Genomic DNA, 144,179 nt, shown 5'->3' with positions numbered 1-144,179 from the left:
GTACAATAATTATATATAATAAAATAGACTACACATAGCATAAAGGGTTCTATATGATGTGTGTGCACATATATAGGTATTTTAAATGATAACCTAAACAATTATTGTTATAATTTCTTTTTTCAGAGCACAAATGACTTCCTTTTCTTAAACAAAAAAACCAAAATTTTCTCTCTCACTGTAAACAGAAAACATTTCACATACAGCTTCCCAGGAGAGAGTAATAGAAATGACAAGCCAAATCTAAGCCTACAGCACATGATGATAGGATTGTCAACAATCTGACTTTTGACCATTCATGTCATATTATAAATGAAACAGCTGCTTGACTGACTCTCTGAGATGGCAACCAGCTGTGCAATGGTTGGTTATTCACTGCATTTTAATCATTACTTGTTATCCATAAGAGATGATTAAAATTGTTACAAATGTTTGCTAATAAACTTAAAAAGATGGAAAACATTTTATTCTTGGAAGGATTTTTAACACAGTGTGTTGATATTGAGGAAAAAAATCAAAAGGCTCATATGACAATGTCCTTGGGCCATAGTTTATTAGACCCCAATTAACAATTTTAACTTGATCTGCATTAGCACTAAAAAGATACTCTGACTTTACATTACGAGATTATTATCTTTATCTCCAACATGTTTTTGATATTTTCAATGTAAAGATTTGTGAGGCACATCTTAGCAGAAAACACTCAAGTTGTTTAAACCATTTCACTGAGGAAGTAAAATTAGTTCTCTTGTGCAAAGGGAGCAACTAAGTTGAAATTTTAAAAATATTGGATGTATATTAAAGACAGTGATAAATTACATCGTGGATGTTTTTGCATTTTGGAAACTAAGGAGCAGCCAAGATCTATTTTTACTTCATTTATCAGGACTATCACATAGCAACTTGATACTTCCAAACAATTAGCCATTAGATCCATCTGAAAGATCTTTTTTTCATCTCTTATTTTTCAAACATAAAATGATTTAAGAGTGCTTTTGTTAACATAACTGAGTATAGAAAGAACTGAATAAAAGTTGAAGAAATATGAATATACCTCTCAGATTCTCCCTGGCTTTGCTGTGGATCACATGCAAAAGCCTTCGTATTTGCATTTAAATGTGATTCCTCAGTGAAAAGCCAGATACTCTGTCCTACTTGGATAGGGTTGAATAATGTAGGTCCTTGAGTCTGGGATGAATAAGCCCTTTCCTGTGTGGAAATATCATTAAAGTGAAATTCTCAATGTGTTATGTTTTTGTTTATTTTTATTATTCATATAGAATTGCTTTTGTATTTGCTTTACTATTGGGCTTCTTTACAAACCTCCTCTAACTTTAAATGGCCTTAGAGTTTTCCTCCTATTTTATATGTTATCCATGTGACATCAAATGTAAATGTGTACATGTGGGTGACTAAAGGCTATACTAGCTGGAACAAAACTTGATGCTTTGTTTTTCTTGTTTTGCTAAAGTAATCATAGAAAGTTGAGATGTAAGGGCTCTTGGTAATAACATAATCTACTTTCTTATATTACAAATGAAAAAATACACTCAGAGATTTTGATTGTCTTTTCTAAGGAGATGGATGAAGATGGTGAGCAGCTAACATATAACTGACAACATATTCCAATGTATTTTCCACTATTCTACAGCATCATTCACCTAAAAGAGTTATTTGTTAATAGGAGTCACTGTTGGCTCCAGCATTATCCAATCAAATTATTGTACTGAAGCTTTCAGATCCTGTGAAAGTTCTGGTACATGAATATTTGGACACATCTTCCTATAGAGTTTAGTTTTGTGATAACCTGATGACCACCTGAAGTCAACTCAAAGGGAGCTGAAACAATAACTCTCATTATAATTCTGGATGTGTTACCTCATAAAGCCACTGGTTGAGATGAGAGTCTATAAATGACTAGACAACAATGTCACAACTTTTAGGAGAGAGACATTGCCTTACACCACAGTCAGTTCTTGTCACAAAGAATATAATCTAAACCTACAGATATGTGAGGGGTAGACTTTGATCTAGGCCAAATTTTATATTTCCATTGATGGATTAGAGGTTCAATTGCAAGACATTTTAGTAACCTGGCTTAACATTATGCATTATCATTCAACAGACACGACCAAATTCTAGCAAAATATAGAGACTATCTAGAGAAACACAAGAAAATCAAATATATCATTCTGGGTGAACTTTTTGAAAAGGAATTCTTAGTATCTAGCCACCCCCACAGAGAGCTGAAAATAATAAAATAGGTTTATGTTCTTTAATATTTGATTGGGTGTAATGATTTTAGCATGCAATAACACTTTATCTTTCTATTTGTCTATTTATAAAAAGCTATATTCATGGAAACAATACTTCATACCATTCATTTCTCATGAGGAAATTTGATCATTTGATGTCTATTTACTACCTTACACTTCACTCTAAATTTTGATTAATGATACTTATATCTGTTAAATAAACAAATTTCTCTACTTCTGATTTGAGTTTGAAAATACTGTTTTTTGTCTCTTTTTCAAGGATGAGTGATCAAATAATTCATGCACCGTGCTGTGTTTTCCCTTGTTTTTCTGTATTTACCATTGAAATCTTTAAAATTTCAATAATTATTAATAATAGGGAATTATTTCTGCTTAATATATAACGTAATGACATGTAACCAAACTTCCATATATGGTATTTATATAACTTTTAAGAATCTATTTTAAGTGGCTCATGTCAATTCAAACCTTAAGCTAATTTTTTTAACATTTAATATTTATTCATTTATTTCTAATTTAATACCTAACATATTTCCAAAAATGATGAAATACACCTCACAATAGAGGTCATATTAAAAATAACTATTAAAATATAAAAATAAAAGTATACAACGTAATAGGAAAACCAAAATCCTAAGCACAAAGTCAAAAAAAAAAAAGAACTGCTATAAAATTATTCCAATTTAATATAGTAATATGCTTTATACCATTTCGGTCAATGACAAATGCATATATGACATTAGTCCTGTAAGATTAGAAAGGAGCTAAAAAATTCTTATTGCCTAGTGATGTAGCCATTGTCATGTCATAGCACAATGCATTACTCATGTTTGTGATGATGCTGGTGTACACAAACCTACTGCACTGCCCGTTGTATAAAAGTATAGTACATACAAGTATGTACAATATGTAATATGGTAGGCTCTCCATATCTATGGTTCTGTATCCAAGGATTCAACTACCTGTGGATCAAAAGTATTTCTTAAAATTCAGCCAGGCACGATTGTTCATGCTTGTAATCCAAATGACTCAGGAGACTGAGGCAGAAAGATTGCTTGAGGCCAGGAGTTCAAGACCACCTGGGACAACAGAGTGAGACCCACATCTGTAAAAAACTGGAAAAAAAAATAGTTGGACTTAATGGCACGTACCTGTAGTCCCAGCTACTTTTGATGCCGAAGTGGGAAGATTGCTTGAGCCCAGGAGTTCAAAGCTGCAGTGAGCTATGATCTTGCCACTGCAGCCTGGGCAATAGGGCAAGACTCTATGTTTAAAAAAAAATTATTTTAAAAATTATTAAAAAATTATTATAAAATAATAAAATTATTATTAAAATTATATTGAACATGTAGATACTTTTTTCTTGTCATTATTTCCTAAATAATACAATATAACAACTACTTACATAGGATTTATATGTGTTAATAATTGGTGTATAAGTAATGTAGAGATGATTTAAAGTATACAGAAGGTATGCATAGGTTATATGCTAATATTATGCCATTTTACATCAGGAACATGAGCATCCACATATTTTGGTATCTTTGAGAGGTCCTGGAACCACTCCCCCATGGATAGTGAGGGATGATTCTACTTGGTAATAATAACAAATGACTATGTTGCTGGTTTAGTTTATATGTTTACTATACTATACTATTTATCATTATTTTAGAGTGTACTTCTACTTATAAAATCAAAAAGTTAATTGTAAAACAGCCTCAGGCAGGTCCTTCAGGAGGTTTCCAGAAGTCATTGTTATCATAGGAGATGACAGCTCCATGAGTATTTTCCCCCTGAAGATGAAGAACTTTCAGTAGGACGAGACATGGAGGTGGAGGACAGTGATGTTACTGATCCAGACCCTGAATAGGCCTAGGCTAATGCATGTGTTTGTGTCTTAGTTTTTCAGAAAAACATTGAAAAAGTAAAAATAATTTAAAAACATAAAAAGCTTGTAGAATGAGGATTTAGAGAAAGAAAATATTTGTATAACTGTATAATGTGTTTGTGTTTTAAGCTAAGTGCTATTGAGTTAAAAAAGTTAAAAAATTAAAAAGTTTATAAATTGAAAAATTTATACTAAGCTAAGACATTTACTACTGAAGAAATAAATGTTATTAGTGTCATCTAAGTATACGGTGTTTATAAAGCCTACAGTAGTGTACAGTAATGTCCTAGGCCTTTATGTTCACTCACTGCTCACTTACTGACTCACCTGGAACAACTTCCAGTCCTACAGGCTCCAGTCATTAAGTGCCCTGTAAACATCTATCATTTTAAATCTTTTATACTGTATTTCTACTGTACCTTTCTATGTTTAGATACACAAATACTTACCATTGGGTTACAATTACCTACAATGTCTAGGAGTATAACATGCTTTACAGGTATGTTGCCTAGGAACAATAGCCTGTACCTTATGACTTAGGCATGTGGTAGGCTATACCATCTAGGTTTTGATCTATGATGTTTGAATCTAGGATGTTTGCCCTAGGACAAAAATGCCTAGTAACACATTTCCCAGAACATGTCCCTGTAGTTAAATGGCAGATGACTATACTAAGTTTAATTTTTACTTTTACCATAGGCAAGGTGGGAGAGTATTTAAAGCAATTCCATAGTTAGAGTTCTATCATCAGCATCCTCAAAAATCTACATGGATAGGCACTCTTTAAGTAACTATAGACCTGAAGCAATTACCAGAGGTGCATTAGTTCAGAAAAAGCCCAAATAGGAAACATCCAGGGGCAGATTTTACTGTCTGAATGGGGGTTCTGGGACCTAAAAAGATGGCTTGAGAATGAGCTACTATGAAAAGGAGGCATGGTTATGGAGACAGAGGAGTCCCATGATATGCTATTTGCAAGCTATTCAGTCTGAGTCTAAAAGCCTGAGAACCAGGGGAGCCAATAGCATGATTCTCAGTCTGAATGGGATAAGCTCAGAAGTTCAAAGGCACGAGAACCAAGAGCTCTGATGTCCAAGGGCAGAAGATGGATGTTCCAGCTCAAGGAGAGAAAGAGAATTTGCCTTTCTTCCACATTTTTGTTCTATTTGGGCCCACAACAGATTAGATAAGGTCTATTCACTTTGGTAAGGGTAGATCTTCTTTACTCATTCTACTGATTCAAGTGTTAATATCTCCCAGAAAGATTCTCACAGACACACCCAGAAATAATATTTTACCAGCTATCTGGGCATCCTTTAGCCCAGTCAAGTTGACATGTAAAATTAACCATCACACATGCTCTCTCAGAACCCTGCACATGCTGGCAGGGCTATATTCTTCCTGCCTGCCTTTGTGACTCCTCATCCTTTCAAATACAATTTAATCCTTCCTCCTCTAACAAGTTTACCCTCCTATCTCTGGTGGAGTTAGTGACTCAGGTTCATATGTATACCTCCATATTAGCATTTACTGTACTGTGTTTTAATTTTTGATTTATGTCTCTATCTTCATCAAAGACGGTGTTTATAATTCTTATATGCCTGACATATAATGGATAATACATATTTATCAGATATAGATTGAATAAACAAATAAAGGACAGTTCAGCTAAATCCTGAAGACTGAATAAAATGAGAAACTTAAAGGAATGACAAGCAAAAGCAGCAGCATGTATGAAAGTCTGAAAGCATAAAAGAGCATGAGGTATACAGAAGGGAAAACACTTCCATATGGAAACTCCTAATGCTCACTTCATCACACTTCTACTAAATTCATAACCATATGGTTATGGGATTTTCTAGGAAGTGGCAGACAAAGAGGTGGGAATGCTTGATTGTAACAGACATTGTTCGTTGGTTGTCTAGTAGCCATTCCTACCCTCCTCCTTCTAACAAAACTCTTGAGTTCAAAAATTCACTTACATTTAGTCATGTGCTTCAGAAGCTGCTTAGCCCCTGGCTCAGGAGCGAAGAAGTGGGAAGGCCTGTTGTCCTAAGGCAGTCAAGGTAAGTATATTCCCCTTGCCCAGGTTAGTGTAGACGTGACCTTGTGATGCAACAGACCCTCGCAAGTAGGTGGAAGTCTAGCCATGTTCTTATGACTGGCAGATACTTTATTAATTCATGTTGGTTAGCCACTACCCACTAATTGGGATAATCTTGGGCTATTATTATTACTACTTAATAATTGTCATCTATTGAGCATGCTAGATTCTAAGCACTACAGCAAGTGCTTTACACATTTCATATATAAAAGGGCCTTATGAGCAATGTCTTTCCTGTAGTGAGAAGTTTAGGACTTAAATTCTCAACAGCCTATTTCAATTTTCATTAGCTAATCCATTTTGTTCAATAGAATCCACCACTCCTTGACCTTAGTAAGTAGAAAAGAATAAGACCTATTTATTACATATAGTAGATTAAAAACCAGAGCGAGAGAGGAAGAGAAATGAGAAATGCTATTAAACAGCTCCCTTCCCCATGTCAACCCTGATCACAAGGGTGAACATTCTTTATGATCTGGTATTCTTCCCCAAATGAATGTGGTATTGATTTTAATGAACCCACCATGGCGGAGGCTTGGCTGTTCCATGACCTCTATTTCAGTCTCATGTTATTGCTTATTGACAAACCGCTAGGGTGGAGGTGAGTCTCAGAGCATGATCTAATCCTCAAAACATGGATTATTGCAGACTCTCCTTCTAATGGGGACCAGCCCTCTTAGATTGTTCTTCCTCCAGTTCTTGCCCACAGCAATGGCAGTTTCTCACACATGTTCTTCTCCCTAAAGTAGAAAGCAGAAGGGGAAGTAAGCCTGTGTGAAAAATACCAACCAGGAAGAGGGGCCTGGCTTCCTGAACAACCTGCCCTCCTGGTAACCACTCCAGTCCCTTGAGAGTGAGACTGCATTAATCTCTCCCTTCTTGAGGGGTGGAGCCCTCATGATCAAAACACCTCTTAAAGGTCCCACAACCTCTCAACACCGTTATATTGGCGATCAAATTTCAACATGAACTTTGTGAGAGACAAACCACATCCAAACCACAGCAATCATGCAAAGCAATTTAGGTTTCTCTGATTCCTGCTTTCTAAGTTGCCTATACAATACCAAAATTTCTCAGCACAACAAAGTACATTTTTATAAAAAGGATCCATCAAAGAGAGCAGTTATGTTTATAAATACCAAAGTATTTTTCCTACATAAATGTATATGTGGGTATTTCTATTTACATCAACAGAAAGTAGCATTGACAGATTTCTTTGCATTTTAATTTGAATAATACAGAAAATACAAAAAAGTTGAAAGTTACACACAAGGTCATCACTTTGAATATTATGTGTGTGCACTGGAACACACATAGCACACACACATGCACAAAATAGGAAGCAAGTGTCTACCTCAGCTCCCATGTGTCTTAGGTATGGCCACTTTAGCAGTTTGGTGTGTTGTCAAGTTTCTCTAGGCTTATGAAGACATTTGCATATATGCCTATAAATGAATGCACACTTTTTACATGAATATAACCATGTGAAACACATTTGTCTGCAAGGGTTTTTTCCCATTAACAACATATCACCAACATTTTTCTGACCAGTATATACAGCTCATTTTCTTGTGGCTACAGAATATTCCCTTCATGAATGTAGGATGATTTATTTAAGCCATGCTTGTCATACCACCCGGCTTCCCACAACAGTTTTCCCAGTCTTTGATGGCATCTAATCTGTGATGAACACATCTTTTCTAAAATCTTTTGGCTATGTTTTTCTTATTTTTCCACATGAACTTTAGAATAATTTTTGAAAGATCAAAGAAAAACAAATGTCTCACTTAAACTGACATTATAGGAAATGTAGACATTAATTTGAGGTGAATTGGCAAGTTAAAATGCTGTCTTTCCACCCAGGAACACTTTATGTTTTTGCATTCATTCACGTTCAAGTTGTTTGATTGATTGACTTTATGTCCCTCAATAATGTTTTGTAGTCACATGAGCAACAATAAATGTTGGTATGTCAGACATGACATGCTCATGTCAGACATTAGCAACAATAAATGGGTGCTAACATGTGTCTAACGAAGTTTTGAAATTCAGCTCATAACCTAATTTATAGATTAAAGATCAAAAGAGTGGCCTTTGTGTTTCTACTTCTCAAATCATTTCATTTATTAACATTCTGCTAACTTCAAAGTCGCACCAATTATTCTCATTGTAAATATTTCATTCAATAATGCAAACAATCTAAGTTTTAAGAATGTACCTTTTCCCCTGGGAGGCTCAATAAAGCTGTTATTTTGAATGAAATGTGTCACCTAAAATATGCATAGTTTCTTTAAAAATTGGTTGTCTGCAACAAAGTTTGCTTGTCAGAGTTAGAAATCATAACCATTTTTTAAAACTTTGTCTTTAATGAAGTATCAATGAGGTGTCAATCAAGGCACTAATAAAAATTGCTCCTCCTTTTTTTACTTTATTTTTTTTTAAAAAAAAACAACTCTGTGTCCTGTATTGTTGTTTATGGTAAATACTTATTTGGAGGGAGAAGCTGGCCATTCGTATGCTCATTTCACGGCAGAATATTTTTCTCATATCTTTTTCTAGCCTCTGTATTGCTGCTATGGGAAATTTTTCTAAAATGATCTTGACTTGGAGCTAAAGAGAAGCCTAGATTTAGTTTGTTCTCCTTGTCCCCCTTACCCTAGAAAGTACAGATAATCCAGATATGTATGCCAAATAATTATTTGAAATAATAAAATAATCTAGATAATTATTCCTGATAATTTTTATCACAATATTTTGATTTTATGTGGAATGTACTTTTCCAATACTTCCACGAAAATATTTTGTTATGGAACTGGTATATTTGTGCCACTGCTCATGCATCTTGACAATAATCAGTACAGGAAACATTATGAAAGATACTTTATATGTATATAAAACTGTGTGTACGCCATAGGCAAACTAAGAATCCTACTGACTGATCTTAATATTGAAATGTTCTATCAGTCACACTTTGGCAGAAAAAGAAAAAAACACTCTGCTTGTTTTAGCAGGAAGAAATTTAATAGAAAGAATTGGACATTTAAAGAGACGTTCATAGCACTTGAAAAATAACAAAGAATGCCATTGCTGACTTTCGGAAAATCAGAAAGTGTGGGAATTAAGTAAAGTGCCTTGAAGCTCTCACTTGCCTACAGCACGGAAGCAAAGTGATTCACAGGCACTCACCCAAAAGATGCTGCGAACTTTATGTGTACAGTCTGCAGAACATCGCATCTCTTGCTGCCAGCCAGAGGGAGAAAAAAAAAACCAACTTTATTTCTGCCATTCAGATCTCTCATGACTGATCCCCTTGTTTGAATTAAACTTAACTTCTGCAGCAAAGGGGTCTGGGAAATGTAGTTTTCAGGCTTCAACCTACGAGATACAAGGAAGATCTTACAGTGCAGACATGGTGCTCAAAATCAACAGATAATATCTCACCCAAATGGGCATAAACATGATTTTTGAGATTGTAGTTTTCCATTGGAGACCTAGAAAACACATATTTATCTCATATTTGGTCAACACTGTGATTTTCAGCTTATTCAAAACTCACATGGATGTACCAGTTTGCTAATTACAAAATCCTAAATTAGTGCTTCCTCATCTGGCAGCCCCTGTTGGTATTATACTCTTAGAAATGGTGCAAAAACCCCACTTGTAACTCACCTAGAAGAACTGACTCACATCCTCTCTATTTTCATTGTTTCTCTTCTATGAAGTGAGAAAACGACTTATAGAACTTAGCTAGCAATTCCCCCAACAACAAACCAAACTAATAGAGCCTCATTTCTCTTAGGTCACATTTTTATACAAGAATGTTAACATGTTTTCCCATCTGGCAGGTGGTTTTGGATAGCTGAAACTGTCAGCTATATTGAATCATTCATGAAATTGATTTGAAGAGTTCTCTTTGTAGGAGTTCTCTTCATCTTCAAAGCCTTAATTTAGTTATTGGTGAATGGATTTCATGCAATTTTCAAAATATATTATCTGTCTCCATTTAAAGGAGCCTGAAAATTTGTATAACCTTGGGTAGGTTAGAGCAACATTATTCTAAGTGACTTTGGGAATCAGGGTCCAACAATTTTAGGCAAAATTTTCCTTTATACACCCTAATTTTCAGCTCTAGTCTCCTTATAAAATGACTCCTTCTTGCATTATAAATACTTGTTAATATCAAAATCTCCAGTGTAATCCCAAACTTTGCCTCAAAATTATTTTTCTTTTCTGTATTTAAGGAAGAATAGCAATAAATTTAGGCAAATCGCAAGCATAGAAACCCTAAAAATGCTGATACAAACTAAAAGAAAAGTGGTCACAATTTAATGTTATGTTACTTTAGATAATTTGAAGAAAATTTCCAATTTAATTATCAATTATCCAGTTTTAAATTTCTTAGAATAATGATTTTCTGAATCTGGTGGATACTCAAGAATACTTTCTATATCTATCTGAATTTTGTGAACACAATTATATGGCTTCATTAAAAATTATATCATAGAAGATATTAATAATATCAAAAGTCATTTGTGTTATTGTGACATGTTAATAGATTTCAAAATAACATATTTTGATTCCATTTTTATTAAAATGCATTGTATGCTTAGAAAAAATTTGTCTCTAGCCAGTAACATGACAGCTGATTTTAATCTTTCTGTGTTTTCTTCATTTTTTATATAACTTTTATTATTAAGTATACTATTTTCAAATAAAAGAGCCACTATTTATTTGGAAGTTTTCCCCAAAAGGGCAAATGATCCTCTTCCCTTAAATTCACATATTATAACAATTGATTTTTGACAAGTTTACATTGGATTTCTATAGAAAAATATCATCCTTCTAGCAAATTATGATGTAACAATTGTATGTAGATAAGCAAAAAAGTTGATATTTTCTACTTACATATATTTCATAAAAAAAATCATGGCTATTGTTTTATAGTTTTTTCCACTCAATACATTGTAGATATTCTTTCTCGTGAATGTGAATTGGCTTACATAGATCAATCGCATACATATTTGTTTTTGTAAAACTGCTTTATTTAGATATAATCAACATAAAATCAACTGTACATATTTAAAATAAATAAGCAACTTCATATGCTTATTTTAAAATTAATAAATTCATCTATCTCAATAATTACATTTTTAAACATTGTCTATTTTCCCTCTTTACCTAATAAATTGGTATGTAAAAAAATATTTGAATCTAATACATAAAAAGTTAGGTTACCTCAGACTTAGTATTTTCATTCTACTCATTTTAGAACTTCTTGGATTCCTCTGTCTTCATGAAGATTTTGGAGATTAAATGTTTGGGGCATTTGAGATAAGTAAGAGGTGAATGGTCATTGCAACTTCAAGGCAAGATGAAAAGGAAGAATTTTGGGTTTCTTATATCTCCTACCACAATACAAACAACTGACAGTCATATATTCTCATAGTAATCACTCCACTAATAATATTTATTTAGCACTTAAGCTATTTAAGGTAATATTTTAAGATTTATGTTTTTAACAAAATATATCATGAATACTATTATATGAATATAATTAAGAAAAAATGTTTAACTTTGGTACTATTTCTTGTACACTATCTTCATAATGAAGTAAGCAACAAACAAAAACTGTCTTCCTAATAATAGACTGAAAGGAGTAGGAAGTTAGGGGGCTTAACATTCCTACTTTTTGTTTGATTTCAGCTACAAATTGGGGGTTTTTAAAAAGTTTTAAGAAGTAAATTTAATAGCTATGCTTCTATGTGAAACCTTTCACTCTCTGCAGTTAAATTCATTATAACACAATATTGCTTTTAGTGATAGTCTCTTGGAGACTTTAAATTGTTTAGAAATATACAACTTCAACAAAACACTGTTTGGACGAATATGGGGAAGTTAAGATAAATAGACTGTAAGTTTCATGAGGGAAGGCTTGCACTATGCCATCAGAATCTGGTACATTGCAGGTGGCCAGGAAATAAGAATTCAAAGAACAAAGGTTAGGATAGCTCAAAGTCAAGCATAATGTCTCCCATTACTGGGCATCGACCCCAAAGAACAAAAGACACTCTATTAAAAAAAGACATCTGCACTCAAATATTTATAGCAGCACAATTCACAATTGCAAAGATGTGGAAACAACTCAAGTGCCCATCAATACACGAGTGGATTAAGAAAATGTGGTATATGTATACCATGGAGTACTATTCAGCTATAAAATCAATGGTGATATAGCACCTCTTGTATTTTCCTGGATAGAGCTGGAACCAATTCTACTAAGTGAGTATCCCAAGAATAGAAAAACAAATACCACATGTACTCACCAGCAGATTGGTTTCACTGATCAACACCTAAGTGGACATATAGGAATAACATTTATCAGGTGTCAGGCAGATGGGAGGGGGGAGGAAGGGATGGGTATATACATACATAATGAGTGCAATGCACACTATCTGGGGGATGGACACATATGAAGCTCTGACTCAAGGGGGGAGGGGGGAAAGGGCAATACATAACCTTAGCATTTGTACCCCCATAATATGCTGAAATAATAATAATAATAATAAAAGCATAGCTTCTCAGCTAACCAGCTGTGTGTTAGCTTAGGCAAATCACTTGCTATTTCAAACATCATTTTCCTCCCATGTTAGGAAAAACTATTAAAACTATTCCAAAAAATTGAAAAGTCAGGAATATTTTCAAATTCATTCTATAAGAAGAATGAAACTAAACTCCCATCTTTCACTATATGCAAAAATCAACTCAAAATGGATTAAAGACTTAAATGTAATAAATGAAGCTATAAAACTACTAGAAGAAAACACTGAAAAATACTTTAGGACATTGGTTTTGGCAAAGATTTCTTGAGTAAGATCTGAAAGTACAGATAACCAAAGCAAGAATGGATAAATGGTATCACGCCAAGCTAAAAAGTTTCTGTACAGCAAAGGAAACAGTCAAAAAAGTGAAAAGACAACACAGATAATGGTAGAAAATATTCACAAACTATTTATCTAACAGGAGATTAACAACCAGAATATATAAGGAACTCAAACAACTTAATGGCAAAAAAAAAAAGAAATCCAATTTAAAAATGGGCAAAAGATCAGAATAGATATTCCTCAAAAGAAGATATACAAATAGTCAAAAGGTATATGAAAAAAAGTGTTTAACATCACTAATCATCAGGGAAATGCACATCAAAACTACAGTAAGATATCATCTCTCCCTAGCTAAAATAGCTCTTGTCAAAAAGACAGAAAATTACAAATGTTAGTGAGGATGCAGAGAAAGGAAAACACTCCTACACTGTTGATGGGAATTACTACAGTCACTATGGAAAACAGTATAGAGGTTTCTCAGAAAACTAAAAATAGAACTACCATATGATTCAGCTATCTCACTGCTAGGTGTATATCTAAAATGAAGAAAATCAGTATATTGAAGATATATATGCACTTCCATGTTTAATGTATCATTATTCACAATAGCCAAATATGGAATCAACCTATGTGGCCATCAGTGGATGAATGGATAAAGAAAATGTGGTACATATACACAATGGAATATTATTCAGCCATAAAAAATGACATCCTGATATTTGAAGCAACATGGATGGAACTGGAAGATATTGTGTTAAATGAAATAAGCCAAGCACAGAAAGACATATATCACATGTTTTTACTCATATGTGGGAGCTAAAATATTGATATTATGGATGTAGTAAATATTAATGGAATGGTAGTTACCAGAGACTGGAAAGGGTGTAAGGGGGGGAAGGATGAAGAGAGGTTGGGTACAAAAATGATATAAAAAAAAATAAGCTGTAGTGTTTGGTAGCACAGTAGAGCAACTATAGTTAATAATAATTTACTGTATATTTCAAAATAGCTAGAAGAGAAGAATTGGAATGTTTCCAACACAAAGACATGATATATGTTTGAGATGATGGATATCCCAATTACCCAAATTTGATTATACATATTGTATGCTTCTATCAAAATATCCAATACATCCCATATATATATATATATATACACACACACAATTATGTATCCATAAAAATTAAAAATAAATACCATGTGCAGTTATTATTCATTTTATGCCATGATATTTTCTTACTGAAAACAAAAACTGTGAGATATCTTTATGCTTTTAGAGAAACCTGTAGAAAGTTGCCTTGCAGTATAATTTCTGTTACCTCAGACACAATCCTCAAGACTGTGTTCTCAACTGGATTTGATTAAAGCTACATTTTTAGTGTTTCTTTGTTTAGCTTGAACTAACCACACAGGCACACTTAAGGCTGTTTCCAAATACTGTCTGCACAAAACACTCTTCTATGCAAAACCTGCACTCCCAATTGTGACCATATGAAAGAGAAAACAGCCTGAGAGACCAATGTTTATGTTTTCATAAGACTAAAGTTAGTGGTGACTTTTGAATTACTGTGGCATCTACTTTGGTTAATTTGTAGTAAATTTATATTTTTTAAGGCTCATATGTTTTGAGTATGCAAGTGCTGGACATTGTAAATGAGGTTTGTAAAGTAGTATTGAAGTATATGTCCAGTTAAAAAAATTAAATTAAATTAAAGTAATAAAATAAAAGCATAGCCAGAAAAGCAAAAGAGAAGAGAGAATTTTGGAAGCGTCAGTCAGACCATGTTTTCCTGAGAGAAGTACTATTCCTTGAATTTTCCTAAAAATCATTTCAGGAAGATTTTTTTCAGGGTTGTTTAGTCTACAGAATAAAAACTTGGAGTGGCTTAATAGCCTTATTCCCAAGGGTATGAAGGGTTTCTGTGAAAGGGAAACTTACTACTTTTTTTCCCTGTCCATGGTGAATTGAATAAAATAAAATAGCACTGAATTAAGTCAGAGGCAATTTAAGTTGGACATAATGAAGATCTTGGCTATCAGAATTGTGTAACAACAGAGCAGGATTCCTCTAAAGGAAGGCTAGGAACTCTTTGTTCTTCATGGTCCAGAGAAGAAAAAGGAGAAGGAGGGGGAGACGGGAAGAAAGAGAGAAAAGATAGACTGCTTTTCCCAGTTCCCTGAGGGGAAATGGTTGTATCTACTCCACAAGTATTGCTGTTACTTCTACTGCCATGATCACAACTCCTACCCTTTGTCTCTTTTGATTGTCTTTGACAAGGGAGATTTTGCTTTAGCCTAGACCACAAGATTTCTAAGCTACTGCCAAGAAGAGACTGAAAAGAAATTGAATGGAGCTTAGAAAAGTATATTCAGAAAGCTGCTGATGTCTCACATGTGGTGTAACTTAATACTAAATAACTCAGAACCAGGACATGTGGTGAAGCAGCCAGAGAGCTATATAACTCAGGGACCATATGGCTGGATCATGTCCTCCCGTGGAGTGAAAGTAATGCCAGGACAGGAAATGAAGGTATGGGGAAAGAAAATATGGCCCTTCTTTTTTTTCCCTGGGATTTGGGTCAGTATTGCCTGGATATCAAGGTGTGGAGGTGGTAGGCTGTTCTTGGCGTTAGGAAGTGAAGAAGCAGCTTCACCAAAGAGGGAAGTGGCCCAGAAGCCCCCGTCCAGGGCTGTTATAAACTTTCCTTTCTGCTGTAAGGCACTCCACTAGATGTTACATCCTGGGTATATGTACAAACATGGCTGAAGCCTCCAACATCCTGAGATGACCCTAGTATGAGACTAAAGGAATGAAAGTGGTAACATGCAAAACAGAAAGGGCAGGAGCTGACATAGAGATGGGAGCTAGCAATACATTTGTGAAAATTAAAAGTAGATCAGGGAATGGTAAGTGATGTAACAGAGTGGAGAAAGCTGACACCTGAAACCTGATGAACAGCGCAAGACGTGCCAAACAAGAAACAAGCCAATTCTTCCCCTGGGGCCCAGAAACAGCCAAGGGCTGAAGGCAGGAGTTGTGATGCAAGGTGAGGTAAGGCATGAGAACCTGCAGACAGCTGAAACATATATAGGCGATACTCCATGCATGGAGTGTCAGAGAGACCTGTCTCCATTCCCCCCATCCAACCACGGTGACTGCCCCTCCTATACTCCTGCAAGAAGGGAGAGGTTTATTTCTTGTAGAAATTGTTCCAGAAATGTCCTGGACGAGCACAGAGAGTAGCAGTGAGGTGCAGCACTCATGCCAATGGGTGAGTCATCTTCACCCATCCAGATTGGCTGATGCTCCTTCCAAAAAGGCAGAACACTGAAGAACCTTCTCTGGAGAAAAAGACAATGACATAAGAATGGTCTCAGTGACATCAGCTTGCCACTGAAACCATTGACCCTTTGCCTTTTATCTCATCCTTATGAACCCTTACAAAGCCTTATGATTTTCATGACATAGGGACATTCCAGCACTTATTGCTCTGTGCCCACGTTTGAAATGGAATTATGTAGCTACTACATTTCAACCAGGAGAAGGATGAAAAATATTCTAAGACAAGGGAAGGAGAAGTTACTCTCTAGGTGGTTCTGTTTTAGAGATAAGGAGATTGTGGTTTATAAGCTGTTAACATTTCTTATTTATGAAGCAGTTAGACTTCTTATTTGTAAGTGACAACCCAGAAGGAAAACACCTCCCAAACAGAGTTCTGAGCTCCTCTCCAAGAACAGGCTTTTCCCGATACACCAGATTCAGCATCTTTCTGAAGACGGCCAAACATACACTCTTTCAAAGGTTGCCCATTTTGATGCCCTTGCTGTATTAATCATTCTCTTTTTAAAAAATGTTCTGTTATTTCTGTAGATTAAATACAGTTAAGTTTGTCTTAATTAAGACAATATAACTCACGGAAGGTAACTATTTTCCTCAGTTCCAAATTTTGGAGAAGCCCTCTACATATGTAAGTGTAGTTGTATTTAGCATATATAATCTATATGCTAAATTGTTCTTTGGTTAGAAGGAATAATTATGATTTATCTAAAGAAGTTTTATTAACTATATCTTTTCATCAATCTTAAAAGATTCTGAAATAAAAAATAGCATGATTTCATACAATAATTTTAGAATAAAAGCATTAATAAAGTTTTAATCCTTATGGAATTTTTACTTGTGAGAAGAAAAACCATCCAGGAATGTTTGTATATCAGAAAGATAGTGGAAGTTTTTTTATTTTTCACTTCTTAAATTGTAACACCCTGTAGAGGGTGTCCTCAAAGTCATCATACATAGGGAAAATGGGAAAATGTAGTTAAATGTACCTTCACTTATAAAATATTCAGTACAAATGTTTACAAAATTTTTCCTTTGTATAGAGATTTTTGGGACACCCTGTATATTGATTTAACCATGGCAAGAGACTTGCAAAAGCTAGGAATTTATTTTAATCAACTGACCATGGCCCCCATAGTTGAATAAAATATTTTAAATATTGAGATTCGTAATATAAATAAGATTTACAAAGTTTTATAATATCAACATGAATATCTTAGAAATCCAAGCCTAATCTTTTTGCTATTAAACTCTGTAATACACTTTCTTTGATGAGAGAAACTTGAGAAAATTTTATAAGTTGTTTTTTTTTTCCCTCAGTTCATTTCTGTGCCTTATTTAAGCAATTCCTTTGAAAATCAGAAACTTGGCATTGTTCTTTGTATTTCTGAAAAGAATCCTCCCTCCCACAGTTGTTCTTTGGTTAGAAATGCTGATTGTGATTTTTCTAAAGAGGTTTTATTAAATATATCTTTTCATAGATTTTAAAAGTTTCCAAAATAAAAATAACACGGTTTCATACAATAATTTTAAAATAAGGGCATTTAGAAAGTTTTACTTGCTGTAAAAAGGAAGACTATGTTTTAAAGATTGTTAAGCACCTGCCAGGCATGTTGTCATTTTCCCCTTGGAGGCCATCAATCATGGTAAAACCAGATCTCCCCTGAACCTTTCTGTCTGCAAACCATTAATCTGCCTGGTCCCTTATTTACATAGTACACTTTGCAGACTGGAATAATTCCCTCTGCTTAAAGGGCAGTACAACTATTATCAGCAACTAAAAATCTAGGATTATCCTCTTTAAGACTGCCCAGTTTCGTGAGATTTTAACCACCGCAAGTGCCAAAATTTGAAGTCCGTTAGTCAACCCATAGCTTATAGCTCTGTTTCTAAAGGATCGTTTTGACCTTTTAACTAGAAATTTAATACTTTGAAATATATGTGGTTATACTCATCTATATGGTTATACTCAAAGCTAACTAGAAATAACCTAATGTCTAGCAATAGAGAGTTGTTTCTATCCATTGTGTTACACCCATATGTGACGGGTTATTATCAGCCATTTGAATAATGGCAAACATTAAATGACAGGGAAAGATGTTTAGAATATGCAGTTCAATTTAAAATATGCAAGTACTAAAACTGTGTACAAAAGTGAAAAGTGGTGAATATGAATATGTATGCATGGTGTCTATGCAGAAAAATATAAAAACAAAGGATTCAACACTAAAAAAAATTAAAGTGATGAAGAAAAATTTTGTTATTCTTCCTGTATGAAATATTTTCTAATGCTTTACAGTGAGACTGAATTGCTTTGTAATAAAACTGAAAAATAAAAAGGAATTTATAACCAAGGGTTGCTATATATCTTCACTGTGGATTTGCTATTTGTTTATTTTGTCTTGGGATAAAAATGGAGAGGTTTCTGTCTGGAGTGTTGGATGAAGACCTGCTTTAAAATAGTAGGAATGAGAGGCGGACTCCTGGAGAGCCTGAAGGGAGAGCCTCAACCCACATAGATGACGCCTTGCTCTGAATTTCCAAGCTGAGAAGAGTTCAACCCCACTGACTGGCAAGCATTCAGTCTGGTGTTCTTTCCCTCCTCTGTTACAATTGCCATCTCACTTTCGGTTGGAGGAAACTGCTAACTCAGATTAGCATCCAAGTAGAAAAACAGGATGATAGAAAAAAATAAAAAAAGAGCTTCACCACTGTAAATTGGCTTAGCTATTCTCCAGTGGTAGAACAATCTCATCCCTTGACAAAGAGGGAAAGTGTTTCCTTTCTCATGTGGGCTCTCATATCTCCCAGACCTCAGTATATATTTATAATACCACATGTGCCAGTGTAGGGATTCAAGTGTGACCTCTACACTCCCACACCAGTAACCAAGTTCAAAACTTCAAGTCCTCCTCATGTCACAATCTGCTCATGTTAGAGTCACCTCGATGCCAAATGCAGTGCCCATCACACTCTTGTTTGTGCCATTACACTCAGGTATTCATAACCACCTTTGAGGATTGTCTGATGTATTCTATCTTAGTATTCCCAATGACATTTTGCTAAGTATTTGCTCTTTATAGTTGTTCAGTAATGCAGTGTTAAAGAGGGGCTAGATAGCTAGATATGGATAAGTACATACAAGCTAGTATAAACCTTCCTTTCCCCGGGCTAAAAGAAAAGAATATTATTCATTTGTATTTGCGGGTTCAAAGTTGCCCAGTGATAATTCCTCTCCCTGACACATGTTGGGACCATCTGAAGGAAGCCAGGAAAATGGAGGTAAAGACATGTTCAAGGACGTGGATGGTCACAAAGGACATCCTCATAATGTACTCCAGAGCTATGCAGACTAAGCACAGGCTCAGCAAGGCAGCCGCCGTCTCATGGAAATCCAAAGATTCAATAAACCAGTTCTGTTAGGGGGCGACTTTATGCTGAAGTCTAAATCAATGCTTCTCAAACTTCACTTTGCCTGAGAACCACCTGGAGAGCTTATTAGAAAACCCAATTGTCAAGTTCCTCCTGACAAATCATTCTGATTCAGTGGTCTGGGTAGAGCCAGTTATCTGCACATTTTGAGATATAGCTCTATACTTTATCAGGGAACAGAATTGTTACAATAAGGCACCAAACACTGCAGCTGAACAAATAGTATTCTCTTTCTTCATATGGCAAGGTTGCCTCTTCAAAGAGCAAGAGCGTGCACAAAATTCACTAAGCAATTTGTAAGAATCCACTGATCATTACCAGTAGGTGGAGATGAGTATTTAGTTAGCTAGTCTGGTCCATGCTGCCTCTCAAAGAGCTTCATTATACCAAGTGGCAGAATACACTACTTGGCTGGAAAAGGACAGCATCTGCATCAGGACATCGTGGGAGCACAGATGTGTGCGTTGGCTTGAGAAACAATGAATATACATCAGATGCTTTTCTATTATGTGGCCATAGTAAGAGTGCTGTAAGTCATACAAATCTGACTGGGCTTTTTTCCTTTAGAAAACTGATTTTTCAACCTGAAAAGTTAACCAGTCTTATATAGGAAACATTCGTTATACTAGAGTTTTAATTCTTCCAAGCTTTCCAAATGAAAAAAAAAAAAAAAAGGTTGATTTTTTTTTAAGCCACTTCTCCCATTGCCCCTATATACATGGAAATGTCTCAGAAAAGAACTGAGTGCTGGCAAGGATAAAGCTTAGGGTCACTGACAAATGGCAACGAAGAGTTCCCCCAGCCTCAGTGCCCAGAGGACACTTTTGGAGCTGGTAAGGGTACCATTCTAATGTTATTGCTACCTCCAATGCTCTGGTCCCTCCCTGCCTACCTGCCAATGAGAAAAAGTTGCTGGGATGTGAAAAGTGATCATCAGATTGAAAACTCTTCTTTGTTAAAAGCAAAATGGCCCAGGCTGGTGGCTTACACCTATAAATCCTATCACTTTACGAGGCCGAGGCGGGAAGATTGCTTGAGGCCAGGAGTTTGAGATCAGCCTGAGCAAGAGGGAGACCCTGTCTCTACAGGAAAAAAAGAAAAAAAATCAGCCAGGTGTGGTTGGCACATACCTATAGCCCCAAAAACTTGGGAAACTGAGGCAGGATGATTATTTTAGCCAAGGAATTTGAGGTTGCACTGCACTCTAGCCTGGACAACAGAGCAAGACCCTGTCTCAAAAAATTAAAAAAGAAAGAAAGAAAAAATAAAAATGTTTTAAATGAAAGATGAAGTTTTATTATTATTAAAAACATATTATAGCAGGCAAAAGCAGAAAATTAATATTTATTGTTTTGAATTTCTACTTTGTGCCAGATCAAATGAAGAAAGTGAGGAGTTAAATATCCAGGGTATTCACTGGGAAAATAAATTATACTCATTGTAACAATGTAGCAATTTACTGATTATTTTTCCCATAGACATTAGTCATGCCATAATGGCTAACCTTTAAATTAGCCGGCAAATGTTTCTCTTTATAATTGTTCCTGTTAAAGATAAAATGCTGGCTAATTTCAATAGCAGGGAAGAGCAATTAGAAAATTAAAGAACCTTTCTCTTTATACTTCCACTTCAAAAGCTCTATGTTAGTTTAAGAAATGTTTTATGCTTTGATCGGAGCTATTAGCAGATGGCTCTATTTTATGAAAGACAAGAGTACATCTAAAATGCCAACACATTTGTGAAATCCAATTCAGAATTGCATTAATTAATGTCTATTAACAAGGTATAAGTTCTTAGTTAAACACTTATTTGGTCTGTGCAAAAAGGATTATTAATTTAGTCTTTTTCAAGGCTCTTTGGTTCTACGTAACAGAAACCCACTTCAACTAGCAGAGGCAAAAAAAGACTTTATTGGGAGTTAACAGGTTAGTTCTTCCATACTGGTCCCTTTGTTGCCTAGTTTTCTCTGCTGCTATGCCTGCCTAGGTCACACCATGCCACTCCTGTCCCTAACATGCCCTCTGAGTTACTACATCAACTTTAAATTGTAAAATTTCTGAGTCATAAATACATTTTAATAGGAAAGAGAATCTTATGAGTACACCTTGGGTCAACTATCTACTTCATAGTCCAATCAAGACTTAATTCAACAAGGCTACAGTTTCTCTGGAAGGAGAACTGGACACAATAGCAGAGACTTGAGTAGTGACCAGAGCCATCGCTAACTGGCATCTGAGACCCTGTGCCACTCAGCCTTCCTGCTTCACCATAATCTCACTTGCAGAGGCAACAAATGAGAATCAATCATTCATCATGTCCCTTTGAAACAATATTTTAAGCAGTCACAAAAATCACTTATCTTAAGTGAATATCTTCCAGGCCAATGATAAAGAATATTACATCTGCATGTTATAAGAGTTCAATGAAGGAATACTCAACTATTAGCTTTAAAAAAATCTGAGAAAATTGAAGGATAATTGTAAGCATAACAAATGATTTCATTATAATAAAATATTTAATTATATTCCTATTGAAAGAAAAATAATATCAGCTAGCACCTATTGCACCCTAACAATAGCCAGGCATTGTATTAAGCATTTTAAATGTATTATCTAACTTAATTCTCACATTTATGTAAATTGGGCCTCATTACCCTCACTTGGAGATAAATTTACAATTGAGTTAAATATCTCACTAAAAGTCAAATGCTCTGATGAAGCGCATCTGAGGCTCAACTCTGATTCTGAAACTTTTGCCACTCTATGGTAGTCTGCCTAGTTTTCTTTTGACATGAGTATACTTCTTCCCAGTGCTTGTGTGGGCTGCTGGGTAAGGGAGATGTAGATTTGATTCCACAAGGGTAATTATAGTCTACCCCAGTTATTCTGGCCATCTACCACTCACTCATGGGTCTGACTCTATTATCCATTACTACTATCCCAGGGCATACATGAAGGGGGGGAGAAAGTAAAAAGTAAATGCAATGGTAAACTGATACGCTTTGGGTTTGTGAGACACAAAGGGATGGATGAAAACCTACAAAAAGTCATCCAATGCATTTTACTTCTTATCTCCCCATCATCTTATTCCATACCCCTTTACAAAATCATAGATTGCAGTATTTTATAAGCCCACCTACTAAAGAGCCATTTAATTCAGACTGATCCCAGGATAGCCTGTCTAAGGAAAAGCAGCATAGAATTTTGATAATCCTCAGAATAGATAACCATTCCTTAAACTAATGAGAGTTGACATGATGCTTATTTGGTTTATTTTTGAATCGATACTGGTGGGGAACTAAAAGTTCTTAATTCAATATCCCATGTATTTATAGAACGCTATTAATAGGTAAGGCACATTACATGCATATTTATAATACTCCCCTAGATGGTATCATGGTTAAAAAGAATCTATAAGATACATGGATAAAATGTATAGCACTGAGAACACAAGCAGGTATTTAAATGGAAATAGAACAGGAAACAGACTTAAGGAAGATAAGGCCACGAGACATCACCATCTTAATATTTTTCATTTTCTTTGCCATCAGTAAGGTCTTTGCCATTGTCACTGATTCATTCAATAAATATGTATTAATATGCACCAGGAAAATGTGCTTGGACCTTGGGAATCCAGTGGTAGAGAGAAACAGAAATGGCTGCTTCCTTCATGGAATTTAGGTGTCATATTTTTCATTTGCTAAATCCATGGATATTCCTAATTGATTCGAAACACACATAATATGCAGCTAATCTTCATCTGTTTCTCTCTTGCCCTCATTTGGTCTCTGTTGTACCTTCTGCACCTCATTTTTATCCAGAAACTACCCAAGCTGCTCAAGGATCATTTGCATGAAAAAAGCGTGGGGGGGGGGGAGAAGAAGAGTCAAAAAATAAACAGAGAAGCAGCAAAATATTTTCATCCATTCTCTGTGACTTTCTCTTCTAGATTTAGAAATGTTATTTTACACTTTCTGTGTTGGGGTTAAGATAACCCTGAGTTATCCTAGAAGATCTGTCCAGATGCGGGAATAGAGTGCTGTCAGCCTTTCGCTGCATGTAACTGCCCATTTCTGGTGCTTCCTGTAGCTATGAAGTAGTACATAAGTACACGTTGTTTCTACCATACCTAGTTCCAGTCTTCTGAGTAAGCCATCAATCTTGCAACATAATTGCGAACTATTCTTCTTGAATGCAACAATAACTAATGGATATGAACAAGTAAGAAATTATAGGCACCTACTGCCTGTAAGATCATCACTGCACCCCCAGTGCCTAGCAGAGTGCATGGCATACAGAAAGTACTAAATGATCTGTACAAAGGAATGAATGAATGGATCTAGAATTCATCTATATACAATACTAAAGCATCACTTACTTACTGACCTCCCACTATCTGGGTAGCTCTAACAAGTCCCTCAATGTCAATTGATTTTCCATCCCATTTCCATCCCTTTGTCTGTCTCCCTCATCTGTTTGATTTTGTGTTCCAAGATTCATAACGTACAAGTGAAGCTACTAGGTGGATTCTCATCCCTGCATTGTACGTGTTTGGTTCCCAGCCTCTACTTTGATTTTTTGTTGTTGTTGTTTTTATTTTTGTTCGCTGTGAATTCTCTGTATTCTGGTGGGATTCCCTTTGATTTGTTACTCTCTTATTTGTTTATTTTCTAGTCATATCCCCTTTCAACCCATCAGTGAGTAACCCTTTAGAGTTAAACCCTATAATGTACAATTAAATCAGGAGAGCGAAGTGCAGAGAGTATTATTTGTTCACCATAGGGGTATTGCAGACTGACTTGAATCTCTTCTACAATCAAGAGTTATTGCAAGTCGTATCATCAAAGACATTTATGTAGCAGCGTGAGCCCACAGAACCTAAACGGGATATACACCCTGCTGTCTTCCAGACATACACCAGGTGGCGTCCCTGCACAACAGCCCTGCGGTTAGAAAGGGGCATTAAATGGAATCTCCTCCCCAAGAGAGAAAACATCTAATGAACGCTGATGATGATGGGAAATAGGCTTAAATTAAAAAATAGGTCAACTTGGGAATATTCTGACTGCCTTGAATCAAAGTAGAAATATTAATAACTAAAATGGGTTTTCTTCTACAAACTGCATATGTGGTTCTTGCCTTCACTCTCTTAGTAGTAAGGATTATTTTCCTCTGAATATAATCATTTCTAAATACCAAAAAAAAGTAAATAAATAAATGTATTTGTTTCTGAAAGAAATTTCTTAAAATACTCTAAATTAGGTAAAGGCTAAGAAATCAAATACCCTATTCTTTTAAATGTTTTCCATTGGATTTATTCCCAAGACCAAAAATCTGAGTCACATACATTAACGTATTTTATTTGTAAAGATTTCAGTATGTAACTTCAGTTTAGAATTCTATGCTTTAAACATCATAACATCTAAATAAAATTAACAATAATTCTTTAACATTATCAAATATCCTTTCGATGTTCACATTTGTAAATTATCTCATAAGTGTGGTGCAACTTTGCTTACAATTTGCTTTATCTGAATTAAAATAAGTCCATACATTAAAATTGTCTGATGCATGTGTTTAATCTCTTTTCCTCTATAGGTCCTCCCTTGATGCCTCTCTAATATTTTATAGAGAAAAAGGGATCACTTATTTTTAAAGATTTTTCCAATTGTCTGAATTTTGCTAATTGCATTCCCCTGAGAACACTTGAAGTTTCAATTATTTTCAATTTTTTGAATTTTTTTTCAAAAATTTTCAATTTTTTGAATTTTCAATTATTTCAAATAATTTCTTGAGTCAAAAGCCTATATATGTAAATATATATGTGTGTATATATATATATATATATATATATATATATATAAAATCCCCAAATCTAGTCCTATAGAGCCACCTTAGTGAAACATTTTTTTAAAAAATTATTTAATAAACCATTTCACCACTGGATTAAGTAATTTAATGTGACAAGACATATAACATTTCCACTAGAACCCTTTGTTCTGTTTTGAACATATAAAGAAGGCAATACTATTTGTGTGATGTGGTTTTATTCCATACCCCAAATTTTCTTGCTACTCTCCTTTTGCATATTAACATAGCATTTGAAAGACAGAATGTGGGTCATGAATTAAACTACAAGCTGAAATGCAATAAGCTCTTTAGTTCTTTTTTACTCACCAAGTACTGCCTTGTCCCAGATGATCTCCTTTATCCATCTCATCCTAAAAATACAAGTCTTGTCTTTGGCATTTTCTGTTGAACATGTGCTGTCAAAATCCTGGTGGCTCGTCATCTGAAAGTACTCATGACTGTAACTACAGTTGAGTTGGTGTATTCAAATGCAAAATTTAATCATATATTTATAAAGTCGTTTTATTAAGACCTCAACATTATTGCTCTGATGCATCAACTATTCCTAAGAAAAACGCAAATAAAGTTTACTACAACTTGGCTTTTGTAAGTGCATAAGTTAACCATTGTGGGCACCAGAGACACTAAAATTCTTTATTCAACAAGTGACCAATCTGTGTGGATGAAATACATTCTGGGCACAAAACTCTGATTTTAACTGTTAGTTGAATCCACCAACTTTCCATTAGCAACACTTTAGCTGGTACTTTTGGATTCTAGATCTTATAAAACTTTCAGCTAATTAAGGGTGAATGAACTCACACTATGTACTTTATTTCAATTTAAAGATAGAGTGTGGTTCTGACGGTAACTTTAACATCTAAATAAGGTCAGCAAACTCCTCTAGGGAGGATTTCTCTATCATCATTTTTCTCTGCTTCATCCAAAGCAAATGCCACACTGTTTTGTAACATCCTATAATGGAATCACCTTTTCTTTTTATCGGAATGCACACTCTAATTGCAGAAAAGTTTCAGGTTCATTGCTATTGCTCAGGCCTGAAGGAGTCATTTTTAATGGTTTTCTGTTGGGTTTTTTTCTGCTTTAGTTTATATCTCCCACCACACAGATTGGTGCTGCTCTCATCTCGTGCACACATTGTCAATCATGCCTTCTGCAGCTGCTTGGGACTGTCCTAGGAGAGAAAGAGGTAGGCATGCCAATTACTTTGGATATATACAGACAGAGAATACCTTCCTGGCTAACTTCTGCTTCAAGATGCATGCCTCTAATCTTTAAGGCAAATGCAAATGGGTGGCACAGGTATTAACCTAGCTGGCTCAAAAACCATGTCAGACTAAATAACCCTTTAATGGCCTATAATCAGTATGGAGTCAGTATGAACAAATTTAAAGGTTCACATATTTCATCTTTCATAGCAAGGCATCCACATGGAAATGGAAGTCTTATTTGATGGTAAGATAGGCCACTGGAGAATCCCAACTCTATTCTTCAAAATTCTGGAAGTTCTGAAGTTTCTCCAAATGGAGGAGAATACAGATAGCAGTTTGTTAATTGGTTTACGTTTTCAATTCATAGGGTAGGGGCTAATATTCACCCAACAACTTCTTCTGTATATATCTTGAATGCACACTGGCTATTCTTCGGAGCTGTCACAGTGCCTAAGATTAAGCTTGTTGTTGCATTTTATGACCAATCAAGAATTGTCTGGGACTCTGGAGTCATGCAGGAAACTACTCATTTCCCATTTCTTTTTGTCTGCTAAGCCAACCTGTCTCACTCACTATGTCTAACTTTGCTTTTATTTATCCTCTCCAATCTAGGAAAAATTCTTCTTGCTAGCCTGTTGTCTATATAATCTTCTTAGTCTGTTTTGTCATTGAATTAGATCATCAGGTTACAGAGAAAGCAGAAATCTGAAGAGCATTACTGTTAGGCCAGTGCCATGCACAAGTAAGTCTTTGTGAAACACATTGGGCAATTAAAAGTAGTCAAAAAGCTTTGTACACCATGCCTCACCAGACAGAAGACACAATACAGATACTCTAGACTTAGAGACATTTGACAACTTCCTTATGATTAATTTTATATATTTATCAGGAGAGAAAATAACTAATAGGCAGGTGGCACAGAAAGAAATAGATGGTGCTCAACAAAGAATATGGCTGAAAGAAGATGGTCACCTTCTCAAGGAACACCAAAATGAGGATTCAATGAACCCAAAAGAAATGTACTTCCCATGGGATTGAATAACCTGTAGCCATTGTGTTTCCCTTTGCCTTGAGAGTTCAAATATTTGTGTTTCTGTGAGACTGCTGATATACAATGCATTTGTTGAGTCTTCTTCATCTAAAGCAAAAACTGGCAGCCCATTGATGGTGTCAAGAATTGACGTGACTCTCATATGAACCTCTAACTTGAGAGTCATAGATTTATTCAAGCTGGGAAGCATTTGAGGATCACTGAATTGAACTGCTCATATCACAGTGATTTATCCAGGGAGAGCAAATGACTTGCCCAGCTATTTGGCAAGAGAGGCAGATCTCACACCCAGAAACCCAGACTCCCAGGTCAGTTCTCTCATGGGGCCATTATGCTATTAATGTATTCTTTTTAAAGTCACTTATGCATATGAAAGAAAGAAAGAAAGAAAGAAAGAAAGAAAGAAAGAAAGAAAGAAAGAAAGAAAGAAAGAAAGAGAGGGAGGAAGGGAGGGAGGAAGGGAAGCAGGGAGAAAAAGAAAGAAGAAAAGGAAAAGAGGGGAAAAAAAGCCTCATTATATAAATGTTATTCCTGTATGTCCACTTAGGCGTTGATCAGTTAATACCAATTTGCATCGGGTGTTGGGCAGGTGGGAGGAGGGAGAAGGGGATGGGTATATACATACATAGTGAGTGAGATGCGTACCATCTGGGGGATGGTCACGCTTGAAGCTCTGATCGAGGGGGGAGGAGGAGCATGGGCAATATATGTAACCTTAACATTTGTACCCCCACAATATGCTGACATAAAAATAAAAAGCCTCACTGAAAAAAAAATAGAACACTATAGGAAAACTAAAAAAAAAAATTCATTTTAGTGATAACCAAGTTCTAACAAAATGCATCCATGCCTCACACTCGATGTCTAGACAGACTGTTCCTTAGTTGGAACAAACTCCTGGGCGTACATCAGAGCTCCTGGCAAGAACCTACCAGTGATCCCTCGCCAGTATGCCTTATCCTGCCTGGTGAACTCTTTTCCTACCTCCATATAACACAATGTGAGGTCACATGTGTTCTTTGTTTTTGTTTTTCTTTCTAATATGACATTTTTTCAGTAGAAAAACATTTAAGTAAAACGCCTTAACCTTCCTAAATTAATTAATGTGGGATCTAGAAAGACAAACTCATTTTCTTCTTTACTCAATTTCTTTAGTAAAATATGAGCACAAACAGCAGCCCATAGACCTATGCAAGGCCCCTGAGAGAACAAAATGATAGATTTTCTAACTAATATCTTCCTAAATCCTGCCCCCACACCTTACCATAAAAATAGACACAGATTATCTACAAATTCCAAAGCATATACTAACTCAGTCTGTTTTCCTATTTTTTCTATCTCCACAACTGCTGTCATAGCTCACATGACAACTCCTCTCTCTGAGATCATCATTTGGCTTTCTAATTATCTTCTGCCTTTTTCTTTTACCTCCTTATCATCATTGAACAGTCATATTGCTTTCTTTTAAAGGCAAATCGAACCTTCCCTTCCTGGTTAAAACCCTCCAAAGGTTTCCCAATGCACTCAGAATAAAATTCAAACTCCTTAACCTAATTGGAAGAGGAGGTTACAGTACTCCAAAAAGAGCTGGAAGAGAACCAACTACTACAAAAGGAGACTATATTACTGATCACCTTTGTTCTTGAAATCTATTTTGGATAAAATGAAGTTTTTGAGCCCAGAAAACAAATCCTATTTTTAAGTGATATTTTCTAGAACCATAAAAATGTCTGTGCTTTTCTCCCCTTTGCTATTCCAGACTTAATCCAGTTCTTGTTTGACTGCTCTAGATTCAACTCTGCTCAAAGATACAAATGAAAAGGCCCTTTTTTACACTTGATCTTGGAAGATTGTTGAAAAAATGTTACACAGTTCTAAGTCCAGAATAATGAGAGGGTGTTAATTTGCAAGAGACTCTACCTCGACAAAGAATAGAGAAGACTGCATATCTGAGACAGAATCAGGGTTTTGTGCTCTAACTGCCATCCATGTTTTTAATGCAAATATTAAGAGTTTAATGAAGAGGGAACTACAGAGGGAAGCGTTTTCTTATTTGGGGGAATACCAAAATCACTGGCTGAAGTTAGAGGTATGGGAGAAACTGCAATCAGAGAGTCAGGAGAAAAAAAGAATCATGAGAGCTCTTTGTTGATCAACTTTTAGCTCTGAGACAAGTGTGATGAACTTAAGCTCAGTGGGTATTTCCCTACCAGTTAAAATAAGAAGGCATAGGAGACCTCAGGAAAAGAGTTCAGGCTGTTTCACCTTTCTTACTAGCATGTGACTAGAGACTCTGAGACCAAATATCTCTCAATAACTTCCTTGAAAACCCTGTATCTCTGGGTCCATATGTCCCCAGTTCTTCAGGATCAGCCTCTGGGAAAGTGAGCATTCATCCTGGGGATCCATAGTTTTCTCTGCCCACTGCAGAGAAACCACCTCCTCCTATCCTCTTCTCCTTACCTGTTCTCATGTATGAGAATAACCTGTAGCTTTTGGAAACTAGACATGCCCTGGCCACTCCCTCAAAGATTATGATTTGTAACTGGCATGGGTCCCAGAATTTAAGAAAAATGAAAAAACAACTCCCCGTACCATTCTGATGATCACTCCCAGCTGAACCTCAACCCAGCAGAACCAGAGGAACCACGCAAGACTGTACCTACCTTAGCTGGTAGAGCCATTGCCACGTCTTGAGATCCTGCAGGCTCTGCTGCCCCCTGGTGGTAACCATGAAACGTACCCTACCCCCTTTCTAGACCTAGTTCCCCAATAAAATCAAAGAAATATCAGCTGAGAACCAACTGTGTCAAAAGTACCGTGCAGGGAGCTGTGACACAATGCCATGCGACATATTTCTTCATCCATATTTTAAAATTCAAGAAAAATATTCATCCTCCTTGAAACGGCTCCAAATACCTAACGCAACACTTACGTACGAAACTGCCACTACAATTTTGATCAGAAATGCAGAGTAAGCAAACATTAGTCTGTGCTAATAGAAGTTTAAAACTAAAGCTGTACAATCAATAATAAATATAGTTTAAATAAAATGGATTCTTTTCTTATAAATTATAGTATTGTTTCCTCTTTTCAAAACATATTCTATTTAATTCCTTAAATAAAAGTCTTTTTTGGTGCTCTGACCAACCAAAAATAGGTACCTTAGAGTCTGAAACTACACTAAAAAGAATGAAGGATGGGCCCTCTTTTAGATATTAAATCTTTTCATCAACCATTTCTAGTTGTTAATCAAAATGTTCACAAAAAATGAGTTATAAGTGAATTTCAGAGGTTTTTTTTTTCCTGAGCATCCCTGAAAATTGCCCCTAAATTGCTACTGTCTACTTCTGAAATTGGAAGAATATGGCATATTTTCCAACTTATCTAATATTTCTTTTCCTTTGAGTCTGCTAAAGAATTTTTTTTTGTCATCATGTGTTTCATTTAAAGAAGTATTTACTAATAAGATCATTTTCACTTTGTGGGAAGACATCTGTTTCCAATTCAATTTCTGGAAGCAAAGCAGAATTCTGAGCAATTCACAACTATTTGACAGTTTTCCATCTTTGTTTCCACTGGTAGAAACAGCCTTCTTAAATGTTTGACTGTTCCAAATGAATTAATAATATATCTAATTTATGTTCATGTCTAATCTAATGTTCCCAAACTGGGATAATTTCTACTCAAAGACTTCCCTATAGCTGTTTTGCAGTACAAGGTGTTCGCTATGTTATTTTTTTTTATGTGACTTCCTATCATTATAAACATAGAAACCACATTTTAATGTATCTAAATCTGTCTTTGATACTTATCTGTCCTTTGATGCTCATAAATTAAATATGCATTCAGGGACATGTGGGTGTTTTTTCACTGTAATAAACTATAGCGAGAGCTGAGGAGTTATGAGATATAACCTTGAGCTACAAGGGGGTAATTCTGAAATACGAATGTATCTGAGATGCTGGAAAATTTAACTTATTTATTGCCTGTCTTGAAAGTACTAAAAGTTTCAGAGAATTTTAAAACTGCCCTACATATGTCTTAGAAAACTTAAGATCGGTGACTGCTAAGAGTTAAAATGTCTAGAACGTGTACAACATATAAAGACACTACGAATAAAGTCTTAGAGTTGGAAGCCAATAAACAAGACTGGCACTGCCACAGAGAAACAAAGAGCAGCTGGGTGCTCATCAGTTAATTCCAGTTTAATAGTGAGTACATATGGCGTTTTTTTTTCCATTCTTGTTGTAATGGTCTACAGTTCCATCTAAATTGTTGCAAAAAGCCTTAATCCATCCTTATTCATGGCTGCATAGTATTCCACGGTATACATATACCATATTTTGTTAATCCATTCATGTATTGATGAGCACTTAGGTTGACACCACATCTTTGCAAATTGTGAATCATGCTGCAATAAACATTCAAGTGCAGGTGTCTTTTTGATAAAAATTACTTCGTTTCCTTTGCACCGAGGGAAGTAAAACTCAGTGGAAATCAACTGGTGGGAGAGGAGAAAGGTATGGGCGAAAACCTACCTAACAGGTACAATGAACACTATCTGGGTGATGGGCACACTTATAACCCTGACTCAAGCATAACAAAAGTGATCCATGTAACCACAAACATTTGTATCCTTGTTATATTTTGAAATAATAAAAAATATTTTTAAAAAACCACTCAACCGAGGCCCTGAAACTTTCCTATAATTCCATAATTTTTAGCTTTTTTGAAATGCAACAAACTTAATAAAGTCATCTATGCTTGATTAAGAAAAAAAGGTAGCTGGGCTTCTAGGGCTTCCGGCTCCTTTGAGGTCAGTGCAAGCCAAGGATCAAATTCCCCCAGGCACCAGATGGATTAACCTTTGTGTTTATTTTTTGAATCTCAACATAAGTGTATTTGTGAAAATTTCTCTTTGCTTAATGAATGACTTTATAGCTCTTTCTGCCTAGAATACTCTACCACCTGATCGTCATTCCTGACCCACTATGAGCCCCTGTTCCAGCTCATACCTGATAAATCCCTAATCGTTTCTAAGACTCAGCTGGGACACACATCGCCTATGAATTGTTTGTTCACCTGAGCCCAATTGTCAATGATTGAATTTTGTATAACTTGGTTAGACTGGACTAGAAAAGGGTAACTGTTCACTTTTCCATCACCCTCAATTGGTAGCACAGACGTTGTTTAATTTTTAAATCCTCAGAACCACCAATTGTGCCTGCCACATAATCAGTGCTAAAAAAATTATTAGTTGAATGAATATAGATAGCAACACCATAAAGACAAAGTCAATTTCCTCTGCACATAAAATTAAAGATTATTTCTATGAAGTCTGTGCATTGTTGCAATAAAGAAATATGCCTCTTATTTGCTTTTACAAGTTTAATTTTGGGAACAATTTCATTTATGCAAATATTTGCCTCTATTGTCAAACTCTAGCTGAAACAATTTTTGTTATCTGTGTTTGATACACAAAACTTGTAACTTCTGGTAGCAAAGTTAATTAAATAGAGTTGAGTAATCTTTTTTTTTTTTAATTTGTAACAGGTTCAACTCTGATTAATAGGTTTGGGCCTATTGTTTTTATTAAACTTAATTCTCAGAACTTATCTCCTTAAATACAATGCTTTATATACAGTAAATGTTCAAGTGTTAATTAAGTATTTAAGTTTAAGGTAATAGAAAAGAACAAGTTGGGTAAATTAGTTCCTTGCTACCTTATCTACACGAAATTTTGCCCTACTCCACTGATTCTTTATTAGATAAAATTCCTCAGTAACAAATCTTGTAAATTCTGTCATATTATCTATCTTTAAGGTTCCTGGAAGACAGAGTATTGGAATCTAACATTCAAGTCTTGCATGTCTGCCTACAGGCTCACATTTATCAAAAGGAGTAACGACATGAAGTACCTTAAAATAAACTCCACTACAGCACAGGTTTTAAAATCTGACTATTCTACACATGATCCTGATTCTCACATTGCTTCCCTCTTCTGGAAATTCAAGAGGCCAACATCAAGATCAGGTGAAGAAAGTGCAAATTACGACAGGAGGAGCTAAAGGGGGCTCATAGAATATTCATCAGAGGGCCATTCAGCTTTTATGATTAGAAAAACATTTACCTTCTCTAACAATGAAGATTACATGGGACCATTATGTGATCTGTCGATCAAACTCAAGTTCACTGTTTCCACCTTGTATAGCTGGCTGGAATTGGAATGGCCATTGTCTGTGTTTCATGAGCTGCCACCTACCACTCGCTGTGACTTAATACTTCTCTGTGCTTGATGAAACAGAGTCTCTTTCTTGGATTTCAGAAATTTGGAATAGAAAAACACAGGGACTAAGAGTCCCTTGCACAGAGCTATATTCAAAGCTCTACCTCAGAGAGACCAGTCCACCTATCACCACTGCTGGTTGTTCTGGCTCTATCTGTGCTCCTGCTCAACCTCTGTGGAAAGTAATCTGGAGATACCTCAAAGAACTAAAAGTAGAACTACCATTTGATCCAGCAATCCTGTTACTGGGCATCTACCCAAAAGAAAAAAAGACATTCTATAAAAAAGACATCTGCACTGGAATGTTTATAGCAGCACAATTCACAATTGCAAAGATGTGGAAACAACCCAAGTGCCAATCAATACATGAGTGGATTAATAAACTGTGGTATGGAGTACTTACTCAGCCATAAAAAAATGGGGAACTACCTCTTGCACTATCCTGGATGGAACTGGAGCCCATTCTTCTAAGTGAAGTATCACAGAAATGGAAAAACAAATACCACATGTACTTACCATTATATTGGTACTAATTGATCAACACTTATGTGCATATATGGAAGTAACATTCATCGGGTGTCAGGCAGGTGGGAGGGGGAGGAGGGGGTGGGTAACCACACACCTATGAATGCAGTGTGTGCTGTCTGGGGGAGGGACACACTTGTAGCTCTGACTCGGGCAATGCAAAGGCAATTTATGCAACCAAAGCATTTGTACCCCTGTAATATTTTGAAATTAAAAAAAAGTATCTATTTTTTACCAAAAGTTAAAATGAAATTCAGGGCCTTGTTATTAAAAGAAATTTAGTATGTAAGAATTAAATATATATTTATTCTGAGAATAATTATTCTGAGAATGGTTGTGATGATGGGGATGGGTTCATGCTGCAATCCTGAGTTGAATTGCTATTATTAATATAATTAGACTACAATTTGGTCTATAGAGGACTGAAATCCTGTTTCGACTGCAAGTGTATCTCAAATATGATATATGGCTAAAAAATCGGACAATGTAGCCAGCCATTCCTACCAACTTAGTTGGTCGCTTATTTTGTGTTTGGTTTTATTTTTCTGTTTAGCTCTTTTCCCTTGTTTTTGAAATGATTTCTTAGAGTCAGTCCCAACTTCTTTGGTTTCTTTCTATTTACTAGGCAGTACTTATGTATTCAAAATTAAATATATTTGCATATATATATTTATCTACATATATAATTGACATATATATACATATATATATATATATATAGAGAGAGAGAGAGAGAGAGAGACAGAGAGAGATCTATAAACTGTGTAGCAACTTCTGAACTAATTTAAGAACTGGAACATCACCAATACTGTGTAAACTACCTGACCCAAAGAAAAATACCTTCCAAAGATGTGCATTTCATTCTGGGTTTTTTTGTTTGTTGTTTGTTTTACCACAATGAATCCCTAACACATTCCTTTTGTTTGATTTAAGCCTCTTAAAAATGGTATTACACTTTACATAGTCTAAGTAAAATTGTACCATACAAGCTAAACAGGCAAGGGAGACTTCATTCAGCACTACTGCAACAAAGACTACAGTATGGAACAAAGAGTGAACTATGTTGAAACAAAAGGAAGAAGAGTTTTTCAACACTGTTTTCCACAGAACTAGTGGAAAAGTGAAGGAGAGATTAGTGAATGCAATTAGGCCATCTGTGTTTGCTGATTAGTCTAAACTGGGGGAGAGTAAAGGTTAGGCTCCTACCCTCCCAAAAAGACCTAAGAGATAAGGACCCTGTTTTGCTTGACATTACATTTCAAAGGATGACTCCCCAGGTCTTTGAGAAAGACTTTCATTGCTGGGTTGTAAAACCGACAAGAGGCTGAAAGATTTACATCTCAAAGAGGAAGAGAAAGAATTTACAATTGCAAGTTTTCTAAAATAAATGCCCTAAGGAAAGGGAAGCCAGGGGCGTAGAGTCAGGAACAAACCTTTCTAAAGTTTAGTCAAGCTGAAAGAAAATGTTAAGGTGATCTTGCTCAAAATATACTTCCAAGTTGCTTGTTTTCTTAATGTTACATTTCAAAGATTTACCCATATGAGTGTAGCTGCTGTTTATTCATATTCACTCCAGTACAATATCTCATTATATTAATATATCACATTTTAAAATCTATTTTTTTGTAGATGAATATTTGGATTGCTTCCATTTTTTTTTTCTGGCTCTATGGACAGGGTAATTTCATTCATTTGCTGGGGCTGCCATAACAAAATACTACACAATGGGTAGCTTAAACAACTGTGGTAGTATTAAGAGGTGGAGCCTTTGAGGGAGTGATTAAGTCATGAGAGCTCTGCCTTCAGAAATGAATTAGTGCCTTATAAAAGGGCCAAAGGGATTTAGCTTAAGCACCTTCCCTTCCATCTCATCTGCCACATGAAGACACAGCAAAAGTGTCAAGTGCCAGTGCCTTGATCTTGGACTTCCAGCTTCTAGAACTCTGAGAAATAAATTTCTGTTCTTTATAATTACCCAGTTTCAGGTATTTTGTTATATAAGACAACTGGTAAGATGCAACAATAAATTATTTGTATAAATGTAATAACATGATCTCAAAATATGTACAACAAGCATTGACAGAACTCAAATAAGAAATAGACAAATTCAAAATGATAATGAAGGATTTTAAGCACAAGTCTTTCAATAACTAATAGAACAAGTGGAGGAAAACTAAGTAAAAAATAAAAATTTGAACTACTCATTAATAGACTTAACTCCCCCACATACACACACCCCTTTGCAGAACACATGTAGAATATGTTTTCTGAAGGACAAATGGGGAAGTTTAAAAAATTGATCATATGCAGCCACACAAGTAATGTCTCAACAAATTTCAAAGAAATGAATTGATACACGTGATATTTTCTAATTAATCTACAATTATAAAAAGAAATCTGTTTGAAAAATGTCCATATGTTGAGAGGCAAGGAATATCTTTCTAAGTTACCTATGATCATAGCAGAAATCACAATGGAAATTAGAAAATATTTTAATTGAATCAAAAAATACTATGTTACTTTCAAAACTTGTATATTTCTGTTAAAATATACTTAGAAATGTGTGTCCTTAAAAATGCATATACTAGTAAAAAAAAGAAAAGCTGAAAATTAATCATCTAAATTTTCATCTCAGGAATTTGAAAGAGAATGGCAAATTATACTCAATGAAAATAGAAGAAAAGAACATTATAGAACCATAAGTAAAGAAAGGTAAAAAGATTTAAAAAACTGATAAATCTTTGATAAGACTGAATAAAAATTAAAAGAGAGAAGACACAAATAATCAATATCAGGAATTAAAAATGAACACATTAAATAGGTTAGAAAAGCATAATAATAATAAATTAGTAAAATAACAACCCAAGGTATTTAATAAAATAGGCATATTTCTAAAATGACACAACTTACCAAAATTTGCACAAAATAAAAAAACTTTGTAATTTTATACTTATTGAATATTCATATGATTTATGCCTTTCCCAGAAGAAAATTATCTGTCACATATTGGTAATTCTTGAAATATTTTAAACTTTTTATTATTATATCTGTTATGATTACTGTGATCTATATTTTTTGTTACTATTGTAATTATTTGGGGGCACTATGGACTATGCCCATATAACATGGGAAACTTAATAAATAAATGTCGCATGTATTGTGACTGCCACACTGATCATCCATTCCTTCATCTCTCTCCCTCTCCTCAAGCCTCCCTATTCCCCGAGACACAATGTGGAAATTGGCCGATGAATAACCCTGCAATGACCTCTGGAATGAAGAGTTGCATGTCTCTCACTTAAAATCAAAAGCTAGACTTGATTAAGCTTAGCCAGAGAGGCATGTTGAAAGTTGAGACAAGCTGAAAGCTAGGTTTCTTATGTCAAATGGTTAAACAAGTTGTGATGCTAAGGAAAAGTTTTCCAGGGACATTAAATGTGCTACTCTGGTGAACATGTGAGTGATAAGAAAGTGAAACAGGCTTGTTGGTGATATGTAGAAGGTTTGAGTGATCTGGATAGAAGATCAAACCAGCCACAACATTCCCTTAACCCAAAACCTAATCCAGAGAAAGATTCTAATTCTCTTCAATTCTGTGAAGGCTGAGAGAGGTGAGGAAGCTGCAGAAGAAAACTTTGAAGCTAGCAGAGGTTGGTTCATAGAATTTAAGGAAAGAAGCCTTGTCCATAACATAAAAGTGCAGGATGCAGCAGCAAATGCTGATGTAGAAGCTACAGCAAGTGATACAGAAGATCTAGCTAAAATAATTAACAAAGGTGACTACACCAAACAATAGATTTTCAATGTAGATAAAACAGACTTATACTGGAAGAAGATGTCATCTAGGACTTTCATAGCTAGAGAGAAGTCAATGCCTGGCTTTAAAGCTTCAAAAGACAGGCTGACTCTCTTGTGAGGGGCTAACGCAGCTGCTGATTTTATGCTGAATCCAATACTCATTTTCCATTCTGAAAATCCTAGGACCCTTAAAAATTATGCTAGATATACTCTGCCTGTGCTGTATAAATAGAACAACAAAGCCTGGGTGACAGCACTTCTGTTTACAGCATGGTTTACTGAATATTTTTAGCTCAATGTTGAGACTTACTGCTTAGGGGAAAAAAAAGATTTATTTCAAAATATTGCTACTTATTGACAGCACACCTAGTCACCCATAAGCTCTGATGGAGATGACAAGGAGATTAATGCTTTGTTTTGTTTTTTCATGCCTGCTAACTCAACATGCATTCTGGAGCCCATGGATCAAGTAGTAATTTCACTTTTGAAGTCTTATTATTTAAGAAATACATTTTGTAAGGCTATGGCTGCCATAGATAGTGATTCCTGTGACAGGTCTGGGCAAAGTAAATTGAAAACCTTCTGCGTGATTCACCATTCCGTATGCCATTAAGAACATTCATGATTCATGGGAGGGGACGGAATCAGAAGTGAAGCCTAAAGATGTGACCTAATTGCTCCAATCTCATGATCAAACTTTAATGAATGAGGAGTTGCTGCTCATGGATGAGCAAAGAAAGTGGTTTCTTGAGATCAAATCTATTCCTGGTAAAGATGCCGTGAACATTGCTGAAATGGCAACAAAGGAATTAGAATGTTACATAAACTTAGTTGATGAAGCAGTGGCTGGGTTTGAGAGCATGGACTCGGATTTTTGATTTTTTTTTTTTTTGAGACAGAGTCTCATTGACTCTGATTTTAAAAGAAATTATGGGTAAAATGCTATCAAACAGAATCGCATACTACAGAGAAATCTTTTGTGAAATGAAGAGTCAATCGATGTGGCAAAAATTCATTATCTTATTTTGAGAAATTGCCACGGTGACTCCAACCTGCAGCCACCATTACCCTGATCCGTCAGCAACTATCAACATCAAGACAAGACCCTCCAGCAGCAAGAAGATTAGGGTTTGGTGAAGGCTAAGATGATTGTTAGCATATACTAGCAATGAAGCATTTTTTTTAAATTTTATTTTTAATTATTAAGGATCCATAATAGTCGTGTATTTTTATAGGGTACATGTGATGTTTTGATGTAGGCATACAATGTGAATTAATCAAATCAGGTGACTGAGATATCCATCACCTCAGGCATTTATCTTTTCTCTGTGTTAGGAACATTCCAATTCCACTCTTTTAGTTATTTTAAAGTATACCCTAAGTATTGTTCATTAGGATCACCTTACTGGGCTAGCAAACATTGTTCATTATATCTAAATATAGAACTATATTTCTGCACCCATTAACCATCCCCACTTTATCTCCCCTCCCCGCTATCCTTCCCAGCCTCTGGTAGCCATTATTCTAATCTCTGTCACCATGAAAGCAATTGTTTTTAATATTTATCTCCCACATATTAGTGAGAACATGTGAGATTTGTCTTCCTGTGCTTGGCTTATTGCATTTAACACAATGTTCTCCAGTTTCATCTATGTTGCTGCAAATGGCAGGATTTCATTCTTTTTATGGATATATAATATTCCATTGCGTATGTGTGCCACAATTTCTTTATTCATTCATCTGTTGCTGGGCACTTAGGTTGATTCCAAATCTTGGCTATTGTAAACAGGGCTGCAATAAAAAATAAATAAACAAACAAATATTTTTGTTGTTTTTTCCTCACTGTCACATACGATGAACTGTTTTCTTGAATTTTATGTAATTTTAATCTATGTTCATACTTAATTGACCTTATTCCAAGGATTCCAAAAAGACTAAATTTTAATCTTAAAATTAATTTAATTAATTAAGTTTAATCTTAAAATCTTTAAAGTCAGAATGCTCTCCTAAAGGAATGTACATCTATTTCTCCCAAAAGATACTTGAGTCCCCTTTGAAGATTCCACTTTATATTAGAAATATCAGAATTATCTCAAATCCCTGACATTGGTCCTAATATCTAAATTCCTGATTCTGTTGTTGGTTTGAGCATTTGACCCCAGAACATGTCCAGCTTTTGTGTTTGTTTCCCATTGCACACTGTTTTAGTTTTCAATTTTCTCAAGAGCCCAGGAATGTGTATAGTAAACACACATGTATTTTATTTTATTTTATTTTATTTATGTATGATTTGGTTTTTCAAATAGTTTTAGTTTTTCAGAATCAGTTGTCTGCCATACTGCTTACAACCTAACCCTCCATTCTCAGTTCTCCATCCTGGGCTCTTTACTCTCTTATTAATAGCAGATAGATCCACTTTTCTAGGGAAATCCCTGTTAAAAGGTGATCAACTCCTTTATAATGCCAAAAAGTCTCCAGAAATTTTCATTTACTAACTTTGAAAATATATGTCCTCCTCAATTTACAATGGAGTTACATCCTGATAAATCCACTGTAAAGAGAAAATACCATGAGTTGAAAATGCATTTCATACACCTAACCTGCTGAACATCACAGCTTATCCCAGTCTACCTTAAACATGCTCAGAATGCTTATTAGCCTACAGCTGGGCAAACTCATCTAACACAAAGTGTTATATTTCATAACAAAGTGTTCACTATCTCATATAATTTACTGAATACAGTAGACTGTAGAGTACAGTGTCTGTTGTTTACCCTCATGGTTGTGTGGCTGACTGGGAGCTGCAGCTCACTGCCTCTACCCAGCACCATGAACGAGTATCACATTGCATATTGCCAGCCCAGGAAAATCCAAAATTCAAAATTCAAAGTATGCTTTCTGCTCAATAGGTATTGCTTTCACACCATTGTGAAGCTGAAGAATCGTTAAGTTGAACCATTGTAACTTGGAGACCGCCTGTACTTAAAAAGCCACTTGTACTATAATAGTACATTCCCACCAAACTCACCACCAATTGCCTATCCAATTTAGGATGGAAGATCAAAAGACTGAGGGATTACCATTAAAATGTGCTGATGACTTCACACTGGAGGGGTGCAGCAAAAGGCAGAGGGGGAAACTCAAGAATAATTTCAATGCAGAATCTATTTTATATTATGAGGTCCCCTCTAACAGGAAGATGAATTGTTCAAAAAAGTGAGTGAATTAGTGAGATTTTAGATTTATCTTCAAAGGAAAAATTACCATGACCATCTGCTTTGAAATCTGTATGAACACTAGAATCATGATTTGAGCTAATATATTCCAGGTTCCAAATTCTCTCAGTGAGGGGAGGCTACTTATACATCTTATTTTCTTGTATATATAGAATGCAGCTTTGGCTTTTGATGAAAAGCCCTGGGCAGTTTTCAGGAAAAAAAAAAGCTAGTTAAGATGATTTTTGCAAAAGAGGTCTCTTCATTAGTAACCAGCATCACTGCAGTGGTTATTTATATCTGTCTTCTGAGTGGTTGGAACCAAATTTCAACCTAATACCATTTCTGCTTTCAAAGGACTCTATCTTCTAGACCTCATTTAGCATGAGGATAGAGAAACGCAGATAAATGTCTTATCAGGCGAAAAAGTAATTTCATGTTCTTGCAGTTCTTTTCTCTGTCTATTCAAATGCAAGATGCCCTTTCATCTTCTACAAATGATTTTCTCTTAATCCGCAAGAAACTAGTTCATTCTTTCTAACAACATCATTATATTTTGAGAGAATTATCACAGAACAATTAAGAGCTGTTCTCATGTGACACACTTATCTTTGGCTGTTTGTTTCAAAATTTGATTCAGCTGTGCCCTCCACTATTTCCTCATATTGTCGAATGCCTTTGTCAATTTAGAGGAAAGAAAATAACGCAGTAGGGGGCAGGGCAGAAGTCACTGTATTATAAGATATTATTGCCTTTGGAAACAATGTTCTCCATTATAGTCCAATGAGCTAATAGCTGTGCATAATTTTATTAAAAGGCAATTGTTACTATCACCACAGCAAAACATCCTATAATATTAACCAACTATGTCTCTGACACTTTTGTATATAAAGAAAAAAAATTTTTTCATAAAATTTTTTTTTGTCATGGGTTACATTTGCATGCTTTCCTTTAGAAATTTTGTGTCTTCTAAGAGACACACTACAAACAAAAGTTTGATGACTTTGGAGTACTGAGATTGAATCTTTATTAAATACAAGTGGTGTTACTTTGGAGAACATAAATTCTTTTCTCTAATTTGCAACTCGTGCACCTATAGAAGGAAGATTTGTAAAGGGTATTAGGACTACAAGTAATGTGGCTAGCTCAAGGCTTCACACAAGGAGACAATCTTAAAGAGGGAGACATTATTACTACTATTAAACAATCTTGGCCCAGATTAATTTTTGTCCCAGAATTCCATTAAGCCATGGCAGTAAATAAATAAGAGAGAAGAAGATAAAATAAACCTTCAGCTTATGCTGGATACTTGTTGTTGCATAGTCTCACCTATTATTAGAGGAGCAAAATTTTTCATTTGATCTTTTCTTGAGAGAAGCCTCAGGTAGCATAGAGGTATATAGACTATTTTCTAAAATTTATTGAGAAAATTCTTTGCCCACTCAGACATTCTCTGATGCTCATAACATGGTAGCATGCAGCATTGCTGATATCTTTTCCTGACACTTTTTAGTTGCATGCAGTGGAGATCACACTCAAGGACAGACGTGAAATCAGCTATCCAAATACAGAGAAAAAGTCACATTTTTACAGCGTTGAACAGCTCTCTAATCTGGTTTTGTTGTCACTGCTAAGTAACATAGCACAGAAGTGTCCTGCTCACTGTAGTAAAATACAGTTAGAGAAAATTCTGTATATTAATTCATTAACGCTTATTTACTAAGTGTCTGCCATGTGTCAGAACTGAATTAACTACTGAAGACACCAAGTACGACAGAGCTTGGTACTATGCTTAAGTACTATGCTTAAGTACTCAGAGCTCAGTCAAGGAGACACACACATTAAGAGATAATTAGATTTCCAGTCCAGACAAGAGGGTGTAGATTCATTTCTCCAGCCTCCTCCCAACTGAGCACAATCATAAACCCTGAAAATACAAGAGACAACTGAAGGAGAACTCTGAAAGGTGGGAAGAAGAAGGTGACCTGATTAGCGATCCCAAGACTGGAGGACAAACACAGTAGCAAAAGACCTTACAACTGTCTACCCAAAGGAAAAAGGCTATGCGGTCCCAGCATGCCAAATACGTACGCAACCTAGCAATAAAAGGCAGCCCAAGTAGTCCCAGTAGGCTCAGTCCACCTTGGGATCAAACAGGAGTGCTGTCTGCAGTCCCAGGCAAACAAGGCAACGTATGCAAGAGGGAGTGACCAAGATTCATGCTGAAAATAAGCAGCGGAGGCATGTCTGCGCCTTGTGTGTCAGGCATGAGACTCTCCTCCCCCACACAGACACTGGCGGTCAGGCAGCACCTGCAGTGGGGAGCCACAGCAAGTGGCCCGGCTGGGGCAGCCCCTCTGTCCCTGCAGACGTGGGATTCTCTGCTTACCAAGAGACTGGGTGAGTGGGTGGCGCTGGCAAAGGGGATCCAGCTACAATAAGAATCTCCCCGGGAAGCACTCTCTGTCCTCTGGAAAGAGGGAGAGACTCTCTTCCCCACCTAGAGGCACCAGGGAGCCCAGTTTGGGGACACTCCTTACTCCTTTCCAGGTAGCACCAGCTCGGGCCAATGAGAGCCCCAGTGGCACCAAACCAAGCAGACAAATGTGACAATGGAAAGGCTCTAAAGGTTAAACTGTTTAAAAACAAACAAACAAACAAAAAAATAAATAAATAAATAACAAGTGCCAGTGACAATGTGGAGAAATTGGAGACCCCACGTGTTGCTGGTGGGAATGTGAGATGGGGTGGCCCCTGTGGTACACAGTTTGGTGGGTCCTTAAAAATTAAACATCAAATCACCACATGACCCAGCAATTCCATTACCAGGTATATACTCCAAAGAACTGAAGACAGGTGTTCAAATAAAAACTTGTACACAAATATTCACAGCAGCAATATTTGCAGTAGCCAAAAGGTGGAAACAACCCGTATGTCCATTGGCAGATGAATGGATAAACAAAATGTGGTGTATTCATAAAATGGGAAAAAAGGAATAAGAAGGAACAAAGTGCTCATGTGTGCTACAAAGTGGATGAGCCTTAAAACCATTATGCTAATTGAAAGAAACAAGTCACAAGAGATCATATATTCTATGAATCCATTTATGTGAAATGTTGAACAGGAAAATCTATAGACATAGAAAATAGACTAATGGTTGCTTAGGGATGAGTAATGGGGAAACAGAGAGGTGATTCCCAAAAAGTACATGGATTATCTTTATCATAATGAAAGTGTTCTAAAACTAACTGTGGTGATGGTTGCATATATCCATGATTATACTAAAAACCATTGAGGTGTATATTTCTTAAAAAATTGAATTGTTGCTGTAACTACAGCCCACAAAATAAGCCTGGAGCTATGTGCTAAACCTAAACAGATAACTGCCTATTAAGATAAAATATTTAAGTAGTATCTAGAGTCTCCTAATATAATGGTCAAAATGTCTATGGTACCATTAAAAGTAACTTATCAAAATAAGAAAAGGCAATCAGCTAATGCCAAAGCCAAGGTGAATTAGGTACTAGAATTATCTGACAAGGATTTAAAAACAACTTTCATAAAAATGCTTTAGCAAGTATTAAAAACTTTCTTGAAACTAATGAAAATATAGAAAAACTTAGCAAATGAAACCAATCACTGCCCAATAAGTTCTTTAATAACTCAAAAAAAGGAGAATATATAATAAGCTTAAACTCTGGGAAGTGAGTTAAGAAAGTAGACAGAGATTCTCACTTTCATCCTATAACTTTTCATATTCTTGAAATTATTTTCAATGATATGATGTCTTTTTAATAAAATTAAAATTTAGTTTCTATAAAATTCTCGAAATTCTACTTAGAAAAGCAAGGGAAACAATCTCCTTATTCCTTTTTTTCCTTTTTTTAAATTTCAGCATATTATGGGGGTACAAATGTTAAGGTTACATATATTGCCCATGCCCCCCCACTTGAATCAGAGCTTCAAGTATGACCATCCCCCAAATGTTGCACATCTCACTCATTATGTTTGTATATATCCATTCCCTCCTTCCTCCTCCCACCTGCCCGACACCCAATAAATGTTATTCCTATATGTCCATTCCTTATTCTTTAGTATTAAAATTCTTTGCTTTTCTGGTGAGTAGCTGAGCTATTTTTAATGATTTTACATTAATGTCACAGACAAAAAAAGAATTTAGTGGCTTCCCTCATAAACAAGTTTATCAACCACAATTTCAAAAAGAAAAAAATAAAAACAATATTAATAGCATATCACTTTCTAGGAACAAATTAGAGTGCCTATTAAATTGGCTGAGTTGAATTCTGAGAGTGTTCATATACTGTGCTGAATTACTGTGTTCAGTGTCTGGGGAAATGGAGAGCTAAATACTTTTCTATTTGGGGTTGTAAATACTGGGCTTTTGCTCGACTACATTTTTGTTTTTCTCATTTTATTAGAAATACTGATTATTATAAGTTGAAATTTTTTATGTCTTCTGCATCCTACTGTCATTTAAACAACAAACAAAAATGTGGCTGTAAGCAAATCTCCATATACAAAGTTCTGTGTTTAGTATTATTGCTAAATTCATCTTCAAGAAACTATCATGTTTTTAAAAATTACCACTATGTGGGTAAAATTATTATATATTTAATGGTGTGGAATTCAGAGTAGAAAACCTGGCTAGAAATTATCAGTATTTGCCCTGTTCTTCTCCCTAGGGAGTCTGGACACTGAGCTCCGCTCTTTTGACTTGAATAAGTGAAATTGACTGAAATATTGGAAAATGGTGCTCCTGGAGAATAAAAAGACAAGAGAAAGGATGCCCTCAGTGTTTTCTTTTTCTCATTTGGATTTTTTACTGTGCACACCTTCCAAAGTTCTGACCAAACACGATATTCACAAGAGTCACTCACCCAATTAGTGGTATCCATAGTTGCACTGTTTAGAGCCAAACTTCCAAGTTCTGCAATTAGACCACATAGAAAGGCAATATTTTCACCCTCTTATTTTTACCAGGAAGCTACTAAGGAAATGGCAACTGTGAAATCTATTTTTCTGCCAAACCCAGAGAGAGAGAAGTGCAGAAAGCAAAGGACTAGGTGAAAAATATCATGCACACAATGCCAAAATAAATGCAGTTGTTCATCACCAACAGGCTGCCATTCCTGTTGGAGGTACCCATCCTTTACTGCAGCAGCAAGTGCCTCTGTTTGTGCCAAAGTAATGCTAGCTGTGACATGCATATGCAGATTTCACTATTTCTGTCAGAGCAAACTATAAATATAAAAATTAACCCCAAAAGGGATTTATCACATCAGTGAGCATGAACACTGCAATTTTTGGATCCATCACTTACCAGGAAGACACACAGTGTCTTAGAACAAACAAGTTATTTCTGGATAACTGTCTCAGTCTAAAGTGAGAGAGGTAAGAAGAGTTGCCATTTTAGGAAAAAATTAAAATCAATTAAAAAGAATCTTTGGTGAGGTTCTTAAAAATGATTCAAACAATGCAGAAGCACATAAAGTGATATTATCCCCATCCCATCTCCATTCCCACTCAGTTGTCATTCCCCAGATTTAACCATATTAATAGTTTCATGCCTATCTCTCCAGACAAATATATATATATATACAAATTAAATGTATAACTCATTTATTTGCACTAACATTTCTGTTTTACAATATTGGTCAATTTTCCATTTAAATAGCTAAATCTATCCATTTCTAATCACAGTTGCAAAATAACACAATGCATGGGTAATATTAATACTCTTCCTATTGATAAGCATTTATGTTGCTTCTGGATTTAGGCATCAATAAACACCTTTGCATATATTTCTATACCTGTGGGAATAAAACAGTTAGATAAATTCCTGTGAGTGGAAAGTGAGATTTCTGGATCACAAGAAATCATGATATTTTCAAATTGTCTTTCAACATGACTTGAAAATACTTGTTTCTTCTAGCCAACTCTGGCTACTATAAAATATTTTAGCATTTCCAATCTAATAGGAAAAGGATAGTGTCTTGTTATTTAAATTGCATATTAAGTTATGAGTAAAATTTAACATCATATCCTGGTGATTCGCTATTTGTAATTTTTTTCTGTGGTGTGTTACTCCAAGTCTTTGTCCAGTTTTCTATTGTGAGAACTCTGTGTATTGAGGAAATCTGATAATTGTTTTACATTTCATATTTTGCAAATATTTTTCATAGTTGTTATTTTTTGTGACATAAATTTTTTTACAATAAAAAATTGTACTTCTTTATGTGGTCCAATTTATGACTTTTTCCCTCTTGGTATCTTAGAAAAAAATATTTTCTACTCCAAAGTTTTTAAAAAATAAAATAATAATCTGGTACTTTTAGAATTTCTCTTTTTATATTTATATACTTATATTTCTGATATTTATTTTAGAATAAAACTTCAAGTAGGGTTCCAGCTTTGCTTCAAAAGAACTAGCCAGGTGGCCCAACAGAACACCCTGGATAATTTAAACAGTTCTTCAACAATTTCAAGTATCTTCTTTACCAAATTCTTGATTATATTTATGAGTCTATTTGACTTTCTTTTAGTTTCTTTGATCTTTTTATGCACAATCATGAAGTTATTTTGGGGTATCTTCATAATACTTTTAAAACTATAAAAATGATTCCTTGTTAATTACTTTTTTATGTCAAAATATTCCAAGATAGTCCCATATGTTGATTTTTAATCTTATTTTTTGTCAAGTTTTTTCAAAACCTGCTGATATTTCACTCAATTATAAGTGAGTCTACTCTTTAATTTTGAGAAAGTTGTCAATAAGAGTTCTGTTTTTCTATCTAAAAGCAAGACATGGTTTTCCATTTATTTAAGAGTTATTTCATGTTCTTTAGTGGAATACTAAACTTCTCTTTATATAGTATCTGAACATGTTTCATTGGGTTTATTCTTAGATATTTCATCTTTGTTGTTTTGATGGTGATATTTTTTCCCCAAAGTGCCATAAGAGAAAAATGGTGAAGTTATGATTTGTGAACTTGAGAAGCTCAGAGTCTAATTAGGAACTTACAAACATGTAAAATACAATACCATTTAGAAAATAAACATATGCACAGAATGATGTGGGTGTTCAGAGGAGTGGCCAACTCTACAAAATAGGTTTTCTCATAGAATGTAACATTTGGTCTCGGTCTTTAAAAATTAGTGGACCTATGTCTCCACTACCAAGCACCTGAACATCTGTTTCCTGGCCTTTGACATCCTTCTAACCACTAGATTCATCATTCTTGTGGTCACCAGCTCGGTCATGAGCTTCCAAGTAATTTCACAGATGATAAAGGATCCTCTAGGCTGCCACCATCCACGGCTGGCCCTGCATGCTGGTGCTGTTGGCCTTGCTCCCTTGATACCATCCCTTTATACAGCAGTTTAAAAACATGTATTAATATTTGTCTACAGTGGACTTGAATAAAGTATATAGGTTTGTGAAAAAAAGAATGAATGCAAACTAGTACAACCTCTATGGAAAAGTAGCATGGAGATACTTCAAAGAACTAAAAGCAGAACTGCCATTTCATCCAGCAATCCCACTACTGGGTATTTACCCCAAAGAAAAAAAGACATTCTATAAAAAAGATACCTGCACGTGAATGTTTATAGTGGCATAATTCCCAATTGCAAAAGATGTAGTAACAACCCAAGTTCCCATCATTACATGAGTGGATTAATAAAATGTGGTATATGTATACCATGTAGTACCACTGAGCCATAAAAAATGGTGAACTAAGCTATAGTTCATCCACTATAGTAATAGCTACCTAATATTTGCTCTTGATTCCTTTAAATCTATTCTCTACTCTGAACTGGAAGGAGTATTTAAGAAACAAAAGTGTAAGCACATAACTGTCTTGTGAAATACCATTACTGACTTCCCATTGCTCTTAACATAAAGTCCAAACTCCTTAAAAGTGACCCACATAAAATGAATGACTGAACCCTGTCCATCTCTGGTCATTCTCTTTCATTCTCATAGTGTTCAATGGCACAGAGCTTCCCTTCATGTGTAAATGACACAAGCTCCTTCCTTCCTCTATTCCTGCATACACTCCTGTGGCAAGGATATCCTTTTCTGTGAGATTTTTTAGTTTTCTTTTTTTAATGCTGATTAAGAGATATTTGGAACTTTGAATAAAGGGATGAGGCAAATGCAGGGGAAAACTAGAGGAGAATAAGTAGTTAAGAAACACAGAACTGAGGTCTTATTTAAACATTTACTACTTAACAATTTTTATCCTGGTCTTGCATCCAAGCCTTCATTATTTATTTACTTAACAGTTTTTATCAGTTGTACAGCACTTAGTTTGTGCAAAGCAGTGTCCCAAGTGCTTTGAGAACATTAATTCATTTACTTAATTGCTGCTGTGTTGCAGAAAAGAATGATGTTCCAGATTCTGGTTCCTTAATGTTGCCACACTCATTAGGCAAAATACTATCCCTCTCGGAAATCTTGTGGTTGAGTAGAATGAGTGGTTTAAATCTGGAGATGAAGCTATTACAAATTATGAACATCTGGAAATACCTGACTTCTAAAAAACTCTTGCTTTTTCATTTATTTTTCATTAATTCATTCAATATTTAATGAGAATTTTCTACACGATAGAAGCTGTGTTACCATTGGGATATACTGCTAGAACCTCAGCTTCCTCAGCTCAAACCTTACATCTCCTCCCCTGCTGTCATTCCCTGCCACGTGTCTCTCCCCATCCTGGATAAATCTCTTCACAGCTACCTAAGTCAATTGACAATAAAAAGTACAATTAATTTATTTCAAATTTCTCACCTTGGCATGCAAGACCATTTACTATGTTTCTATGGCCAAGGCTGTTTCCCCAGGAGCTAAATTCTAACCTCCTTTCATGCATATTTCACCTCCAGCCAAGCTTAAATCCCAGCAGGAGCATAACACTGTGAGCACTCTCTCCTTTCACTGCCCGTGTCTACATTTGCCCTTCCTTCTACTTGCAAAGCACTAACCTCTTCTATGTCCCAAAAGGTTCCACTCATTCTTTTTTTTTTTTAATTTCAGAATCTTCCAGAGGTACAAATGTATTGGTTACATAAATTGCTTTTGTACAGTTTGAGTCAAAGTTATAACTGTGCCTATCTCCCAGATAGTGTACATTGTACCTATTAGGTGTGAATCTATCCATTCTCCCGTACCCCCTCCCATCTGCTGGATTTCTGATGAATATTATTTCCATATATGCACACAAGTTTTCATAAATTAGTTACAATTTAATAGTGAGTATATGTGGTGTTTTTCCATTCTCATGATATTTTACTTAGAAGAATGGGCTCCAGCTCCATCCAGGGTAACACAAGAAGTCTTAGTTCACTAGTGGTTGTGGAAATGGAGAGAAAGCACCAAGAGGTTGAAATGGGGATCAATTCATACAGAGAGTTAAAGAGACTGCAATGTTCAGAGTAATGACTAGGTTTTTTGACATGAGAAACTAAGTACTATATCTCAAGATGGGAAACTTTGGAAGTACAGGGTTTTGGGAAAAGAGCATGCATCACTTTAGTATATGTTAAGCCTGAGGAGGTATGTGGACCTGGAGCTCTGAAAGGTCTGGGCTAGAGAAAAATACGCTTGGGAGTGTTGCAAGGCCCCTTTATGCATTCCTTTACAACATTTCAGCCCTGCCTCTTACTGCAGTGAAAGCTACTACAACTACAGGTGGTGTATTTTATCCAAGTTTCAATCCAATTTTCACAGGTCTAACCTGACAGTCCTAATCTCTTTTTTGCTTCCTGAGGCTCGTACGTATGCATCCCCGGAAGTATAAGGGAGTAAATTCATATGTGCCACCCTTGATCAATGGGGAATAGAAGCTGATGAATGAACATTTCTTGTTTTTCTCCCCTGGGCAGACATCTGAGATGCATTTATTAAAGCTTCTTAGAAGCTCTTGGAAGGTTCCAGTACCAGTTGCCTGCAGAGGTGGGCACCTTGATAATGCATTTTTCTGCGGGCTTTTTCTCCCTCCTTGTCTCATTTCCTGCATGCCTCACTGCCACTGCTAGGGATAACTACCTGCATGCAAGCCTTTGTCTCACTCTGCCTTTGGGGGAGGCTAAGATAAAATAGGAGTTATTAGGGAGTAAGTGGTAATTGAAGTAACAAAATTGGATAAGATCATGGACAAAAAGAGAAAAGAATAAGAAGCCTTTGAAACTCCAAAATGTAATTATTGGATAGAGCCAATAAAGAACACCAAGAAAGAGTGTCCAAAGAGGATGGAGGAAGAGAGAGAGGGAAGCAGGGGGAGGGGGAGAGAGGAAGAGAGAGATGTGTCAAGGAAGCCACAAGAAGAGAATATTGAAGGAGAGAATGGTCAGTTTTGTCAAATGCTTCTGAGGTCAAAAAAATGAAGACAGACTTGAACCTTAGGTGTGAAACTATTAGAATTCTAGAGGAAAATGTTGGAAATACTCTTCTAGACATTGGCCTAGGCAAAGAATTTATCAAGAAGACCCCAAAGGCAATCACAACAGCAACAAAAATAAACAAATGGGACCTAATGAAATTAAAAAGCTTCTGCACAGCCAAAGAAACTGTCAAGAGAGCAAACAGACAACCCACAGAATGGGAGAAAAATTTTGCAAGCTACACATCTGATAAAAGGCTGATAACTAGAATCTATTTAGAACTCAGGAAAATCAGCAAGAAAAAATCAAACAACCCTATCAAAAAATGGGCAAAGGACATGAACAGAAACTTCTCAAAAGAAGACAGAATAATGGCCAACAAACATATGAAAAAATGTTCAACATCTCTAATCTTCAGGGAAATGCAAATCAAAACCACAATAAGATATCACTTAACTACAGTGAGAATGGCCTTTATCAAAAAGTCCCCAAACAACAAATGCTGGCGTGGATGTGGAGAGAGAGGAACACTTCTACACTGCTGGTTAACAGACTTAAACCTAAGGTATGAAACTATTAGAACTCTAGAGGAAAAAGTTGGAAACACTCTCCTAGACATCGGCCTGGGCAAAGAGTTTATGAAGAAGTCCCCAAAGGCAATCACAGCAGCAACAAAAATAAATAAATGGGACATGATGAAACTACAAAGCTTCTGCACAGCCAAAGAAATAGTCATGAAAGTAAACAGACAACCTACAGAATGGGAGAAAATTTTTGCATCCTATGCAGCCGATAAGGGACTGATAACTAGAATATACTTAGAACTCACGAAAATCAGCAAGAAAAAATCAAATAACCCCATTAAAAAGTGGGCAAAGGACTTGAACAGAAACTTTTCTAAAGAAGACAGAAGAATGGCCAACAAACATATGAAGAAATGCTCAACATCTCTAATCATCAGGGAAATGCAAATCAAAACCACAATGAGATATCACTTAACCCCAGTAAGAATGGCCTTTATCAAAAAATCTCCAAACAATAAATGCTGGCGTGGTTGCGGAGAGAGAGGAACACTCCTACACTGCTGGTGGGACTGCAAACTAGTTCAACCTCTGTGGAAAGCAACATGGAGATACCTCAAAGCGATACAAGTTGATCTGCCATTTGATCCAGCAATTCCACTACTGTGCATCTACCCAAAAGATCAGAAGTTACTTTATGAAAAAGACACCTGCACTCGAATGTTTATAGCAGCACAATTCACAATTGCAAAGTTATGGAAACAACCCAAGTGTCCATCAATTCATGAGTGGATTAATAAAATGTGGTATATGTATACCATTGAATACTACTCAGCTTTAAGAAACAATGGATACAGCTGGAACCCATTCTACTAAGTGAAGTATCTCAAAAATGGAAAAACCGGGACCACATGTACTCACCAGCAAATTAGTATTAATGGATCAACACCTAAGTGGACATATAGGAGTAACATTTATCGGGTGTCGGGCAGGTGGGAGTGGGGAGGAGGGGATAGGTATATACAACCACAATGAGTAAGATGTGAAACATTTGGGGGATGGACATGCTGGAAGCTCTTACTTGAGGGGGGGCATGGGCAATATAAGTAACCTTAACACTTATACCCCCATAATATGCTAAAATAAAAAAAAGAAAAAAAAAAGAAATACACAGCAGATTTAGCATTATAGAGATCAATGGTGCTAATAGCCTATTCTTTTAACAGAACACATGCTTAAAAGAATCCATGGAACTGAAATCCACCATTCTCAGATTAGAACTCTGGGCATTGCTAAGCTTGATAAGCAAGTGGCCTTTAAATACCCTGAAATTACACCATGTTGGGGTCTCCCTACACAACAGTGCTTGGTCCCAGCTGTGGGATACATAAGACGCTGGACTGATGCTAGCATAGACATTTCCCAGGATGCATTCACCAATAGCTGTACCAAATTAATTATTTTTTAGCTTGGTTGTCATTGGTGAGCTCATAAAGTAAACCTATGCATGAGTTTTCATCTTCAAGAGATTAGCCTAAAATTGAGTCTCTAATGCTATCTTAAAGGTAATGCTTGTACACCTTCTGTCAAAATAAAAAATCATTTTGTGGGAATTTACCCAGTATTTAAACCACTTCCCATTTTTCTGTGGGTTGCTGATACCTGACACTTTCTGTAACAGCAAAGAAATCTCATTTTCTGGAATCCCTCTGTCTATGCGCCTTTATAGCCAGAATCGTTTAAAATTCAAGCCTGGCACTACCACAAAGATGGCAACTTTTCTTTCCTAACAAAAAAATCCTCCCTGAATACCATCTCTAACTGTTGGTGGTAATTTTCCCTTGACTCCTACACACTGCTGACAAAGCATGGATGAAAGGCTCACAGAAATGAAGGCAGATTTCAAAATGCAAAAATCTCTCATCTTCAAAACTGAGAGAAGGGCTCAGTCCTGTGTTCTAAGTCCCACAGTTACAACTTTCGGTAAAACAGGGTGCAAATAAAGACAAAATTTGGTGAAAGAGAAATTTTTTTTCATACGTCTCATGAAAACATCAATATTGTTATTTAATTCTTGAATTCAAATGCTTTAGTTCCACACTGATGTGTGTATATATAAGTGAATATACTTAAGAATAATTAACACGTGTGCCAGGCATGATTTTATCACTTTATGTATACTAAGTCTAAGTCTGTCTTTTGAATAACTGTCTGAAGTAGGTATCATTGTCTCAATTTCATAGATGGGGAAATATAGAGAGTTTGGTAACTAGCTCAGGTTGATAGAAGTAAAAAATGGTAGAGGCAGCATTCACATTCTGTTAACCCTACCTCAAATCTGTGTTCCTAAACCCCTAAGAATAAAAGCACTCTAAAAATCTAATTAAGCAAATAAATCACTTAATTCATCCTTTTCTTATGTGAACTTTCCAGTACAACACAGGCTTTTCACATGCTTATATGACCAAAGTTCACAGTCAAAAGTGAGAGATGTCCAGAAACCGCTCTAAAGTAACCCAGCTCTGAAAACATGGAACTAATGCCTCCATGTGACTGTTGACGGTTGCTTAATTACAGCTGATATCAAATCTACATGGCATCACAAAATCAATAGACTAGAAAAGTTGAACTTTGTAACCTGAAATGCACTCTTTTCTCTTGTCATTCTTCATTGGATTCAAAAGCCTCTAGTGAAAAAGAGAATCCATGCAGACGAGGAACGAGACAAAGAGGAGAAATTACCAGTCAGAAAGAGTCGTGTTTGTTTCTGCCGGTTCAGCACGGCAGCTGAAACAGTCCTGTCGTGGAGGCTGCCTGCGCCTGCCGCGAGCCACCCACACTTCTCCCAGGCTGCAGCCCAGGCTGACTGCAAGAGCTTCTTGATTGTATTTTACTTGCTTTCTTGAATTTGAAAAGACTATTTAAATGTTGTCCTAAATTGTAAAGCGTTTCTAACAATTAAAACTTGGCTATGCTGAAGTTTAGAAAAAGAGGAGGAAAAAACTTTTTACACTCAAAGATGAACATTTAACCGAGCACAAAGCCAGTTGCATCTCATTTCAGAAAAAAATATATATATATATTATTCACATTGAATATTTCCATTTATTTTTCTATACTTTACAAGGCCAGAGATTTTTGAAATAAAATATCACATTCTTCTCTGCCTCCAAAATTGGTTTCTTAAATATGTTCTCTTTGTTCCCCCCTAAAATTCAGATGTTGGATTTAACCTCCCCAAAGTGATGATATAAGAGGTGGGGACTTTAGTGGGATGATTAGGTTATAAAGGTGGAGCCAACATAAATGAGATTAGTGCCCTTATAAAAGAGGTCTCAGAGAGGCACCTTGCACCTTCCCCCAGGTGAGGACACAGAGAGCTTCATCTAGGAGATGAAGAAAGCTTCATCATCTGGAGAAAGCTTCATCTAGGAGTTATACACTGAATCTGCTGGTGCCTTGATCTTGGACTTCCCAGCCTCCAGAACTGTGAGAAATCAATTTCTGTTGTTTATATGCTGCCTAGTTTATGGTATTTTGTTATAGCATCCTGAACAGGCTAAGAGATGGTTTATTTATACAAAGAATACTGGCCTTGAGATAGAAACATGAATTCAAATCTCAACTAAACTTGCATGCCAACATCACATTTTAGACAACTTGAGCTTCAGTATCCTCACATGCAAAATAAACATAATTAGCACTTACTTTATGAAGATAGTCGAGACTACATATGTGAAAATGCTTTCACAATGACTGGCACATAATAGAATAGAAGCTTACAAAAAGTGATTGCATCTCAAACCCAGTCTTTCACAGACCAATTCACTGGTTTTGATAAATTATTTAATCATTCAAAAAATGCTCACTCAGGGATCCTCGTGGGTCACACAGGCACTGTGTAAGATTCTCTGGTATAAATAAAATTGGTGGGTCTTGAGAGATCCAAGTGCTTCACTTCCATCAGGCAGCAATGAAGAGAATTATCTGTTTAAGATGCTCTTCTTGGTTTAAATCTTGGTTTAATAGCCACAAAGGGACATGAGAAGTCCATTGGCAGATGGGCAAAGGTGTCTTTCCTCTTCTGAAAGTTCCATAATTTGGAAATTTTCTTGCCTCTAAATATCCCATGTGCCTGTTGGCCTCTTACAGAGCAGATCTCTAAGCAGCCCTCTAAGGAGTCTGGAAAAATGTGTGCAACCACTTCAGGCCATTTGGGGAAGCTGTCTTAGGGCACCTGACCCACATTGTTGAGGGCTGGACTGAAACCAGTCTCTGAGCACACAGGATGCATTCCTTTCAGAATATGTGGGACTTAAGATTGTTAAAATTATTCTGTATTCCTCAGGGCATGTGGAAAGTAGTCTGTGGATTCTGGGCCATTCTGAATCTGCTATATTACTTCCATTGAGTTGAGCCTTTGGTATAGAGATTATAGAAACATGTTTACAAAAACAAAACCATGTACAAAATGAACAGCTCTTCATTTTCAATTGGTTTCTGGAATAGTGCAGTCTGGAAATTGAATTTTATGTATCAGTTCCCAAAATACAAGGCAAATAAAAAGCTTTTGTATGACTATCTCACATAAGAAACTTTGCTGTGTGATTCAATATTCTTAGCTGGTATGTGAGTGAAGGTTGAGTCTTTTAAAGTATCATCCTAGAAAGGAGATTATTTTGTCAAATACAGAGACTATTTTCTGTTTTCTGCCGTTTTGTGTTTGTGTTTCTCAGAATGTCTATTTAATGTTCAGTGTGAGTGTATGTGTACATCAAAACGTAACTATCGACAGCTTGCATGTGTCACCTTGATGGCCTTGAAATATAGTTAAGAATAGAGAAAGATTAAAGCAAAGAAGAGGCATTCTATAATTTCTAAACCTAGCTATGTGAAATAGCTAATTCTATTCCTTAAATATCTTAGGGACCTATGTATATACCTAGAGACATGCTTGAGTCTAATAGTTAACTAGTCAATGCCATTAATAACCACAACTAGTTTTTATTAGCTAGTGCACCAAGGACTTAACACACTACCTAATTTAATCCACTTTGCAACATTTTGAAGTAGATGCCCATTTTATGGAAACATAAAATGAAGCACAGAGAAGAGAGATGGCTATGTGTGTCGCATGGAAGTGGACAGTATGTGCTATGCATTGAGAGTATGAGTAAGCCTGCTGTGGACGAGTGTGCCACATCCTGCAAGTAGCAGTAGCATCGGGATGCAAACACAGATCATCTGATCACAGAGCAGGTGCTTTTAACCCCTACAGTTCATTGCTGCTTTCCATCTCTGTGTCAAACACAAATAGCGTCACCCAGAGTTTAGAAAATAGAAATTCAAGTCATTAAGTCTTCACTTGATTATTGACTTGTTGTCATTTCCTTTTCACCAGCAAGGATTCTCTTCTGAGTGAAAATCAAGCATCACGTTCAAATCTGCTTTCTCCAGCAATCATGCCTAATCCCTTCATGGGCTCAGACCTTCCAAGACTCGCCTTGGACAAAGGTGTGGTTTTCAAGGATAACAGTGATGACATGGAAGAGAGTGATGAAGCTTTCCTATTCTCCTAGTCCCAGTCCCCACATGATGACAGAACAAAGAGCCCCTTTCCCATATACTTCTTGCCATCCTCACCATTTTTCCTCAAACCAAATACATGCCTTCATACCTTCCCAGATGACGATGGGAGGGTATGAAGTTCTTTTATTGAAGGGCACAATGTGGTATAAATGGAAGATGAGGCTTTTCTCTATGCCACAAAGAGAAGCATTTGAAGAAGGCATTGTCCTCTGTGAGCATGGCTCCTGTATCTCTGCTCCCTCCAATGGGACAGGCTCCCAAGGGCACTGGAGAAGGCTCTAGATGCAATTCTGTTTCTTTATCAGGGAAAGCTGTGGCTGATGGCTGTCTTGGACTCTTGAAAATGAGCTCAGTTGTAAAGGGATAACTCGTGCATTTCTAAAAGTACTTCCATCCCATTTGGAAACAGAACTTCCCTCCTGGTCTGTCTTTCATCCTGCCCTTTGTGAGACAATAACCCAGGTATCCTTGTGGGTGAGGAGCATTCAAATCTTTCCTTCTTCTTTTTTTTTTTTTAATCTACTAAAATTCAGAGTGGTCTGTCACAAAGCAAAGGGTAAGTAATGTATGTATTATGCCAAGTATTTAACAAACATCTTTCTTAATCCTAGTTTTTATCATAAGAGAATAAAGGGCTCTCTCGGCCATCCAGAATGGCTAGGAGCCAGTTTCGATTAAATACTTTTGGATTCTAAGTTGCCACCAAGGTTAAAATGGGAAGGCTAAAGATGGGTGTCATTTTATTGTGTAATATTTTATTGTACTCTATTGTACTCTATTGTACTTTATTATACTCTAAAGAGTATAGACTAGCAGCATAATTTAATTTCCTTCTGTCCTATAGTATGATAGTTATCACTTGTAGGTATTTTTTAAAATGTGAAAGTCATTGTAAAATTGGCCTTTTGCTTTCCTCTATTACAATAAAGCCCATTTCTTTATGTTGCCTTCATATCTCCTATTTTGAAAGTCTATAATTTTCCTATTAGTTCTTAGGAACTTACAGAATTCTAGCTGCCTGAGAATACCACTGAAACAAACCATTGACAAAGCTGATTTTATTGCTTTCCAAAGTGATAAAAAGCATTATCTTGATAGAATCTTAGTAGCTTCTTGGAGGGCAGAGGTGAAGTTGGAATATTTATGAGGTCTGGAAGTGTGGTTTAAGGTGCATCTTTTATTGTGGGAGCTTGATTAGTATTGGATAAGGACCGTACTATAACAGTTTGGATTTGGTGAGCACAGCAAGGTGGAGATTTTGAGGCAAGGTTTCAAAGAGTAATGAGGAGAAGAAAAGCTTAATGTTAGCTATTGAAAAGTTGAATGTCTGATGTTCATTTAGATGTCTTATTTTGGGAGATGGAGGGTTTTCCTGAAACAAGAAATACAGTTATTTGAAACTTTTATCTTCCTGAGAAGAAATTTTCTGGAATTATAAACTTATGTTAGTGAATGCAGGTAAAGGGTATAATTTTCCCAAGGTGGATAGTAAGCTGCATGGGTGCAGATGGTAGCTCTCAAATGAATATATTAATAAATTTTAAGATTCCTACTTCAATTAGAATGAAGGATTCCAAAACTAGGCTAATAAATTCCAAAACTAGGCTAATAAACTAGCTTTATAAAATGTCGTGCTTGTATATAGAGTACCCTGGCTAATGTAATTACTATATACTATATAAATTACTATATATATAAATTACTTTATACTATATAAATTACTAATAATGTAATTTATTTTTAATAAATATCCCATCTCCTTGCAAAAAAGTAATTCAAGGAGCCTGAGTTGCTACCTAACACCTTGTAGAAAGAGCTTGTATTTAATTTATTTTGGATACCAAAGTCTAGGACAGCTTCTTGTACTTGCATGGATGAATAAGGATATGGTAAAATACTTTTAGCACTAAAAGTACATTGAAGATAATTTCAATAATTTACTTGCTTAATAAATGAGTGATTATTCTTATGACTGTTCTCAATGATACAATATCAAAAGGATTTCATCATAACATCAGTCACATCTATTGCACATTTATAAATCTCCACTGCAATATTTTTCTATATATAACTTACTTTTAACTTAATAGACTGGATGAGTGACTCAGAAATAGTTTGCTATCATATTTGCTAGGATTGTTCCAACTTGTATTTGCAAGGTTAATTTTTTCTTCCACTGCTAGTCACATCATTATTACTCTTGAATGATTTTACCATCACCCCAGATTTCCAGAAGATCTCTTAATTATGCTTTATTTCAGATTGCTGTGGTGTATCTACTCCCTTGTTAAATTAGTGAGCAAACTAGAACATGAAATTCTGCATGAATCAGTTTTATAAATGCTCTTTCGATAGTAGCAGGAAATTACTGTGATGGAATTTCCATACAGAATGAGGTTGGGAAGAAGGGGAAAAACTCTACTTTAGAGAATAGGATTTTTCATATGTGTGGTTTACTTTATTATTATTTCTTTCATGTTATTTTCTACAGCTCCTCTTTGAAACATACATTGTCCTCACAGGAACACCTTTTATCTTTGTTAATATCAGCCATTAAATTACAAAAGAGATATGTAAAAATATACTCTGGCTGTGGTTTGGTTGAATTTTTTTAAGGAAATGATAGATAGGTAAGTAGGTAGATAGATAAATAAATAGACCGATAGATAAATAATATCAGTGGACATATACTTCAATAATTATGTCTTGTGTTTGTTGAGAACAAGCATCTTCAAATGACCTAAACCATTACATTTCAGTTTTCTGAACCATCACTGTGTATTTCAGAGTTATATCTGGAAGAGTTCAAGTTCTGTCTTCTCTGTTGTCATTACTTCAGACAACTTGTCTAAACTCTTTGAGCTTCAGTTTCCTCGTTTGCGGAGCCAAGATAAGAATAGTCCTTTCTACCTTAATAGATTGTAATAAGGAGCAAGTGAAAGTAAATAATGTAAAATAGTTTTTAAATGGTAGATACTTTTCAAATATGAAATATTATTATTTTTATTATTGTTGACTGTATAGTTTCAAACCTGTGGCTGATATTTTTCCAAGATTGCAATTGACAATCTTAAAAAGGTAAAATCTTAAGTCTGAGAAAATTTTTCAATTTTTATTCTGAGGACTGAGGTATTTGCCATGCACCAAAGCGAAGTTGTTAAAACCATGTCTATATAACTTTTCATTAAACATTCACCTATAATGAATACTAATTCTTTAGCTTTCTCGAATAGTTTATTAAACTGTTTTATTCACCGGAGTATTGGAAAAGAAAAGATAAAATGTCACTCTTGCCTTTAGGAATATATTCTGCCATTTTTTACAGCTAGAGCATCGAATGTGAATCTTCTTCAAAGTTCATTTTATCCCCTAAATTAACTTTAGTGTGTTTGTTTTAGAACATTATGCTCTTATATGTGAGTCAAGGGGCATATGGTCCCTTTATTGGAAAATAAAGAGCAGATGTGTGGCTTAGATAAGTACACATAAACATGTGAAGGTCAATGGCAGGTGACTCATCATTTTCACCATATTGTAGAAGGGATATGAATAATTTCCTTAGAGGAAATTTAATCCTTGATACAGTGACATCAAAGAAATCATTCTTTAATTTATTTTACTAGATAAGTATAAAAGGATCTAACAAAATCTACAGGTTTCTTCTTTGAGCTGTTAATACTTCTCTGGGAACCCAGATGAAGGATTTAAGAAAGTATGTTGAAAGTCAATCTCAGTACTTAGCCCACATGTCAACACAGACCCATATTAGCTAAGAACAAGAAGTTCTTAAATATACTTTCCCTTTAGTTTATTTGAATATTCAATTCGTTTCTCACAAGAAGATTATGGGTAAGTTGGCATGGTAGGGTGTTTTACTCATTTCATCTTCAAATTTAAAAATCCTTTACTGGAGTCCCTTAAAATAGAAGCAGAGCATCTAGCCTTTAATAGGAAAAAAAAAAAAAACAACTAAAACCATAAATTCCTGAAAAACCTTTGAAATCTCTTCTCATTATTTTATCCTTCTTTGTTATAAACTTCAATTTTGATCAATTCAAGAGTTTTCTGAATGGCAAAGCAAGTCTCAATAGTGAGAGGCTGTACTCCTCTAGCCCCTCAAGGGAATCATATTTATTTTTTCCAAACTGAGCAAAATCTTTTCTGGCTCCCCCACATTTATTTCCATAGCTGTTAGAAAATCAGTCCAGACTTTAAACCCTTGCACCTAGCCTCCAGAAACACCTTCCTTATCAGCTCCCCAGTACCAACTTCTGAATGCATCAAACAATAATATAAAAGCGAGAACCATATTCTTAGATTCATCTATTCATCTCTCATTAATATGTGCATTTATTAATTCATTTAACCACTTCGGTACGGCGCTCACCGGCCGCGAAACCTTGCCCACAGCTGGCACTCATAGTCCGCACGATAGTTTGTGCTGTGCACTGACCACGAATCCATTTTGCTCTTGTGTGATGAGGAAAGCTTGAAAGCACTGAAAGCTTGTTTTACTTTACAGGTAGCTTTACTTGTAATGTAAATCAGAATAGGTAACATATACATATATATTTTCATTACCTTATTTTTAAATGTTCACAATTTTATTTTGATAAATGAAAGATTCGAAAAGTCATATCACGGCTGTCAGCTAAAGTCGCTGTGGGCGTTCATCTGTGGCTATCGACTATAGGCGACACTCATGCCAAAGTGGTTAATAATCCATCGCTTCACCATTAAATATGTACTAAGAGTTCTGATAGGCAACTGAGGAAATGGAGATACTGCTGTTTGAAAAACCTGCTTGGGGCCCCTGGAGAATCTCAGATCATAATGGAGGAGGGAGAGGTACACAAACTATTACCAAATGATGTGTTAAGAAATTAAATGTATGCAATCCTGGGGATGAAGAGAACAGCACAGAGGGAATGCAGGTTTATATCTGCCTTAGAAACCATTGTATTTCAGAACCTGGAACACTGTCTGAGACCTGTGGTATTTGGTGAATTTGTGATGACTGAATGGGAAGAAGGAAGAAATGATAGATGGATGGATGGATGGATGGATGGATGGATGGATGGTTGGATGGATTGATGGATAGATGGATGGATTGACGGGAGGTTCAAGGATAGCTTTGTAGAAAGATCAATCTATTTGTAAATTGAAGACTATAAGGGTATACATAAAAGATATTTCCACGTGGATACAATGATATAGAAAAATTAAATAGCATTAGCATGTTCGGGGCACGAACGAGTATGTTTGTTTGATAGAGCAGAATATTTGTGGTAAAATGACAAACAATGAAATTTGGGAGGTTAAAAGAAATGACAATACGAAAGGCATTTTATGCATGATGAAGAAATGTGGTCTTGGTAGGTGATTTAAACACACTGAAAGGTTTTAAGTAGGAAATTGCCATGATCTGATCTACCAGGTGAGAGAAGGACAGAGCTACAGAGAAACAAAGCATTTGAGAGTGCTAGGAAGAAAGTGGTTAAAATTACAGACTGATTTGCATTTCTCTGATGATTAGGGATGGTGAGCATTTTTTCATATGTTTGTTGGCCATTCTTCTGTCTTCTTTAGAAAAGTTTCTGTTCATGTCCTTTGCCCACTTTTTAATAGGGTTATTTGATTTTTTCTTGCTGATTTTCGTGAGTTCTAAGTATATTCTAGTTATCAGCCCTTTATCGGATACGTAGGATGCAAAAATTTTCTCCCATTCTGTAGGTTGTCTGTTTACTTTCATGACTGTTTCTTTGGCTGTGCAGAAGCTTTGTAGTTTCATCATGTCCCATTTATTTATTTTTGTTGCTGCTTTGATTGCCTTTGGGGATTTCTTCATAAACTCTTTGCCTAGGCCGATGTCTAGGAGAGTGTTTCCAACATTTTCCTCTAGAATTCTAATGGTTTCATACCTGAGATTTAAGTCTGTTATCCAGCGTGAGTTGATTTTTGTGAGAGGTGAAAGGTGTGGGTCCTGTTTTAACCTTCTACAAGTGGCTATCCAGTTTTCCCAGCACCATTTATTGAAAAGGGATTCTTTTCCCCAGTTATGTTTTTGTCTACTTTGTCAAAGATTTATCACTTAACTCCAGTGAGAATGGCCTTTATCAAAAAGTCTCCAAATAACAAATGCTGGCGTGGATGTGGAGAGAGAGGAACACTCCTACACTGCTGGTGGGACTGCAAACTAGTTCAACCTCTGTGGAAAGCAATATGGAGATACCTTAAAGCGATACAAGTGAATCTACCATTTGATCCACCAATCCCATTGCTGGGCATCTACCCAAATGATCCAATGACACTCTACAAAAAAGACACCTGCACTCGAATGTTCATAGCAGCACAATTCATAATCGCAAGGCTGTGGAAACAGCCCAAGTGCCCATCAATTCAAGAATGGATTAATAAAATGTGGTATATGTATACCATGGAGTACTATTCAGCTCTAAGAAACAATGGTGATATAGCACATCTTATATTTTCCTGGTTAGAGCTGGAACCCATATTACTAAGTGAAGTATCCCAAGAATGGAAAAACAAGCACCAGATATATTCTCCAGCAAACTGGTATTAACTGAGTAGCACCTAAGTGGACACATAGGTACTACAGTAATAGAGTATTGGAAAAGGGGGGGGGAGGGGGGGCAGGTATATACATACATAACGAGTGATAGGCGCACCATCTGAGTGATGGTCATGCTGGAGACTCAGACTTTTGGGGGGGGGGAAGGGCATTTATTGAAACTTTAAAATCTGTACCCCCATAATATGCTGAAATAAAAAATAAAAAAAAATTACAGACTGAAATGCAGATTGATAAGAAATATACTTTCTCCTTTTAGATTTCATGAGGGCTTCTGTTACCTTAAGAAGAAGTAGAGCATAATGACTAGGACCAATCATAATGGAGCCAAACCAACTAGGTTTGAATCCTGGCTTTGCCACTTATCTGCTGTGTGATCTTCAACAAGTTACTTAGTCTCCCTGGGCCTCAGTTTACTAATCTGAAAAGGAGATAACAATAATAGTTCTTGCATCATAAAGTTGTTTATTATTAGGACTAAATGAATTAGTTTGTATAGTGCTTGGAAAAATAGCAATAGTGTTTGTTAAATTTGTTAAACAAAAGCCTTATATATGGATTCACAACTATTTTTTCTAAAAGTATGCACACATGTTTTAATTTTTTTCATTTCTGTACATATATTTCTATACTATATATGTTTTTATTTTCTGTGATGTTAAAATTTTGTCTAAATTCATCCTAAGATGATAGATAAATATTAATAATTCAGAAATGGTTGTTAGATAAATCAATGAACCAATGGAAATTGCAAAAATTTAGATATTCAAGATAATACTAAACACTTCTTCCTCACTAGAAATATAAAAGGTGGAGATAGAATTTATGAAAAAGGCCTTCTAGGATGAGTAGCCAGTGTGCAGTGAACCATTCACTACTACCCAGAAGGAGGAATGGGTTGAGCTGCTTCCATCACCTCAACTTCCATGGGACCATTCAGAGAGCTTCAAATGTGTCCCACGCAACTGGGTGATTTTGATAACTTGAGTCTGAATCCTGCCTGAAAATTGCAAAAAGCAAAAGACAGGCTGGCTGGCTACACCTGTGGCAGAAGTAGGAAAGGGTGCTCCTATGTTTAGCTGAAAATATGCATCAGGGCAAAGGGAAAATGGCTACTTCCCAAGGTCAGAATAGGAACCACATGTGAGAAAGGGCCCCAGTGGAGGCATGCTGAGGAATTGACCTCTAAAGAGGAAAGCTGAAGATTCCTAGGGACTGTGGAAGAAGAGAAAATTAGGAGCCAGAGAAATGTTGCTTATGTGCAGCAGGGAACTGCCAGAAAAAGGTCTCCAGCGATAAGGAGGCAGGGGCCCCACCCTTTAGTGAAAAAGTGAGTCTGAGCCTGACTGAGACCTATGAAGATGGTTCACAAGACCAAGAACTTTCCCATCCTCCTATGTCCCCTTGCTCTCCGTATTCTAACTTCAGAGCCATCAGACACCAGGGTTAGTGGGCTTGGGGAGAGAATCCATGCAGGCTGTAGCTCATGTCCCCCTCCCTGACCTCCTCCCCACCCCACAGCAGAAGTTGGAAGCATTAACTTCTATATATGAGACTGGAAATTTTAAGTACTAAAATGAGACAATTTTGTGACTAAAAGTGATCTTAAGCCTTTGGATTATTATGCATTCTGGAAAGTCCTGCAACTGCCCTTTTTCATGCATGGGCAGGGGAAAATCTAGCTCACTGAGCAGCCTACGAGACCAGTGAGAGAAGAAAATGAATTTGCTCTGTGAATTGCATCCTACAAACTGTGCTTGTTCAGGGTGCTGGTTACACGTTTTTGATTTTGTCTTCTGTTTTATTCATTTGCACATTTCATTCCAGACAAACCAGCTTGCTCTAGACACCACTCAGTGATTATATTTCCAGACCTTGTCTAATGCCTTCTCTCTTAACTGACTTGAAAGCACTTGTCACATGCAGAATTTCTAACAAATGCTTCATTATTCTAATGATGCCAACGAACCCTCTCATCAGTTATTCTTAACCTGCCATCTTGGGTATATTTCAGAGAGTCTTTCAATCCCTGGAATTATTCCCCAATTTCTGAATGGATGTGCATATGTACATTTTTTTCCTGGTGGCAGAATTTATAGCTTTGCTAGATTCTCAAACAAGGAATTGAAGAAAACAAAAGGTAAAGCAAATCTGCCTTCATTCTTCATTCTTAAAACCTTCTGCTCTTACAGCTGAGATAAATTAGTAATACACATGTCCAGGTCTGTACAAAATTGGGAAGGAGGTGAAGTTTCCTTCCCTGAACTTACTAGTGGTAGGGGCTCTTTGTTATTTTCTTTCCTCCCACATTTTGATCCTCTAGTAGTCAAAAAACATTAGTGTCACCCATATATTCCTTAGACTAATGAGATACCTCTCTCCAGAAGTTCTCATTTTAAGCAATTAAGGTTATGCTTTTATAAATCAATTTCCAGATGTAGTAAACAGGGAGGGAGAAACTCTTTTTGTTGTTAGTAGAGATTTCGTAACCCTTTAAATTGCATTCTGTAGTCTGTGCCTAAGGCAAATTGTAGAACATATTTATGTTTTCAAGTGTTATTACAAATATGGATATATTATGTTTTTTTTTCTCTCTCTCTCTCTATATATATGTTCTTGATCATTTCCTCAAAAGTCATACATGGTGTTCACCATAGGGTTGCTGAGTAAATTTCTGATTTCCAGAGTGCTGGTTGGTTCACAGAAACTGAAACTAAAGAAGTAATTTGACTGATTTCTACTGATGATGGGTTTTTGTAAATTCTCCCTCTCTCTTGCCTCTTTTGAGTTGTTAATCTGAAACTTTCCTTCATTTGCCTCTTCCTTTACCCCTTCTCTAGGATTTCAACTATTATTTGGAGTTGGAGCTGTTATCCTTGATGGCCTTTGATTATAAGACAAAATAATAAACAGTTCTCAAGGTGCTTTATGTTCCAATTTCTGACTGTCTCCATATGAAAGTAATGGAAGTATGTAACCTCCTCTTGTTTAATAAAAAGTAGCTGAATCTATTAGCTCAATTAATAATTTTACACAAATGCCAATAAATATCCATTAATAAGGGGAGGAGTGTCTAGGGTGAGCTGAATAGACAATGTAAGTGATTATTTATAGATTTCTAGATGCTTTTGTGACTATGTCCCACTCATGGAGTATGAAATTAGAGTGCTGAAATAGTCCACTTTCCAGCAGTACAGGATTCCTCTTCTTATGGAGAAAATCATCTCTTCTGCTCCAGTGAAGACTCCTTTCAAGTCTAGGAATAGACATCTCCCACTGACAATATATGAGGAAAATGAAGAAAGAAGGAAAACTTAAGGGAAAAAGTTGATTTTGAAATATAATTAAATCATGAGTCCCCAACCCAAATTAATTTGCAGAAAGTGTTCTTTGTTTGATCTGTTAAAAATCAGCTTTTTAAAACAGATAATTTGAAGTGCAGTAAACTAGTTCTCTTACTTCCAGCCAGATGATGGAATTAATAGGATTTGTTTGAGGACACAGACTGAGTGAATAGAAGTGGTAAAATTAAGTCCTTGGAGGACTTGGTATTTGGTGCATTTAAGAAATACATCTACTGAAGTGTGTGGCTGTGAGAAGCTCCACAGATATGATGAGGCTCGGTGATTATTCCTGAACCTCCTGCCTTCTTAGTTGGCATATACTTTCACCTGGCTCCTGAAGTCAGAACTTAGCATAAACCCTGTTTTTTGCTTGGCCTATAGGATGACATTCTTTTTTTCAAAATTTATTTATTATTGTATATATTTAAGGTGTACAACATTATGTTTTAATATAAATATCTATAGTGAAATGATTACTACAGGAAAGCAAATTAACATGTCCATCACCCTCCATAGTTATGTCTTTTTTTAAGTGGTAAGAGCACCTAAAATCTACTCTCTTAGCAAATTTTCAATATATAATACAGTGTTATTAACTATAGTCCTCTTGCTATACATTAAATCACTAGACTTATTCATAGTACATAATTTAACCTCTCTGAGCTTCTTTATTCCCATCTATAATTGAGAAATTGATAATGTTGTTTTGGTATCAATTTAGAAAAGCACATAGAAAAGTGGCCAATACATGGTGAATGATGTGTTAATATTAGTCATGATTGTACTATATAATGTCCCTTAACAGCTTTGTCATTTATTAGTAATTCATAGACCCCTTTCCATGATAATATATAGAGCTTTGTACTAGCTTTTAAGATACCTATTATACTATATTTAAATAAACCTATTCCATATTCTATTTGCTATTCATACCTAGAATTTAGGTATGGCATTAGGTATCATCTTGTTTTAATCACTGTGCCTTTTTACTATGTTTCAAGACCAAATTAAGGCAAGTAGTATACATTCTCTCATGCATTCACGTAACTAATAAGAATTGCACACTTACTTTTTGTTGAGATTGGTCTTGGCACTGCAAATGCATTCAAAGAAAAAAAAACTTATTTTTTTATAAAGGTTCATGATTGGTTTTGCCTATTTATTTTTCCATTGGGAATTGAAAAACAATTTACAATTGTATATAATAAGAATTATATCAAAATTATGGATTACTATGAAGGAATATTGACTTTACACTACTGCTCAGAAATAGTCTATATCTCTCCATTCTATATATACTTTCAAATTTAGTGCTATAAAGTTATCCAGAAAGAACGAAGTATACAATTCACTCTTTTCACTCTTCTCTAAGTTTCTAGTTATATATATTTTCTTTACCTTAATGTTTTATAATTGTGTTAGCTTAATTTAGTTTTGGTCACACTTTCTAGTGGTTTCTCTATTTTCAAGCAGCTTGTGATGTGTTTTTCAGCACACATTTCTTTTTAAAGTTTAGGTATTCTACCGCATTACTCCTTTTCTTGGTAATGATCTTTATCATTTTTCTCATTAGTGGGTATTTACCTAGTCAAGGATTGGGTACATAGTCATTAATATTTTCTTAAGTTATGAAAACAAATTTTAAAAGTTTACTATGAAAACCATGTACCAGGATTAAATTTCTAAATATTCCAAATATATGTTGTTTTAAAGAAGCACTTAAAACAAAATGCTTCAGAAGTTTAAAATAAAAGAAATGATGAAGGTATGTTAAAAAAAAGTATATAATTTGTTGTAAAACACACTAAATAGACCAAAAAGAATAATTTTAAGTTCATAAAAGCTTATGTAGTAAGATAAATGTAAACTTAGATGCCACAAATAACATTGCATTAAGATATATGGAACAAAAACTGAAAGAGTTATAAAGAAATAGACAAAAACATAATATAGGCAAGCTATTTCAATATAGTGCTCTAAGTATGTAAAAGATCATGGGGGAAAATATAAGTATTACTTATCCAAAATTACCCTATTTTAAATCATAAAAGAACCTCAAAAAATTCTAAAAAGTACAGATTTTCAGACTATGTTCCAATTATAGTACAAAATACCTAGCAATTAACAGAAAATGTGTAATTTTAAAACATATCCGAAAATTTAAAAACCCTTTCTTACAAACTAGTGGGTCAAAGAGGAAATTAAAACAATAATTATAATGTATTTAGGAAATGAGGATGCTGTGGATTACATAAAAACATCAAATACATAGACAATTCACAAAGAAGTACATTCTTACACCTAAATATTTCATAATTTAAAGGAAGAAGGAAAACAAATGAAATACGCCTCTGTTCTGAACGAGTCAGTCTTCAAAATGTCTGTCGTGCCCATCCCTTCTAGTGAAGTGAACAGCCTGCTCACACGCCCTCCCGCCCACATAGTCAAGCTCTGTATCCTACGTCCTTCCTCCAGACATGGCTAATTAACTGAACCAGCTCAGTTTGTGATACAACAGCAACACATAGGCTGGACAGCGACCAATAGAGACCTCATGTGAAAAGATGAACAGAGCCAGTGAAACTCTTCTTTAGTTACCTAAGCATCCTAAGAGGCGGTATACCCCTGCCCCTCTACCTACTGGCTGATGTAGTCTCTGAGTGGATTATTTAAGAGGAAAGCTGATGGCCCCATGTGTTGGGAGATAGGTAGAGAGAGATTAGAAACAAAGGTTCTCCTGGTGCTGACTTGCTCAGAAACAATTGATCCTGAGCAGTTATATGGGGACTATTTTCCACCTCAGTGTTTCTCCTAGTCATTATTTCCACTTATTAGCAGCAGACCATGAGGGGCCAAAGTCCTTTCCTATCTTAAAAGTGCATTTCTGTTCAGAGAGTAAAACACATGGCATATTATCTAAGAATCTTAACATATGCCTCTCAACGATACACTATCAATAAAAAATTCTTCTGGCCCAAGGAAGAAGACATCACACAGGGCTTTCCCTTATCTTTAACTTAATGTGCTATTGCTAGTTTTTGTCTTTACGAGATTTCAATAGTATTTAGTGGAAGTTTGGTGAAAGCCATACCAAAGCTACTCCGCTTCAATGCAAACTATTTATTTATTAATAGTTACCCATTATTTTATTTCATTTATTTATTTTCTTTTTTATTTACAAAAATATGATACAAAAGGAGTGAAATCAATGCTTGAGGACAAAAGGAATAAATGCACAAAATATAAATAAAACTAGAAGTTAAATGGATAGTAGAAAATGAATACCATACAGTTCCATGTAGTTGCTAAAGGTAGTTGCTTGTTCCACCAGCCAAATGAAGAGGGAAATAAAATCAGCTTTAAAATGTGTAATGTTTCAAGCTACCAACTTTTTATTTTGGGGAATCCATGTTTTTCCCTTATATTGACACATGTTTCCTTATCTTGATATGTGAGAAAACACTTTCCAGCTAACCTTCCCCCAGCTATAGGTGGAAAGACTGTATCACATTAATGAAGAGCAGGTTGAGAGATCCTTAAGTCAAAATAAGGAGGATTTTATTCTGTGACTTCTTTCAGTATATGCTAATGGAACAACTGAAAGAGCAGTTCAACAGAAACAATTCTAAAAAGGGGAAAACAGAACATATTTTAACATCCCTCAGAAAGGTCACTTATGTTTACATGGTTTCAATTTCTCAAGTTTAAACTGAGAATCAGTATTGTATCAACTTATTTCAGTTGTATTAAGGGGCTTGAGCACATAATTAATTGGCTCATGTAACCAAACTGCAGGTGGGGTCTTTCTTTCTTCACAGTTTAACTCAGCCTCTCTGCATACAGATTTCATTCTCTGAAAGAACCTTATGCCATACTCTTGGGAAATGGCTATCACCAGCTCTAGACTTACTTTATATCTACTTATTGACCTGCCAACCATAAATACACTTGATATTAAAAATAAAACTCCAAGGAATGACTTTCATTGTGTTGGTCACATAACCAGTCATTAACCACTGCCAAATCAGAGAGTCAGAGTCATGAAAAAAATGGATCATTGGGAACACTTCTAGAGATGGAAAAAGAAAGCAATTCTCCAGTAGGAAGGATGGAGTTAGTATAGATATTGTTCCTACAAGAAGAGTAAGCTCTATACCCAACTTAATGGTGCCTGATAATGGTATCTAGCTCAGATGTGATAAGAATTAAATGTGGGAATGTGCTGTGCAAATAGTAAAATGATACCTAAAATGATAACCACTGTTTCTTTCAGTATGATATTCCTTGAAATTAAAAAAATAAAATCTTCAAATAAGATCTCACTAGAGAAAACACTACCACTATCCCGGGAAGAAACGAAGCTGCTTTTGTACAATGCCTTGTCACTTGACAGCAAATCACCAGCTGTTAGAAATCTGAAAATGAAGAACCTCCAGGAATATACTCGGTCTGGCCCATTAGGAGGATGGTGCCTCAGTGACTCTCCTCTGAGACCAGCAGACCACTCTCTGATTTGCAGTCCTCCCCCAAACCCATGGATGGTATGAAAATAATAGCAATGACACCACATAGTTAGGCTCTTACTAACAAAATATTTGTGTGTGTATGAGTTGGTATGCTTTGTTAATTAAATCTATCTTTGAAATTGTTCCCTAAGAATTCTAGGAAGAGATTGGGTCATTACCCTCCCATTTCCATGTAGCAATATTCTCAGGGGTGCTGTGAAAGAGGAAATATGCCAGTAAAAGTAATTTTCTAAACAATGCTCTGAGGACGTCAAGGCAAGAGCATACTTAAAAGTATGCCATGCCCTATAATGTAAAAGAAATTTTGGCCTATATTTTAAAGATAGTTTAATGGGAAAAGAAGTATAGTCTTACAGAGTGCAAAAAAACACGCTGAAATGTTTTTCTCTCTCCTTCGCAAACAAGAAAGAACTCCAGCCTGGTGGAACAATTACATTTGAAAATAAATCATGTTAAACTTGAGCTTTCATTTTAGTTTTTCTAATGATGAAAAGTTGTAAGCACAAGTAACCACAATTTGTATGCAGAAGATCATTAAAGTCTTCGTGTAAATGGTAGATTCACATTACACCTAGAAATATATTTTCAAATATTCTGTGATTTCTTTTTTCCCCCTCTTTCTCTTGGGAGCAAATTAATTTTCAAGTACCAGACCCATAAATACAACTAGCATATACACAATTAATTAACCCTTAAACAACACAAGTTTGAACTGCAAGGGACCACTTATATGCAGATTTTTTTTTCATAAAAGTTACACAGTGTGTCTGCCTCTCCTGATTCCCTTTTCACCTCCTCCACCTCTTCTACCTCTGCCACTCCTGAGACACCAAGACCAACCCCTCCTCTTTCTCTTCCTCCTCAGCCTACCCTATGTGAAGATGAGGATGAAGGCCTTTATAATGATCCACTTCCACTTAATGAATAGTAAATATATTTTCTCTTCTGTATGATTTTCTTAATAAGATTTTCCTTTCTCTAGCTTACTTTATTGTAAAAATACAGTATATAATACATATAATATAAAAACTATCTGTTGATTGTGTTATCAGTAAGGCTTCTGGTCAACAGTTGACTATTAGCAGTTAAGTTTTGGGGGGGGAGTCAAGTTATATGTGGATATTTGACTGTGTGAGAGGTCAGCCCCCCCAACCCCCTGTGTTGTTCAGGGTCAACTGTGTAGTTTACATGGCAGTAGAAGAGACTCTGCCCCTAGAGTGACTTGAAAGCTACAATAGTTGCCAGGCTTAGGAGAAAAATATTTCAGTTGGCCTTTATTAGTCTTTAGTTTTAAATGATTAATGGAATCATTAGTTTTATTTTTTTCATTATTTATTTTTATTGAAGAAAAGTGCAAGAAGGATGTTTTCAGCTGAGGAAAATGCATGTGTCATGGCACAGAAACTTGATAGGACATGTTGAAACCAAGGAGCCAGATAACGATGGTAATTCCCAAGCATTCGCCATTAATAAAATAATGTCCAGGAATGATTCCTTATGGTGCTCAAAATCCCATAGCCCTGTCTATAGGGTTTTCTGGGAGCAATGGTTATAAATTTGTAACAAAACAGGGAAATTAGTGGCCTTTAATGCAAATAGTGCCTGCCGAAGATCTGGTATATTTGAGCCAACTTGTGCTTTAATTTGAGCCAGCAAAATCCAAGACTGTCCTTTATGTTCAAACTGGACAACTTCCTCTTGCCTATTGACAAATATGCCATAACCTCCATGCTTGTTGTCTTAGTCTGTTTTCTGTTGCTTATAAGAAAATACTTGAAACTGGGTAATTTATAAGAAAAAAATTATTTCTTGCAGTTATGGAGGCTGAGAAGTCCAAGGTCAAGAGACTGCATCTGGTAAGAGCCCCTTGCTAGGTGGACTCTCTGCAGAGTCCAGAACTGAACCTTCTTCAGAGGCAGTACGGGCTTTCACATGGCGAGAGGGCTGAGTGTGCTAATGTGCTAATCTCAGGAATCCCTTCCTCTTCTTTTAAAGCTACTAGTTCTACTGCCATGATAACCCATTGGTCCATTAACCTATTAACCCCTTAATCTATGAATAATTAATCCATTCATAAGGGCACAGCCATCGTGATCCAATCACCTCTTAACGGCCCTATCTCTTGATACTGCCACATTGGGTATTAAATTTCAACATGAGTTGTAGAGAGGACAAACATTCAAACCATAGCACTCACAAAATCACATCCAGTAGGATGGAGAAAGTTCTGAATTTCTGGCCTAAAGTGTCTACAGTTGCACCTTTTAAGATTAGACTTCAAAAATTATTGGAGCTTTTTTCTTTACTTTTCGAGCTATCATCATAAAAATGTTTGCTGAGTTAAAGGTACTGTATGTAACTTCATCCCATTAGTCATTTCAGCACCTTACTCATCTGATGCCAGCATGAGATTCTGCTCTTCTTCCTCATCCTTCTTCATCTGCTCTAGCATTTCAGCCAAAAACCAAGAGCACATTCTGGTTCTTGGCAACCTCAAGGCCCAGATGCTGACTTATTTTTAACAGTTAACTCATTACTAATGTTATTCTAATAACAACACTTTTGAAGAAGTCTGTGACAGTGAAACCTACTCATGGATGGTGATTGTCTCACTAAATTCAAATAGTTGCAGCAGAAGTAACTATGTGAGAGATCGTCATCACCCTGGCTATTATGTATAAATAGTGAGATCCCAGCACAGTCTTTTTATTGCAAACGGGTAATTGTTTTTCAAGTATGTGTGCCATGAAAAGGACATGAACAGAAACTTTTCAAAAGAACATAGACTAATGGTCAAGAAACATATGAAAAAATGGTCAACATCTCTAATCATCAGGGAAATGCAAATCAAAACCACAATGAAATATCACTTATCTCCAGAGAGAATGGCCTTTATAAAAAAGTCCCAAAATAATAAATGTTGGCATGGATGTGGAGATATAGGAACACTCATACACTGCTGTTGGGTATGCAAACTAGTACAACCTCTGTGGAAAGTAATAGGGAGTTACCTCAAAGAGCTACATGTATAACTACCATTTGATACAGCAATTCCATTACTGGGCATCTACCCAAAAGAACAAAAGACATTCTATAAAAAAGACATCTGCACTGGAATGTTTATAGCAGCACAATTCACAATTGCAAAGATGTGGAAACAACCCAAGAGCCCATCAATACATAAGTGGGTTAAAAAATGTGATATATGTATACCACAGAGTTCTACTCAGCCACAAAAAAAAACAATGGTGATCTAGCACCTCTTCTATTATCCTGGATAGAGCTGGAGCCCATTCTACTAAGTGAAGTATCTTAAAAATTGAAAAACAAGCACCACATGTATTCACCATCAAATAGGTATTAACTGATCGACACTTAAGTGCACACATAGTAATAACATTCATTGGGTGTCAGGCAGATGGGAGTGGAGAGGGGATGGGTATATTCACACCTAATGGGTGCAGCGTGCACTGTCTAGGGAATGGACATGCTTAAAGTTCTGACTCGGGTGGGACAGAGGCAATATATGTAACCTAAACGTTTGTAACCCCGTAATATGTTGAAATAAAAAAATTTAAAAATGTATGTATGCCATAAGCCCTCATATAATGAGGTGCTTTGCTTCTTTGAAGAAACAAATATTTTTTCTAGAACGAAAACTTCTTCAGAAGAGCAACTAAAAAGTAATATTTTGAAGTATATTTCCTCAGTTGTTTATGATGTTACTCTGAACTAGTGAATTTAAATGTTTTAGACTTCCATATCTTTATTTAAAGTACTATGAATTATGAACAAATTGTGTCTGGACAACCTGCAGAGGCAGAAAGGTATAAATAATGATCCTCTCTGCAAGGCAAATTGAGGTAAAGAGAGAATTAGATAGTGCTGCACATTACATTGGAGGATTCTTTCCATAACTATTGGAATTAAGACATTTTATCCTCTAACCAGGATGAAAAATACCTTGGTGACTGCTGATAACCCACTACAGCTTCTTCCCTTTGGTATCTGGGCACAGCCTCAGAACCCTCTAGAACACAACTTTCTGGGCACCAAGACAGCCCTAGTAAGCCACTGAAACTGGCATAGTAACTAAACCTATTTGCTCTCCCTGCCCTGCAGTGCTCACATCCAAATAGAAGAATAATGCCAGTTGTTTCAATTCTTCAGACACATGGCTGCGATCAACCACCAGATAACAAACATATTTATTGATTAACCCTTATCCATGTTTATTTTTAAATTGATTTGAGGGATCTGAAAACAGCTGAATTGTTGGAATTGTCAGATAAGATGTAAGTTATTTATTCCAATCCTCTGTGATCAAGATCCAAATAGGTTCAAGTACTCTTTTCTTCTGTTTTGACTTAAAACATTTAGGCACTTTGATGGTTTGAATTGGAGTCTTTGTAGCTACACCTTTCTTTCTCTTTTACTGTAGTCAATGTGCCCCAGATGAGAGGGCCCTGTAAACAGGTCATTGGATAAATTCTACAATACAAGATTATGAATTTGGTAAGTTTCTTTAGTTGCATAATAATCAGAGTAGCATCTGCCTTCCTCTTTTATGCTTATCCAAATTTAGCATAATTAATATTTTTAATGGTGGATCTGTGAGTGAATAGCTCCTTAGAGCTATTACCTTAAAACCTTGGACTACAGTATTATCATGTAGGGCACAGATGTTAGGACCAGACTACCTGGGTATGAACTAGAACTCTGCCACTTGATGGCTTTGGAACCTTGGGCAAGTCATCTAATATCTCTGCTAAATGGAGATAATAATAGTACCCATGTTGTGGGTTGTTGTGAGAATTAACTGTAATAATATGTGTAAAGGGCTTCAAAGTGCCTGGCATACAGTAGGCACCATATAAGGACTAGCTATCATTAGTCTGCACCTATGTATTGCACACTTAATTACAGCGATTTTACAGGGAAACACTGACCCTAAGGAAGAGTTGAACACACTCAATAAGAATGTGAAAATTGATCAGAGTAAATCCATCCTCACTTCCAAAACAATAAAATAATCTATTTAGTGATGGTGGGTTCAATTGAAGCATTACCATTATTTGGGAAAATTGCACATCTATGTTCATATTTGATGAAGATTGAATCTGACACCTAAAATTTTTGGAACATTTATCTTCATAGGAATTATTTTTCAAAAAACAATTCTAACTTTTTAAATCTGGTGGTAGAAAACTTGATATTCTCTTTTTAGAATGCATCATGTTTTTGCATATATGCAAATTATTATATATTTATTTCACCTTTGTAATATCTCAGTGAGTTATGGTTTTTTAAATATAATATTTATCAAATTTTTACAGCTAAATTGTTTTCAATTTAACTTTTCAATAAACTGAACAGTTTGTGATGGAATTTGAGTCTGAATTTCTTATTAATGTAGTCCAGCCCCATTTGAACACAAATTACCTAGAGTTAAAAGGAAATGCATTTCTTTTTTAAAAAAAGAGCAACATCAAATTAGGAGGTGAAGTAATGCTATCCTTTTGATATATACATAATTTACAACTGAAAGAAGCATTAACATTACAATACCCGAATTAAAGTAATATATGCCATCCAGTCAAGATTTATGAAAACTGGTTCACTACACAACTAGTTATTAATATAATTCTGTGGGGGAATTAGTGACCCTATTTGGTTTTCAAAATAACCCTTGACCTAAATTTATTTTTTTAAACTACATTGTTTGAAAATGGGGCATTGTGAACAAAAAAAAGTTAGCTTTATAACTGTATTCTGAAGGAAAGATAAACCATCAAAAAAGTGATATTTTTTCTATATTTTTTCTGTACCAATTCCTCAAAATCTAATGTGTTTATTTAAAAACACATTTAACTAAGTGAAGTATCCCAAGAATGGAAAAACAAGCACCAGATATATTCTCCAGCAAACTGGTATTAACTGAGTAGCACCTAAGTGGTCACATAGGTACTATAGTAATAGGGTATTGGGCAGGTGGGAGGGGGGAGGGGGGCGGGTATATACATACATAATGAGTGAGATGTGCACCAGCTAGGGGATGGTCATGTTGGAGTCTCAGACTTTTGGGGGGAGGGGGAGAAATGGGCATTTATTGAAACCTCAAAATCTGTACCCCCATAATATGCCAAAATAAAAATAAAATAAAATAAAATAATAAAATAAAAACACATTTACCAGTTAAAATGAACTCCATTCATTTTGGGAAATGTATTATCAAACTTAAAACATAAAAATGTTATGTATTTGTTCTGACTAAGAGAGAGAGTTGAGAGAATGATAATTTTAAAACAAACAATTATATTGAGATTAAATTTAGTCTACATTATTTGAATTCTCCTACTCACAAGATTTTCATACATAATTAGAAATATTTACTTTGTCCTAATTAACATGTTATTCGGCTTCATGCATCTGAAAGACTGTTGGGGGGAAATAAGAAGTTTAGGGCTTTAGTTTTAGTCTTTTTTAAGTAACAGAAAATTAATATCCATCTATACTACTTTTTTGTATAAATATAAAGGGCCCAAGTGTAGTTGTGTTTCATGGATATATTGTATAATGGTAAAGCCTGAGCTTTTTGTGTAACCATCACCCAAATAATATATTACTTTTAAATTAGTCATCAATATGATTATTGCATAATTTTCCTCATTTGAAAACTTTTGAAATCATGTGACCATTATCAGAAATAGACATAGTTATTAGTTATACAATAATACATGTATTTACATTGAACAGAAATATGTTTTATAGACGCATAAAAGGTTTAGTTATAGGGCAATTTAATTTAGGGGGTTTTACATAATGGGTTAATTATTAAGAATTTATGACTATTTTAGTAACATACTAAGGAAATTTGGGTTCATTCATTTTACAGTCACTACTATGGTTATTGTTTTCAAACTTGAGGTTGGAAAACAGCCTAGGACAACCAATTATTTTCAAACGAAAATTGTCTCATTAAATAAATAAATCATAAGAAAAGAATTAAATACAAAGTTAATTTTTACAAACATATCACATATATATATATATTTTAAAGCAAAATACTAAGTCATTAAAGGAATTCTGACAAACCAGAAAAATGAAATCTTTGTGAAGTGCTGCTAGGATTTTCGTACTTAAAATTAGGTTTCAAATGTTTTGAATTTACTCCAATTTGGGTAAAATATAGTGATTTGTTCATTATAGTCTTAAAGTGAACTGACAGTTCTCTGGTTGTATCCAAGTGTCATTGTCCTTATTTCTTAAAGCCCAGAGTTAATTGGGTGCCTTCTCTCTGCAAACCTATGCCAAACCAGAACATTTACATGGAAACCAACTTCTTCCAATTTGATTTCCTCTCCAACTCCTGTCAAATCACACTGTTGCCAGGATGCAACTATTTGTTACATTATTGTTAACAAACTGGTCTTCCTTCCCACCTTTCTGCATCTTTAAGATTATATTAAGTTATATCATTAAATATTTAAACTATCAAGGCATTTCTCCATGCTATTAATAGCTCAGCCCTCTTGAACATTCTCTTCTCCCTCCTGGCTTAGCTTTCTTGGAGTCTTAATGTCATTTAATGCTTGCTAGAACTCAGCCACATTCCAAGAACTCAGGAAAATTCTCCAAAGTCTTCATCTCCCTCTATTCAAAGGCTCCCAGAGCGGGTCTGACAATCCTTGTTTCTATGCATATACCTCTTGCTTGATTCTCTCACTGCCCACATGTCCTCTGTACCCACTCTCCCTCATCCCTGCTTATAGTACAGGTTCCTGAGGGGGGTGGGGGGGATTGGGCAATGCAAATCAGGTCATTTTTTATTTTTCCCACAGAAAACTTAGATGTCAACTTTCTTGGTATTGCTGAATCGATGCCTCTGGAGAGCTTTCCTGTGTCACATATTTTTGTTGCCTAAAATGTGTTTAGGCAGGAAAAGGGCCTGAGAGAGTGTCCTGAGCAAATATCAGCTCTCAACTGGACCGTGCGGATTCCACGACTTCCACGACGATCCCATTACCTCATTGCGAAGGTTTCCTAGGCTTGCCTTAACAAGGTACCACAGACTAGGTGGCTTAAAACACCAGAAATTTGTTGGCAGGGCTGCTAGTCAGGGATCAAATCTTCAGGTGGCAGGTGTAGGCCAGGAGAGGGGTTCCTAGGGGCAGAGAGGGGGATTCCTAGGGGCAGAGACGCTGAGGACCAATCAGAAGAAGGGGCTGCAGGGAATGCAGAACACCTGGCAATCATTCGGTAACATCCCACACCTCCTGTAATCCCTCTCCCCGACCAGGCCAATAGAAGGTGACGAGCTGGGAGGTTTCAACGTCTTTCTCTACCCGTGGAGACCGATCTGTTCCTCTCTCTGGAACTATTGTCACTTGGGTAGCTTCCTTCTTTACTTTCACTTTGTACAGTTTCTTTGTTTCCTATAATAAACTCTTTGGAATTGCTTTGTATTCGTAATCACTCCATCACGGACTCAACCCGGTACCAGTGCTCACTCTTGACCCTGGGAACGGAGGACCAGGGAACATCGAGATAGACCTAGCAAGGGCCATGCTCCCTTGGAAACTTCGGAGGGAGAATTCTTCTTTGCCTCTTCCAGCTTCTGGTAGCCCCAGGCTTTCCTTGGCTTGTTGATACATCAGTCCAATATCCACCTCCATCCTCACATGGTGTTCTCCCTGTGTATCTGCATCTACACACGGTTGTCCTCCCCCTATGTCTCTGTCTTCTAGTAAGGACTCCAGCCAAAGTGGATAAAAGGCACAACCTATTCCAGTATTATCTCATCTTAATTAGTTACATATGCAATGATCCTATTTTCAAATGAGGTCACATTGTGGGGCACTGGGACTTAGGACTTCTATATATCTCTTTGGAGGGATGCAATTCAACGTATAACAGTCATCCTTATTTGTTTATGCTTTAAAAAAGTGGTTTTTCACCCTAGGTTTAGTTTTAGTTTGAGGAAAAAGCAGAAATCTTATATGATCCAGAAGTTTTATGTGACCTCCTGATGGTTTGGTTGAATAATAGCAGTGTGCTCTCGAACTCTGAGCCCATGAACTAAAAATTTACCACTTTTTATTGAATTCTAGTCTTTTAAATTTCTACTCTTCCCTATTTCATGCTATAACATCAGCCCTCAAGATATTGCTAGTTACAGCTAATTGTTATGAGCAATTAGATAGCATTTAATTGATGTAGATCTGTACTCAAGCACTGTCATACCAATTAACATTACATAGAATTACAAATTATTTTTTGAATGTATTTAATCACTACTTTTTTCAAGAAGTGTTTGAAAAAGCCATGATATATCATAGAATCCCAGTTTTCAGAGGAAAGATCCTTTTTGTAATAATGTAATAAAATTTTCACTTAGCCAATTACTGACTTGAATACTATTCATATTGAGCACTCCTCTCAGTCTCGTTATGAGAACTGTTCTGTCAGTAAGTGGTATATATTATAATAGATTCATGGGAAAGGTAATAGCACTAAAGTGCTCACATTATGAAGAGGATTTAATATCAAAGATAGGTTTAGTTATCGAAGAGATATTTAAGCACATTATAAATATAAATGCTGCTAATGGCCGTCCACCTCCTCAATGTCTTTATTCCAAAGTGTATCGCTATATTCATCAAACACATTCTATTGTCTGGACACTGATTGTTACTAAGGGAATAGTATTTCAAAATAAGATGCTACCATAGTCATTAGTGAACATCCTGTCTAGAGTGCCACTTAAGTGAATTAACTCAGGGAAGTAGGGCTGTAGTTGAACAACAGACTTACAGCTGACCCATCATCTGCTAAATACATGGAATTTCTGAAGTTACTTTACCTTTGTAATGAAGATTAGATATCTACACAAGATAACGTATATAAAACTGGCTAGCACATTGCCTACCTGAAGTAGATGTTCATTAAGGGCTATCACGTTTGACAGTATTCAGCTAAGTGCCAGGCAAGTTCTAAGCACTAAGTATTTTACATATATTTTCTTTACTAAACAGAATCTACCATTGTATGCACTCTTTTAAGAAATATGTAATTAAACTTTAGATACATGTAAATGAAGTAATACTAAATAGATTATTTACTCCGACTACTTTTTGGAAATATTTTTACCCAAGTGTTCCATATATGCAGTTGTCTCTCTTATATTGTTATGAGATTTCAGGAAAAAGTGATATTTATTTAGTAATAGTCTATGAGCTAATGGTTTTCAATTTTAGAATGTATCAGAATCACCTGGAGGGCTTATTTCAACACAAGCTCCCTACCCATCAGAGTTTCTGATTCCATAGGTTTGGAGTGGGGCTCGAGCATTTGCATTTTTAGTAAGTTCTCATAACACATTCCCAGGTGAAGTTGGATTAGTAACAGCAGTTTGTGAATCATTGCTACAGGTCAATGATTGGTAAGAGGCAAGGAATTCTTCCTTAATTCTAAACCCAAATCTATCTCATTCATGTTCTAAACTTAGGCCTAAGAAGAAATAATATATTTGCATTACTCTTACCTAGATGCTTTCTAATTTCTTCTTTTAAATATATATACATATACATATATTTTTTTGAGACAGAGCTTCACTCTGTTGCCTTGAGTTGAGTGCCATGGCATCTGCCTTGCTCACAGCAACCTCAAACTCCTGGGCTTGAGTGATCCTCCTGTCTCAGCCTCCCGAGTACTGGGACTACAGGCACAGGCCACAGTGTCCGGCTAATTTTTCTATTTTAAGTAGATACAGGGTCTCTCTCTTGCTCAGGCTGGTCTCGAACTCCTGAGCTCAAGCGATCCTCCCACCTCGGCATCCCAAAATGCTAGGATTACAGGCGTGAGCTATCACCCCTGGCCTCTCTTAATTTCTTTTGAAATAGTTAAATGAAACTGGCATGAATATTGAGGAAAGCCTGAAACTTGAATGACAACGTTCATTCCCAAAGTATAGAAGTTCTTGACGCAGACTCACTTATAAATAGCCTCATGGCGTGAATTTTGAATGTCAGTGGGCAAGCAAGAACCCCTTGGCACTCAGGAGAAAACAACCCTGCTTTGTTCAGGACAGACAATATACCCATTCAAGACATTATCCTAAAGCATGAGAGTACTTTATTTTTAACTGACATTGGCTTGTACAATTGTATCATCTCAAGTTAATCCTCTAACTTAAAGCCATACAAATTCCACTGTCTGTCTGCTTTAAAAAACTGTTCTTAATAGCATGGATTGCTTTCTTGTGAAGAACGTGTTTTACTATTCAAAAATGTAGCCTGCAATTGACCCATCCTAGTACCCAAAATATATCTTCACTGGAGTCAAATTTCAAAGCTTTTTCAAAGGGATTCTGACTCCAAATTTGATAGCATTGCATTAAGAGGCGGGGCACAGGGTTTGTATTTGCCAAGAAGTCAAGCATTCAGCTTAATGCTATCTCTGAGAGGGTCAGCAGCCACCCAACCGTACATATGAAGCAAGTTTTCTGTTCAGAAAAATGGACATTTGTAAGCATGGAAGAGGATGAAAATTCACATGAGACCCCAATGTGCAAAACACAAAAAGTCCTTTTCTTTATTGTTGACAACTTTATTTTGTTCCTATGCTCCTTTCCCTCCGACAGCAGGCAGGCCTGAGAGAATGATTCAAACTTTCTAACTACAGGGAACTCATTCTCTTTTGGGTAAAAATGGAGCCAGGTCAAAGTTTAATGTCCCTCCCAAGCTTTCTCCTCCTCAAGGGCTCTCCCATCCTTTTGTCCTCCCAAGATAGTGACTGGTCACAGGAAAAAGCTGATGTTCTCAGGGTGCTGGATGATCAGAGGTTCAGACACTGTCCCCTGAATGAAGGCCTTGTCCTGTCTGGCTCCTGGCCTCTCATACTGAAGTGCCTGTGGCTGATATCAGCTGTGAATTGCTTCCTCGGCCTGGCCAAAGCATGACAATTACCTCCCAGGACATCAGCCACTTCTTACTATTGCCCAATATTCCTTCCCCTTCCTCTTGTCAACACTGCAGATTTTCTTACATGTAGCCACAACTTAGCTCTGTGGGTCCACCCTGCAGCCATCAGCTTAATTTTATCCTTATACATTTTTCATAACCCGCATAGGCTACACAGGAAGTTGTGGAATCCGCACGGTCCACTTGAGAGCTGATGATATTTGCTCAGGACACTCTCTCAGGCCCTTTTCCTGCCTAAACACACCACGGCACTGTCTTCTTCACCTGCAGGGGCTCTATATCAGATGTTCCAGTGGGGACTTTCTGAGTGGCAGTTTCTGCCTTGAGTTCCGTAAGCCGCCACCTGTGGTTTCTTTCTTCTCACTGCTCACACCCAAGGAAAGGCCTGGACAATGTGGGCTGGAGAAGGGGCTGCTGTGTTCCTGAGGGACCAGGAAGAAAATTCATGCTTTTCTCAAGTCCTTGCCTTCCCGCACTTCTCCACACTCCATAATTACAAGGGCTCTGTTTTTTAACCTGGGCACAGGTTGAGTTCTTATTTCCTATGGCTTAAAATCTCAGTTCAGACCACCAGATTGTTCTTGATACGCAGAAAAAAAAAAAAAAATCTTTTACATTTTGAGAAAGCTTTTCCTGTAATGTAGCTTCCAGAACTGTTACCCATCTATGGGCTACGAGATGCTATTTTGGCGATCAAAAGTTAATACCGATTCTTATTTTTGCCTTCCTAATTTTTATAATTTATATCCCCCTGAGATGATAAATACCTCTAGTTGTCAAGAAAAAGAAAGGTCAAATTCAAACAAGTATGAAACAGAAAAGCACATATATTTATACATATATATATGTTATATCTATACATACACACATTTTTCCTTATTGAATTTACATTGTTTTAGGAATTTTCAAATAAAACACAATGAGGATTAGGTAAACAGTCTTGGTAAGATCACCAACATGTAAAAGCTGCTTTTAGCCCTTCAGAGTCAGAGGTTTAATTTTATTAGTTTGCCTAAAGGCATCCTAATGAATTAATTCCCACAATTTAAACACATAAAAAGCTCATTTTGGAACCATAAAGCTAATAAAATAATTTATAATGTGACATGTATTTTCTTCATTACCTAACAACTATAATCTTATGAGGCAGGGTCCATAAAGACTAACACTGTGCAAGTAGATAACTATTTTTAACATAGTTGCAAGAAAATCTAATGTTTCTAACTTTCAATTTAGAATTACATGAACATTTTTAATGTATGCACAATATGTGACTAGTAATAAAATTCAAGTAAGGTTGAGGAACAGTTATACCTGTAGAGCTATATGCTTGAGTGTTGTTGTCTATGGGTCATGAAGTTTAATTGGGTGTCAGGCCTTTTCTATTCCATTCACATTAATGCAAACTATCATCAAGAAATCCGATACCCTATTTATTTCATATTATAAATATGGTATTCTTATTTGGTATTAAACACTTTTTATGCTTTGGGATATTCACTGTAATAAAGTAGAGAGGAAAATGTGTCTCCAACTTAAAGCTTCTGATATCATTATGCTATTCTTTATGATCTTCATACTTTTAATTGAATACATTTATTAAGAAAAGGAGGTAGAGAAGCCACAGGGGCAAGGGAGCAAGATGGCCAATTAGAGACATCGATCTTCAAATCATCCCAAATAGAAGAAAAAGTTTCAGCTGAAAAAGTATAGCGTAGGTGAAATACTGAGGGAAAGGGGCCGAAACCCCTACTCTTACTGGATATTTTATGTGAGGAAGTTGCAGAGAAGAAAAAGGAGGAGCAGGACTTTGGCAGAGACCAACTCCTGAGGGACTTGGAGGAGAGCGAAAAGTGTACATGGGAGTGTTTCCTTTTCCTCCCCTCACGACTGTGGCAGTCTGCCAACTTCCGGTCTGTCAGAGAGCCCCTCTGCCCTCATGAATCCCTGCACCGCTGCCATCAGCAAACTGAAAGCTTCCTGGGAGCAGAGCACTGGGCTTCAGAGTCATATAGGGTCACTTCCCCCCACACACTCAAGCTGAGATGGCAGGTGCCCTATTGCCAGCACACATGCCAGGTGCCTCTGTCCTGCCAGGGAAGTCACAGCCTCTCAGTCTCCCTGTCACTGAACTTACACAACCATTCCCCACCACCCGCTTGGACTGTGACAACCATAAAGGGACAGAAAGACACATGGCAGCAGCAATGTTCCCGCCACAGGGCAGGCTGCCCCAAGGCAACTGGGAAGTGCTGTGAATGCTTGTTGGGACAGAGGAAGGCGGAGCATGCACTGTCCCAGGCGTGGGATGAATGTTGTCTACACCCCTGCCAGTAAAGATGGAAGTGCAGAGAGGAGATCATAGGGTAGAAGATTGTCCCTGCCCCTGAGCAGAAGCAGCAGTGGAGCTCAGAAAGGGACATGGAGAGGGGAACCCCTCCTCTTACAACCACCCAATACCAAGAATATTGCCACCTCTGCTCCCAAGCACAGCTTTTGGCATAGGTGAGCTGCAGGTCAGCCAGTTCTAGGCATGCAGCAGGAGAGAACACCACCAATAATACTCTGCTCACCGTGCCCAGGTTCTGCACAGAAGGTGTGGCTTATTTCCCTCCCTTCATGGACAAGCAGTGTTCATGCAGCTGTCCCAGCCTAGGAACATCAGCCCCTGGGGCTTCATTTCACTAAATCCACAGCCAATGCCCTTTAGCACCTACTTGGACCACAGAAGTCTTAGGGGATCAGTGGGTTCCTGAGATAACTGTGGGTCTGCTGGAGCTTGGGCACTCAGGGTGGGCCATTTCCAGCTGAGAGGAGAGTGTAGCACATCATAAGGCTCCTTAGGAAAAAGGGGACCAGAGCACCAGTGCCCCCACCATTCAGGGCCCTTTCCTCCCACCTCCCCTTCCACTCTCCCACACTGTTACTGAGACAGCTGTGAGTGAAAGGCTGTTTCCACTCAGGACAGGTGAGGGTTCCACAGGGGATGGTTAAGCCTGGGCAAATGACAATGGCTACCCCACCTCTGATGGAGCACCTATCATACCCAGGCTTCCACGAGCTTGGGGCTTTTTCGTTTACCTTTAAAAAGCCACAGCAAGTTCTGCAAGGACAAAAGCTACAAAAGCCTCCCCTGAAGGAGGGATGCACTAGCAGTCCTCTCTCTGAGCTGCCTATCTTGCCTACTCTGCCTAGAGGCAAGTCCCAGGTACAACCACACCTCCTCATTGGGTCATTAAAGCCACATCCAGTCTTGTAGCCCTGCACACAGTGGGTTGAGCTGCCTCCATAACCTTTGCTACAGTAAAGCCAGGATGGAAGCTGGGAATCTGGGCACTTTTGTGTCCCTGAAGGACAGAGACCACTGTCATTGCTGAGAGAGAGAGGTGTGAGTGGCATGTGCAGCCCTCCCACCGCTGCTTGCATCTGTTAATCTCATCAGGAGAGACCCACCCTCCTGTCCTGGGCTCACAGTGTACCTGCTCTCCTTCCCGAGTATTCTTTTGGAGGAGGAGATTACCCTATCCCTCACTATCACTGGCAGCAGCTGAACTCAGTGAGGCTTGAGGGCAAGTTTGCTAGCCTGGTCTCAGTTCCCCCCAGGACTCCAGCATGCCATCCAGGGGCCTGAGTACTCTGGATAACCTAACCTAGTGCACTATCGCTGGTACCTGAACACTCTCCCAGAAGTCTGAGGTCTAACTAACCCAAATTTCCAGCAATGCTGAAGTGAGTACCTACCTGAATGAGACAAAAGGCAGTGTACCATTCCCTCTGTACACCGAGCAGCAGAGTTCCCAGCAGAGAACAGGCAAACCACAAAGCTATCAGTTTTGAGTGGAGGGAAAAGGTTCCAGATGAAAATAGCAGCATAAGAACTCTGACAATATGAAAAAGTGGACTGTTTACAAAGCATCACAGTCCATTGCTAGAGAGCTAGCAATGGACTGCAACCAAAAGGACATTTTTGAAATGTCAGATATGGAATGCAAAATATGAATCACAAGTAAGATCAATAAGATTGATAAGGAAGTTGAAAACCAACACAAAGAAACAAACAAAAAAATATCAGCACATGAATGAAAAATTCACTGAACAGATTTATAAAAATAACAGAACTTGTGGAAATGAATGAGTCATTTAGTTAATTTCAAAATACAGTGGAAAGTTTTAACAACAGACAAGATAAAGCAAATGAAAGTGTTTCAGAGCTTGAAGACAAGGCTTTCAAATAGCCCAGTCAGTCAAAAATGATGCTGCATTTCGTTTTCAACTTTTTTTCATGTTTATTCATCCAATGTTTATTAAGAATCTACCGTATATGAAGCACTAGCAATACATTCATACACTATTGATGGGAATGTAAATTAGTACAACCTCTATAGGAAACAATATGGAGATTCTTCAAAGAACTAAAAGTAGACCCACCATTTGATCCAGCCATCCTACTACTGGATATCTACCCAAAGGAAAAGAAGTAATTGCATCAAAAAGATACATGCACTCCCATGCTGTTCAAAAGACAATTCACAATTGCAAAGATATGGACTCAACCTAAGTGCGCATCAACTGAGGAGTAGATAAAAAAATGTGGTATGTATATACCATGGAATACTACTCAGCCATAAAGAAGAATGAATAATGCCATCCAATGCTGCAACTTGGATGGAACAGGAAGCCATTATCCTAAGTGAAGCATCTCAGGAACTCAAAAACAAATACTGCATATACTCACTTATAAGTGGAAGCTAAATGATGGGTATACATGTTCATACAGAGTGGTAAATGGACTTTGAAGACTCAGAAGGGGGGACGCCGAGAGGGGAGTGAGGGATCAAAACTACCTATTGTGTACAATGTGCACTATTTAGGTGATGGCTACACTAAAAGCACTGGCTTCACCATTACACAACTTATTCATGTAACAAAAAAACCACTTGTACACTCTAACTATATTGAAGTTAAAAAAGAAAGAAAAGGATAATAAGTATCTCTATTCTTACTACTTCTATTCATCCTTATACTAGAGCTCCTACCCATTGTGATAAGCAAGAGAAAGAGTGAATAAAAATTGGAAGGGAAGAAATAAAACATTTGCCATGAAAATAAGAAACTGTACACTGAAAAAATGATAAATTTTACTGTAACCAAATGATACCTCAGTAAATCTGACTTAAAAACAAAAGTAAATGTTTTCACACTAGAAATTGTAACTCAATCATTTCAAGAGGATTATATAATGCCACACTTATCTGAAGAGTATTTACATGTAAATCAAGAAATAAGCAACATTAGATTCAAGATTTCACCTCCTTCTCACTAATCTGTCTCTTCAGGTGGTGTTCCAGATTCAACTAGCTGTCCATGAGGAATATTAATGGCATATACTTACCTCCTTTCTAACTCCATAGCAGGCGTGAGCAGCATAAGTCACTTTGAGTGCTAATTTCTCTCTGGAAAAAAAAAATGCAGCAACCCAGCCACAGCCAAAGAGCCCCAGGATTCTGAGATAACAGTTCTGGATGATGATGGTGGAGAAAGAAAATGAGGAAAGTTTAAAAGTAAACTAAAATGTGAGAGCCACTGGGTTGGGCTAGCAATGTGGCACTTTAGACTAAATGTAAAGCTACAGGTCATGTTTTTTTTTCCGGTTTACCCTTGAATTTTTTCCTGTCATGTGTTCTGATATCAGTTGCAGATTTCATATTGATTGCCATCATATCTTGTATATTTATTGTGACAATTTTCTGACATGTGGCAGTACATTGTCTGACAATCAGGACAAAATGGTTTTTTTTTTAGTGGGTGACTAGGAGATTTTTGACCTTGTGAGCACTGAGAGCTTTGGAAGCTCTTTAAAATGCAAAGTACTGAGAAGTGACTTCCAGACGGCAATGTGAGGAGTTCCATGGACCTTTCTCACAGGGAATAACCATGATTAGTGAAAACCATAAAGATAAATAAATGAATTAAATAAATAAATTTAAAACATGTAAACTCTCTGGAAAGTGTTCTGAGGACTTTCAGCATATGGAGAAAGAATTATTTAAAAGAATCTACCAAATTTGGCAAAAATAGTGAGACTCTGGGACGGTTGAGCCATAACCTGATGCTCATCCTGCTTCGAATCAGCTGATGGAAACTCAACTCTTGGAAGATGCAGCCAAGGAAAGACACAGGGCTCTCTCCTTCCATCCACCCTAACCTTTGCTGCCAGAGTAGGATGACAATTTTTCTATGGGAAGGACAGCCCAACAACAGTTTTTTTATGCCTCCCAGATCCATGTTGCAGAAGCTCTATTCTAAGCAAATCTTCTGAGAAGCCTGGGACTCCATTTCTACACTCAGCCCATTTCATAGGGCAGAAGCTCTATGCAGGCATGACAGGCCAAGAATACTAGAAGTTGATCACCCTCACTCTGCTCCCTCATATAACAGAGGCTTTACCCTGGGAGAGGCAAGCTGAACAGAACAGAGCATACCACTCCAGCCCTGTACCCCATTCACAAAACAAGAAAGTGATGGTGTCCCTCCAAGAGAAGTGGGCCATTGTCCCTGCCATCAGCTTGAGACCAATGGCATGGACATTTTTTCTAAAGAGAGAGGCAGTCTGTAAAAACAGAGTGCTCCACAGCTCTCCCCAAGGGGACTGATTATATTTGGAACAGAGTGCATGGAAGTTCGAGCCAAAGGATGCTGTCAAAAACAATAGAGATTTTTTTTTTAATTATTTTTTTTATTTTGGTATATTATGGGGGTACAGATTTTAAGGTTTCAATAAATGCCCATTTCCCCCCCTCCCCCCAAAAGTCTGAGTCTCCATCATGACCATCCCCCAGATGGTGCACATCTCACTCACTATGTATGTATATACCCGCCCCCCTCCCAACAATAGAGATTTTGATGGTAAGCAATTAAGAGGAGGCTAGTAGTTCCATGAGAGTAACAAGCTAAACTGTAGAACAGTTTGTAATTGAACAAAAAGAATCAGGAAAAGAGTCAGCTAAGAAGACTTCTCTTGGGATGATAACAAGCATCAAACACTAACCTCAAAGGCTATCCCTGCAAAAAGGCCCACATTTAATTAGATCAAACTATGGAGTGATATATGCCCCAAGGCATTGTCAAAAATAATAGAGCAATTAGTGGGCATTACTAGAAGCTCACAGCTGAGTATGATAACAGTAGAGGTAGACAACTTGACAGAGAGATCAGGAAAAGAGAAAGATAAAGAGAGCCCTTCTAAAATGACTGTCATTCCATGGTGACTGTTCATGTGCCCAGGGCTGTGCCCAGTGAGGGGTAACATGAAAGACTGCACACTGCTACAGTGTTGTTAACCCAAAAAGTTGTTAAGCAAAATTATCTTTCAAAAATGAGGTGAAATAAAGATATGTTCATATAAATAAAAACTGATAGAATTTGTCACTCCCAGACCTGCCTTATAAGAAATACTAAAAGAAGTTCTTTGCACTGAATACTAGTTAGCTCACCCTTGTTATTCAAATACACATACGATAATAAAGAAATAGATTTCATTGGAATAGTCCAACCATGTCACTAAACAAATGAGCATGCGAACAACCAAAACAAGTCCACGGGTGGGTGGGTGGTAAGATTATGATTCAGAGTTGCTAGAATATATTAATATTGTCTAAAATGTCCAGTTTTCAACAACAACAAAAAATTATAAGACATAAAAAGAAATGGAAAGTGTGAGTCATCCATATGGAAAAAGAACAGGCAATTGAAAGTCCGTGTGAGAGGACCCTGATGCTAGATTCAGCAGACAAAAACTTCAAATTTGTTATGTAAATGAAGAAAATGATGCTTACAGAAGTAAAGAAAGATATGATGGCACTGTCGTCAAATATAGAATTGTAATAAACAGAAATTATAAAAGAGAACTGAGTAGAAATTCAGAAAAGTATTTAATACAAGAGATAAAATAAAAAATTCACTAGAAAGGATCAACAGTAGATTTGAACTGTTAGAAGAGAGAAAACAATGAATTATAAGATATATTGGTAGGATGCAATCTGAAAAAGAGGGAAAAATATGAAGAAAAATGAATAGCACCTCAGAGTAATGTGGGACATCTTTAAGGGCACCAACATTTGCAAAAAGGGTGTATCAGAAGACAAGGGAAAAGAGAAAGAAGCAGAAATAGTATTAAAAGAAATGATGGCTAAAAACTTTCCAAATTTGATGAAAAACATCTAAGAGGCTTGACAAATTCTATGCAGGATAAACATAAAACATTCTACACCCAAACACATCATAGTTAAAACAGTAAAAATGTTCAAAGTCAGAGAAAAAGAGAAAATCTTGAAAGCACCAAGAGGAAAACAATACCAGGTGAACCCCAATAAAAATAACAGATAACTTCTCATTACAAACATTGGAAGCCAGAAGGCCATCGATAATATTTTTGAAGTGCTGAAAGAAAAAGTTATTCACCAAAAGTCTTACAAAGCAAAATTATCTTTCAAAAATAAGGTGAAATAAAGACATGTTCCTATAAATAAAAATTGATAGAATGTGTCACTCCCAGGCCTGCCTTATAAGGAATATTAAAAGAAGTTCTTTGCACTGAACACTAGTGAGCCCACACTTGCTATTCAAATGCACATGCGATACTAAAGAATGCTAGTAAAGGTAATTGCAAAAGAGAACATAAATCTGTATCTCTTTTCCTTTCTTCTCTTAAAGTATTTAGAAAATACTGATATAAAACAATATGTCTATAATAATATTATTAATTCTATAACATATGGAAATATATTTGAAAATAACAACACAAGAGGAGGGTGGTAACGAAACTGTACTAAAATAAGAAAATGATGCGACACAAATCCACACAAGTGAAGAAAACCAGGAAAGGTAAACGGGAAGGTGAATATTATTTGATAAGACGTGCATATTTGCTAAGCCATCAGAGCTCAAAAGAAAAATATGTAGTTTCAATAAAGTATTGAGCACTGTGTTTGGCACTGTGGATAAAATATTAAGATTAAACCAACCCATCTCACACATAAATGAATAAGCAGTTACTGAATAATATGGTACTGCTTTAACAAAGGTATGTGCAGAGCAGATAGCAGGAGGCTATGTGGCAGGAGGGACTATTTTTATACTTGTTCCTTTTCTCAGGTAACCATGAAATGATGATTAACCTATTTTCAGTTACTCAAATCAGCAATGAATAAAAGGAATGTATTTTCTAGGTCATAGATTTGTTTAATGACAAAACATGTTCTCTCCAATATTACATGCTTATTCCAAAAGCACTGGCATCAATGCAGCGGTCCTTTGTGATTTCTTTCTTTGTAAAAATAGATGAGAGGCTCCATGTTGTTTGAGTTTGTACTACTGTTTGGAGCATTCAGCTAACTGGGTCAATTAACTTCAATTTTTTTGCCAGTCTCATGCCATTTCCTTTTGTCCCAACCACCATCTCAAAGTGAAATTTTATATAAACCCAGACAACTGCCAGAAAGACAAGACTGAAATATTGATGGAGGCCCAGAAGAAACTGGGATATGTAATGGAGAGTAGAGGTCTTTCTTGCTAGATTTCCTTTTGTTATCGGGGAAGATAAATCAACCATATTCCATAGTCAACATATGGCATATTCAACATATTCAACCTATGGCATACCTTGGTGAATCTGACTGATTCAGTTGGCTCAAGGTAGTCTGAAATGACCCTCTAAGTTTTGATGCTGCATTTCATTGTCAACCTTTTTTTCATGTTTATTCATTCATATTTATCAAGCATCTACTGTATGTGAAGTAATGTACCTAACACTAGCAATGCAATAAATATTTACTTAATGCCTATTATGTTTATTCATTTAGTCAACACATATTTTTGAATGTCTACTTTGTGCTAGACACTGTATAAATTGCAACATACATATTGAAAAGACAATAGCAGTTCTTGCTTCATGAAACTTATAGTCTGGGAAGCTGGGGTATGGGTTAAAAGCCATAACAGAAAATAAGAAGATCCTTTCATATACAACAACATGAATGAACGTGGAGGACATTATGCTAGGTGAAACAAGCCAGGTACAAAAAGACAAAAATGACATGATCTCACTTATCAGTGGAGTGTTAAAAATTCAAACTCATAAAACAGAGAGTAGAACAGTGGCTACCACAGACTGGGGTGAGGGCGGTTGGGGAGATGTTGGTGAAAAGACACAAAATTTTAGTTAGGACGAATAAGTTCAAGAGATTTATCATACACCGTGATGACTACAATTAACATCAATGTATTATATACTTGAAAATTACTGGGTAGATTTAAGGTGTTCTTATCACACACACAAAAAAGATAAGTATGTAAGGTAATGCATAGATAGGTTAAATAGTTTGATTTATCCATTCCATGGTGTACACACATTTCAACATATCGTGTTCTACACCATAAATACATACAGTTTTTACTTGTCAATAAATGCATAAAATAAATAAATAAATAAATAAAAGAAGAAAACAGAAAATAAATCAGCAAGGGTGGATGATATTCAGTAATAATAGCTCATGTGATTGTCCTCAGGTCTGTTCTTTTCTTGCTTCATTATTTTTAGAAAGTAGCAGGTTCTATGCTCTTTAATTGATGGGAGTTATGAGGCACTGTAGAAAGGTGAAGTGTACTTGCAAAACTTCTTGCTTTTCACTCTAAAAGCCTATGCCTATGGATGATATTCAAAGTTGAGGGAAATAGGGGTTGCCCTCAAATTAAAGAGGGAATTTCCCCAGGCTGGTCAAGAAGAAAAAGGTTTGAGGATACTAGAGTGGGGAATACAAGTCACTATTGTGTGGGAACACTCCAAAAATACATATATATAGGTATACACACATAAATATAATTATATATACATATAATATTGTACTTATATAATTAAATATTATTCAGCCTTAAAAAGGAAGGAAATATGGCCACTGGTAACAATATGGATGAACCTGGGGGCATTATGCTAAGTGAGACAAGCAGACACAGAAAGACATGAACTACGTGATCTCATTTATATGCAGAACCTAAAATCATCAAAATCATAGAAGCAGAGAATAGAACCGTGGTTGCCAGGATACAGGGGTAAGGGAAATGGGATGATGTTGGTCAAAAAGTATGAAGTTCCAGCTATGCAAGATGAATAAAGTCTGGAGACCTAATACACAGCATGGGGACTACAATTAATAATATTGTATTATATGCTTGAAATTTGCTTACAGGATAGACCTTCAGTGTTGTTACCACAAAAAGAAGGAGGGAGGAGGAGGAGGAGGAGAGGGAAATGATAACTTTGTGAGATGATGGATATGTTAATGAGCTTAACTGTGGTGATCATTTCATAATGTATACATATATCAAAATATTAAATTATATATCTTAAATATATATACAGTTTTATTTGTTGATTATATCTTGATAATGCTGTTAAAGGATAGCTCATACAATCTGCTATATGTTAAGCATCTGTAATATAACAGAAAATATTCCAAATTTATTCTCTGAAAAGGGAAGACATAGGGCAGCATTTCATAGAATGTACATAAAAAAAGTGGTTTATAAGGTAGATTCTAGACCTTCTCCTTATGAGTCCACACCATCTTTTTTTAAAACTGAAATAATAATACTATTGGAGAGGGCTGCCTGAGTTAGGTGATTCCTTGAGATCATTTTCTGCTGTAAGATTTATGATAATAACAGCTATTATTATTGGGCATTCTTATCTGCTAGATGCTCTTCTGAGCACTTTACATGTATGAACTCATTGGATCTTTGTAACTATGGAGAAAGTATTATAAATTTCCCAGTGAAAAGCTGAAGCACAGAGGAATATGCCCCAGGACACCCATGTCTTGACTTTGAAGTCTATCTACCCGTTTGGTCCTTACTCTCATCTTGAGCTACAAATATCGATTTTCTCTACAATTTTTGAAAATATTTCAATGTTACTTTTAACTCATAAAATGAATAGGAAAAAAGCCCATCTTTCAATAGCTCTAATATATAAATGATTTCTACATCTAGGAACCCCACAGAATAATCAGTACTTGGGTAGTTTAATATCCCTTAGCCCATGCAACCGTGTGAGTGCAAATGTCTTTGTCCCTTCAATGCGTGTGCTGAATTATGAATATGAAAACTTCTTATAGAGAAAAATAATCATCCTGTGTTTTTCTGGTGATGATTTCCTTATAGAATATCAGCAAGGAGTTAAATGTTTCAGTTAGTGATTTTATCATACCTTTTTTCCTTTTTTCACAGAGTGAATTTCTAAAGTTATCAAAAATAAATATGTTGTTTCCAAAGTAATCACACACAAACGTGACAAAAATTATCCTAAGGGTCATTTATTTGAGTCTATAATTAAATAGCATCTCAGTTCATACACATGATGTCATAAAACTTTTCTTTATTTTTAATGATGTTACTTACATGTCAGTGTACCCATTCTTTGCAAATAATTTCCTCTATGATGAATAATGTTAAGAATGTAATTTAAATCATCTTGTTAAGAATTGCCACTGTTTTAAAACTTTGCCACTTCCTCTGTTCCTGAGAATTCTTGTTACAATACAAATGAGGAGGAAAAAACATCAATCACTTTCTCTTTCAATGTTTCCAAAATAAACACATATGCAATTCTCTATATAATAAATATTTCATATGCATAACATTATGTATTATATAAGCTATATAATTTTAAAATGCTTGTTAAATATGTATATATTTAAAACATATATACAAAAAAACACCATAAATCAAATTTAGATGTGATCACAATTCTGCCCCCTGGTAATTTAAAATCTAAAATCATAATCCCCTAAATAAGGCAAATCTGTAGATAATTAGAAATGGTCATATAAAGGGCAAGTCATTTTATTTAGCTATTGCAAAAAGATAAAGCTATAGTCATATCATTCCTGGTAGGATTATAGGAAAGGTTTTTTTCTCTGTTTCAAACTGTATCCATTTCATCAGAATCTGCAGAGCTCAGAGACAGGCAGGAGCCTGAGACTTGGTGTTTTCAACAATCTGATCTGGTGACTCTTAAGACCCAGCAAGCTTAGAATATATCAGCTGGGCTAGTTGAGAATCCAGGTGCAAGAATCTGTTAATTATCTCTTGCACTCTATCACAGATATTTTAGTTCCCTACTGTTAGTTGGCAAGTTATTGCTGGATGGAATCATGGAGTGATGGGTTGCAATTTCTTAAAATCATACAGTGTCTGGTTGGAAGGTAATTCAAAGGTCATCGAACCCAATCTTAAATAGTTTCCTGATCTTTCTTTAAATTTAGCCTCACCCTTTGGCTATCTCCTCCTGCTCATCAATCTTTCAGTTTGGTGTATGTGCCAATCACTTGAAGCTAACCTAATCCAATTAGAGAGAGCAATATATTTTAATAGATTCTCCAATCACCTAGCCAATCATTTTCGGCCACTTTGCTCACGTATTTTTGGATTGACAGGTGTCTATAATGATTCATGTCTAATTTACATACTTATTAGTTCCCTGAGGCATAAAAGAAGTCAAGCCAGGGCTGCAGAATTTCAGTTCCTCAGTTATTATCATCAGGTGTTATCCAAGATACCATGTCTACAAAAAAATTGAAATGATTATGAGAAAATTTAATGGTTAATGTTATAGCTATTTAAGTAGAAGGTTCACATCAGTCTTCAAAATTGCATTTGCAGCTACACAATATTGTTATTATTGATGGATTTTAGGGCAAAAACAATCCTGAATGATTTAGCTTGTGATTGAATTGTACAGTATAACTTCATTGTGTTTTAACAAAAATTTTCTTGTAATTCAGAGTCTGGGAGACATTAAAGCAGTTATGTATTGACTCTTTTTTTCCCTCTCAAGTAATCGATTCAGTTCCTATGGCCTTCATTTCCCAAAGGACTGTAACATCTATAAAAAGATTATTTCTATAAGATTCTATATTCTACAATACACCATCAGGCCATCAGACATTCTCGACGTCCATCTGTACCATTGTCACTTTAGCAACAGAGGTAGCAGCAAGAACTGACTCCAGCAGAAAAAACAGACCTAAAAAAATAAAAAGCCTTGCTGAAAATAAAAATTCCCAGTAAATGTTTGACAAAGGTAAAATCTACTGGATCCTGCATTTATTTTCTGCATAGAATAAGAACAAGTTAATTCCTTTAATCCTTATACCATATATTGAGCAGACATTTGTCCTTGACCATAGGGAACCACGAAATTTTGGCATTGAAGGCCTCAGAGATTATCTAGTCTCAAATAGATGAGGAAATTATAGCCTACCTGATATTGATTGCCCATTTAACAATAACTATTTATTAAGAGGCCAGTGCCCAGGGCACTAAACACAGAGTCATGAACAAAATAAACAAAGCCTTTTTTTTTTTGCCTTTTTTTTTCACTCCAGAGTTTACATTCTAGTAGGAAGAAATAGACAGTGAGCAAACAAAGAAATAAACGCTATCTCAGATTGTGATGAGTACTATGAAGAAAAATAAGGTAGGGTAAGGTATGTGGTGGCGAGGGAAGGGATGGTGGAAAGGGTTTCTAGTGGCTGTGCCCACTGTCATTACTCGCACCGAGAGTTTGCTCCACCTCTACCATTGCTGGGCTTTCTCTGTCAGATGCTCTTCCTTGATGTGCAGGTGGCCTTGGGTCAGTGACTTCTGGATAGGTCATTAAGAGATCTCTGTTCTCAGAAACATCAAGAACCATATGAGTGCAGGGGGAAAACAGCCATGCCATAATTCCGACATATTCACATCACCAAGTTTCAGCTATGGTTATAAAGAACTCATTTGAGTACATCCTTATTTTATACTGAAAAGGAGAAAATCTAACATGATCTGTGTGTTTTTACACTGGCTCTCAGACTTCTCAGATCACCCTTAAGTTAGAACACTTAGGGCTGGGGAGGCTGGTGTCTTGTTTTTAGAACCTCCCTGGTTTGAGGGAAGAGTATTTGATTGATCATATTTTCCCTCTGATTTGTCCTCTTTGCCCTTTGCTTGACTGTTTTGTTGAGGCAACCAACATTTTTTTTTCCTAGTGGCTTCTCTCAACTTGACACTTCGTGAGCACAGATGTGTCAAGTTGCTATCTAATCTTTCCACAGTCATGTGCCTTTCCTGTCCAGTTCTGATGGGAAATCTGACACACACTGTGATCTCACTGTAATTTTGACAAGGGAAATCTGGCAGAAAAGATCATTGTCTCCACACAAATAACCTAGGACTTCCCCCCACCCTTCCATCCATAAAACAAATAGTCATGCCAATTTGAGATGTAGAGCCATGAAGAGAATGACACATTATGCTGTCAGCTAAAGCAATAAAAATTTGTACTTTTTCTGTGCAGGATAGTGAGTCTTTGGGCACACAAACATGTATTTCCTATTATGGAATATATATATTTGCACATAGACTCTTTTATTGTTTTCTAATTAAATGATAGAAAATGTATAATATTCTCATACAATCAGCAAACCAAAAGTCTGCGACTAGAAGAAAGGAATTGGTCCTGAGGTTTCAGATTTAGATTCTCATAAGAAAAGTTAACAGAGTGAGGGAAAACTAATCAATAAAATTGAGGAATACATTGCACAATATGCCCTTTCTTTTTCTTCAACAGTTCCATAATTTCACAATCTGGTCAATGATCCCTATTACCTACAACAGCTGTTTTACACCGGCATATGGAGAATTTGGGATTATTTACTATAGCTTTGAAAAAAAAAACATAGTACTTATGGTTTTGTTTCTCTATAACATTTACAAACAAAGACTATTCCAGCAAAACAAAACAAAACTGAAATAGCTGTCTTTTATCCCTGATACAGCATAGCCTTTTGTTCATGCTCAAGATCACCTTGGAAAATTTGTTAGATTATACTTAATGAATCATTGTGAAGAATGACAGAGTTCAAATGTGTCAACGCTTTTGGTTTTATCACTGAAAAAAACATAGTTTATTCAAGCTTATCCACCTCACAATTATGGAGACTTTTGTTTATACATCATTCACTTTGATGTATAAGGGCTTTGAAATCCCTTTTTTATAAGGTGAATATGTCTGTTTTACCACTTTCACATTGGAAGCCAGCAACTGCGAATTTTGAACTGATATTTTTTAAATATAGAATATATATTTGAATTTTCCTGAAAGAGTATTATACTTCTTTATTGTTTTTTGATTAAACAACAGAAAGCGGAAAACATTCTTATAAAAGGACATCTATTACACAAAATATGACTATATAATGTGTAAAGTAAGAGTGTGGTTAAGACAAATATTGCAATGAGAAAGAAAAATACAGGTAAATGATCTATTTTTTTAAAAAAAGCCTTACCAAGAAAGATATTGGTTGTAACCTATTGTCTAGTAGTTTATATTGTAAAGAATGGCAAGGTGACAGGAGCATAAGATTTAAAGATAGAAAACCTTAAGTATAGGACTTTTGACAAGAAGCATAGTCTGAGTTATCTTAATCAGATTTCTCATTTGTAAATTATTATTAAATTGCATCTACCCCACAAGGATGGAATAAACAGAGAAATAAATATCAAAATGCTTATAACTTATAAAGCATTGTAAACAGGCAAGTTACTTTCTTTTTGTAGTACTACAAAACTAAATATCTTGCAACCAGAAACATAATACTAGCTCCCATTTCTGAAGTCAAATGTTATCTCTCATCAAATGTGTCTATAAAGTATATACAGCCAACCCTCCACATCTGTGGTTTCCACATCCGTGGCTTCATTCAACCTACCTCTTCAACCTAACAACTATTTACACAGCATTTACATTATATTAGGTATTATATTTAATCTAGAGATGATTTAAAGTATAAAAGGGTATGTGCATAGGTTATATACAAATACCATGCCCTTTTAGAGAAAGGACTTGAGCATTCATGGATTTTGTTGTGGAGGAACACTCCTGGAACCAATTTCCTATGGATATCAAGGGACAGCTGTATCACCTCCAGATAGAAAGTGAGTCTTAGTATGTTAATGTGGTAGAAGGGATGCTATTTATTTAAACTAAGCTACCAGAATCTTGCCAGTTGGGACCCAGCTGGTTGAGCTATAGATCCAAAGCAATGTTTGTAGTTCCTTAATGTATGATTGTAAGAAGACAACAAGAACTGAGAATGACTAAACTTGCATTCTAAAATTTAGAACTGTAGATATCTAAGTATACACTTGACAAAAGTACAGGTGACTACAATAAACTATAAGAAATCCAAAGTTGTGTTCTATCACTATCTCTTTCTACCCCTACTTATTGAAGATTTTATGAAGCTAGGACAATATTCTTGATGGTCTATGTTTCCATCTTTCTGATTTGTTGATCTTTCTGTGTCCCACTTGTTCTTGTCCCAATTCACTTTGCACTAAAACAATTGCACTCATATTTCTTTTCCTTATTCTTTTGAATAGAGAAAATTCCAAGTCTCACTGGAATTAATCAAAGTTCAGATTTCAAAGAGCAATGTCCTCATTGAGTCTATTGCTAAGAAGATTGCTACCTCCAGTATATTCAGAAAAATGCCACTGCCATTTACTTTTATTTTAAGAATGACTTCTCTCCCAGCTTTCCCTGGTCTGAAACTTTTTCTATTTCTGGATACCTGTATGTATAGCCTGTTACATGATGACATGTGAAGTGTTTTGCTTTCTTTTTTTTAATTCTTGCCTTTTGTGACAAGAAAAAATATTCTACATTAGGTCTTGTCTGCAAAGAATCTCTCTTTGGGCAGAGAAAGGATGCCAGGAAACCTCTAATTGCAGTAGCCTGAGGCTGTATTATTTTTACCTCTTTATGCCTTTTGTTATGTAGACTACATATGTCTGATTCTTAAGAGATCATAATTCTAATGTTTGCCAAAAGATTAGTCATCAATCAATAGTTAACACAATTTATAACAATGGTAATTAATCCAGATAGACCATTAGAAACTTGGGTTTCACGAATAGAAAACTAGGAAAAAAATAGAAGAAATACTTCTTTGGTATCTGTGCACTCCCAGAGCGTTTCAAAAAATAAATATAAAAATTCAAGAGAAAAAGTTAAAAAAAATTTTTTCTGGAGAATGCCTTTTTAACTTTCACTTTATGAACTGTAACTATTGTCAGTGTTATAGCTATCTCTCTAATAAAGAGCACCTTATATTTAATGTGAACCAAATGAAAGGCCTATCTCTATTTTATAAAAATAAATTATTAATAGCTGCTTGATTTGGCTTTAGCTCAAGCTAAGAAAACAGCATTCTACTTTGCAGCTTCTTTTTCTATTTCAGGTTTTATTTTGTTTCCATCTTGTTGTTTTAAATTACAACTATTTATCTCCCATGCCCCATCTCTCCTCTGTACACAGTATATTGACAATTACACTATTTATCATTCTTATTCAAGACTACAGAAAGCTACATACTTTTTATAGGCTTTAAGAACCCGTCAGGATTAAAGCCTGGCAGAAAACTCCTCTCTCCAGATTTGCATTTTACAATCCATTATTTATCATTTTTGCTTGCCCTCCCAGAACATTATTCTTTATGTACTGCTGAGAGCAATATATATATAGTCTAAACTCATTATCTTTTTCCCTTGGTCAACCCAAACCTAAAACCCAAGACAAGACTCTTATTTTCAATACTGCCGACCATTCAAGCATGACCAGCAGTGCAGTAGACTAAGTTCCCAACTTCTGAGCTTGCAATATCTAGGTGCATGTCATTTGTGTCAAGTCACTCATAAACCTCTCCTGTTTCTGATCTCTCCAGGATCTTAGTGTCTGAATGAATTGTCCCAGAGAGAAAATAATAAATGAAACATCAGAGAAACTGCTTTCCAGCTCTCTTGGCTCATTCTAATCCTTATTGTTCCAGAAATTCCCAATATATATCAGCAGAATCAAATTCAACACAGGGCTCTCCACAGCTTTAACCATAAAGAACACTTTATCCCTTTTACTATTTCTAAAGTAATTTGTTTCCCCTCTAAGGTTATTTTATTTATTATTGAGGGAATAACGGAGAAGTACTTGTCTTTTCCAAGTCATGGAACTGTATAGTGTCCAACAGTCTGAAAAATCAGAAAACAGAAATAAAGGTCACAGGGTAGAAGAGGCACACAAGAAAATTGATTCTAGTAACCCAGAGTGGGGATCATTTTAGTCATTCTGCTTTACTCAGCTACTAACCAACATCACTGCAAGTCTATCTTACTTACCAAGTTAAACAATCTTCCAAATAGCATTTCAAATGGAGAATTGTTCTACATTTTTAGCTGAAATAAGCTATGGTCCAATTTAAGGATAACAGTTATGGTAGACCTAATATAGCTGCCAAGATTAGGATGTTGCATATAAAATTAACTTTTGGGAAAAGATTTAATATCTTTTAAAGACAGATTTATCAACCCAGACTCATACTGAGTTTATGGAATCAGTATTATCCATAGAAGTAAAATATTTTGGCCCCTCAAAAAAAGTTATACAACTATCTGAACAGCATATTCTGCTTGGAACAGGACCCAGTAAAAATAAAGCTTCATAAACATCATCTTGAATACTAACATCTGTCATCACTCTGCTTTTTAGGGGAAAAAAAGAAAATGATCATGGTATAAAATCCAAATAAAAATAATTACAATTTTTTCCATAAAGTAAGTTCAACACAAACAGAAATAGTTTATTGGACAATTAAATACTAGAGACCAAGCCAGATTAAAGAGTCCAAAATTGACATGAAATTGACAGCAAGCTCTGCTGCTCCTATATTTGTGGTGTGATAAAAATACCTTCTATTGAGTAATACACTTGAATAGCCTGTGTTTTTTTTCTTAAGCTTCAGAAAAGTAAAATAGGTACTCATTCAACATATTTCTCTCTCCTCTTCCCCAATATTAAGCAAAATACTGTCTTTTAATAGTCTTTAACAAATATACTGTATTTACCTTCTAAATTGTTAAGTAGTAAAGCAAGTAGTAATAATACCTAGGGAGGTATTATTAGCATGTAACCTTTTTTTTTTTTTTTTTGCTAAAACCTTAATTGTTAATTTTTCCTAGAGCCTAGTACTTATTGTGTTAATTCTTCCTAGTGCCTACCAATTATTGTGCATTTCCTATGGACAAGGCACCATGCTAAACACTTTACTCATGTTTTCCCAGTTCACCTCTCACAATACTTCTATGAATAGGTAGTACTACTAGTGATATTGAAAGACAGAGAGGTTCAATGATCCTGAGTTAAGAAGCCCCACAAATAGGACTTACACCCATATTTTTCTGACTCTAGATGCAGTTTTGACAACCAAATTTAGGCAGACTAAAGCAGTACCTGGAAAGAGAAACAAGGACTCCAGAGTGTTAGGGAGAAAAAAAAAAAAAACTGCATGAGGATTTTCTTTGGAATTCTTATTCCTCCCTTTATGCAAATCCTTCCTCCATCAAAACAAGATTGTTCACTATCTATTGCCCCAATAATTCTGTATAACGAAATACACCAAATCTCATAGGCTTAAAACAACAGGTATTTTTTTAGCTTATGAGTTTACAAGTCAACAATTTGGGCAAGGTTGGGTTGGGTGGTTCTTCCAGTGTTGACTGGGTGCACTCACATGTTTGGTGGTCTGTTGACTATTGGCTGGAGCAGCAAGGTGATGAAGCCACATGCCTTCTTCCTTTTTAAAAAGGCTAAACTGATGAACACAGTGAAACAAGCAAGGGAAAACCCAAATACATAAGCACTCTTCAAGTCTCTAGTTGTGTCATATCTGCTAATATCCCATTAAACAAAGCAAGTCACATGGCTGATACAAACTTACAATGGAAGGGCACAGTAAAGCTACATGGGGTTGAAGAATTGATTCTGTCATTGCAATCAATATACCAGAACCTACAATTGTTAATCTTATTTCTTAATGCTCTTTTCAACTTTGGCATTCTGAGGCTATGAATCCACAAGAACAGTTGATCTATGATAAATATAAATGTACTCACATAAAATGACCTTTCATTTTGTCAAAAATTCAAAATCTTGAGACACACCCAAAACTACTAAAATTGTAATTTATATTTTAACAGGATATTCAGATGACTTGTTTTAACAGTCATGTTTGAAACATTATTTGTTATTAGATTAAGAACTCTGTTCTCAAATTTGTTCTCAAATGTGTTTGCTGAGGAAACAATCTAATTAATTAGAAGAAATTTTAACCGTAAGAATGGAAATTGAAAAAGGGGTTCACAAGAAAATTAAAGTAACAAAACATTTTATTCATTGAGGCTTCTGTAGCATCATGGTTTTCCTTAATAAAGTACTTTGTGTTTTGGTGAAATTTTGCAAAAATCTAGGTGAGGTCACTCAAATAGTTGCCTAAGTCCAAGTGCTATGCAAACAAAAACAGACATACACCCTGCTTGGAAACTAAAAATGTTTCCTTTTCTTTTGCCCAAATAGGAAGCTTCAAATAAAGTTTGATAGAGAATTAACAGATGGGCATAGGCTGAGATAACTCTGACTATTCTTACATGCAGCGACCCAATCCCTTCCCAACTCAAATGCTGACAGAAAAATCTCAATCCCTCAATGTCAAGAAACATGGGAGTTATGAGATGTACTAACCAGTAGAGAACTCAGTCTAATTTAAACTTTAGCCCAGAATCAGTTCAAATCAACTCCTGGAAGAATATTAATGGTCTCAGAAGAGAAAAAAGAGAATTATGGAAAAAAAAAAACTTGGTGAAATAAATCAATATGCAAATGGAAACCAAAAAAGAGCAGGAGTAACTATACCTCTATCAGGTAAAATAGATTTCAAGACAAAAACTGTAAAAAGAGACAACGAAGGTCATTATATTAATATGATGATAAAGTGGTCATTCAGCAAAAGGATATAACAACTGTAAATATCTATATATATGCACCCGACACAGGAGCACACAGATATGTAAAGCAAATATTATAGAGCTAAAGAGAGAGATTGACCCAAATATAATAAGCATTGGAGAATTTGGCACTCCATTTTTAACATCAGAAGGATCATTCACACAGAAAATTAACAATGAGACACTGGACTTAACTTGCATTATAGACCACATGGACCTAACGGGTATTTACAGAACATTTCATCTAACAGCTGCAGAATTCACCTCTTCTCCTCAGTTCATGGGTCATTCTCAAGGATAGACCATATATGAGGCCACAAAACAAGTCTCAAAAAATTCAAAAAATTGAAATCATACCAAGTATTTTTTCTGACCACAATGGAATAAAACTAGAAAGAGCTAGATCCTCAATAACAAGAGGATCATCGGAAAATGTACAAACACATGGAAATTAAACAACACGCTCTCGAATGACCAGTGGGTCAATGAAGAGATTAAGAAGGAAATTTAACAATTTCTCTAAGTAAATGAAAATGTAAACACATCATATCAAAACCTATGGGACATAGAAAAAACAGTAAAAAGAGGAAAGTTTATATAGCAATAAATGCCTACATCAAAAAGTACAAAAGCTTTAAATAAACAACCTAACAATGTCTTTCAAAGAATGTAAAAAAAAAAAAGAGCTAACCAAATCCAAAATTGGTAGAAGAAATAATAAAGATCAGAGGAGAAATAAATGAAATTGAAACAAAATATTTAAAAAACCCAACAAAATGAAAAGTTGTTATTTTGAAAAAGTAAAATTCACAAATCTTTAGCCAGAATTTTAAAAAAGAAAAAGAAAAAAAGAGAGAAGATCCAAATAAGTAAAATCAGAGGAAAATAGGAAACATTACAACTGATACTACAGAAATAATAAGGATCATTAGACACTACTACAAGCAACTATATGCTAATACATTGGAAACCCTAGACGAAATGAATAAATTCCTAGACACATATAACCAACCAAGATTGAACCAGGAAGAAATACAAAACCATTATAAAGCAATAATAAGTAACAAGATAGAAGCAGTAATAAACAGTCTCCTATCAAAAAAAAAAAAAAAAGCCAAGGATCTGATGGCTCTAATGCTGAATTTTATCAAGCATTCAAAGAAGAACTAATATCAATCCTTTTTAAACTATTCCACAAAATTGAGGAGGAGGGAATACTTCCAATCTCATTCTATGAGGCCTGTATCACCCTAATACCAAAACCAATGACACAACAAAAAAAGATAGGGCAATATCTCTGATTAAAAATAGATGCAGGGGCGGAGCAAGATGGCGGACGAATAACACCGCCAGACAGAGGGTCTCTGCAGAAAAGACCGATTCTAGCAGAAACTAGAGGAAAGAAGCAAGAAGACGAGCATACAGCGGACAAGGGCCGGAAGGAGGGGTACCTGAGACCCCGGGAGACTCCACGGGAGGAGGCTGCGGAGGAGAACTGGAGGCTGAGACCACCGGAGCAGCCCGGAGACCAGCGGCAAGGGTAGGTGGATCTGCTGTTTCCACTCCCCTGCATTCGGGACTGCTGGTGGGCTCCCCAGCGGGTGGAGAGACCTGCGAACATCAGCCCAGAGACTGCCGCCGCCTGCCAACGGTGAGCCTGTAGCAGACGTGGCACCAGGTTCCCAACTTCCTCCGGGCACCTCCGTGTGCACGGACCCGAGCCGCGCGGCAGGCGCCATATTGCCTCCTCCTCCCCTCCGCGGACCCTACCCGCGGCTGCCCAGAGAGACAATACAGCCACCAGCCGGAGGCACCTCCAGGGAACGGGACCTTCCCGTTTGGGACCCCGCCCGCCCTCCCAGGTGCTGCTGGCACCGTGTTCCCAGGAAAACGGTGCCGACTCAGAGGCTGAGAGACATAGACCCAGCTTGGGCTCCCTGTGGGTGAATTAGGACCGGAAATCCTCTCCCTGGTGGGAATACAGTTTGAACTCTGGGACCCAGAGGTCGGACCTGCAGACCAGATCCCCTGCACCGAGGGCTAGCATTGCCCGGGGCACAGAAGGGTTATACGTGAACAGCCTACTGAGGGCTGTGTGCCTCCAGGGGCGGATCGGCGCCCTAGAGGACAACCCTCCTCCCAGGAGGAGGCCGTGCGCCCAACCCAGGTGGCGTTCCTGTGCAGGGAATCTCCCCGCCGGCATCACAGTCCGGGGAGGCCTGGTGGCTTGTGGTCTGGCCTGCTGGCAGAGGCCCAGGAGTAGCTGCGGAGTTGGGGAGGGTGGAAAGAAGCGAGGCCTGCTGCAGACTGCGGGTCTCAGACAGCCCCACCCCCACACCCAGACTTTCTGGCTGAGCAGGATCATTCCAGCCCCGCCCTGACAGCTCTCCCTGAAAGCAGAGAACAGAACTTTGACCCCTGCTAACGGCCTGAGGGCAGGCTTACCCAACCCAGCTCCGCCCAGAACAAGAGCTGATAACAGGACTCAAAATCAACACCATAGCCTGTTCCTCCAAGCAAACGCCACCTACTGACAGGGACGGCATCTTGCACAGCCTTTCCACGGCACCCACTGACTCAATATACAGGGAGTGGTCCAATTTCACCCACAGGCACCACCTAACGCCTCAGAAACTAAACAAGGTGTGTGAATACCCAAACAATAACCTAAGGAAAGAAACAACAACTGATCGACATGGGAAGAAATCAGAGAAAGAACTCAGGAAATATGAAGAACCAAACGGAAAACACACCCCCAAAGAGGAGCACCAGCCCCCTAGAAACGGACACCGACCAAAATCAGGCAACCAATATGACAGAAGAGGAATTTCGTATGTGGAACATAAGAACACTCACCCAGCTGCAACAACAACTCAATAACCAACACCAAGAAACCACAAAAAATCTCCAGGATATGAGAAAAGAAATAGACACATTGAAGAAAAGTGTAGCCGAACTCCTGGAAATGAAGAATCAATTCAAGGAACTACAAAATACAGTGGAAAGTCTCAAGAACAGGGTAGATGAAACAGAAGAAAGAATCTCAGAGCTTGAAGATAACACCCTCCAATTAAATAAATCAGTCACAGAAATAGAGCAGAAAAACAAGAGAAAAGAGCAAAGCCTACAAGAGCTGTGGGATTATGTGAAGAAACCTAATGTGAGGGTCATAGGGTTACAAGAAGGGGAAGAAGACAACACTCAAGGGTTGGACAAGCTGTTTGAAGATATAGTAGAGGAAAATTTCCCAGGCCTTGCTCAAAATCTCGATATACAAGTTCAAGAAGCCCAGAGGACCCCTGGGAGATTCAATGCAAACAGGAAGACGTCACGTCATGCAGTCATCAGACTGACCAAAGTATCAACTAAAGAGGCCCTTCTAAGAGCTGTAAGACAAAAGAAGCAAGTGACATACAAGGGAAAGCCAATTCGAATAACATCAGACTTCTCTAATGAGACTTTACAAGCAAGGAGAGACTGGGGCCCCATTCTCACTCTTTTGAAACAAAACAATGCCCAGCCTAGAATATTATTCCCTGCAAAACTAAGCTTCATATATGAAGGAGAAATAAAAACATTCTCAGACAAGCAAAGGCTCAGAGAATTCACCAAGACAAGACCAGCCCTACAAGAAGTACTTAAAACACCGTTATGCACGGAACATCATAATAATAACCCACGGATATAAAAACAACCAAAACCCAAAGATATTAAAGGCCAGATAGTACAATGGCTCAAAACAGAAATCATAGCAACAACATCCAACCCAACAGAATGATCAGTAATCTACCTTACCTATCAGTTCTCTCAATAAATGTGAATGGCTTAAACTCTCCACTCAAGAGACATAGGCTGGCTGAATGGATAAGAAAATACAGGCCAAGTATATGCTGTCTTCAGGAAACACATTTAACCTGCAAGGATGCACATAGACTAAAAATAAAAGGGTGGAGATCAATATTCCAAGCAAATAGAAGCCAAAAGAAGGCTGGTGTGGCAGTTCTAATTTCAGACGATTTAGTTTTTAAACCAACAAAAGTAGTAAAAGACAAAGAGGGTCATTATATAATGGTGAAGGGCACAGTCCAACAAGAAGAGATAACAATTTTAAATATATATGCACCCAACTTAGGTGCACCCAGATTCATAAAGCAAACCTTACTGGAGCTAAGCAAATGGATTAATAGCAACTCCATAATAGCCGGGGATTTCAACACCCCACTGACGGCACGAGACAGATCCTCCAAACAGAAAATTAATAAAGAAATAATGGACTTAAACAAAACTCTAGAACAATTGGGTCTGACAGACATCTACAGAACATTCTACCCAAAATCCACTGAATATACGTTCTTCTCATCAGCTCACGGGACATTCTCTAAGATTGACCATATCCTAGGACACAAAGAAAATCTCAAGAAATTTAAAAAAATAGAAATCATACCATGTACCTTCTCAGATCACAGTGGAATAAAACTAGAAATCAACCCTAACAGAAACTCACATTTCTACACAAAAACGTCGAAATTAAACAACCTCCTACTAAATGATTACTTCGTAAATGAAGAAATCAAGACGGAAATAAAAAACTTCTATGAAGAAAACGACAAAGGAGAGACAAGTTATCAACTCCTCTGGGACACAGCTAAAGCAGTTCTAAGAGGAAAGTTTATCTCCATAAATGCCTATAACCAAAAGGCAAGAAGATCACAAATAGACAATCTAATGAAACGACTCAAAGAGCTGGAAAAAGAAGAACAGACCAACCCCAAACCCAGCAGAAGAAGTGAAATCAACAAGATCAAATCAGAAATAAACGAAATTGAAAACAGGAAAGCTATTCAGGAGATTAATAAAACAAAAAGTTGGTTCTTTGAAAAAATAAACAAGATTGACACGCCATTGGCTAAGCTAACGAAAAGCAGAAAAGAGTAATCTCTAATAAGCTCCATCAGGAATAAAAAAGGAGATATCACAACTGATCCCAAAGAGATACAAGATACAATTTATGAATACTACAAAAATCTTTATGCACACAAACTGGAAAATGTGGAGGAAATGGACAAATTTCTAGAAACACACAGCCTCCCTAGGCTCAACCAGGAAGAAATAGATTCCCTGAACAGACCAATCTCAACAGCTGAAATAGAAACAGCAATTAAAAATCTCCCTAAAAAGAAAAGTCCCGGTCCAGATGGCTTCACACCTGAATTTTACCATACCTATAAAGAAGAACTAGTACCTATCTTGCAGAAACTATTCCACAACATCGAGAAGAATCGAAACCTCCCCGACACCTTTTATGAAGCGAATATTACTCTGATACCAAAACCAGGAAAGGATGCAACAAAAAAAGAAAACTACAGACCAATATCCCTAATGAATATAGATGCAAAAATTTTCAACAAAATCTTAGCTAACCGAATCCAGACACTTATCAAAAAAATAATCCACCACGACCAAGTGGGCTTCATCCCAGGGATGCAGGGATGGTTCAACATACGTAAATCTATAAATGCAATTCACCACATAAACAGAAGCAAAAACAAAGACCACATGATTCTTTCAATAGATGCAGAAAAAGCTTTTGACAAAATTCAACACCCTTTCATGATACGAACACTTAAGAAAATAGGCATAGAAGGGACATACCTAAAAATGATACAAGCCATATATGACAGACCCATAGCCAACATCATACTGAATGGGGAAAGATTGAAATCATTCCCACTTAGAACTGGAACCAGACAAGGCTGCCCACTATCTCCACTTCTGTTCAACATAGTGCTGGAAGTCTTGGCTACAGCAATCAGACAGGAAAATGGAATCAAAGGTATCCAAATAGGGGCAGAAGAGATCAAACTTTCACTGTTTGCTGATGATATGATATTGTATCTAGAAAACCCCAAGGATTCAACCAAGAAACTCCTGGAACTGATCAATGAATTTAGTAAAGTCTCAGGATACAAAATTAATACACAGAAATCAGAGGCATTCATATACGCCAACAACAATCTAATTGAGAACCAAATCAAAGACTCAATTCCCTTCACAATAGCAACAAAGAAATTAAAGTACCTAGGAATATATTTAACCAAAGAGGTAAAAGACCTCTACAGGGAGAACTATGAAACACTGAGGAAAGAAATAGCAGAGGATGTAAACAGATGGAAATCCATACCATGCTCGTGGATCGGCAGACTCAATATCATCAAAATGTCTATACTACCCAAACTGATCTACAGATTCAATGCAATACCTATTAAAATCCCATCAGCATTCTTCACAGATATAGAAAAAATAATTTTACGCTTCGTATGGAACCAAAGAAGACCCCGAATATCAAGAGCAATTCTAGGCAACAAAAACAAAATGGGAGGCATTAATATGCCAGATATCAAACTATACTACAAAGCTGTAGTAATTAAAACAATATGGTATTGGCACAAAAACAGGAATATTGACCAGTGGAACAGATGTGAGAATCCTGATATAAAACCATCCTCATATAGCCATCTCATCTTTGACAAAGCAGACAAAAACATACGCTGGGGAAAAGAATCCCTCTTCAATAAATGGTGCTGGGAAAACTGGATAGCCACCTGTAGAAGGCTAAAACAGGACCCACACCTTTCACCTCTCACAAAAACCAACTCACGCTGGATAACAGACTTAAACCTAAGATATGAAACTATTAGAACTCTAGAGGAAAAAGTTGGAAACACTCTCCTAGACATCGGCCTGGGCAAAGAGTTTATGAAGAAGTCCCCAAAGGCAATCACAGCAGCAACAAAAATAAATAAATGGGACATGATCAAACTACAAAGCTTCTGCACAGCCAAAGAAATAGTCATGAAAGTAAACAGACAACCTACAGAATGGGAGAAAATTTTTGCATCTTATGCATCCGATAAGGGACTGATAACTAGAATATACTTAGAACTCACGAAAATTAGGAAGAAAAAATCAAATAACCCCATTAAAAAGTGGGCAAAGGACTTGAACAGAAATTTTTCTAAAGAAGACAGAAGAATGGCCAACAAACATATGAAGAAATGCTCAACATCTCTAATCATCAGGGAAATGCAAATCAAAACCACAATGAGATATCACTTAACCCCAGTGAGAATGGCCTTTATCAAAAAATCTCCAAACAATAAATGCTGGCGTGGTTGCGGAGAGAGAGGAACACTCCTACACTGCTGGTGGGACTGCAAACTAGTTCAACCTCTGTGGAAAGCAATATGGAGATACCTTAAAGCGATACAAGTGAATCTACCATTTGATCCAGCAATCCCATTGCTGGGCATCTACCCAAATGATCCAGTGACACTCTACAAAAAAGACACCTGCACTCGAATGTTTATAGCAGCACAATTCATAATTGCAAGGCTGTGGAAACAGCCCAAGTGCCCATCAATCAAAGAATGAATTAATAAAATGTGGTATATGTACACCATGGAGTACTATTCAGCTCTAAGAAACAATGGTGATATAGCACACCTTATATTTTCCTGGTTAGAGCTGGAACCCATACTACTAAGTGAAGTATCCCAAGAATGGAAAAACAAGCACCAGATATATTCTCCAGCAAACTGGTATTAACTGAGTAGCACCTAAGTGGACACATAGGTGCTACAGTAATAGGGTATTGAGCAGGTGGGAGGGGGGAGGGGGGCGGGTATATACATACATAGTGAGTGAGATGTGCACCATCTGGGGGATGGTCATGATGGAGACTCAGACTTTTGGGGGGAGGGGGGGAAATGGGCATTTATTGAAACCTTAAAATCTGTACCCCCATAATATGCCAAAATAAAAAAAATAATTAAAAAAAAATGAGAAAAAAAAAATAGATGCAAAAATCCTCAAAAAAATACTACCAAAGTGAATTCAGTAGCAACACACCATAAAGATTATTCATCATGATCATGTGAGACTCATCCCAGGGAGGCAAAGATGGTTCAGCATACACAAATCAATCAATGTGATACATCATATCAACAGAATGAAAGACAAAAACCATATGATAACATCAACTGATGCTGAAAAAGCACTCAATAAAATTTAACATCCCTTCATGATAAAAACTTCACAAAAGACTGGATATAGAAGAAACTTACCTGAATATGATAAAAGCCACATATGACAGATCCACAGTGAGTATTATACTGAATGGGGAAAAACTGAAAGCCTTTTGTCTAAGATCTGGAACAAGACAAGGATGCTCACTCTTACCACTGTTAGTCAACATGGTACTAGAATTTCTACCTAGAGCAAACAGACAAAAGAAAGAAATAAAAGGCATCCAAATTGGAAAGGAAGAATTCAAAATATCCTTTGTTTGCAGGTGATATGATCTTTTATCTAGAGAAACCTAAAGGCTCCACAAAAAACTATTAGAAGTGATAAACAAATTCATTCAAGTTGCAGGACACAAAATCAACATGTAAAAATCAGTAGTGTTTCTATATGGCAACAGCAAACAATGTGAAAAAGAAACAAAGAAAGTAATCCCATTCACAATAGCTACAAATAAAATAAAATACCTAGGAATAAACTTAACCCAAGAAGTGAAAGATCTCTATAGTGAAAACTATCAAACACTGATGAAGTAACTGAAGAGGACACAGAAAAATGGAAAGATTCCTCATGTTCATGGATTGGAAGAATCAAGACTGTTAAAATGTCCATACTACCCAGAGCAATCTATAGATTCAATGCAATCTCCACCAAAATACCAATGGCATTCTTCACAGAAATAGAGACACTAGGTCTTTGGGGACAATGACAGCCAAGGAGTTAAGGCCACCTTAAAGTCCACTTTCCCTCCAAACTTTCAAGTTATCAATCTATGTTCTTATAATGTAACCCACTTTGAGTCACATTTGTTATTTTCAACATAAAGAGCTCTAATTGATCCAGTAGTCTATGGTATGGCTATATTATATTTCTATAACTAACCTCTTCTAGATGGATGGTTGAGTTGCTTATAATGTTTTACTATTATAAAATAGGTGGCCATGAGTATTTTTGTATACATGACTTTGATAACAAGCATCAGTATATCTGGAAGAATCATTCCTGAAAGATAAATTTCTACCAAAAGAAAGGCAATTTTAAATTTTAGCAACAGTTTCAATTTTTCTTTCATGATGTTTATAGCAATTTTTACATACATTAACAAAATATAAGACTGTCAATTTCCCAAACATTCATTAACAGAGGGCTATCAAAGTTTTTGATCATCAAAGATTTTGTTTCCAGAAACACTATTTACTGCTGGTAAAGGTACAATAGTCTAAGAACCCTTGAATATTTTTGTTAAGAGTGTTTAATTAACTACAACCTTTCTGGGAAGCAATCAGGGGATAAGAATCAAGAGACTTAATGAATTCGTCCTTTCTGACTCACTTTTTCCACTTTGTAGACTCCATCAATGAGGAAAATTTCAGAGAGGTGGATAGTGATTCATACATAAAAGAACATTGAATTATTATTTGAAAGAAAATACTGAAATTAAGAAGAGAAAAATGATATCATTATTCAGTCATTAAATATCATGTTTTTGAACAATGCTTAATAATAGTGAAATTTGCTTCTGATATAAGGTTAAGTTATAAAAAACTGTACTCATACACAAACATATATGCATATGTATATGTATTTCTCTGTCTTTGACATATATATTTAAATATTATCTATATATGTATATAGGTGTTAAAGGATTTATGCACCAAATTATTAATTCTGGTTTTTCTTTCCTTGGCAGATTGAGCAGTGATTGATTCTTAGTTTCTTCTTAATAATCTTCTGTATTTCTAAATTTCATGTAATGAGCACATGCTATTTTACAGTCAGGAAAATGTTACCTTCTTTTACTACCCCTCGGCTTATCTTGACAAGGAGTTTGAATTCATAATTAATTGGAGGAAATGAAGATGACTTCTGGTTCATGAAATTTTCAATGTGAATGAAAAATGAATACTTTTCATAACATTTCTAAAATATTGATCTCTCTACTATAGACTCTTAATTTATTAAGTTGTAAGGCCATGAGAATATTCATTATCTATGTCAAATACCTCTGCCCAATGCTCATTCAAAATTTTTTGAAATAATTTAACATAGCAATATGAAATTTGGTGCAGAGCACACACATGAGGGGAAGTTATCATCTAAAATGTATTCATGTCAATAAAATAATTTGATATTTAATAATTTTCACTTGTTTTCCTGCTTTCATTACCAATCATATTATGTACCATAGTAATGAGCAAAACAGTTTTTCTTGCAGTGAGGAAATACACATTCTCAAACAATCTCACAAACAAATGTAAATTGTAACCACGATAAATGTCAGTAAGGGAGAGTGGCGGGAGAAGCAAGGTGGTTGAAAGTATGGACTTTAGATTTAGATGCCTGGGGTTGATCCTGACTGTCATGTACCACCTTGTGTGACTCTGAGCAAGTTACTTAACCTCTCTGTATTCAGTTTTTTGATAAGTAAAATGGAAATTTTAAAAATATATATTTTATAGAATGATTAGTTATTATAATAGAATAATTGAGAATTATTATAGAATTATAGAATTAGTTATTAGTATAGAATTATTGAGTTTTTTAAACAGCATATAACAGTGTTTGACACATAGTAACCTGAAATAAACAGAAATGGTGTACAGGTATTGAGAGTATTTATTAAGGAGGTATGACAGAAGTGGCCAAAGAAGGCTTCACTACATAACTGGTAACGGAATGGCAAGTGTTACCTATGTGTAAAATATGTGGTGTGGAAGTTGTATAAGATTAAAGTGGAAGATGGAGAAAAGTGAAGACAGACCATGTAGGGTATATTTGCCCATATTAAATATTTGTTGTTGTTAGTGCCCGTCAATACATGGAGGATTAATAAAATGTGGTATATGTATACCATGGAGTTCCACTCAGCCCGAAAAAAACAATGGTGATCTAGCACCTCTTGTATTATCCTGGATAGAGCCAGAGCACATTCTACTAAGTAAAGTATCACAAGAATGTAAAAATAAGCACCACATCTACTAACCATCAAATTGATATTAACTTAAGTGCACATATAGTAGTAAAATTCATCGAGTGTTGGGCAAATGGGAGAATGGAGGAGGGAACAGGTATATTCACACCTCATGGGTACGGTGCACCATCTGTGGGATGGACACACTTGAAGCTCTGACTTGGGTGGGGCAAAGGCAATATATGTAACCTAAACATTTGTACCCCTGTAATATGCTGAAATAAATGGCCTTTATCAAAAAGTCTCCAAATAACAAATGCTGGCGTGGTTGTGGAGAGAGAGGAACACTCCTACACTGCTGGTGGGACTGCAAACTAGTTCAACCTCTGTGGAAAGCAATATGGAGATACCTTAAAGCGATACAAGTGAATCTACCATTTGATCCAGCAATCCCATTGCTGGGCATCTACCCAAATGATCCAGTGACACTCTACAAAAAAGACACCTGCACTCGAATGTTTATAGCAGCACAATTCATAATTGCAAGGCTGTGGAAACAGCCCAAGTGCCCATCAATCCAAGAATGGATTAATAAAATGTGGTATATGTATACCATGGAGTACTATTCAGCTCTAAGAAACAACGGTGATATAGCACATCTTATATTTTCCTGGTTAGAGCTGGAACCCATACTACTAAGTGAAGTATCCCAAGAATGGAAAAACAAGCACCAGATATATTCTCCAGCAAACTGGTATTAACTGAGTAGCACCTAAGTGGACACACAGGTGCTACAGTAATAAGGTATTGGGGAGGTGGGAGGGGGAGGGGGCGGGTATATACATACATAATGAGTGAGATGTGCACCATCTGGGGGATGGTCATGATGGAGACTCAGACTTTTGGGGGGAGGGGGGAAATGGGCATTTATTGAAACCTTAAAATCTGTACCCCCATAATATGCCAAAATAAAAAAAAAATAAAAGTAAAAAAATAAATAAATAAAAAATAAAAATAAGTAAAACACACAAAAAAATACTTGTTATTGGTTTTTTAAATTTTCTTTTTAAAGTGTTCTATGGAAGGGGTAACCTGATCAGGTTTCTCTTTGGAGGAAAAGAAATGACTCTGACTGCAGAGTAAAGATGGAAAGAGTGCACCTGGGGATAAGGGAGGGTCTGTTAGAAAGCTATAACAATAATCTAGGTGAGAGATAAGATAGCTTGAACCAGAGTAGAGACATTAGGGAAGAAGAAAAGGGACAAATTTGAGAAATGCTAGGAGGTAAAAAGAACCTCCCTAGGAGGTAGATCAGATACTGGGAATGAGAGAGAAATTTCCAGACTTACTCTGGGTTTTCTGTCACTCAGACAGCGACCACTGAGGAAAAGACAAGATTTGGCAGATAGAGTATGACTTTGTATCTAAATAAGTTGAGTTAGAGTTCACTTTGAATCTTCAAAGTAAAAATGTCAACAAGGCAGTTGGTTATACTAATCTGGACCTCAAGGGGATTTCAAAGTTGGAATATATGATCAAATACCATTGAGAGACCAACTAAGATTGACTAAAAAAAGGTCCAGATTTTGCAACACAGAGGTCATTTTTGACCATAGAAATAGCTTTCCTTCATTACATGATGGATATTGAAACTAACTTGGAAAAATTTTATTATGGAATAGGGCAGAGAAAGAAATGAAAACAAGTACAGCAAACATTATCAGGATGCTACAAAGAAAAGTCAGATAGCTAGTGGGGATTTGGGGCAGAAGGAAAGTGTCTGGCCTTTGTTTTAATGAAGAGCTTCAAAAATTGATGAGAAAGATAAATTTGAGAGGAAGATATTGAATATACATGCAAACAATGAACAGCACAATATTTCTGAGTAGGTAAGTAAATGAAATAGCCTTAAAGACAGAAAGGGAAGACTTGTATTGAGACAAGAGAGGAGGATAGTTTTGGTCCAGATGACGTTCTCTAACCTATTAGCCACCTCCTGTTTATCCTGCCTAATCAGCATAATGTCATTGACATAATGGATCAATGTGGGCTACCCAAACCATCCAGATTTCTTCATACCCTATTATGAGAGAGGGAGGATGAATTAATATAGCCTTAGGTGGAGCAAACTTGTTAATAAATATTTTTGTTCATTCCATGTAAATATAAACAGGTTTTGATTCTCTTTTCTTACAAAAATGTAAAAAATATATTCAACAATTTAATGCCCCAGTATCATGTAGCTGATACTGCAAATATCTCCTCTAGCAACAATGAAATATTTGGCACAATAAGCTGTAATTGGGGTTACTATGTGGTTGAGCTAGCAGTGATCTGCAGATACTCTTCAGGAGTTATCCATATCTGAAGGGGCTAGACTGGCAAATTTAAAAACATAAGGAAATGATAGAGATCACTGCCCCACTAATCTCTGCCATACTCTCACTACACCTTTCTACCAGAATGCACTGGCCAGTACGGGTAGAGCCAGTTCCAGAGGTTTCTATCTGGCTTTCCTTGCTATATTTTCTCTTACCCAACAAGCCAAAGACCCAGTGAAAGGACCATTCTAACTATCAAACATGTCCATCCCAATTATACCTTTAGGAAATGACCAGTGAGACAATTCATGGGCTCAGTGGATCTATTGCAAACTGGATGTAATCAGGACTCATTTATTGCCTAACCTTCAGAAACCACCACCCTACTAGGTGAGCCATGAGGATGCTTTGGTTCCAGAAATATCAAATTGAACTCCTACCTGCATCTAATAGTCCTCAGCCTGTCCAGGTATTTCCCTCTCCTCTGTGTATAGTCATCTGAGTAAATGACACAGGGTTTTTGGAGAGAAGCACTGGGAAAATCATTACAATATACAATTGCCAGAGTGTTGCTGTGACTTTCCTCTTAGGAATGAGGCCACTTTTCAGTCAATGGGTTCCAGATCTGAAAATTGACTTAGGTCCAGAAATGAACAAAGGATTATGACATTTTATTATATCAACACCGTCAGCCTCCTGCTTTTTCTTTGTGTCTTCTGATCATACATGTTAAACAACACCTCCATTTTGTCCCTATGGACACTATACTCTATTAAGCCTTCTCCACAACTTTTTATAATGTTCTTAAGGTTTCTTAAAATTCTAAACACACATCTACCATATGCTTTAGCTATTGTGCTTTGTGCTCTTAGGTATTCACCTAAGAGATATGAAGCACATATTTATACCAAAACTTGTACATAAATGTTCATAACAGCTATATTTGCAATAGCCAAAAACTAGAAACAACTAAAAAGGACCATCAACTTGTGAATGGATAAACAAATTGTGGTATATATCATACTCAGCAATAAAAGGCACTTATTAATACATTAACTCAATTAAAACATAAAATTCTGTGGATGAATCTCAAAAATACCAAACAACGTGAAATCAGTCAAACATAGAAAACTACAAACTGCATGTTTCTATTTGTATACCTGCTGGAAAAGGCAAAACTATAGCTCCAGAAAGATCTGTACTCATCTGACACTAGGGATTAGGATTAAAGGAAGTGGATAGATTTCAAAGATGTATATGGAAACTTTTTATAGTAATAGAAATATTCTACATCTTCATTGTGGTATGATAACTGCACATATTACCAAAATTCATCAAACTCTGCACTTAAAATGGATTTCACTGCATCTAAATTATGCCTCAATAAAACTGAAGAAGAAAGGATGTTTTGCTAAGCACTAAAAAAAATAAAAAGATATAACAACTATATTTTGGTATTGAAGCAACATAAAATTTAGTAATCAAAATCACACAAAAATATGTTTAATAAATGTATAATGTGAGGCATGCCATGAATGGGGCCAAAGTGTTGTGAGAATTTATAGGTAGAAGAGGTCACTTCCATTTGGAGCTCTGAAAGAGCTTACTGGAAGAGGTAGCATTCAAATTAAGTCTTGACACATGAGTTAAATAGCTAAGGAGAGAAGAAATTCCAGAAGAACTGGATGAGGAAAGTATTTATATTTATGTTTATTTATTTACTTATAGTTTTATTTATTTATATTTATAAAAATGGAGGAGTTTATTTCAAAAATGTTTAACTAGGGTATAAAGATTTTGTAGAAAATTATTAAGGTATAAGGCAGTGAAGACCGATTGGAGACTAACCATAGAGTTACAATTCTAGGGATAAGCAACAGATACCACCGAGTTATGTTACTAGAACTTCGTTTCAGATAATTATGCTGGGAAGGCAATCTATAATAAGATGGATTGGACAAAAGGCATGGGAGGAAGTAGGAGACTGTTAGGTGGTATTGAAATTACTCAGTTAAGAATGCTGACGTGAAAATGGAATAGAAAACAAACACATATGAGTTTGCAGAACAAGAAACTGTGGGCTAACTGGATATGGTGGTAGAAATGAAGGATAACAAAGATGACCATTTGCCAGGCTCGGTGGCTCACGCCTGTAATCCTGGCACTCTGGGAGGCCGAGGCGGGCGGATTGCTCAAGGTCAGTTTGAAATCAGCCTGAGCAAGAGCGAGACCTCATCTCTACTATAAATAGAAAGAAATTAATTGGCCGACTAATATATATAGAAAAAATTAGCAGGGCATGGTGGCACATGCCTGTAGTCCCAGGTACTCGGGATGCTGAGGCAGGAGGATCGCTTGAGCCCAGGAGTTTGAGGTTGCTGTGAGCTAGGCTGACACCAAAGCACTCACAGCACTCACTCTATTAAGCCTTCTCCACAACTTTTTATAATGTTCTTACAGTTTCTTAAAATTCTAAACACACATCTACCATATGCTTTAGCTATTGTGCTTTGTGCTCTTAGGTATTCACCTAGGTATTCACCTAGGTATTCACCTTAGGTATTCACGAACAAACATGGTGTTTATTGTTGTGCATCTGTATAATTATCGTATACCTTATTAATTTTTATTTTACAATAAGTTGTATTCATTCATTTTCCAGCCTGCTTATTCCAGCTCAGGGTCACTGGTGGCCAGAGCCTGTCCCAGCAGCTCAGGGCACCAGGCAGGAACCAACTCTGGACAGGATGCCATTCTATGGCAGGGCATACTCAGACACACACACACACACACACACACACTCACACACACATACACACACACGCCTGGGCAACAAAGCGAGACTCTGTCTCAAAAAACAAAACAAAACAAAGATGGCCATCAAAGTGCTGACTCAATTATATAATTATATTAATACTGAACAAAGTCATTGTCAGAGTCTCAGAAATATAAGAAAGAATGAGCTTTGAGAGGGGGCTGTTGAATTAGGTGATTATTTAGTCACTCAACGAACAGTTATAGAGTGCCAACTCTGCACCAGCCAGGAGAAACAGGAGATACAGGTGAGGAACCAGACAGATAAAGTCTTTGTTCTCAAAGGGTTTATAATCTTGTTTGGAGACATAGACAATAAGCACATACACACGTAATATGGTAAGTTCTCAGTTAACATCACTGATAGGTTCATGAAGTAAAATGAAACCAATTTTACCATAGTCTAATTGATATACACAGAGTTAAGTTCCTGCAGCATAATTCTTGTCACAAAAACATCACCACACTTCTAAATAAAGACCCCAAATACCTCTAAGATTAAATATTGAAATACATGTGAACTATACATACATTTAAGAAAGATTAATAAAAACAAGGAAGATAATGATTTGCTCAGTTTTTGACAGTGAGGGACAGCAGTTATGGTCGTGGTGGGTTAAGTCAGGGAATGAATATTTGCAAAGTGAAAATTGTAAGGAGACCCTCCTACCACCACGCAGTTCAGAAACAAACAAGAACAAACATGGTGTTTATTGTTGTGCATCTGTATAATTATCGTATACCTTATTAATTTTTATTTTACAATAAGTTGTATTCATTCATTTTCCAGCCTGCTTATTCCAGCTCAGGGTCACTAGTGGCCAGAGCCTGTCCCAGCAGCTCAGGGCACCAGGCAGGAACCAACTCTGGACAGGATGCCATTCTATGGCAGGGCATACTCACACACACATACACACACACACACACACACTCACACACACATACACACACACACTCAGACAATTTAGACACACCAAAACACATACAACTTTGGGATATGGAAGAAAATCCACACAGACGTAGGGAGAATATGCAAACTCCACACAAACAGGGACCCCAGCCAGGAATCAATTTTTTGTCTCATCAACATTATAATGAAAAAATGTTGAACAAAACAACATTATTCAATGACCTGATCTATATAAGAATTATTTCTTAAACAACATAATTCATTATAATTAGGAGATTGTACCTTCAATAGAGTATTTCTCCCAGTATAATACTAGACATTAAATTAAAAGTGTTTATGAAATCTGCAGGTTATTAAAAAATGGAGGTAATGGGCACAGACTACTACTGAAAAGGGAAGGCATAGAAAGTAACAGTTTAAAGGGAAGATACAAGTATGTTCATTTGCAGAAAGAATGAAAAACATTGGAAACAAAAATGCCTGAAGATGTGAAACAAAGGAAATAAGGAAATAATTAGTGGAGTGAGTCCTGTAACAGGGATAGAATTGTGACCATAGGATAACCCATTAGATTTGAGAAGGAAAATAATCCTTCTTTCTTCATTATAAGAATTAAGAATTTATAAAAACAAAGAATAAGATGATAGATAAAAATATGGAGAAAATGTGAGGTGGGGAATACCTGATGGGTTATGAGTTGAGAAATGAATTGTACTTTTTTACAGATGGCAATTACTCATCTTGATGAAGCTAAAAGAAAGGGGCTATGGATGGGTTTTTAGGTCTTAATAGAGAGAAAAAGTTTTGGAATTGTAGCTATGAGGAATATGACTATAAGCTACAGCAGTGGTTGCTGAGGGCTCATCAAAAATGAGAAGCCACCAATTTTTGGAGCACATGATCAGCATGACTTTCTCCAGCAATCCAAGATCAAAGAAGATAGAAAATCTATGTTGTAGGCCAAAATTAATTAATCAACTAATAATTGAAATGGGAAAATGTGGTGGAAAGTCAAGAGCATTACATATTTAAAAGTGTTATTGAATTGGATGATGATGTGGTCAGAGACAGGAATGGAAAACAATTTCAAATATGGGAGAGAAGTCATCGTCAGCCCAGAGAAAATGACAAGCTGGCGCAGAATAAGGCAGCTGGTAATGTAAATGGTAAGAAAATTGTGGGTGGAAAGGAATAACAGAAACTAGGATACAGAGTTACAGAAGTTCCTAGAAATAATATAGTCAGGATGAGGTGTTAGGCCTTAATTCAAAATACTGTGCACAGCAAGAGTTTCAAAAAATACTCCTCAAATTTCTATCTACGATTTATTTACAGATCACTATGTGAAATCCTAAGGTGCTAATTTAAGCTTTTATAAACACTTGCCCATAGTAATCCCATAATTCTTAGAGGAAATATGGAGAAGCACTTCATCTTTTGAACATGACCTATTTTTGCAAGTGATTATTAGTAATGTGAAGCTATAAAAAGGAAACTTCAGATGTCTTCTTTGCACTGTTGGCAATAGTCTCTTTTTGGCCAGAAAAGTAGGAGGATTGATTGGATTATAGACTGGAAGTTTCCTAAATGTGCCTCATGCTATATTTATGATGACTGAATTAAATTTCTTTACCCTTAGGGTTTGGTGATCAACTTGGGAACCAAACAAAAACTAAAGAAATAAAAAAGAACATTTTCTTCTAATGTTCTGCTTCTCAGTAGAGAAAATGAATTTTAAAGAGCTACATTATTTTGACTGGAAGAAACAAAACTCTGGCAAGGCGGCAAGTGGTTATCATTTTGAAACAAAAATAAACACAAATTTCCATACTTAAAATTCAAAGTATTTCTTTGAATTTGGTCCAACTGAGTATCAATGTCTCTCGAGTGTTGGTGTCTATGGGTGAGCTCTGAAATGCTAATCCAGCAATTGACTTCATCACTCTGGAGCACTTAGTCAAAGCCTTATGTTACAGAATAAGAAACAAAACATCTTATCCCCCTTTCCCCTATAAAAGAGGCACTGCTGAAAGCAGCATCCACTGGGGAACACTCAATGGAGATATTATGGTGATAACAGAACCAAAACATTTAGTTATACCAATTCCCTAAGAGCAGTTTACATCACCTGAGCAGCACAAACAGTAGTCTGAGCTCTCCCCAGAATATTCTCTCTGTTTTAGATGAATTACAGAATATCAAACTGGCCACATTGCTCAATCCAAACTGGTCACATCACTATAGACATGGTTTTATTTTTCCTTTATTTTTTTCTACAATGGAAGATTGTTTTTTCTCTTCTTTTCCAGAATGCACTCATCTAACCCTATCGGAAAAATAACATTATTATTTCACTTTACACATGAGGGAACTAAGATAAAGAGAGATTATGCGCCTTGTCCGTGGTCATAAAGCTATTAAATGGTACAGTCAAGACTTGAAACCAGATAGTCTGTCTACGGAAGCTGGGCTCATCTGCTTATTAAACAGAGATTTTTTTTTCCCCAGATGAAAGGAAAATAACAAAAAAGCTTAGAGTTCATGAGTTCTGCCATGAAAGGAATATTTGAAATAGTACTTGATTTACTATCCAAGCTTAGATGCAAGCACTGGATATATTTTCTAGTAACTTTAAAAAATATAAGACAAAATAAATTGACAGTGATATCTGAGAGAGTTAATTTAATTAGGCAGCGATTACTCCTTCCCTCTTCATACAATAAAATCAAATCTGCTTGAAAAATAAAGAAACAACAAAGAGAGTTTCTATAGCAGTAATTACCACAACCTACTTTTCACTTATATTTTTATCTCTTTTAAATGAAACACTTAGCAAAAGAAAAGTATGAGCTTTATTATCATAGATTTCTTTCTCTTTAACACATGAATAAAGTTGAAATTAATAAATGATAAAAGGAAAATATATGAAAATTTGTATTAATAAGGAATAAACCAAATATCCCAAAAAAGAAGGCAACCACTGGCATACCTGTTCTTGTATTGATTTTATTCATGTGCTTCCTGAAGATTCTGCATCTGATTTCTTCTGCTATGATAATGTCTAACTAAACTAAAAATTTTAAGAATATGAGAGAGAACTACTCACAGTGTATTATATAGAATTTTATAAAGTAATTTGGATTTATTTTTTTCCTTGAGTTGAAGTAAAGCATTTCTTATTTAAATGTGCCAGGCAACTGTATAATATAGTTTGTTTCCTAAGATGTATCTTTTACTTGACAATGTTCATATATTATTCTCAGATCCTGACAGATAACATGATTGTAAAAATTTTACAACTAAGCTAGTAAGATATGTCAAGGTTCACATAAAAGAAATTCGGGCAATTGGTAAAAGGCTTCTCAATGAAATGGAACACTCTTACACCTGAAATAGCTATTGTTAAATATTGAAAGATAAAGGCATTTAGATGGAAATTGCTGGGCAAAGTCAAAAGTAGCAAATGCACTTTAGGATTCAGCTTGGCCCTGCTACTTCAAAATGAGTCACAAACAAGAATAAAGATTATCTTCAGAGAATAAGGGAAAACATTTCCATACAGAAAGCTTTTAAGATAAAAAGATGTTTCCCTCTTGTAACTAGGTTTAAAAGTGCCAAAGAGCAAATGCATTAAAGAGAACTAAAATTATTCCTAGAGAATTTTTTAGATTTTCTGGAGATTGATATAGAACATTTTAATATAACAGACTATTAAAGCCACCTTTTTGGAAAGCTGAACAACTTTGTGGTTTCTATTGATCTAAAAGAAAAGTTGAGGCTGCGTGCAATTTATTTTGGTGTCTCTATGGAATATTGCACAAGAGTGCTGAAAGTACTAACAATAGCACTAATATTAATATTTAACTTAATAATCTGTGCAGATAATTTGAGAGTGACACCAGTCTCCAGTTGTGGGGAAGAGTGTGCCCTGTACCTGCATCTGGGTTCTCTACTCTGAATAGCAAGTCTAGGACATACCTGAGACAATGCTTCCCATATAAAAAATGTAAGTATATGTATTAGAATATGTATAATATATGACTTTTACATAACATTGTCTTTTATTGACCCAACAAAGAATTCATATTGTACCAAATAAGCATTGAAAGGGAAAATTTAGTCAAGACTGGAAAGTAAATTTGAGAAGCAAAAAAAAAAAAAAAAATAGTGTGTGTGTGTGTGTGTGTGTGTGTGTGTGTGTGTGTTTACTGTACTTTCTATTGCTCTAGCTAAGCCCCAGGGGAATAAGAAATGCATGACTTAATAAAGGATGGTATCAATAAGAACTTTTCCTCATCCTTTGCACTAGCTGATTTTGAAGGTCAGGATGATTTTACCAGGAAATGCTGCCTTTGAAAATCCATGGCAGAGAACAAAGGACTAGCAAGGCAGAAATTAATGGGAAATAAAGGTGTTGACAGCTTCTGTTCTTTGCTTACCTCTTTCCCCTTTTCCCACCCCCACACCTAAACCTACCTCCCTGATGCTTGTGGACCAAGACCCAGTTGTTAGAGTTTTGCTCTTTTGTTTTCAAACAACAAAAATCCACTTAGGTTATCTCATTGGGGGGAAAAAGAGGTTGAACATGCGGGTGCTCAGTTGATGAAATGAGCTGCTTTGCAAACTATTCTTTTTCTTTTCATCTGTCTCTCTTCATCTTTGATTCTCTCTGTACATCATTTCTCTTTCATTCTCTCCACCTCTTCATATCTTTTCTGAATTTCAGTTTGCACATGCCTTTGTCTAGCCACAGTTTTAATCTATAACATCCCTTCAAAAAAGAATTTCTTTTTTGTTTCTTTTTTTAAATTTTTCTTTTAATTTCAGAATATTACAGCAATACAAATTTTTTGGTTACATGTCTTGATTTTGTACAGTTAGAGTCAATGTTATAAGTGTGCCTATCACCCAGATAATGTGCATTGTACCTGTTAGGTGTGAATTTACCCAACCCCTCTCTCCCTACTCCCACCTGCTTGATTTCCATTGAGTTTTACTTGATATGTGCATATAAGTGTTGATTGATTAGTTCCAGTTTAATAGTGAGTATGTGTGGTGTTTGTTTTTTCATTCTTGCAATGCTTCATTTAGAAGAATGGCCTCCAGTTCCATCCAGGTTGTTACAAAAGGTTCCCCATTTTGTTTACAATTCAGATTACCAAAACAAGGAGCATGGTTAGCCCAATTCGTTCTTTTGTGTTTAGTCTTGGTTCGTAAATATTTGATCGTTATTATCAATTGAATTATGTCCCCCCAAAGAAAAGTATATTAAAGTCCTAACCTCCAACACCTGTGAATGTGAACTTATTTGGAAATAGGGTCTTTGCAGATGTAATCAAATTAAGATGAGATCGTTAGCATGGACCTTTAATCCTTTATGACTGCTGTCCTTATAAGAGGTAAATTCAGACACAGAAACCAGAGGGAAGACGGCTGTGTAAAGACAGAGGCAGAGACTGAAGTTATGCTACCACAGGTAAGGAAAGCTTGGGGCTCCCAGAAACTGAAAGAGGCAAGGGAGGATCCTCCCTTAAAGGCTCCCTGTTGATACCTTAATTTTGGACTTCTGACCCCCAGAACTATGAGGGAATATCTTTCTGTTGTTTTAAGCCATGTAGTTTGTGGCACTTTGTTACAGCAGCCTCAGAAAACTAATACAGTCACTTTAGTCAATTGTCCAACCCTGAGCCAAATATTTGGAGGGTGTGGTGTTCTGCATCCAAAATATGACACTTTTGCCCTTTAGATGAGTTTTGCTGAGTGCGTGGGAAGACTTTTTCCCTTTAGAAATTGTAGGAGTAGGTAGAAGATGTCCATAGCTCTAGTAAAAAACATACCTAGTGGCTGCTGCTAATAAAACTCTCAAAAAACAAGAGCAAAAACTGTTTTATTTTAAAATCAGAGGTACATAGTTTATTGCCCATTGTTTTAGAAAAGGGGAAATTTCAAAAGGAAGAAAAATCGGTTCTTTCTTCTAAAACTGGAAGTAATTAATTTCTTTTAAATGCCCCCCCCCATATCCAAGTCTCATACTTTTCGTAAAAGAATTTAAATTCAGGAAGGATGTCATACTTAACATTGGCCATCAATCATCATTTCTTGAAGTTTTCTGTTCTCATTAGCATCATAAAAGGTACTAAAACCTGAAATAAAGCCAAGAAGGAAGCAAACTATGCCACCCAGCATATCCCACTCAGCCCCCCAGGATTGTTTTCCTGGACAGCTGCCCACATGATAGAGTAATGTATTCTCTTAACCTTACCATCTGTCTGCCTCTGGTCAGGTGAGTTCTGAACTGGCTATAGTAGCTTTGTCTCCAGGCCAATCCTGAGAAATATCTTTGAAAGAGTTGCTGCTAATTATGAGGGCAATTGTCCAGAATAAAGACATCCCCAAATTATTAGGAATTTTAGATCGTCTATATTCATACTCCTTATCCAACTCTTTTATTTGCCCCAGTAAAAGACCTGTTTAACAAGCAAAACAGGTTTGACTGGTGCTTGATGGGTCAGATGGTCTTGTGGAACCTAAAGATTTTATTCACCCCTGCCCTGAGCATCACCAACCCAACTCCTTTTATAGTGGTACACTGTCAAAATGGACAATTCAAAAATAGCAGTGTAGATCTTTGTACCCACAAGGATATCGGCTCTAAAGACCTCTTCCCTTCCCTGTGTCTCCAGTAAATGGATCTTAGCTGTAGTCAATTATAGTAGCTAACACATGTGGTCAATTACATCACATTCAAGGCAAGGGGGCGTTACCTGGTGCCTCTTGAATATGTGTAAGACCTTTCTCTGCCACGTAGAATAATTGAGAAACTCTCAGAATTCCAGTGTGTGTTGGCAGTCACATTTCACCATTTGCTGGCAGACTGCCACACAAATATCCTTTCTCAAAAGTAAAGGTAGCATTATAAGAGAGAGGGAATTCCTTCTGCAAATATATCTAGGTACAGAAACCAGTGTAGGTCTACAGCCACACAGCAACCAGATGAAGTCATATGTCACCACTGAATACATGCTTGACAACAATAGGTGAATATGAGTGTTTCCTGGTATCCCTAGAGAGAGAAAAAAAAAAGGTGGTAACCTGTTCTGCAAGGACAGGACACAATATACTTTGTCAATGACCACAGAGACACATGCTTTATATGATGCCATCCTGACTAGTCCTCAGAGCCATTCAGATGTTCCACAAAACTCCCATTGACCCTGTACCCATCAACACATGCTACTACCTGCAACAACTCATGCATAAGGTCAAGGCAAGACCAGAGATGCTGCCACAGTTTCCTGACCTACCAATGTCCAAATATCCTCCAGAACTCTCTGAAAAATCAATAGATTTTTCCTATTCTACTATTTTTAGTGGAGAATAGTAGAATAGGAAAAAAAAAACAACAGCCCACTTCAGCCCCTACCCTTCCAATGGTGTGCTGAATCCAGCTTGTACCAGCGTGCCACAGCCAAATGTTAGATTTCCAGAAAGTTTGTGAGCCAGTTGACATCACACTAGAAGCTTAAAATCAGCCATCTTGGGAGTATTTACTGAACAAACATCAGCAAATACTACAAAGTAGGGTCTTTCTTTATCCAGAGAGCAGTTGCTAAACATTTATCAGAACACCCCTGACTCTGTTCCACCCCTATTGCACCAGCCAAAATTTCCTTGTTTTTTAAAAAGATATTCCACCTTTATAATTGTCCAACCACTTTGTCACCACATTCTAGCTTCTCATTGCTGCCCATTTCTGAATCTACCTGTTTATAATCCTCCCTTTGCCACAGGACAACAAAGGAACAAAGGAAACCAGCTGTCATACCTCCCAGCAACAACACATCTGGTCCACACATCAAGGAAGTCATTTCTTATCACTCAAAATGTTCCTATCTCAGTAACAGCTGTTGACACTATGATCACTTGGCAACCCAACCCAACTTCCTACAGATCCTCCAAAAGGAGTGATAAAGCGTTTTTAAAAGACAGATTAAGTTTAAAAGTAGGCATTTGAAAATATTTAGTGGTAAGTATTTCAATTCCAGACTAAGTCAAAAGGACCACATCCCCCATAAGAAATATAGGTGAAAACTGATTCCTTAAACAAGTTGCTCCTGCAAAGTTGAGAAGAAAGAGCAGCTGTGAGTGCTGGCCTCAATCCAGTGTGGTAAGTTGGGGATGGTCTGCTGCTTCTCATGGAAATAAACCTTTTTCTAAATGTAATACCTTATATGCTGCAATAACATAAAAGGATAAATCCTATTTTTTTCATTATTTGGTAATTTCATTCCCCTATGTTTTCTTTTGTGCCTAATGAGACAGAAAGAAATAATCATAAAAGGGCTGGTTTATCAATAAATTGTTCCTTAAAAATACACATAAAATGGTTTTGTAGACCATCTGAATGGCTTTGAGCTATTCTAACTAAAACATCACCCTCACTTACTAGCCATAGTGTATAAATTTCTACCATCAATATTTATTTCTTTGGTTTAAAAAGGATCACATTAACTATTCACATTTTAATATGAATCAAAGTGTCCAAAATTCAAAAAACATACATACTTCATTCTACGATCTTTATTGAGTGCCCAGAGTTTATGCAGCCCCAGACTGCATTAAAGGAATACATATATGAAGCTTAGACTTGATCAAGAGAGACCTTCATGAGGGATACATGGTTCCTTCTAAAGCATCTCTGATGATGAGACCAGGACAAGTATATTTCCACGTTGCAAGGTAAGAGCTTAGGTAGTATGCCTGAGATCACAGAGGTGGGGCTAAGAGTTAAGCCAAGATTTAATTTAAAAACCTCAGGGTCTTTTCTATTTATTATGGTGCTTAGGGGAGTAGAAATGAGAGGCTTATCACTGGCAATATGTGCCAATCCCAGGAATTATGGCATGTCATTGTCCTGAATGACACCTACTCCAGAATATTAAAAAATCTTACCTGAGATTCTGCAAAAGTCTTTGGCCAGACAGAACATAACCTAAGAATTTTACTTTCTGTTTTTAGAAACCCCTGGATTAGGGATTGAGAGGAAGGTGATACTGATAGTTTTCACTTAGTAGCCTTGGATTAGTCTCCCATGGCTATAACAGATTACCACAATCTAGGTGGTTTAGAACAACAGGAATTTATTCCCTCATCGTTATGAAGGCAGAAGTCCAAAATCAAGGTGTCAGTGGGGCCGCTAGGGGAGAATTCGTTCCTGGGCTCTTGCAGCTTCCGTTAGCTGTCGACATTCCTTAGTCTATGGCTGTATCACATTCTACTCTGTCTTCATGTTGCCTTCTCCTCTGTGCCTCTAGATTATCTCCCTTTGCCTCTCTCTTTCAGGGATATTTGCAGTGGCATTTAGGGGCCACTCAGATAATCTAGGGTAATCTCCTCATCTCAAAATCCTTAACTGCATCAGCAAAACCCTTTTTCTAAATAAAGTACCATTTACAAGTTCCAGGGATTGGAATTTAATATTATAGCTTTGGGTAATTATCCAACCTGTTTCAGTACTGTATTTGGTGGAGTCTATTCTTTACTCACTTACAGGAGAAACTACATATAGTGGTAGATAAATTATCAACCTGTTATTGCTTTCTTGGAAAAAAGGACAAGGTACCACTTTGTCCCTTTTTCTCTCCACACCCATTCCCTATCCTCTTCATCCATGCTCAACTGAGGCATGTTTGGAGGGAGGCACATTGCTGCTTCATTCCCATGGTTAACTAGGCTCATCATACTATTTCCACAGTACAGACGGGATAGCCAAAGGCCATCAGTAATGCTGTGCTTAGACACAGCCTACAAGGGCACCACCACATCTCCTGCATTTTGGAGGCCCCCACCCTGGCCTAACTACTATTGTCCCCCTTCCCATAGGCAGACTCCATGAGACAAGCAGTACCTCCCTAGAGCTCATCCCCTCCCTGTCCCATCCTAGGACCTACAGTCTTGAAATTCCCTACCCAAAGGAGCCCCCCCTCCCCCCGTCTTCTCTCCTAAAGGTGGACTGAATTGCCAGTGTGAGCATGCCTAGCCCTAGGAGATGCCGAAGATGAGGCTATTTAAGGTGTGGAGTCACTTTGATAAAGAGATTGGAGCATCTAAATATATGCACTCCGGGCCAGAGCCAAGGGTGGGGAGTGAAGGTGATGGTCTATGAACTGGGAGCCTCCATTCATTCTCTGACCTAAGGCCCTGAAAATATGAGAGGTAGACTTGGCCATGAGGACAGGGATGGAGGCATAGCCAGATGTGACGTAAGCTGGCTTTTGGGTTCTCCATGACACGGTAGGAGACAAGAGAATACAAGATAATTGGGATAGCTAAGTACTATTCTGCCAATTTAATTTCCAATAAATACTTAAAATATATAATAATTGCTTTAATGTGTATTAATGGCCTTAATAATGTTCATACTTTTTAGCTCAAAACTTTCACCTCCTGCAATTTAGTCTTTGGAAATATTTCAAAATACAAGAAAGGCTTTATACAAGGATTTTCATTCCCAAATGGTTTTTTCTTTTAAGAAGATAAAAAGAATAATGTCCCAAATGCCTAGTAATAGGCACATGGCTAAATAAATAGCAGAATATTGAAATCAACGTAATGAAGTTTACAAAAATAATATTTACAAATCGTTTTAATAACATGGAAAATCTGTATAACATTGAGCCAAAAGTAAAAGAAATAGAATATTAAATTATTACCACAAAATGGTCTTGTAAAAATTAATTCTAAAATAAAAGACTTCAAGGAAATAACCAAAATGTTAATTGCCCACAGAAAATGGGTTCCTGGATTATTTTTATTATAATTTATAATTTAATTAACAAATTATCGACAATAACATACATTACTTTTACAACCAGATATTTTAAAAACCAACACTAAAAATAAAACACTGAGACCAGTTACACCTGGCGGATTGAACACATATTTTTATCAGTTCCTCCCAAACTGCACTAGATGCTAGCAAAGAGATTTTTTTAAGAGCATAAACCCACAAAGAAAAAGAACAGAAAAGAAGACAATGGTAAAATAACTTTGAAAACTAGAAAACTGGTAAGAGGTGACAAAGAAGTAGACCTGGGAAAGGTGACCTTACTACCAGCAGTGGGAGAAATCCAGGTTAATTGACAGAAAGTTCAGGAATTGTGGGCACCCTATTGTATGAGAGTGGGAGAAAACAAATGGGCTCTAAAAACAAGGGTATCAATCGAAAATATGTACAAAATGCATTGAGAACCATAGATATCTAACCAAACACAGTAGAAGACAGAAGTTTACACTCTGAGCAGACTAAATCAGAGATTCTGGACTCAACCTTCAGACAGAGTGGGGGGTTGGTGTGTTATATATTAAAAATATGGGCATTAAGTAAATGGAAATTTCTTCTCACTTTCTCCAGAATTCTGGTAGAAAGGTTTGCACTTTCAGATAGGAAACTGACCAAATCAAGAGAAAAGACTTACGTATACGTGTGTGGGGGGGGGGGTGGAATTCTGACAGACTATTCATTGATAATCTTTTTCCATTTATACATAATAATTAACCAATATTTTATTGTCTCATTCTTAAAAATGAGTGGAAGCCAAGAATTACAAGTCATTTGAGAAAAGACTCTGATGTGAGAGAATCAAAGAGATGCAAAAAGTTAAAAAAATAAAATAAAATGAATCAATAAAACTTTGGGAAAACAAAAACTATGTTGTAGGCAGATAGAAAGTTTGAATAAACAATAATTGAAACCCTCAGAGAGGTAAAGTCATAAACTTAATCCATACAATAAGAACCAAAGGCTAAAAACCCAAGAATGATGAGAGAAAAAAAGGGAAATCTGTTAAATTTAAAAATAATGGAACAGTAAAATAAAAATCTCAAGAAAAAGTATTTGGAAGCAAAGCTGCCTTTTCTGAATGAGCAGAACCTCATCCTCAAACCTAACTTTGAATTCAAGACTAGTATTCTTCTTCCTGACTTCCATCCATGTCTGCCCCTAATATATTTTCACAGATGATGGCTGTGGTTTGAAGAATTCATCTGTGGCATTCTGAGCCCCTCTTGGAACTGTTATATCAAAGCACTCTAACTTCATGAACAATGAAATTTTATTGCCAGACTCTGCCATTTATCTGGAAATAAAGGAATAGGTTTCCCCTGTCTCCTATTTTTCCCATAATTCTCAAATACAGTCTATATGATAATTTTATAATGCCAAAAGCCCATTGGGTGTTTTCCTTTCTTTTTTCAGGAGGCCCACACAAAATTGACTCCTCTTTTATGGCCTTTAGAAATAGTAACTGAAATTTGAAAGAAGTACTAACATGTTCCCAAAGGCAATCCACAGACTCCAGTAGTAAATTTTCTTATACTAATACCAGATAGCTCCATCCAGAGATACAGCCCATCATGAATTTCTCTGTGTTTGGTGTCTAATCTACCCAAGACCATGAGTTACTCCCTCCTTTAGCACATTTATGGTGTAGCTACAGCTGTCTCTTTTTATGTGGTCATTTGAAATTTTCACAGCAAGCCAAAGCTCAGATTTAATCATTTACTTCTAACTTACTTTCTGTACCAAGTTGTAATGGTGTTTAAATACAGTCTGACAGACTTGGGACTATGACAATACTGAGGACCAGTGTTATTCTCATAGTCAGGGGTCTAGCTTTGTGGAAAGTTAAAGACTTGGTTTTTAAAAGCTTTTAGACACTTAATTTGGCTCTGCTCAAAGTTTTAAATTGTTTTTGTTGTCATTGTTTGACATAATTGGGTTCTAGAAAGACCAAATATATATTTATGAATATGGATTCTAGTTACAGTGAATCAGAATTATTATGTAAAGCATTAGTTCATTAAAGTAGGTGTGCTTTATAAAAACAGGGCAAGTGTATCCTGCTATAAGAAAGTTCGACACTGGAATCTATAGAACAAGTATGCTAGAGGAAATCATTCATACCACAAGATGTCTAATCACTTAGAATTTATTTCAAAAATTTTTTATTCCACCTAAACCACAACTACATACTTTGCAATGTATGATCTATATACTTTGGAGCACATAAGTTCACTTTTATAACAGCTACAATATCTGATAGAGTTTCCAAAATAATTTTGCTTATATTATATCATTTGACTGTATTTATAGCCCTGTGAAAAGTGCAGACCAGCTATCTCCAATTTCTAAATGGTGAAATGACTCTTAATGAAATAAAACAGGTTTCCTTCAAATAAATGTTCATCCTTTGCATATACAAATCCTAGCAGTACTGAAATGGAGTGTCTAGAAATGGAGTGTCTTTTGAGTACCTGAAAGTAGCTAAACACATGTTTCTGGAAAAAATAAAAAGCAGAAGAAAATGTTTACTTGCAAAGTTATATCTTTCTTAAGGGCTTCAAAGAACAATGTTTGCAATAATAACACACATGTTCTGCTTAGAACTGGAATCAGACACTGTTGTCCCCTACCTCCAGTTCTATTTACATAGGGCTGGAAGTCCTAGCCAGAGCAATCAGACAAGAGAGGGGAATTAAGGATATTCAAATAGGGGCAAAAGAAGTCAAACTTTCACTCTTTGTTGATGATATGATATTATCATATCATTAGAAAATCCCAAGGATTCAACCATGAGACTCCTGGAATTGATAAATGAATTCAGTAATGTCTCAGGATACAAAATCAATGCACACAATCAGTGGCATTCATATACACCAATACCAGCCAAGCTGAAAATCAAATCAAACACCCAGCACCTTTTGATCACAATAACATCAAAGAAAATCAAATATTTAAGAATATATTGAATGAAGGAGGTGGGAGACCTATATAGGGAAAACTATGAAACACTGAAAAAAGAAATTATAGAAGATGTAAACAGATGGAAAACTCTACCATGCTCATCGATTGGCAGAATCAATCTTGTTAAAAATGTCCATACTACCTAAAGTGATCTACAGAATTAATGCAATCCCTATCAAAATACCTTCATCATTTTTTATTTATCTAGAAAAAATAATTCATATGCAACTAGAGAAGGCTTTGTATAACCAAAGCAATCTTAAGCAAAAAGAACAAATTTGGAGGCATCAGTCTACCAGACTTCAAGCTTTACTACAAGGCTATAGGAATCAAAACAGCATGGTACTGGCACAAGAACAGACATACAGACCCCTGAAACAGGACTGAGATCTCAGATATAAAACTATTCTCATATTGTCATCTAATCTTTGACAAAGCAGACAAAATTATACATTTGGTAAAAGAATTCTTATTCAATAAATGGTGCTGAGAAACTGGATAACCACATGCAGAAGATTGAAACTGGATCCCCACCTCTCACCTCTCACAAAAATCAACTCATGATGGATAACAGACTAAAACCTAAGGTGTGAAACCTTAAGAATTCTAGAAGAAAATGTTGAAAAAACTCTTATAGACATTGGTCCAGGCAAAGAATTTATGAAGAAGGCCCCCAAAGCAATCACAGCAGCTACAAAAATAAACAAATGAGACCTGATCAAATTAAAAATCTTCTGCATAGCCAAGAAAACTATCATTAGAATGAATAGACAACCTACAGAAGGGGAGAAAATGTTTGCATTTCACACATCCAATAAAGGGCTGATAATAAGAATCTAAATAGAACTTAAGAAAATTAACAAGAAAAAATCAAACAACCCCATCAAATGTGGACAAAGGATATGAACTGAAACTTTTCAAAAGAAGACAGACTAATGGCCAATAAACATATGAAAAAATGATCAACATCTCTAATCATTAGGGAAATGCAAATCCAAACTACAATGAGATATCACCTAACTCCAATGAGAATGGCCTTTATCAAAAAGTCCCAAAACAACAAATGCTGGCATGGATGTGGAGAAATAGGAACAGTCTTACACTGCTGGTAGGACTTCAAATTTGTACAACCCCTGTGGAAAGTAATTTGGAGATAAAGAGCTAAATACCTTTCGACACAGCAATCCCACTACTAGGCATCTATCCAAAGGGGAAAAAAAAGATATACTATAATAAAGACATCTGCACTGGAATGTTTATAGCAGCACAATTCACAATTGCAAAGATGTGGAAACAACCCAAGTGCCCATCAATACATGAGTGGATTAATAAAATGTGATATATGTATACCTTGGAATACTACTCAATTATAAGAAACGATGGTGATCTAGCACCTCTTATAGTATCCTCGATAGAGCTGGAGCCCATTCTTCAAAGTGAGATATCACAAGAATGGAAAAACAAGCACCACATGTGCTCGCCATCAAATTGGTACTAACAGAACAAAACTGAGGTGCTCACATGGTGCTGGTCAGGTGGGAGGGAGATGATGCGGGTAAATAAACTCACAACTGATGAATGTGGAGTGCATTGTATAGGGGAAGGGCATGCTTGTAGCTCCGGCTTGGGCAAGGCAAAAGCATTATATGTAACCAAAATGTTTGTACCACCAGAATATTCTGAAATCAAACAAACAAACAAAAAAAAGAATAACATACATGGTGAAACACTGATGTAGCAAAGGTGCTGCTTCCCTGAAAGAGACAAAAGGTCTCTTGACTGACTTAAACTCTGCACCTAAGTCACCCTTTGGAAGAAATGTCGGTTTGGCCTGCTTTATCTTTTACCACGTCCTTAGCCAATAAACCACTAAGGTAAATAACTAAGGTAAAACCTAACCAGTGTTGGGCTCCTTGGCAGATATCCAGCCTGCATTAATCTGATGAACTGAAAGCTATTAAAGAAATAGTTCTACTATTTTGAATTACACAAAGCAACTTGAAGAATGCCAACAAAATGACTTCAGTGGAGAAGTAAGTAAAATTTGTATTAGCAAATGAAGTGTTTCTTGTAGTGGTTGGTTTGTGTACATAGCTCTGTGACAGTGGTGGCTACATTGGCAATCATCTGTTTCCAAGTATACCTCTCTCCATCTCCCATCCCCAGAGTAGGGTCTGGATCTTATTCATCTTTGTACTGCCAGAGCCTGTCTGGTACATGTATTGTGGGGACTTGATAAATGTTTGATGAATAAGGTAATTAATGAATAAATAAGCTGCTGCTGAGTGTTTGCTGGATGTATCTTGGCAGAGAAAAAAGCATAAGCCATAGCGTCAGAAACACTTAGGTTTACTTTGCAGCCCAGCCAAAGAGTAACTGTATGGGCTTAAGTTTCTCAATCTCTCTGAGACTCTATAGTCTCAATTGTAAAAGGAGGGTAGTCATAAATGATAATGCCTATCTTATAGGGTTGCTCTGACAAGAAAATGGGAGAATTCATGTAAAGCAACTAACACATTCAATTAATGGTAGGTTAGCATTTTACCTATTTACCCTGACACTTATACTTTGACAGTAAAAATGATTATCAAGTAAGCTATCTTAGGCTGTTTCACATTGCTATAACAGAATACCACAGACTGGGTAATTTATGAAGAAAAGAAGATTATTTCTTACAGTTCTGGAGGCTGGTAAGTCCAAAATCAAGGTGCTAACATCTGGCAAAAGCCTTCTTGCTGCATCATCCCGTGACAGCAGGCAGAGGGGCAAGAGAGCATGAGCGAGCAAGAGAGGAAGGGAACTGAACTTATCCTTTTATCAGGAACACACTCCTGTTTGATAACTAACCCACTCTAGCAAGAATGACTTAATCCATTCAAGAGGGAAGAGCCCTCCTAACTTAATAAGTTTTAGGAGTCCCATTTCTCAATAGCGTTGCATTTGGGATTAACTTTTCAACACATGAACTTTGGGGGGTGGAGGGACACATTCAGACCATAGCATAAGCTAAATTTCACACCTCAAAATAGCACAGCCCTGATTAATAGAAATAATAGAGTCCTGAAATAAATAGAGTTCAACTACATTTACTGTCCTGTTTCAATACACAAGAAAAGGAATGATTAGTTAAAAGTATATACTATCTACCATTAATCAAAACTAGCAAAATGAATACTGTATATAAATTACCATCCATTAAGACATCATCATGGATATAGGTTTGTTGTCAGTTTGATTGGTAATTTCATTGAGGGTGAATATTCATTTGATTTCTTTAAAAATAATAAATTTGTCCCAATAATTTGTTGAAATTTGAATTCTGGGTTGATTTAATGGCAGCAAATTCTACATAGGAAAAAGGTATAGTTCATGAAATAGCTTGGAAAGCTGCTCTAAAGGCCAAGAACGATTGAAGGAGTTGAAAACAAAATATGTGCAAGACCTCAGTGGGAATTCCCTATTTCCATCATTGCAGAGGATGAAAACCTGGCCTGGTGTGATTTCTAATTCCCTGCAAGCCCTTCCACAATGCAAATGTCATGCTGAAAAATTTGGCAATTACTTTAGGGAAAGGTAAGTTGCCCAGATCACTGGAAAATGTTTTGACATTTCAATGACCCTTCCATTCTGTTTTATAAAAGAAGTTCCAATTAAGCTTGGGGCTTTCATCTTATTTACTATACTGACCCTGGAAATAAAGGCTGTGAAGTTGAGTGCTATTCTTGCTGTGGGAACAGGGCCGGAAACTCTGCAAGAAAAAGCTAGAACTCCAAGCCACCTCCCAAGAAGATGAGAGTTGATGAAAATTGCTGTTTTTCATGAAGTTTATCACCATTTCCCCACAGCACTGTTTTTTTTTTCCCCTTGGCTGTGGCCCAACACAGATGTTCACTTCGGCTGGCAGTACACAGGGAAGAGTCTAATGTTGGAAGGTTCTGGTCATGATTTTGCTGCTAATTTATCATGTAACCTTGAATAAACCTCCTCATACCTTAGAGCCTCTGTTTTCTTATCTACTAAATGAGGAGGCTGTACAGATGATTTCCAAGGCCCCTTCTACCTCCAATATTCTGTGCCAAGTACCCACTGCTTCCAGTGGAAACTCAGGTGTTATTAATAGAATGGAACAATGAAGTGATCTGAGTATGGGGATGGCAGACTCCACAGTTTTACCCAGCTCCAAAGTCCAGAAATGAGGCAGACACGCAGCAGACACAGGGGTGCTCTGTCAATCTAGACATCATTTGATTTCCACTTGTTTTAAATAATGCTGGACAAAGACACTTCTACTTCCTCTCTGCTGCTAATTAGGAATCTTTCCTTGCAGGCAGTAGAAATCATGCCAAAGTAGCTTAAGGAAAAGAAAGAAATGGTTGTACAAATATGATCTTGACTCAGAAAGGAACTGCAACTGTGAATGCCTCAGAAACCTAGGCAATATTCTCTTACTGCATTTTATCTCTGTTCCTTTCTGTATATCTGGTTTCTCTACCTCCCCTCCTCCTTTGCCTTCCCTCTAGTTTTTCCTCCTCTCCTCTTCCTCCTCTTCCTCCTTCTCTCTCTCTCTCTCTCTCTCTCTCTCTCTCTCTCTCTCTCTCTCTCTCTCTCTCTCTCTCTCCCTCTCTCTCCACCCCCCCCACACCTAACAGGCTTTCTCTACTCTCAATCCACAAAGAGAAATACAGTCTCCCCAGCACTCCTGTCTTCAGATGTTACAATTCTACTTATATGTAGAGAACTGACCATCTCTAAATCCAATTCCAAATCTCAATGTCACTGGACGGAGAAACTGAATTGACCAGGTGTCTATGTTTCTCCCAATGACTGTGGGGGAAAAAAAAAAACTCAGGGCATCGGGGACATGTGGTATATGAATAGACAATAGTTCTCAAACTTCAACTACAAGGCCTAATCTTGTTAAGCTCTCCTTACATATAAACAAACCTCAATCTTTGGATCTGCCCATTTGCAATAGGTTATATAAATCTTCAAGCTCACTAACATTTATGATGTAGCTAATGGCCAAAATATTTTTCCAACTGTCAAGGTTGGTATTTTAAGTAGTGCTATACAATTAAGAATGATCACAGTTAAAACAATAGATCTTTAAGTGCCTTTCAAGATTGTACTTGATTTAGTTGCTGTCCCTTGGTTGACATAATTCAGAATATTGGACTCAAGAGACAATTTCCCTGGAATTTCTTCTTGAAATAATTCATTTCTAATCGATATGAAACACTGTGCTTGTGTTACCTAATAGGTTATCTTTATAGCTTGTATTATGCAAAGATTCCACATTGATGTCAGGACACTGAGTATAGCTTGAGGAATTGCAGGAAGGGGAAAAGCAATGGCCAGAGATATTTGAGCATTTCTTTCTTCAGGTAGTGTTGAGAAAGTGATTACTAGATCCTATGAGAAATTTATAGAGCCCTTCCTTTCTTTGCTACCAAGGCAAATCAGTTTCTCTCTATTTAGTTCTTTATTCACTCAACAAGTAGTTATTTGTTGTATACTCTGCAAAAATAATAATTTGCTAGATTTTTCTTCCACAAATAATCGATTGGTCACTTGTTACTAAGAGAAAAATATTCTCCACTATGCTCGACTAAGATTTGCCTATGAGTCATTATGTATCTACCATATTTTCACAATTTTATAGGTTTTTTTATTTCTGAATAAAAAAGCATATATTGTAAAACTTTTCAAGTGCTAGAGAAATGAATAAAGCAGAACATAAAAGTCTCCTATAATTCCCGGCCTTTCTCTGTTAACGTTTTGTTTGTAAATTCTACCAGATTTTTTTCTAAGCATATGCTGATATGAATAATATGTACATGTAACAAACTGACATATATGTGCACATAAGACACACATACTTATTTTATAATAGAATCAAAATTTATATATTATTCTACAACTTGCTTTGGTTATCAATGTATTAAAAATGTCTGTTCTTATCTACCTCAGTCTTTTAAAAGGCAGCATAATAGTACCTTATTTGGACATAATAAATGTCATTCAAATAATCTATTAATATCCATTTCAAGCATTTTCACTTTTTTCTATACAAACAATACTACTATAAACATTCTTTTTTTATTTCAAAATATTAAGGGGGTACAAATGTTTTTGTCACATGGGTATCTTGCTTGATGTTTAAGTCAGGGCTTTTAATGTTCCCATCACCAGAATAATATTCATTGTACTCAATAGGTAAGTTTTTACCCCTCACTCTCTCCTACTCTCCCCTTTTCTTGGATTCCAATGAGCTTTACATCACTTTGTGCCATGTGTGCCTATCAATTAGTTCCCAATTATTAGAGAATACATGTAGCATTTTTTTTCCATTCCTGAGATACTTTGCTTATGATAATGGTGTCCAGTTCCATTTAAGTTGCTGCAAAAGATGTTATTTCATTTCTTTTATGGCTGAGTAGTACTCCATGGTATATGTATATACCACATTTTCATTATCCACTTATGAATTTATGGACATTTAGGTTAATTCCACATCTTTGCAATTGTAAATTATGCTGCAATAAACATTCAAGTGCAGGTGTCTTTTTGAAA

Source organism: Microcebus murinus, chromosome 13 (genome assembly GCF_040939455.1).
Source record: "Microcebus murinus isolate Inina chromosome 13, M.murinus_Inina_mat1.0, whole genome shotgun sequence".
NCBI classification, from domain to species: domain Eukaryota; kingdom Metazoa; phylum Chordata; class Mammalia; order Primates; family Cheirogaleidae; genus Microcebus; species Microcebus murinus.
The sequence above is the reverse complement of the archived record's forward strand: the minus strand, read 5'-3'. Positions refer to the sequence as shown.